Source organism: Amaranthus tricolor, chromosome 6 (assembly GCF_026212465.1).
Source record: "Amaranthus tricolor cultivar Red isolate AtriRed21 chromosome 6, ASM2621246v1, whole genome shotgun sequence".
Classification (NCBI taxonomy): domain Eukaryota; kingdom Viridiplantae; phylum Streptophyta; class Magnoliopsida; order Caryophyllales; family Amaranthaceae; genus Amaranthus; species Amaranthus tricolor.
This window is the reverse complement of record NC_080052.1, coordinates 22,074,550-22,218,728: the sequence shown is the minus strand read 5'-3', so window position 1 is coordinate 22,218,728 and position 144,179 is coordinate 22,074,550. Positions and strand designations below refer to the sequence as shown.

Here is a 144,179-nt window from a genome sequence, read left to right as displayed (position 1 = left end):
TACTTCATATTTATAATACAATGCATAAAGTCGCAAATATTGATAATACTTTGAAACATAAGTATATAAGAGTTTGTTACCACGTGTGCGTACCTATAATTGCAACTGCAAGACAAAAAGTTATCACAACCACCAAATATGAGGTTCTTAAGCTTCTCTTAAGAACTGAGCACCTATGCACGTTCAAAGTATGACTAATAAGTCTACTTAGCTTCATATAAGAGTCACTTACTCTAAAAGAAAGTATCCTATTACCATTAGATCGAGTTCTAGTTCATGCTATTAAGAAAATTAGCCAAATGCAATAATCAATTCTAAGCTTGCTTACCACTATACCATTAATTCCAATCTAAGCACAACACACGTTTTCCACTCAATATTTACAACAAAGTATGTTTTAGTAAGACTTAACTATATATTTTTGCGTTGTCATATTACTATGAATTAGTAGACTTAAGATTGAATAATATAATGTATTACATATAATAGACCAAAGTAGTAAGCTAGTAATGACATGTAATCCATTTCACCACATTATTCAAGGTTTCATAGAGACTACAACTTATATCGCTCACAACATCAAGTATCCCTTTTTTTTTTTGTACCAAGGCTATGCAACTTACAACGATGATTAGTATAAGTAAAAATGACAATTAATTTAATTCCAAAGTACAACAAAAACAATGACAATTCATAACAAAAGCCCATTAACAACTCTTAGCAATCAATTAAAATTAATTACAACCACTATTAACTAATACCACTTAATGGCATTAACAACATAAACCACCATAAAAAAAAAATAATAATGGTAATTAACAATCACTTTTGTGAACAAGAATCCTAACCATTACTAATAACTAATACTACCACCATTCATCAACAATGTCACATACACAAAGCTTATACAAGATTTTTCAATTAACAAAACACCATCCAAACCACAAAAGTTGTACATACTACTTTTAAATTCATCCTAATATAAACACTAATTTATTCATGTTCAAATCACACTTTTAATAATTACCCACTTTAAATTCTATTAAGATATAACTTAATTTAAGCTAAGATTCATGAATTTACCCAAAATACTACTTTTAAATTCATTATAATATAAATCCTAACTTATTTATATTCAAATTGAACTTTTTAATACTTATCCACTTTGAATTCTATCAAGATATAACTTATTTAAGTTAGGATTCATGAATTTACCCAAAGTTTTATGATTAAAGCATTAAATTAACAAGAAAGAGAAGCTGACAAAAATGAGGGAAGAGAGGAGGCGCGCGAGGTGGGGGGGGGGGGGGGGGGGGGGAGGGGAAAGCAGCGACTGCTGCGGCTGGCCGGCGGTGGCTGTGTGGGGTTGCTGTTGGCAGCTTCTTGGCATTGAGGATGAGAGATGAAGAAGAAAGAGGAGGAAGCCAATGAAAAAGTGTTTATGAGTTTCTTTTATTATAATTATTTCTCTTTTCTATAATTCTATTCTTCTCTTTTTTTTTTCTTTTTTTTTTTTAGTTCAACACTCTAACTCATCAATATAATCATATAGAGTATTTACTCACAAGCCCAAATTAAGACAATTTTCAATATGCTTGCAAAATTTTAAATTACAAAAATAAGTTTAATTTGAACATCTTTATTTGAGTAATTATAAATATATACTCTTAATATAAATAAGTAAGCATATATATATATATATATATATATATATATATATATATATATATATATATATATATATATATATAAACAAATTCAAAATAAAAAGAAATCTCTAAAAATCATTATTACAAATAAATAATGACGTAATAAAGTGACGGGGCGTTATACTTGTGAAACGGCCCAAACACAATTGGATCGGTCCGTGTCGTCAATTTCATATTTTTCTCGGCATTAACGACAGAAGAGGCAACAAGAAGGATCTAGAATGGTCTAGAGGCTTCTAGACTATTCTATGGTGTTCTAGAAGCATCTAGAACACTCATGTAGGTTCTAGAATGTGCTAGAAACATCTAATACATTCATGAAGGTATTAGAGTGTGCTAGAAAACATACTAGCATACTCAAGAAAGGTCTAGAAAGTGCTAGAAGGTTCTAGCACTATCTTGTAAATACTAAAACATACTAGTGTGGTGTGTACATGAGTATTATGGGTATGTCCAGGATCTTATAAGTCTTTTTAGACATGTATATACTCAAGGAGAGTTGTGTAGAGCATTATAGAGAACTCTAGGTTATGAGCATTCTAAAATAGCCCCGAGGTAAGGGGCTTGCGTACAAATATGCATTTAGGTTCATTTTGGCATTCAAGTTCCAACAAGTTCTAAAAGCTCTTGTAAAACATCTAACTTTATTGTAAAAACATTCTCTTATTAATACAATATCTTTTCCCACACAAATACTCTCTTACTAAGTCTTTCCTTAGCAAGTCTAACCAAGCTCATCGGCTTGCACACTTAAAGGGTCGAGTTTAAGGCTGAGCTAGTGCAATCGTTAATCACTGACACTAGTGCCGCACGATTTTCACTAGGCACATAAGTGAGCCCGTGACACCTGCCACCAACCCTTTATTCTCTCCTCTACCACTACCACCCACCTCTCTCCTCTCCTCCACCAACCTCGAAAACAACAAGTCCCCCATCCCTTCCCCTACCTCGATGACTAGAGTCCCCCTCCCCTTACCCATTACCCCTTTCAATCAATTACTCCATCAAAATCTGATAAATTACCCTTTTAATGAATTTACCCAACGAGAAAATGAACAATAATGCAATACACAAAATACATAAGAGAATGTCATGCCATACATATGTAGTTTGTGTGAGATAAGCTGCAGAAATGGTAGATTAAGACATGAATAGAAATGGCGTTGTCCATAATTATAGGCTATAGAAAATAAAACAAAGTTTGGATTTTAATGGAGTAAATCAAAAAATAAAATTTGAAAAATGGTAACATACCCAATAAAATTGGCAAAAAAGAATAATTTGGGTAGTAAAGGTGACAGGAGGGGGCTGCGAGTTGCGTTGTTGGTGGTGGAAAAGGAAGCAGCGGTGGTCTTTTATCAGATTTTTATTCTAATTTTAATTTTTTTTTCTTTTTTTATTTCATAAAATAACCTGTTACACACGTTAAAGGTTACCTGAAAGTAATCGTGGCAAATACTATTAAATTAAACTTATTTATGATTAATCAAAAATTAGAATTATTATAGGAAAATCAGTAAAAGTTTAAATTATTTAGGGAAATTTTTTCAAATAGTTAAACATGCAACAAAATTCAATCTCAATAATTTGTGAGTATGCGCTTACAAATTATCAATAGTTCATTAATGTAACATAAGGCTAAACAATCTACGGACTGAACCAAAAATTTTGAAACTTTAAAAAACAACAACGATCATAAAAAATTTCCAAAGTAAACAAGAATTCAACACATCTGCTAATTCTTTCAACCACACACTAATCGAATATTAACCAAGAATGGGGAAGATTCGAGTTATGTGCTCCAACTGTATGCTATCAGCAGCATTTTTCTTCAACTCAGGACAGTTAAATTCATTACGCGGAATAATTATGATTTGGCCTCTTGAACTCTTTTCAATATTCCATCCGCTTTCGTCCACTTGCTGCTCCAGGAATTTGTCTAAGGCAAGACCTTCAATATTGATAGCCTAATTCATTGCAAGCAAAAGTCGAAATACGTATTAACTCGCTGAAAAGCTTAGAGGCAAAGACCATAAATTTTATCGGCAACTTGTAAAATCTTACTAGCATTCATATGCATTCTTTTTTTTGTTGATGCTTAATTTGAAATGATTTACACACAATAACTCATTTTGAATCAAATAACATCGTGTATAATTTGAAAAAATACCTCAGCAACCACGCTCCTTGGGACACATTGACAAGTTAACGAAAGAATATGAACAGCATAGTTTTGAATTGCTTGCTCAAAACCTGTAATTGTATGTATTATAATTATATGAAAGTGAAAAACTCAATATATTACGTGACAAAGACCCCGAAAATTAGACCCCAAAAGGAAAGGTCAAGCATTTCAATCACCAGCTATCAAAACATTTATACCAATGGACCACAACTACATTCTGCGTATCACACGATTCCCAAAAACTAAATTTACACTAGACATACATATATAATCTTCATCCCTTTGGACTCCAAACATAGAGGCGCAAACGTATATTCAATCGTACATATAATTAAAACACTACTAGCAGGGGCGGATCTTGAATAAGAAAATGTGATGTCTTCCATTTTATAAAATCAAACAATATATTTCAATTAAATAAATTATTTGCACTAAGTATTAATAGTTTATGGGTGGAAAAATAATATCATTTAATGTATCTTGAACCAAATCACGTTTAAAATGTTTCTTTTATTATACTTTAATTATTCAATCCTTCAATGGAAAAAAATATGAAAACAAATTGTAAGTTGAAACAATTACCCAGGCAAGTATGATTCAATCCACCATTAAAATAACTCTAATTCACCATTAAAATAACACGAAAGCCCTAAATTTTTTAAAAAAACCCTAAACATAGAAAAAAACCTTAATTTTTGGAGAAAACCCTAAATAAATGAACATATAAAGGAAACCCACTAGCAAAATTACCATAATGCAATAGACCCAAGAACTTGAAGTAAACCTACCAAGCTAAAAAGATTAGAGAGTCGAGGCAACTGGAAGCCTGGGTGGTGATGGGTGGTGAAGGGAGAGTAGACCAGAGACGAGAGTGTAGGCGATAGACTTTTAAAAGTTGTAAAGGGATTAAGGGAGGGACAAAAAATTTTGGATAATTGTGAATCATACATGTCAACTTCTCATCATTTCTCCCCTACTATGTTACTTGGACATAGGTATTGATGCCAGATACTAGTACGTGTCCCAAGTGTCGAATACGTCTAAATATATGATTTTACGCCTAAAATGAAGTGTCTAAGCGCCATACTAATGTCCGAGTACCAAGGATCCGACACGGGTACTTTGAAGTAAATGAAGAGTCCGTGTAACATAGCCCCCCTATATATTGTTTGAATTGAAACGAAACAAAAGAATTGGAGATTTGAATCGCAAACCAAGTGGTCAAAAGACAAGCATTTTACCCACTGAACCAACTTACTTGTTATTACTGATTCTTTTCCCTAGAATTTAAGTGATGCCAACTAACCACTTACCCCTCTTTAAATCCGTCACTGACCACTAGTTCATCTCAATCCACGAAACTTTATTATATTTCAATCCAAGCAATCTGAGGGGTTGTTACAATTTTCTCTACAATTCCATAGTAGTATGGCCTCAAGTGCAAGTTTAAGTAAGAGTGTACGACATTATCAGCTCACCGTTTCTTGAAAAAAAACATGCCTCCACAAGGCAGTGGGAAATTTAAATGCTTCTCGATAAGAAGAGCCACAAGGATTTACAAATTTTATTTACACAAACTCCTTTACCAATTGCCCATCTAAGCACAAGGCCCAATGCAACAGCCTCATAAAAACGTACCTAAAACCATAAACGATACCAAATCCCTTGTTTCTTTCTTTCTTTTTTTCCTTATATTCTTTTATGTAAAAATGTACCTGTATTTCCTATGTTTTAAAACTCTAAAAATTAACGTTTCATTTCTTTTTTGTCTTCTCGTATTGGATCAAAATTCGTTTCAGGTAACACTGCTCATGTCTTCTGATTTCATACATTAGCCAAAAAGAACTTACTACAAGAACATCCTTTTTTCTCCATGGGAATTCAGAATAAGCCATTGTGTTTGATGCTAAAATTTATATGAAATGATCACGTTATAAACAAGTACAGAGAACCTCTAATAAAATGCTCAAAGTATAGTATGAAAAATTAGCCATTCATAAACTAATTTTCTTACCTGGAACTGGTTCTAGAAGGTGGCGGTTCTTGGCTGCTTCTTCCCAAAACTGATGAAACCTAGCGGTCTGAAAGCAAAGAAATCTTGGCTATTGACATCCTCATACTCTAACCCATTTCAAAGTTAAAGCATTAATCATACCTCCAAATAATGAGAGAGAACAATCAATGTCTTGAACTGCTCCTCCAATTGCTGAAAGTTTTTACACAAGAAAAAGCAATAAAAAATTTCACCAGCAGTATAAGTGTGATATAAACATTTATAGAATAAAATAAGTCCATTATCCCAATGCGTTTTATCTTCTAGAGTACCATACATATTCATAGCAAAATAGACCACATATGTTGTTGAGATATTCTAGAAGCATAACACTTTTGACAATTTTAAGCCACTATGGAAAAAGCTGCAATCACCAAAATATTTAAGATTCTTAGATACTCACGAGTTCAGTTTCAAAAAGTGTTACCTTCAGGAGTGACGCGCCAAAAAATCAAGAAATAATAAACTAAAATCTAAAAAAAAAGGGAAAAAAACTAAAAGATAAGAGAAAAAAGAAGACAAGGCTCTTGATGATTCAATGTTTTGAATCACAACTTCTCCTTTTCCTTTCCACAACCATAAAGCATATGCATCAATTCAACACATCTAAAAGACAAATCCAAGGCTCCAAATACAAACAAAACAATCTCCTACAAAGGTAACTTGCCAACTCAAATATAACATAGAGACTCGAGTCGCCATTAACACAGCAAGAGCAGACAAATTCTTGTGAGATAACAGATTTCCACCCCTGGCCTATGTTGTCATATTATAGCAATACTATTAATCCTATTCCTTTCCAATGCCAATATGGAAACATCCACAAAAGAAATTAACTTAAGAGGAAAAAAGAACATAGTTTTCTTGTGGAACATGAAATTAAAGGTGGAATATTAAGTCAAACTAGTAAAGATGATTCATTATGAACTACCCATCATCCGTTACTACAAAATATTGGTTGCATCACTGCATCACGACTGTGTTGTAAAGGTTTTTAAGGATACAGCTACGATATAGACTTTGAAACCATACCGGGTTCATGACTGTTAGTGCAACCGCAGATTCAAAATTCATTTTTGGACAATAATTTCCCAAAACCTAACCTGCCTTTCATCATAGTGCAACAATAGGGTTGCATCATCACATATCATTCGAGTTATAAAAGAATTTAAAGTAAGAAATTTATACTACACGCATATTAAAAGTGCAAAAGTATAGTATGTTAGTTGCTTCAAGAGATCTTATGGTTTTGTCCCATGTTATCACATCACTGTGACGGCATCCACCATGAGCAAAATAAAAATCGAAACTGCATTTTTTCACTATGCTTTCCACCTTTGAATTACATACCAAATCCCAACTCATTAAGGACTTTGCTCGCATTATTAAACCCAAATGACAAAAACTACTCATTAATCTCTTAATCTTTCATGGGAAAGGAACTAAAACGTATAAAACCTAATTGTGTCAAGTGAAATTAAGAACTAAGGTATAAATTCATCTTATCAAAATCCTATAGTTGTAGTCAGCACGTGATTTTGCCCATTGATTCTGTATTAGAAATGACTGCTGATGATCCAACAAACATCAGCTAAATATGATAACACTACATAATGTCACAAGAAAGGGTGCTACACTTGGTATAATATCAGTAATTCATTAAATGGCATGTTTTCAACCAGAAGATATGTATACTAAAATTACATATGAAATGAAAATAAAACCATACCACACGTTCTGGAATCAAGAAGAGGCAAAGGCTGAAATCAGGAGCTGGCATAGCCATGAGTGCCTGAGTTACATAAACAAACAAAACATGCATCTCAACAACCTAAGAAAGCCATAAATTATAACAAAAAAGCAAACAAAATCAAGCAAGCACGAAATCAATAGAGGTGTATATTCGGGTCTTCGGGCGAGTTTCAGGTATAATATCTCGGGGTAATTTTGGTCCTAATGTGTAAGTAAAATTCTTGATGATTTAATTTTTATATGCGTGCAATTTCAGGTCAAGTTAATACATGTCTCGGTCGTTCCATCAATTTTAGAAAACTCTTTAAATTGATAAGCATCGATAAAAAAGAAGAAAAAGGGAAAAAAACATATAATAGATATAGACCTTAATTAAAATGCGAGCAATTATTTGGGTGCTCATCCTCTCCGGTTCAAACTGCACACACAGCATGAAATGAAATCAGATTATAGAACAGCAAAGTAATGATTCATTCCTAAGAAACAATCAAAACAGAGAAAGAATGCTATTCACTTATCAAAAAATGAGATTAAACCTGGTAGAGGCGAAGGAGACAGAGGTTGGCATCAAGACTGTAGGAGTTGGTCATAACCTGTTAAATTGAAAGTAAAAAGTTTAAACAACAACAAAGAATAAAAATAAGTAAAGCCTCCAAAAGATTTAGTCTCAAATTGTATGTTTTTGGAAAACAATCAGCATAAAAGTAGGTTTCGTTATTTGATGCTTACAACTTTACACAATATCCTCCATTAACGAACTCAGAAATTGCACAAAATCGACAGACGATCATAAAAAAAGGGAAAGGGAAAGAGAAAGGGAAAGGGAAAGGGAGGAAACCTGTTCATTGACGTAGTTTTCGAGATCCGGAAGGATATCCGGATTGTAGGGATTTAGAGCAACGAGTTGTTCAACAGTGTAAGAAGTGGTTTCATTCCCCATTGTTTGATGTTTTCGATCGGAGCTTTTGTTGATTGATGAAGAAGAAAGGGAGAGAAACAAGGAAGAACTACGCCTATCTACGCAAGTTTAAGGGAGGGGAGACTGAGAACTAACTCAATTCTAGGGCTTTCTATGCGGAATCCAAAAGTACCAAATTATTAACCACTTCTTTTCCAAATTAGAAATAGAAAAATAAATAAGTTTTATTTAATAAAAAATTAAAAAAAATACCAACTAGTAAGTTAAAAGTTAAAACCTAATTAATAGAGATTTTGTTTGTTTTGTGTCGGTGTAAATTTTATTAACATCGGCAATTAGATTTTTTAATTAACCACAATTTTTGAAACCTTTTAATTTCTCCATTTTATGTCAAACAACGTCAACAAAAAATTCAAGCTTTTTTGGACATCTTGGAGAAAATCACATCTAAAGATCGTTTAATTATTGAGCTAATTTATTATTGATGTAGTGACTATTATTTGTGTTGTTGTGGTTGATTATTGAGCATTATTGTTCGTATTTGATCATAATTGTACAAGTTGTTTAGATCATTATTATCTTTAATGTTTTTTATTGATGTTCATCATTTGTTGTTCTAGACCATTGGTACTGGTTTTGTTGATGATAAATTTTATTACCGGTATTATTGATGATTTATTTGTTGTTGACGATGTTGTTATTGTTGTTTTCTTTGTTGTTGTGTTTGTTTTTATCTTGTTGTTAGTGATTTTGTTGGTTTCATTGTTGATTACGATTTAGGGTTACTTAGGGTTTATGGTTGACGGTCAAATAATGTTTATGGTTGAGGTGGTGTTGTTGATGTTTGTTTGTGTTGTTTGGACCATTGTCCGCTGTTATTGTTATCATTACATGTGGTTGTTGTTATTGTTGTAACTTTTGTTGCTATGATTGTTGTTAATTCATCACTTCTCCTCTTTTTTGGCCCTCTATGCCATCAAAGAAGACTCAAACAAGATAAATTTTCACCAAAACCTTTCTTTTTAGAAGGTGAAGATTTATCACACAAATGAACATGAATTTCATCTAAGAGAGAAGAGGGGGAAATCTCCTTCAATTACATTTTGTTCTTTTTTATTCCTCCTCTTAGCATAAGCTTTAGCCCAACGAGAATTTAAGTGAATTTTTCCTAAGCTTTATTCCCTTAATTTCATTGAAACCATCTTTAGAGTTTTCACTCATAGTCTCAATTACATTCATGACACGTATTCTCTCGCTCTTAAATACCTACTTATTTTCCTCAACACTACTATCACCAAAGTTGATCATCTCAGAGGTGCCTTTAAAGTTCTTGACCTCACTCTCCATCACTTCCACCTGTATTGTAACAGAAGCGGCAATCTCGATTTATAATTAAAATTAATGATAATATTTGCAATAACAATGCGGAAATCTCAAAGTGTCGATTTGCTAAAAGCTTTTAATAAACTAAAAACTTTATGACAAACGATAAATATTACATCCGAGAAGGCAAATGAAAATACATGTCGTTTGCTCCAAAAATACATAATAATTAAAACTAAATACGTCAAGATCATCAAACATCAAGTGAATAACAAAATGCAGTTAAGTCCTCGATAGCATAAATAATTGGCAGCTGCGGCCTGGATCGGAACCTGAAACTAAATCCTGCAACATGCTGCCATCCATAATACAGATGACAGCCGATTGAATCGGTCAGCACTTAACGCCGAGCATAATTCCCTATCCAGCTCAAAATACGGAAATAATACACTACATTTACAAAATAATAATTAGAGTACAAACTTATAATTAATTGACATCACTGTACACTTTTACCTTATTCTTTTATCGTTCCACATTTTTAAGTCATTAAGATACCATTTTCAACCATGGCAGAAGTACGTTACTGCTACTTATACAATTCGGTAATCTTAATACTTAAGCAAGTTCAATTGGTTAATACTCATAATCGTACCATGCCTCATAGCATCAACAATAATTAAGTTTATCACTGATCAACAAGCACAACAATATGACACCTGATATATGTAAGGGTCTGGCTAGATTAGGGCCGAAACCCTACATCTAACTGTGGTGGGAGTCGTCATCCCTCCAATACAATTATACTCGAGCTTCTACTGGATAGGTAGCTAACCCCCTTTTTTACACCGCATTTTACGTCCCGGCTAACACGGGCGCCAGGATTTTATATGCTGGTCCATGGTTCGACATTACCTTACTATCAGGGTCATTCAATCAATACTTAGATAATTTCACACAAGCACATCACATAATTTTTATTACTACATGTTGACTTTAACTTTGATCAACTTAGATGGTAACTTTTCTTTATTTAATAAGATTTTACCTTTATGCCCTTCTATGTTTACTACTAAAATTTTTACACATTAAACTTTATTTTTAATAGATCATTTGCTAATTAATTTTACACTAATAACTTAATATTCTATTAATAGTCTCCAAATTAATATTTTTCGCAAGTAGCTATTAAATTTTATTTCTCTTGAAATAAGTTTCAATAATCAACATTTTTAACTTTAAAACAAATAAATATTTTATTCTTTTCACAAAACAAATATTATACTTATGAATCAAGTAAAACTATATTCTATGGATAAATTTCCAAAATTCAACAAATTCACCAAAAATCAATATTTCAAGTTGAAAAACAAGTAAAACTTATTAAGTTCACAAAAAATCATATTTTAATGATAAAACAAATAGAACTTATAAGTTTACGAAATCAATATTTCTAGTTATAAAACAAATAACATTTTATAAGTTCACCAAAAGCATTACTTCTAGTTATAAAACATGTAAAACTTATATTTTCACACAAATTAATAATTCTTGTTATAAAACTAGTAAAAACTTTTTCTTTTAATATTTTCATAAAATCAAAATTTGACACATAAAGGCAACTTTATTAAAAAAAAACTACTTTTACCTTTTTACATAAATTTTGGTCAAATAGGAATATGATCCAAGTACGCGTGGTCAACACACGACATTGGATTTGATACGAAAATGAAGGATATTCCAAGGCCGATATGCAGCGTCTTGACAAGAGATGGACTGCCAGGCCTCTTCTCAACACAACCCCGATGCTTTCCTTTGATCAATCAATGGGATGCTCAGTGTTCTTGGATAGAATGAAGTGTAATCTTGAAGACTGATCAAGGGTTTACACGTTCATGAAGGGTAGACTGACCCTTAGTAACCCAATTGCAAGCAATTGAAAGAAAATTCACCCAAGGAATTTTTCTGAATTTTATTAAAAGTCAACTTGTCTTTTACAATGCATGAACCCCCTATATATAGGATTAATGTACATGATTAGAACAAGGAAGAAATACATGTTTAGGCAACTAACATAACGGTCATATGGCTCATGTGCATTACACGTGCCGATTAAAATATCAAAACAGAACAAAATACAGCAGCTATTCTTGAGTATTCTTCAGCTGAACGGTCGACCTTCACCTCGATTTTTCTTGCACTTCCAGTGACTTTAAGGATGGTTCTTGGGCCTTGAAAGCAAGGTCCATGTGGAGAGATTCCAATTCTACCCTTATTATCCCCTAATATACTCGGGTATGATCTAGCCAAGCCTCGCAAGGTCCCCTAGTCAGTGGGTTCGATCAGCAGCTGATGGTTTGATCTGCGACTGGGTTCCCTTGTGCTTCTGTTCTAGGTTATTGTGTGAACTTCCATCATGGTTCGTGGACCTTTACGGCTAGGCCCATGTATAGAGATGATGTTCCCATGATTGGTTAGGCCCGGATCTCTGTGGTTAAGGCTTGGTTCATGCTGCAAAGTGGGCTGGTCATCGGATTTTCTGATGTACTGAGTTTCGAATACTGATGTATTCTGATCATGCTTGTGAGCTAAGTTGTGTAGATGATCTTGGGATGGATCATGTGCTAGATCATGTCCTTGGGCCTCATGTGCTGAACCATGTAAGTGAACTTGGGCTGGGTCATGGACTGAGATGGACATACATGGTTCAGCTACCCAGATCTGAACCAATATGGTTCAGAAAAGTTACTTTTATAATATCACAAAAGTTACTTTTATAAAAAAAATCTCATATATTCAAGGAACACTTATACAAATTTCTCAAAAATTTCTTTTTAACTTATTATTTTATTATTATAAAAAAAATGCTTGCAATAAATTAAAATAGTAAATAAAACCTTTTTTTTTATGATAGTTGCCAAATGGCCTATGATTATTTTTAGACCTTTTTCACTAAAAAAAACTTAATTTAATCATAATAAATTCTAAATTTAAATAATTCACATAATCACTAAAATAAAAACTTTTACACAATAAATAGAAGCTTAATGTAACTTTAAGGATAAGTTTTAATATTAAAATAAAGTATAATGTCAATAATTTTAACATAACCATACTTAGTAAAACTATGTTCGTAAAATAGCACGCAACTTTATAAACTAGAGTATAGGCAAACATAAACATATTAACAAAAATTCTAACATAAAAAAAAATCTTAAATATGATTGCATTTCTAATGTAACACATAAAAATAATACTTAATATCACTAGAATATGATATTTTTCACCAACTTTCTAAAAATGTTAAAAAATTTATTAAACAACATACTAACAATATTTTTAGCATAACATACTTAGTATAACAAAATCATAAATTCATCAACCAATTTCCCTAATTAATCATGCCCCATATATTTCATACTTTGCATATTATAAAGTAAATATAATGTAAAATTTCTACATAAAAAGTAGGGTAAGAAATTATACCATACTACCACCAAGGATTAATACTAAATACTAATTAGGAAAATGGATAATGTGATCCTCCAAGCTCCAATACTCCAAGCCCAAAACTCGAAAATGATGATCTTCAAGTGCCTAAAATTATACCCAACTATACTTCTTCTTCTTGATTTTCTTCAACTAATTAATTTTAGGAAATTAGTATATGATATAATGAAGTGAAATTAGGAGCAAATGGAAGAAAAGTAGATGACTTAATTCCTTAATATTACATAACTAGAATGACATATTTTAGGTGAGTTTTGTTTTAAGTTTGTAAGGTTGAATGTTAGGAAAATAGCTAGTATATAAAGAAGATATTTATGGGACAAGATCTTATAATATTTGGATAAAAAAATAAAAAAATCATGGCTCCATATCTTACCTATAACCATCCAACATGATGGTAAGGATGAAGTTTAATTTCTTTTCAAAATTACTTTACTTATGTAAGTAAATAAGTAATAGAAAAATATAGGTAGGTTTTGACTAATTAGTTTTAGGTAGTTAGGATTAGTTTAGGTGTAAAAACAAGCTTAAAAGTGTAATTAAATTTAGTATTATAATTATACTAGTTTTAAAATAATTGTTAACAGAATTAATTAGGAATTAACCATCTAAAACGTAAAGCTTTAGTAAACCGTAAGTTAATAAATAATTTTGAAATTTTCGAAGTATATAAATTAGTAATTAAAACTTTTGGGCTCAAAAAGAATATTTTAGAAATATAAAATTTCGAGTTGGAAATAATTTAAAGAACTCGGACACGTATTGAAATTTTAAGGGAATATAAAATTGGATATAAGAATTAAATCTCGAGGAATAAAATTATATATGATGACTAAATTAAATTGGAGTTAAGGATTATGAATTAAGAATTTATCGGAAAAAAAAAATTAATCGGACGATTAAAGGGAAATTTCGAGTCTGTTACATGTATACATCTTTGATCACTGGTTCATTGCTTAAGAACTTAAAAATTGCTTTTTCGCCCCACCTAGATGGTAATAGAGTCCTTGTCACGATTAAAAAGTGCTCTCATTATTTTAAGTCGACTCTTACTAGAAAACTTAAAAATTGCTTTCTCATCCCTCACTTTGATGGTAATAAAGTCCTTGTCACAATTAACAAGTCCTCTCATTGTTGTTTAAGCACATCTTCCCAATATACAAGGGGTGTAGAGGTCCTATTTCATTTCCATTACCACAAATTCCAATATGACCCACTTTAATGGGCAAATCAATTAGCTCTCCACAAGTGACCTTCACACTCTGGTTAACTAGTTGGATTGTCTTCCTAAAAGGCCAACCCAAGACAAGGTATGGGGAGAGTGGAAAAAAAGGCAACCAATACCCTCGTCACGAGGAGGTTGACTATAGTACTTTCAATGCAATGCTTTCTCATCCCTCACCTTGATGGTAATAAAGAAGGCATTTGATGTAATGCTTCAAAAAGAAGGATATTCATGTTAACCCCATTTATCCTTTGATTTACCTTTCAATGTTGGCCTCCCTTACTCTGTCAATCCCACTCATTTTTACATCTACTTATTTTTTTTCTTTTACTACGTTCGACAAAATATTATTAAAGTAACAATATTAGGTGTAACAAGATGAAGACAACGAAGAATATATAATTATAAATGATCATCTACCCGAGGGAGATAAATGGTGTGTAGTGATTAATACTTACACTACAAAGCAGATGAAATCTAAGAACAATAATAATAGTTAAGTCAGTTATGTAGTAATAAACTCATAATCACAAACAAAATATACACAATAGTGTAGTGTAATTAAGTTGAGTAATTAATTTTATTTACAGATGCAAAAGATTTGATATCAAGTTCCACCCTATCCATGTCTTCTTATCACAAGGAGACTTGAAATTAAGCTCAAACATCTCCCTTGTTAGTTTCTCATCAGATTCACAAAACCCAACTAACTTTGCAACAATCTCTGCACTTTCTTGTACATGTTGCATATTGTGAGGATCAGTCCACAATTTGTTCACCAACTGCAATCTTCTCTTTTGTTTCCCTTCAGGTGGGATATCCCATTTACAGTACAATGCTTCCCTTTCCTCAGGTGATAGTCTTGAACTCACTCGCTTCGCCAAATTTTCCCGTTCTTGTTTAAGAGCCCGAATGCTGCACATAATTTACATGTTGCATATGAACTTTTTATAGTGAAAAAGTAAAGACATAACAGAGGTATGAACCACTGACACATGATTCACTAATCTCCTTGTAAATTACTAATAGAAAAAAGCGAATTATGGTCGATTTTAGGCTATTTTAGGATCATTTAAGCAAATCGCTTTAAAAAGTGAATTAATTGTGAATCATGTTGCACAGGTATGAACATTTAATTACCTTGAAGAAACATAGGAGGCTGGTTCATCACTTAAGAGTGCAGGGCTAGCATTTCCAAGGTCTGATAAGTGTTGTTCTAACCATGTTAATCTTCGAAGCTCGACTTCCATGTATATATGATCAGCAGGATCACCTTTGAATAACAGGAAAAATTGAGTTCTGTGCACCAATGAGACATGGCAAAGGTGCCATAGCATGATTATCTGCTTTCTTTGTTCCTCGAAGATCGACACCCAAGAAAATGGGGATTGATTGACACCATCTTGCGAACTAATAGTTCCCTCACCTGCCTCCAGTTCTAGTACCTAGTTCACAACACAAACAGAAAATAAGGAAACAGGTAGAATTGATGATTTTGTTATTGTGTTTGTTCATTACAAGACAAACATAAGAGAAGAGTTGGCTACCCACGAACCCGATGAGGTTCCATCCTAAAAACTAATTGATATTAGGAGTAGCCCATCATGTATATATGTTAGTCAACCTATCTCTAATTTTTCGATTTGGGATCACATGTGGATATTTTCCAACAAGAACAACTCAAATAATTGAGGAAAACTTCATGCACATTTCTTTTTCTTATCGGGGTAATGTTGGAGAATTCTTATAGGCAAGGGTAAAAGAAACTAATCCTTCTCGTATAGGCGGTGAGAATCAGGTTAAACTTTGGCTAACCCATGATTCTCAGACACAAGCACATATCTTAAAATTTGTGAACATCATAAAGGAAACAATTTGGGGCTAAGATGCTCCAGTCTCAAACGACAAGGGTTTACTATGGATGGAAAATATTATGCTGCTTGAAACCGTTACTAGTATTCGAGATATGTGTCTTTGTTCCGAAATTGGATTTTCAGTACCACATGAATGTTGGTAGGTGTTTAATATCCAATATGGGTAGCAATATAGAAAAAAGAAGATGAAAACGGATGAGCAACTAAATGGATCTTACCTGACAAACCAGCAGCTGCTTTTGATACTGAAGCTTAGCTACTCTTTCCTTCAACTCAGTCACATAAGCTCTTATGTTGCGTGCACTCTCCTCGAGTGCATTATTGAACTTCTGCTGCATTTTTTTCACATTAATCGAGTGGGATTTCTGTCTTGATGGAGTATTATTCTCCCTAGAAGATCGAGAATAACCAACTTGATCATCCTTCATAGGGGTGCTTCTGCAGGAATTTGTCAAACTATCAATTGTCGGCAAATTACTTTTAGAGTCTACAATCGTATTACCAATCTCATCCATCACTCTCCGGGAAGAAGAAAGTGGAGAACATGGGGCCCTTATGAAGTTTGACATGGTTGGGCTATTGCTTAGGTTAAATGGAATGCCCTTCTTTCTTTTTGATTGTGTCCTCGAATCTGGAGCAAGCTCATTACCTTTTCCTAAGGCACAAACCAACCTCTCCACAGAATTCTGGACGTTCTCAAGCTTCTTTTCTAAGGATTCAATCGTCTGTCCTTGGGTATTCAATCGACATATTTCCTCCTTTAGGTCAGCTCTATCCTTAACAATGATCTCTTCAGAAATCGAGTTAACTAATTGCATATTTTTTATCTCAGACAGTAGCTTGGCCACATTTTCGGCAGCATCTTGCTGTCCCAGTCTGTTACATGCAACTTCCTTTTGGAGTATATCAAGAGCTTTATTTGCTTCTTCGCCAAGCTGTCTTTGCAGCATTTCAAGCTTCCTGATTTCATGCACTAAGAAAGAAGGATCATTGGATGGAACTGACTGCCTAAGCATTGAATGCCTTGCAGCTTTGTTTCTTTCCCGGGCATCAGGAGTCACCTTGCTAGAAGTTGTCTCGGATGGATAATCCAGACACTTTCTCACTTGATGAGATGAGCTCGAATAGTCCGATTCCTGAACAAGTAAAAAGGGATGAGCAAAGCGAAGATTAATGCTTCCGTAAAGTGGAAGAAAAGTGTATTATGTTCGTAGTTTACCTTGTTTTCTTTGCGTGCGCTTCTTTCCAGCTCAAGCTGAGACTCGGCAATATCTCTTTGTCGCTTGAGTTCTCTCATTTCCCTCTCCATCTAGAAAAGGTAACAAGACTTTAGTCAGACATATTGTGAGAGCTCTCTACAAAATTATTTACTTGCTAAACAGCATACCTTCTGAATCTTCATGTTTTTCTCGATTAGCAAAGCTTTTAAGGCTGATGAAGAGGAAGGTTGCGGACTTCTCAGCTCTGCCTCCAATCTAGCAACTTCCTGTTGTAAATGCTTAACCAATTGTTGGTCTGTTACAACCTGATCGGTGAATATCACCCCAAATTAAACGACGATTTTCAAGTCACAAATGGATAATACATGAAGCTCAAAAAACCCAAAAACGATAATAAATCGACATGAAGTTGTACTTTCGAAAAAAGATCCAGAATTTCTGTAAACTGTCTTACCACATTCACTCTAGTAGTGTTAGTAACTTCCTTTGCACTTGTTGCAAACGACAATGTATTGCGTGATTGTTCAACGTGACTCAGTGCTGGACTTAAGGTACAGATAATTGCAGTTCGTGCATTTCCTCCAAGCGAAGACTGCAAAATTCGAGTAAGTTTTGATTCTCGGTATGGTATATGACCTGTTCTTTTTCCACCACTGAAATTGAAGAGAAAAAACAACAAATTAGCCAATTCATTGCTTCATTTGAGTTTAGATATACGTGTGTCGCGCAATGCAATAAACGACATTGCCGATTTCCAAGGTAAGAACAGGAGTTTCATGAGCATGACTTCTTAAGTAATTCACCAAATCGTCTCAACTCGAGTCATTCAAATACTAACCTCAGTTTTCTGATAACCTGAGTGAGTGTTAACAAGCTGCGGTTTATATGACTTCCCTCTTTTAATCGCATACCGACACTTTTGGTTTGAGAGGCACGCTCACTCCCAGCAAGGTCGACGAGATTCTGAAAAAGTCCAATTGTTTCAGTAAATATTTTTTTCCTGCAACAGTTAAGCACAGAAGAAAGGAGGTGGAATGTACCAAGCTTGCTACGAAGGACTTTACACGTCCGGACTTTTCCTTGATGCGACTCTCAATGGTCTATTTCAATAAAGACAGATGATGAAAGATATTAGAAAGTAATGGCTGTAATGAATCAAGACAAGAACAAATGCAGTAAGATGAGTGCAATACCAGTCTCACAATCTGATGTGATCTTGAACTTTTATCATTCAAAGCAGTTTCCCCTACTTGCCTTTGAGCTACAAAGTTAGAGTAAATACATATTAAAGCAGTTACACTCTGATAAGTTTTGTTCCAATAAGAAACAAAATGTTTCATACGATGGAGAGATTTGGAAGGAAAACTCATCTCTCTATTCTCCCGTCCCTTCCCTCTCTTCCCTTCCCTTTCCTCCCTTCCGCTTCCTTTTGTTCTTTTATTTACCCAAAGATATTTATTGTTTGCCATATCAAAGCCCTATTGAGGGAAGTGCTACCAAGTACCAAAAATAATAAATTATTCATGATATTTCTAGAAAAATATACAAAGAGAAAAAGTATCTAGGAACCAACTCAATCAAAAGCAAATTGTTAGTTGAAGTCCCATAATATGTTTTGTGTAGACTTGATCCACACTATTTAGTGTGCATCAACTGAATAACAGCAAGTACTTAATTGTAATTATCATATTTTAATACCTTTTAAGGTTAGTGCACAGAAAAATAATGTGGAACAGGTCCATACAAGACTTTCTCTATTATGTTATATACTCTATCACATCTCCTTACATGAGAGCCCTTTGGGCAGAATTGTGAATGCCACATGTGCCCTCCTCATACAAGGAATTCAATATTTCACTTAATGAGAACTGAATGAGATTTGAAATCATGACCTAAACATCTGATATCATATTAATCAACCAACTCAACCAAAAACTTACGCTAATGGTTGAACTCTTATCAACAAGAAGAAACACTTGCTGAGCTTAAAATACATCATTAAGCATCTAGTACACTTTTATTAAATCGGTGAACCACATGATCTTCCTAGAAATCTAAGAGTAAACTTAAGAGAGTGCCAGCAAAAATACCTTCACATACTCCAATTAAATGCTTCAAATGTTGACTATCTTTTACAACTTCTTCAACCAACTTTTCAACAATGGTTCCTTTCTGCAACAAATACATTACCATAAAATACAACTACAAGCAACATCTCTAGAACTCATCAAGTACATGATGTAGCAATAAGTACCTCTGGATCATCCAAAAGTCGAAGCGGACCAGAACTCCTATTTAAAAGGTCGACTACTGTCTCATTGTAAATCTCCAAAGCCGACATTTTCAATGTAAAATCCCTTTCAGCATGCTGCAAACAATGATAAACATCATCACATAATGATTTACCATAAAAAACTCAGTCTAGTTTTCTCATTGAAGCATACATTTTGCATATAGTGATATATGTCTTCAACTGCATATTCAGTAATTCCTCTCATAGTATATGTTTTACCACTACTAGTCTGCCCATAAGCGAAAATTGTTGCTGCACAAAAAAAATTCAAACATAATCAACATACTGTTTCCACTACACTTCACTATGTAAAAAGATATCAATATAATCATCAAGCATTTAGTCACCATTAATCCCACTAAGAGCTGATAAGGCCACATCCTTAGCCCCTCCTTCGTAAACCCTCGCCGTCACACAAGTTGGACTAAAAACTTTATCTGATACACAAAACAGTAATACTGTATTAATCTTCATATTCTGAACAAATTTCCATCATTCCCATACAAACCAGTGACAGACTTAGAAAACTATTATAGTGGGTTAAACTTTTAGTTAAGTTTATAGTCAATTTCATTCAAAAATATTGTAAAATCTCATACAATACAGAAATTAACTAGGGTAAATTGATAATTGATCCAAAATTATGTATTTAAATTGGGATTCAGAAATTACCAAAAGTAAAAGAGGAGGAAGGCTTTTCATCATTGGGATTCTTGAAGATCACTGTATGGTCATCTGGGCATTCTAAGGCAATCAAATCATACATTGCCTGCTCTTTTGAACTCAATGGCCGAACTCGAACCATTACTTGTATCTTTTCTTCTAGAACTTTCGTGCCCCCAGGAGTGCATGATGGGATGGTTCTGATCTTTGATAATGGAGTCTTGGGCTCTCCCATTTTTATGCCCCAAATTCAGTTTCCACTGCTCAATTGATGCAATCATTTTAACAAACACTTAGGAATAATCAATCACATCAATTTCTAATTTTGGGCTGCCAAACTTTGAATATTATAGAGCATCAAACATGTTCAATTAACTAAGAAATTATCAACAACTAAATAAAATGCAAAAACAGGAACCTTTTGCACCATGGGTAAAAATGTTCCAAGAACAAGAAGTTGCTATTTTTAGTTACAAATATTACAATATTTCAAAAAACCCACATTTTAAATTATCAAAAGAAAGTAAAAGATCACCTGGATTTTAAGGGAAAATCTTGGAATAGAAGAAAAATCTGTTCTTTGTTCTTGCAATGTGAACTTGAATCTTTCCAAAAATGAATTGTAGCCTTCCTCAAATGTTACAGAAAAAAAAAAAAGCAAAGTAAAAAATGGAAAGATTGATGAGTTAAATTTGAATTGATTGGGTGTTATAGAGTGTAAAGAGAAGATTGAATGTAGGACAAAATTAGAAATAATTGAGAACATAAATTTGCAGGAGGGGAGGAAGAATATGTAACGGCTAGTTCCGTTGTTTCGGTACTTTATTTCTTTGGCGGTATATGCGTCCTCTTTAAAAGAATATATATTTGGATTTTTTTTTTTTGTTGCTCATGTTTCAAAAACAAAGGTTGATAGGTGTGTCATGTGTGATATGGTTTAAAATACTAGATTAGATTTGCTCCATTTACTAAAATTTAACCCTTAGATTGCTCTTAAGGATGACATAATTATAAAGAAAAGAGTTTTGTATTTTGATGGAATATTATAAATGACGTCGTATATTATAATGTAGGAAAAATAATTAAATTCTAGTAAGTTTTGGTGAGTTATTAATTGTAGACTCAGCAAGATGAGTATTTGACAAATTGATAGAGAATTATTTTAGTTAATTTGTTGTAATTCTTTCAATTATAAGGTAGCCCGAGGAAATGAGAGTGTACGGAATCATGCCTAAAGGCTAGAGCCGTGGCACTTATGTTTCCATGGGGTTATTTGACTTACTTGATATTCAAACTTTTGAAAATTTAGGTATATTTGTTATGTACATTATAGAAAATAAGATAAGGTCATTGCATTCAACCTATTTGACATTTGGATAAGTAGAAAAAACAATTAAATTAAAAGTACTTAGCAGATTGTTATAGTGACATTTATCAATCAATTGAAAGAGTATGAATATATAATAGACTATGATTTTTTTTATCAACTTGTCGGATAGTTTATGATCTATGAGTAAATATAAATTACTATTTTTCTAAAACAAAATGAAATATAATTTTTCAGCTCAAATTTAAATTTCTTAGTAAGTATAATTTATCGGATAATTTATACTCTATCGGCAAATATAAATTACTATTTTGAGATCCTAAAAAGGTGGCAAATTGTGCATGCAACACAATTTTGAGATAAATGAATATTTTTACGAGATTTAAAGGTCACATTTTCATTATTTTGCTATTGCTTATGCTTTTATTAATACTTGATAGACATCCAGCGTTGCACAGAGATTGAAAAAATATTTTTCATTTAATTACATATTTATATTAAAGTTTTTCTAAGATTATTTACTTTTTATATATGAAGGTTATTGAGTAATGTTTTACATAATATATTTTTTTCTTATATTATTATTATTATTATTATTATTATTATTATTGATCACGAGCTGTATTATTTTTTTAATTTTTATTTATATTTTAATTATATATATATATATATATATATATATATATATATATATATATATATATATATAATCATTTTTACTAACTTTTTCTTGATATTTGTTCCATTTTAAACTTAAGGCAAATTATATGAATAAAGATTTTTTTAATATTTATATCTTTACCTATAAAGAAAATAGATTAATAAAAAGATATACGTTCATGACATGTTGAATCAAAGTATTCAATGAGACTATTATTTTATAATGAAAAGATATTTAATTAAAGAAAATGAGAAATTTACTAATTAATTATTTTATTAGATATTAAATTTGTAATGATTTTAGCGTCTAAGATCATTATGTACTTGAAGTCTTGAATTAGTGTCATTGGCTTACTTTTATTTGTACTTATTTCAATGGTTGAAAAACTTTTTATGTAAAGATTTTGATCTTATTGTAATGATTTTTATTTTTATTGGCGACTCAAAAAATTTAAGATATTTTCTGCAAATATTATAAGTTTATTGACTAATATAAAAAATATTGTATTTAATCATCAAATAATTCATAGAAAAAAGACATTTATTATGTGACTTTTTAAAATTGACATATTTTTTATAGACAACTGTACATTGCTTCAATATACTAAACTAAAAAATTAATAATTAATTAAGAGTTGTATATACATATTTACCCACTTTTATCTTGAAAATAAGAGTGGCGTGGTTTGACATTTATTGTATTAAAAATAAATTATAAATGTCAATCTTTTTCTACCATATTAGTTTGAAGAATAGGGAGGAAATTTTTTACCCATAATCTGACATGTGTTAAGGCTTTTTTTTAAGTACTTTTTATAGATTATAGATCATAGATTATAGATCATAGATAGATTTTACTAATTTTTAAAAGTTAAAGTAAACTTATAATAAAAAAGAACTTATCTTGGTAGAAGTAAGCATTTTAACTAAACTAAACTTATTTTACTAAATTTCAATGTTCTAAGATGTGCAAAACAATGATAATTCTAATAAATAAAAATCATAATAAAAATTGACTTAAAGGCTTTGCATGATTTGTGGCTAAGAAGTTAAGTTGAATGATTGGTGTGAGCCTGGAAGACGGGCTTATACATCATGTACTACATGCATGAGTTGGTTATTCACAGATTTGAAAAAATAATACGTTTTAATGAATTTATTCAAAAAACAAATTTTGTTCAAACTTTATTTTCAAAATAAGCTTCTTTGGATCCAAAGTTAGGCTTGGTATATACTCACACTTACTAACAGTGAATTAAAAGAAATGGTCAAAATTTTAATCAAACCTCAAGTCGCTGTTACTGTGAAATAAAGGTTGACTGGTCAAACCCTTATGTCGCTGTTACTAACAGCGACTTCAGGCGTGCCTAAATACAACAGCCTTCTTCCTCCTTCCTCATTTCACCCGATTTCGTATCAGCGACCTAACCCACGAAATCTCCCTCTCCTTTCCACCATTAAAATCAACTTAAATCCTTCAATTAATCTCATCAAATTTCAAGTTTCTACTACTAATTAGTTCTGTCATCTTCCTACATTCACTTAAGGTACTAGTTTTTTGTTTTTTTTTTTCTTTTTTTGAAAAATTAGGGTTCACAAATTCTTAATCAACTTTAACATAAATGCAGGAACTTACAATTTACTATTCCTTGTTGATCTACAGCTTATTGAGGTAACTTTTTATTATAAGTTTTTTAGTTCTTGTTGTTTTTAAAATGTATGTCATTTACAGTGGTCATATAATATCAAACTCTATAAATATGTCAAATGTACTTGTTATTTGCCATGATCTTCATAATGAAGTTGTTTATTCATGAGTTTAATGTAGAAAATGTTTGAGTTTAATGTAAAGAATGTTTGAATGCGAACCCTAAATTTGAGTTTAATGTAGAGAATGTTTGAATGCAAACCCTAAATTTAATTAATGTTGTTATATATGTATATATTTATGAACTTGATGGTGATGTTGATTTTGTACGCATTGTTGTAGAAATGGCTTCATTTCGTGTGATTGTTGTATGTTTTTGGAATGGTTCAATTCGATCAAGTAGTAGCAATGTTAAATATGTTGGGGGAAGACGTAAACTATTTGCATGCAACTCAAACACGGATTTGAATGAATTTAAATATCTAATATGCTCTAAGATTGGCATTGACACTACAAGAAGTACTGTTAATGTAAGTTTTAAATACAATATGAGTGGAGAATTGTTAGCTCTTTCGGTTGAGGATGAGGAGGTTATAGATGCAATGTGGGAGTATTCAAAGTCTACCTTTATTCCTTCTTTAGAGTTATAAGTAGAAGAGGTACCCATAGGGAATCAAGATGTCAATGTTGTAGAAACAAATGCATTCGTGAATGTAACTTCTTCTGCTCCTTCTCCAACGCCCTTCCCTACCTAAGAAACCCAAAATCCCATTATGCCATCTTCCTCTTCTCCTTCTAATGGTGATACTTTTAACTTAAAAGATACAAATGAGCATTGGGATGATGTTAATAGTGAGAGTAATGAATTCGTTGAAGCTCCTTCTGAGGACGAAGTGGGTGTTGATGAGGAGGCTCTAGCTAATGACATGACCTTAGGCAAGATTCCAACAATCGTTGCTCCTACACCTTATGCACTAGTTCCCCCTCTAGATGAACACGCTGAGGACAACTCTTGGAGGTCTTGGGCATGTGATACAACCTACACCGATGAAGAAGAGTTTCAAAAGGGTATGATGTATGATAACAAGGATGCCTTGTTGGACGCTGTTAGATTGTATCATATTCGTAGGAATGTTGAGTATCGAACTGAGACTTCGAATCAAATCGTGCTCACCTTGAAGTGTAAGAGAGGGTGTGCTTGAAGGCTAAGGGCTACGAAGAGCTCCTATTTACCTTCATGGGAGATTGTTACACAAAGGGAAGCATGGGGGTTGTCTATTAAGTACTGAAAATGTGTCAGCTGGACACATTCATCTGACATCTTTCATGATTAACAATGTTATTAGAAATTGTGTTGTTGAAGACCCATCAATTAAGGTCTCTGTGGTGCGACAAATGGTGAAAGACCAATTTGGTGTCGAAGTGACCTATAAGCGGGCATGGTGTGCTAAACAGCAAGCCTTTCTTTCCATCTATGGGACATGGGAAGACTCTTATCCTCTCCTTCCACGCTTCTTGAAAGCAATGCAAGTTTCTAACCCCGGGACTGTAGTTGAGTGGTTCTTTAAGGAAGATAATGATGTTGGTGTGTACGTCCGTCCTAGTATTAGAACTTTCCAACGTGTGTTCTGGGCTTTTAAACCAAGTATTGAGGGGTTCAAGTATTGCAAACCCCTTATTGCCATTGACGGAACACACTTGTACGGTAAATATCGCCATATATTATTGACTGCAATTGCTCAAGGTGGCAACAAGGGAATCTTCTTGTAACATCTCGGAATAACTCGGGTCGTACGGAAAGAGAAGATGACCTTTTAAAAACGAGACAACTATAATCCGAGTCAAACCGGGATGTTAGAAAACAGTTTAAAACGGTTTTGAAGTTAAGGAAAAACGTGCGGATCGAGTTCTATTAGCGTTATTATGAACTACTAGATAATAAGTAATTCTTAGCAGCGGATAAGAACGAAAAGTTAAATCTACTTATTACAACTTGATAACGAAAATCGCCTCATAAAAACCAAATGTTCTTCAAACTTAACTAGAAAATTCTAATGATTTATTTCTTCAAGGGTCAATCCTCACTCCCCAAACCTGCAACTTAACTTACTGCTAGTCATTGCCCAGATAGGAAACAACATCATCGCAGGGTCGTTAAGACCAAAAGTACACGTCAGCAAACGTCGCATATCAAATAAATAATAACACAAGAGAAAGTTTTAATTTATTAGCTGACAATTCACAGAACCGTACGCTTCGATCATGCTTATTAGGAATTATTATTTTCATGTAAAGATTAGTCAACCATACTGCTGTACTATCCAGCCATACTGCCGGTACACTCCAAACTCCATAAGTGAGACAATACATTAGGGGGAGCTAACCCCTAAGCAAGTCTCTACCATAGACACTCGCCTTACTTCGGTGCCTATGGTTAAGTATGCATACCCCCGCGGTGGCTCATAACGCCCTCATATACCGCGAGTAATTCATTTCCACCAATTGACGTCATACTACGTCCACTTTAAGGTTAGTGAGGTCATACTACCTTTGCTTATCAAAACAATGTATAAAAATTATTGATTCGAAAGATAACATTATCCGTACTATATATCCATGCTTTACTTTTGTATACCATTATTATATGATACATCGGACTAATGTGAACCACGCTGCGTGTACATACCTTAAGCAAGATAACCAACTCACAAGCGTCTTAATCAATTCCCGGTCACGAATCGACTTCCTACAAGGTTCAATCGCATTCGGGAAATAAGCACACATACACATTTTCCTCAAATCATCCATAACACACATATACAATCACATCCATACCTAGAATACTACACACAACATGAACATCCATCACATACTATAACATGGTAAATACACAAAACGAGACAGCCTATACAACCTGTCCAGAAACTCAACTTAAAACTGTCAAACTGAAAATTCGACTTCACCGTTGCGTCCGGAAGGCGTCAAAACCCCCGAGTACCAATTTTCATAATTTATAACATAGTATAAGTATTTTTAACTTAATTTCAAAGCCAAAAATGTTCTAAAAACACATTTTTTTCACCATTTTCAAAACCTACGGGATTTTGTCATTCCATCATTTTTTTATCACAAAAATATAAATATCAATGCTTTATGTCCTATTAAATCTAAACAACAAAATTTACATAAAAATAAATTTTAATGAATTATTATTATATATTTTTTTTTCAATATAATTCTTTTTACACAAATGTTTTCACACATACACATCACATATATACATGTATATATATATATATTTTTTTTACCAACATTATAAATTCCTTCTATTAATCAAAAATAAATAAATTTCTAACACCACATACATTTTTTTCTATATATATATATATATATATATATATATATATATATATATATATATTTTCAATCATCCATCAAACAAATTCTTCACACACATGTAACATATCTAAAACCCTAAAAAACCATACATTAATTTAGATAGAAAAATACATCATACTTTCACACATGAATTTTAAGTCATGAACAAATCATAAACCATAAAATAACACACATAAAAATCATAGAAATTTAAATTAAAACTTAAAAATAAAAACTAGATTAAGAATTACTCACAATTACTCAAGAACAAAACACCAAAATTGATGAACCAATGGAGGATTAGGCGTGAGGATTAGAGGGTTTTGGGAGTGTTTTTTTACTTGCAAATGGTTTGAAATGAAAAGATGTAAGCAAATTAGGAGATTAAGGAAATAAAGAAATTAAGGAAAATTAAGGCAATACTTATGGAAGGCAATAACTCCTTAATCTTTCAATATCCTAAGAAGTTACAAATCCCCCCAAGATACTCCATATGGCCGGCCAAAATGATTCAAATTCCCACTTTTATTCTTTTTTTTTTTAAGATAGGTTAGGAAAAAGATTTGGACTTAAAATGGTTTTAATTGCCTTAAAAGTTGAAGTCTCAGGATCTAACCTACTAACAAAATAAATAATAAAAAGAAATATATTCTTCTAAAAAGAATAATAATAATAATATTACTAGCAAATCATTTAATATATCGGAAAAAAATATCGGGGTGTTACAGACTACCCGCCTTAAAAAGGTTTTGACCCCAAAACCTCAACGTACAAACACAAAACACACAACAATCACACACATAAAAAGGACAAAACAAGCACACAACAAAAGAAATAGATCAAAATAACTCAAAGCGCGCAAAATCCTACCGCTTCCTACCCCATTTAAAAAGTTACGTCCCCGTAACTTACTAACCTGAGGGAAAAGGTACGGATACTTCTCTTGCATTGAAGCTTCTGTTTCCCAAGTTGCCTCTTGTGACCGATGATTGGACCATAGAACTTTAACCATTGCAACATCTTTTCGCCGAGTACTGCGAACCTTTCTATCTAAAATCTGAACAGGTTGTTCTTCATAGGTGAGGCTTTCATCAAGCTCTAACGGTTTCGGGTCCAAGACATGCGAAGAAGCCGCAACATAACGTTTTAACTGGGAGATATGAAAAACGTCATGAACTTTACCCAGCGCATTAGGTAACGCTAACCGGTAAGCTAACTTCCCAATCCGCTCCACAATATCATAGGGACCAATGAAACGCGGGCTTAACTTCCCACGAGCACCAAAACGAACCACACCTTTCATCGAAGACACACGGAGTAGAACTTTGTCGCCTACCTCGTACTCATCAGGCCGACGTCGGAGATTGGCGTACGATTTTTGTCTATCCTGGGCTGCCTTCATTTTATCGCGAATTAACTTTACTTTCTCAGTCATTTGCACAAGCATATCAGGTCCTAAGGTGACAGATTCAGTAAAATCATCCCAACATACAGGACTACGGCACTTACGACTATAAAGTGCTTCAAACGGAGTCATTTGAATCGTTGCCTAATAACTGTTATTATAAGAGAATTCTACTAAATCCAAATGTTCATCCCATGAACCTTGCCTTAAAAGTTGAAGTCTCATGATCTAACCTACTAACAAAATAAATAATAAAAAGAAATATATTCTTCTAAAAAGAATAATAATAATAATATTACTAGCAAATCATTTGATATATCGAAAAAAAAATATCGGGGTGTTACACTTCCTGCTTGCCTTCGCTTTGGTAGAGAAGGAATGCATAGCTGCGTGGTCTTGGTTTATGGCGTGTATTCGTAAGCATGTGATGCATAGTTCAGGTTTATGTATTATTTCTGATAGACATGCGGGCATTCTAGCAACAATGGAGGAGCCGGAATGGCAACCTCTAAATGCCCATTATAGGTTTTGCTTGCGGCATTTGTTAAGTAACTTCAACCGTCAAATGGGTAACGTAAAGCTGAAGAAGATGTATGAAAGGACTGCAGAGCAAAGACAGTCACATAAGGTCATCGAGGGATTAAAGGCTATTGGTGTTGCTAAACGAGAAGCTCTTTTTTGGATTGATCAAGTTGGTGATATGTGTAAATGGTCAATATGTCATGATGGAGGGTATAGGTATGGTGTTACTAATACCAACTTAGCCGAAGTATTCAATAACGTGATGAAGGGTGTATGTTTCTTGCCTATAACTACTCTTGTGGAGTTCACCTTCTACCGTGTTAATGATTATTTTGTTAAAAGACGCGAGAATGCAAATGCATGGCTAATTGAGGGAAGTAAGTACACTTCACATGCCACAAGAATTATCACCCGTAACACTGAGAAGGAAAACTTCCATGAGATCGTTGCATTTGATTACAGACGAGGCCTTTTTCAAGTTAAGACTGGACGTGGTAATAGAGGATTCGCCAAGGGTGGTAAAATACAAAGTGTGAATTTGAGAGAGATGAAATGCACTTGTAACAAACCCTCCATATATCACTTACCTTGTTCTCATGTTCTTGCCGTTTGTATTAAAAGACACTTATCGTATGAGCGTTTTGTGGACTCTTGCTACACTACCCAGAGCTATGTTAATACATATGACTCCATATTCATGCCGTTGATTGATAAGAGGTCATGGCCTCAATACACCGGTGTTGAGGTGATACACGATCCAGATCACATTCGTGGACTAGGGAGACCTAAGTCAAGGAGGATCACCAACGAGATGGACGAAGGATCAAGGAGACGCAAAGCTTGTCGACGGTGTGGTAGTGAAGGTCACAACGCTAGAACTTGCACGTCAAGGTAAACAATATCTGTGTTTGAGTATAGAAACATAAAGACTATGGAAACAAATAAATAACATAAGTAAACAATTTGAGTATTTCTTAAGTCTTTTTACGTATAATCATAACTACAACTAAGTTATTGTTGAATTACAGTAGAGATGGATCCAGCAGCTCCAGGCCTTCACAACCCTAGTGTGCTAACGATGCAGGCGGATCACAGGAGCAGTGTACTATGGGATGTCCAGGTTAGTCAACTTAGTATTTTGAATGTATATGTCTTAATACTTTAACTTTATGCTAATATAATCTTTGCATTCAGGTGTCCGATACAGAGACCATATACACCAGGCATCCCGACTCTGCTCCGTGGGAGATTGACGCACAAATCATCCCGTACATTCAGCGAGCGAGGTTGTACGACTTCCACCTCATCGCTTATGGGAGAGTCAATCGGGCGCTAGTCACGACTTTAGTCGAGCAGTGGCGCATAGAGACACATACCTTCCACCTACCTCTAGGTAAAGCTACTGTCACTTTACTTGATGTAGCTGTGCTTACACGGCTTCCCATCGAGGGACATGTCGTCTGTACCATTGGATGCCAAATCGAAAGTTGGCAAGATATAGTGCATAGGGACATGCCGTTGTACTTGACGTTGCTTGATGCGCTATGGGAGATCATTTCCGGTGACAGCTAAGGTTTCGCAGCCCTAGCTTATCTGTACAAGAGACTGTGTGACGCTTCATGTCACATTTGAGAAATTAATGATTAAAACGAGTGAGTTTAAGAGAATTGTAAGTACGAGAATGACGCTATATATACATAGTATACAAATATTCCAAACTTAATTTCTTTTCTTTTTACTTCTTTCAATTTAAAAAAAAATAAATAAAAATAAAATATATCAAACCTTTATTACCCTTTCTCCCTCTCACTCGTTGGAACCCAAAGGAAGAATCAGAGTCATGTTCTTCCTCTGATTTCTTCTTCTTCGAATTCCTTCTTCCTCTGATCTCTTCCTCAAATTCCTTCTTCCTATGATTCTTTCACATTCTTCCTCTGAATCCTTGATTCTGATTTTCGCAAGAAGAACAACAATGGATGTCGTCTTCTTTGTCTTCAACCTTCGAAGGAAACCACAGTCCACAGCCCTAACACCGTCCCTTTCATCTAATTTCGAAGCTACAATGTCGTTATTCATCTGATTTCGCTCCTAGCTCTTCAAGAAACGTAGTCCTTTGCTTGTTTTTGGAAGGTGACAAATTGAAGCCCATCAGAAGCAGTCAAAATTTCCCTTTCTTGACCCAGATTCTACCAAAATGGGGGAGGTTTGAGTGAGATTTGGCCCTGATTGTTAATAAGAAAGTCCTAGTAAATAATGGTTATTTGTGAGGTTAATAAATCACTCTTATGTGATAGGATGTGATAGGGTGAGAGTTTTCTTGTTTTAATTTATCTTTTTTGATTTAGTTTATTTTAATACTATTCTTTTTGTCTTTTTGTTGTAATTTGCAAATCATAATTATTAATTAGGAATTTTTGATTGTTAACTTTGAAAGTCGATCACCGTAGAAACTCTTTAAAGTCCATCTAAATGAGGTGAGTCAAATAGCTTTTTAATAACCCTCGGATAATATTAATTACAAACATCTTCTTATAAGACAGTCTCACAGTGTTACTATTTTTATTGGAAATGCTATTAACTTAGAGTGATTACTAATAATCTAAATTAATCACTTTTTATAGTCTTAGAGTAAATAGTTAATTATGAACTTAAAGTGATCACTTACAATATTAAAGTTATTAATTACAGAAATGAACTAATTATTTGGGCCCACTACAATTAATAATGTCAATTGTAACATTTATTGTATCAATATCATATCAATTATAAATGTCACCAAAATATTTGGTAACACTTGTAAAAAGTGTCATAAATTAGCATGTCACAAATAAAAATGTGACATCTTCAACTATCGCAACAATGGTAATACCTAAAATCGTCACATAATCAATATTACCGTATAAAAGTATCATAATTACATTTGTCCATTTTGCAACAATTGCATCACTCCAAATATATCTATTTAATTGTATATTAAATAGTAAAGACTAATTTGCGACTTACAGTCTTAAAATTTAGCACTTTTGCGAACTACAGCCTTAATGTTTATTTCTTGTGAATTACAGCCACCAAAGTATTAAGTTTACAGGTTCAGGCCAAAAATACAGAACTCCGACCACTTAACCTAATTTCCGACCACCAAAATGGTTGAAATTCTGTGTTTTGGCCAAAATTTGCAAACACTGATATTTTGGTGGTTGTAATCCGCAAAAAATAAACATTACGACGATAATTAGTAAAAGTGCTAAAGTAATTCAAAATAATTGTGATTGTGTTACTTTTTATTGATACCATTTCATGATATCACAGTCATAAGTGTCACTTATTATTCTAAGACATTTTGATGAAGTGTCAAAAGTACTACATCACAATTGACTTTTTTGCAGTGGCTCATGGTGAGACGGTTTCATACAAAAATTTTTCTATAAATAATAAATAAATTTGTATGGTAATGGAAACCCCAATCAATCAATAATCAATAATAATAAAAATATAAAAATCAAAAAGGAAATATGAGTGGACTCTATAAAAATGGCACATACATGCCTCTTTTCCATCACATTAATCCTCAAAACCCAATTGAGTTCAACAATAATGGAGTCTATCCTACAATACCCACTTATGATAGGACTATTTATTTTTTACTTTATTCACATTCATTACAAAATCCATGCAAAAAACACCCACAAAATTACCATTAGGCCCTCTAAAACTACCCATAATAGGCAATCTCCACCTAGTCTCTTCCAAAAACACACCCACACCGTCGCCTAGCCGAATTGTCTAAGAAATATGGGCGAGTCATGATGATGCAACTCGGCCAAGTACCCACAATCGTGGTGTCGTCAGCCGAGATGGCGAAAGAGGTGATGAAGACTCATGATTCGGTGTTTTGCAACCGTCCGGAGTTGATGGTTGCTAAGGAAGTGTTTTATGATTGTAAGGATATTGGTTTGGCTCCTTATGGTGAGTATTGGAGACAAGTTAGGAAGATTTCTACTCTTGAGTTGTTTACTTTTGAAAAGAGTTGAATCTTTTAGGTTTATAAGAGAAGAAGAAACTAATAATTTGTTGAAGGTTACTTATAAGGAAGTTGGTTCGAGTGTTAATCTTAGTAACAAGTTCTTTGTCCTTGCTTGTGATCTAATGTGTAGGTATGTAACATTTACTCTATTTTTTCGACTACGAATGGGGTAGCTATTAATATTGGAGTATATAATATATTATCGAACCTTAATCATAAGGTTAAACTTTTAGTTGAGTTGGTTTCTTGACATGGTATCAGAGCCAATGTGATAAGGGGGTCACGAGTTCGAATATCAACCACCTTTTTAAAGCGAAATATTCAACCACCTTTTTAAAGCGAAATATTCAACCACCTTTTTAAAGCGAAATATTCAGTATGTTAGTTATGAGTAGGGTTTGTGCTAGACCCACATTTCTAGTCCTAAAAACTCTCATATGAGGGGGCGTGTTGGAGTATATGACATATTCTGTGATTTTAACCATTAGCTTAAGTTTTTAATTGAGTTGGTTTCTTGACTCTTCATTCACTGTATAAATTCTTGTTGAATTTGAGAAAGCTTCACTCTACCGACACGTTTTATATAAGTGTTATAACTCAACTAATATAAATTTAGCATATAAAATTTTTTTAAAATTTATCTTGTTGAAAGATTATCAGTTCACTCAATTCTTTAAGTTAGGGCTATAATACTTTTGTAAGAATTTGTTTTTACGTAAAATAATACTGGGAATATTGGCTCGGGTCAGTAATTTGTAAGCCTTGTTTCTTTCATTTATATGTGATTATTGTTTGATTTTCATTGTAGAAGAATTAGTTTCCCCACTTGAAATTATGGGTTTAGTTACTATGTAAATGTTTTATATAGAAATATTATTATCTAGGAACACGAGTGTAATTTTATTTTTACTTACTCCTTTTATTTCATTATGTTACATTATATAATTTAAATATATGAGAGTTTTTGAGTTATATGGTACAAAATTAAAGTTACGAAAGTCAATATAAAGAAAATCTAAAATAATTTACTTTTAGGGATTGGACATGTAATAGGGTTTGGCAATTAGTTTTTTTATTGGCTTTTTAGTTGGTCAAACAACAAAAAAAGTATTTAGTAGAAATATATATCATTTTTAAGAGCATGAACACAAATAAAAATTTCATCACTCTCTTTTCTTATTTCTCTATCCTCCACATCAACTAAATATACAAATGAAAAACGTTCTCTTAATAGCAAACAATACAATTAAATCTCATTATCTTTTCTCACTTATCCTAGTTAAAAAAACTAATTTTTTTTGTCTAAATAAAAATTACATAATAGATCTCTATTTGTAGAGAAAAATGTTTCTAGATTTTTGGTAAATTTCTTTTTTGAAAATAATATGTGAATTTTGTAAAATAATTAAAAGGATATATATGATGAAAAGAAAAAAAATGTCAACAAACCTGCATGACATGAACAAATTTTTCTCCCTATTAAGATTGCTCTAAGCTAATTAAAAAGTCAATTTTTTTTTTTTGATTTTGACCTATTACTCTAAATTTTCTCTAATAAACAGTCCATAATAGGTGACAATGAGGAGGATGCCCCCAGCTACATAATATCTCATCATGTCCTCTTCAAATTTCAACTACTTTTTGCTAAGCAATAGTACCCTCAAGTCTCACCCCATGAAATCTTTTTTAGTTTAATATTAATTTGGAGTTTAAGAATAATAATTAAAATAAATTAGTGAATAATATAGATAAGAGATATAAATTTATGGACATGATACATAAAAAACATTAAAATCATTCAAAAAATGCAAAGTAATTGAAACATTTACCTAAATAATGTGCAATTTCATAGAAATATAAGCAATTGTAAGAAATTACCAATATTGAATTACGATAATTATTAGTTAACATGGTAACTAAAAGATTATCAATGCACATTGTTATGATAAGGGTTTGTTAAGGAATCAACTCAATTCAAAGTTTAAGTTGATGGTCGAGGCTTCAGGATATATTATATACTGTAATACACTCCTTTACACGAGAGCCCTTTAGGCTAAAAGTGTGGATGCATCACATGACTTCTTATACCTGACGCTGAATATTCATTTTAAATGAGGGGTGATTAAGATTCAAACCCGTAACTTCTTATCAACCTGACTCTGATACCATGTTAAAGAACCAACTGAACCAAAAGCTTAAGGTGATACTTGAGGCTCTTGAATATATTATATACTTTAACAACTAACAAGGTTTGCTATAGATTCATTATTTCTCTCTTTATTTTTGCCACTAGAGGAGTGTCATTTTTTTTAAATAGCTATATTTTTCACTTTTATATGAAAACTTTTTGAAAAAGTATAGCTATTAAAAAATGAAAGATAATATTAAGGGGTGTTTGGTCCTTAGCTTTTTGATTGGCTTTTGGCTTTTAGTTTGTTGGTTGGTTAAACAGTCAAAAAAAGTGTTTAGTAAATGACTTTTAAAGGAGCTGAAAAGATGGCTTTTAAACCAAAATGAAAAAGTTGCCCCAACTAGCTTTTTAGTGGGTTTTTGGCTTGTTGACTCACTTTTTCTATAATAAACAGCCAACAACCAATATTCAAATTTACCAAACATCTCCACAAACAGCTAGGTTTTTCAACTAGCTCTAAAAGCCAACAAAAACAGCCAACATTTCCAGTTGGTCAAACAAACCAACTAAAAAAACCAACAGCCAATAGCCAAACACTAAATAACTTGATAGAAAAAGTATTAACAATTGGGTGTATACTACAGGGCAACTTTTGGTACAAAAGGAGAAGAGCAAGCAGCATTAAGAGCATTAACAGCAGGAGTAACACAAACTTGCACTGGTTTCTGCCCAGCAGATGTTTACTCTTCTATTAAATTGCTTCAGACACTTAGTAAAGGAAAGTTCTAGAAGTTTACTAAGGAATCTGATAGGATACTTGATCCTATTATAGCTGAGCACCAGTCTAAGAGAAACAAAGCAAACAAGAGGAAGATCTAATAGATGTTCTTCTGAAATATCACAAGGATACTGTGGATAATCCTGATGACTTTGCTCTAACAACTAGTAACATTAAGGGAGTTGTATTGGTAAGATTTTTACATTTTGTACATCATTACATCTACATATATGTTCTAAATGAATAAATATACACATATTTTGTGAATATTATTAGGCCTATAAACAGTTAAGCTAGTATAAATTGAAAAAAATACATTATCTAAGAGCATATAAATTTAGACCTTGATCATAGTTTATGTGAATTGAGTAGTACTAGGATGATGATCATGAATCATAATGATTGTTAGAGTATATAACATGGAGTATTATTCAAGGGTTGCGACCATCAACTTGAGCTTTTAGTTTAGTTGGTTTCTTAACATGGTATCAGAGCCCGTGTGATAAAAAGTCATAGTTTGAAATCTCAATCAGCCATCATTTAGAGTGGAATAATTAGTGTCAGGTGTAATGAGGGTATGTGCTGCATCCACACTTCTATCCGCAAGGGATTTTGTGTGAATGGGCATCTTAGAGTATACTCCCTCCGTCCAATTAAATTTGCAGCATTTGTCATTTTGATCCGTCCCACTTAATTTGTATCATTTATATTTTTAGATGATGGCCCACCACTTCCTTTTAATCCCATCCGTATATTTTAAATCTCTTTTAATTTCATCCACACAATTCATTTTCTCTCTTTATTTATTACTATTATCCACCTTTTTCTTAAAAAACAATATTTTCCTCTTTAATGCAGTCTATACATGACAGAGGGTGTATAAGAGCGGCAATCTCGATACATAATTAACATTTAATAATAATGTTTAATACAAAAAAATATTACGGAAGTCTCAAAATGCCGAATTGTTAGTAAGTTCATTTGGTTAATACTCATAACCGTACCATGCATCATAGCATCAACACTAATCAAGTTTATCACTGATCAACAAGCACATCAATATGACACCTGATATATGTAAGGGTCTGGTTAGGTGAGAACCATTGTCCTAAACCCTAATTGTGGTGGGAGTTATCACCCCTTCAATACAATATTTATACTCGAGATCTACAGGATAGATAGCGAACCCCTTGTCTTACATCGCATTTTACGTGCCGGCCAACACGGACGCCGGGATTTTACATGTCGGTCCATGGTTCGACATTACCTTACTATCAGGGTCATTCAATCAATACATTTCACACAAGTACATCACATTTTTATTACTCCAAGTTGACTTTGAATTTGAATTTGACCAACCTAAATGGTAACTTCGTTTATTTAATATAATTCTTAATCATAACGTTTAATTTACCTTTACGTCTTTATATGTTCATTGCTTAATTTTTTACACATTAAATTTTATTTATAACTTTATTTTAATAGGTCACTAAATTCACACTAATAACTTAATATTTTATTAATAGTATTCAAATTAATATTTTCCACAAGTAGCTACTAAAATCTATTTCTCTTGAAATAAGTTCCCAAAATCAAAATTTCCAACTTTAAAATAAATAAAACTTTATTCTCCTCACAAAATCAAACTTTAATATAAATTTTGGTCAAATAGTTAGAAGATAAAATATTAAATTGTACTAAATAGTAATTAAATGTCACAAAAATTATTTTTTATTTTTTTTAATTATGAAATCTCATATATTCAAGAAAATCACTTCAATATTTAATAACTTATAAAGCTTTCTCAAAGTTAACTTTTAAGATTTTATTTTAATATTATCACAGAATAGCTTGTAATAATATAAAAAAATAAATCAAACTCTTTTTCTTTTTAATATGATAATGGTCGAATGGCCTATGAGTATTTTGGAGCCCTTTTCACTAACAAAACAACTTCATTAAATTTGTTATAGTAAATTCAAGATTTAAATAATTAACATAACCACTAAAATAAAATAAAAACTTTACACAATAACTTAGAAATTTACTATAACTTTAAGGATAAACTTAAATCTCAGAATAAAGTATAATAACAATATTCTTAATATAATCATACTTAGTAAAATATGTTCTTAAAATAACTTACTACCTTATAAACTAGTTTGAAGGCTAACATAAACATATTAATACAAAATTCTAACATAAAACAAATTCTTAAACATAATAACATTTCTAATGTAACACATAACTCATAAACATACTAGCACTAGTTTATAACATAAATCATGCTTAATATCACTAGAATATAATTATGCACTCAACTTCCTAAACTTGTTCAAAGATTATTAAATTAACATACTAAAAATACTTTTAGCATATACATACTTAATATAATCTTGATCATAATTTCATTAAACTAACTTCCACTAAAATATATCAACATATTTCATACTTTGCATATTATAAAGTAAATATAATGTAAAATTCCACAAAAAGAGTAGGGTAAGAAGTTATACCATACTAACACCAAGGATCAGTATTAAGTACCAATTCGAAAAATAATAAGAAATAAGATCCTCCAAGATAAATAATAATGCTCCAAAGATAATTAATCCCAACTCCCAAAATAGTGATGATGATTTAAGCTAAATAAAGAGTGTTCTAAGCTCCATGTTCTTTAATTTCTTCAATTAATAAAGGTATTAATGTAGTAAGATTTTAATGAAGTGAAATATAAGAAAGAATGTTAGAAAAATTTGATGATGGTGGTGTAAGTGATCTAATGGCTAAGGGGGTATTTATAATGGGTATGGGCAACTTTGTAGATCATTAGATTGTATGAAAAAGAGTGTTAGGAGTATAGAAGAAGGTTAACTTGTGTAAGTGATTTAGAGTGTGTAAGTGAATGTGTAAGAGTTGGAGTGTGTAAGTGAATGTGTAAGAGTTTGGAGTGTAGAAGAAGGTTAGCTTGTGTAAGGAAATAGTGATAGCTTGTGTAAGTGATGAACATCATAGGTTACCATAGAAAGGATTTTTGGTTCATCAAAATTTTGTTCTAGTATGTACAAGTGAATATACTTTAAAATAATAGGTAAATTTGATCATTAAAATATGTAGTTTATTTAAAATTTTGCTCAAACTATACTTAATGTTAATAATAAAAATACGACTCATTTTTATGTATAAAATAATTATATCAAAATTATAAGGTTAAAATAATAAGTAGTAATGTTAGTTTAAGGAAGAAAGTTAAAAAGTAACGTTTTACAAAATCGTGAACATAATAATAAAATTTTACTTTTCGTACTATAAAATAATAAAATAATATTTTAGTGTTTATAAAAAGATTTTAAACAAAATACTATTTTAAAGTTTAATATTTGAAAGAAATTACAAAATCAGAAAAGATTTAGAAATTAAAGATGGTTTGAAATGGATAATCAAAGGATTAGAGATTTGAATTGAAAATTCAGAATAATTAATCGGAAGATTAAAATTAAGAATTTTGAGTCTGTTACAGAGGGAATATAACATATTCTAGGGCCGCAACTATCAGCTTAAGCTTTTGGTCGTTGAATTGGTTCTTTAACAATAATGATGAACTTATATGTAATTAACGGGAGCTTTTAGGCGGTGGAAGTGAGAATTCTTTAGCAACACTAGAACGGACAATGTTTGAATTGCTAAAGAACCCAAGAGTAATCGAGAAGGCACAAACTGAGGTACGACGAGCATACCAAAACAAGGGAGTAGTTGATGAGTCGAAGCTACACGAGCTTAAGTACTTAAAATTTTTTGTAAGAGAAGCCTTAAGACTCCATCCTCCCGTCCCAATGTTAGTCCCTAGAGAGTCTATGGAGAGATGCCAAATATTTTCATATGATATTCCTCCAAAAACTCGAGTTGTTATCAATGCGTGGGCAATTGCAAGAGATCTTGAATATTGGCTTGATCCTGATAGATTTAATCCCGAAAGATTTGATGAATGTTCAATTGATTCTAGAGGAAATAATTTCGAATTAATTCCATTTGGTGCTGGGAGAAGAAGGTGTCCTCGTATGACACTTGGAATTGGAATAGCTAATGTTGAGCTAACATTAGCCACATTGCTATACCATTTTGATTGGAAGTTTCCCAATGGAAGTCAGCCTGAAGACTTAGATATGGATGAGTCTTATGGTTTGACAATAAGAAGGAAAAACAATTTGTTTGCTATTCCCATTCCTTATAATTAGTTATATTTCCATTAACATATCATGATATTTGTAACTAAAATAAGGGCTTATATTGTAGTTAGTGGCAGGCATGTATTCTTGCTAATTTATAATTTCCCTACTCTATTGAGTTTGCACCTATTCTTCTAAAAATATGAACTGATAAAGTATTTTAGAATTGATGTGAACTTTCAAAATATCATAAATGAGTTAGACTATATAATAATTATCTTACAATTATTACATGAAAAAAAAAATTATGTCTTTTATATGGTGTGTTATGGTGCAAAAGATGTGCAAAGCCTTTACACAAATTGTAACAATCTAAAATATAAACCCCTATTAAAAAGGCACAAAAAATTTACATTGGTGGAAAACACATTTTACATTAAGAATTTTTTATAAGCTGCAACTTTAAATTTAAGACTTTTGCAAATTACAACCTTAAAATTTTATATTTTCAAATTATATCCATCAACTTACCATATGTACACCATCACCACTATAGCCAAGTTATCGAATTTCAGTGAATTTTTCCTAAAATACCCTTTGACCTGCTCTTAGTGCTCTTGCCTGTTTGGAAAAGTCAAAGGGTATTTTGAAAATAATTCACCAAAGCCAAATAATTTTGGTTGGGGTGTTCACTTTGGCATAAAGGTTGTAACATTGTACAAAAATAAAATTTTAAAACTGTAATTCTCTAAAACCTTAAACTTAAAAATTATAATTTGCAAGTGATTCTTCACAAATTAATATAAAAATAAAAAGATAAGAATGACTATTAGGAATAAATTTGAGGTTGTGCGCAACAAAAAATCTATATAATTTAAAATTGTGGTTCTCTCAATATGTCAAGTGTTTAAAACAATAAAAGAAAAGATATTTATATTAATGACGGCCTTTCGTGCCTCTATTTAATACGCCTTTTGTTTTTTTAGGTTTTTCTTATTTGTTATTTTGAGTTGTTTTATTTGTTATTTGTATAAAAAAAAAATTTTTAGTTATCACAAATGTGGGATAACATTAACCTTGTTCATTTTGATTTTAATATTTTAATTAATAGTGCTTATAATCTCCACTCTCCACGCATATATTGTACTAATTTTATTTCAACATTTTTATATTGCCTTCACATATTTCCCACTAATTTTATTAAAATATTTTTATAATAGTTGTGGTCATTGATTTCAGGTTTATCACCAAGTTTTGGTGTGGTTTTAAATATTTTTACTGTGTTTCTGATTATTGTTCAATACACTGTATTTCATTCAATAATGGTGAAGATAATATATACAAGAGACTTCAGGTAACTGCTCCTAATATTCCTAGTAACCACTCCACTACTCTCCACTAATAAAAAAAACTGTCCTATATGAATAACCGAATAACCATTACACAATCTAACACTCCCCCTCAAGTTGGGTCGTAGGGTCACCAACACCCAACTTGCATAAAACCTCTTCAAAGAACTGAGTTCCAACTGCCTTTGTAAGAACGTCTGCTAACTGATCCTTGGACTTGACATGCGGAAGCTTGATTACTTGGGCTTCTAATTTCTCCTTTATAAAATGCCTGTCTACTTCTACATGTTTGGTGCGATCATGTTGAACTGAATTTTCTGAAATATTGATAGCCGCTTGATTATCGCAGTATAGCTCGCAACTCCTTCTAGGAGGGAATCCTAGTTCAGTTAGTAACTTTCTCAGCCACAGGACTTCTGTGATTCCCTTTGCTACACCCCTAAACTCAGCTTCTGCACTAGACATGGCAACTACTTTTTGCTTCTTGCTCCTCCACGTGACTAGATTTCCTCCCACTAAAGTAAAGTAGCCTGATGTTGACTTCCTATCATCTCTATCTCCTGCCCAATCTGCATCTGTATACGCCACAAGGTCAAGATGACCATTCTTCTGATAGAGTACTCCCTTACCGGGGCACCTTTTGAGGTACCTGAGAATCCTATAAACTGCATCCATATGCTGGACCTGGGGCTTGTGCATGAACCGGCTGACTACTCCTACTGCATATGCGATATCTGGCCTTGTGTGAGCTAAGTAGATTAACTTCCCTACCATGCGTTGATACTGCATGCGATCAGCTAGCTTTCCTCCTTCAATCATCTGTAGGCCATGATTCATCATCATTGGTGTCTCGATGGGCTTGCAGTCCAGCATCCCTGTTTCAGTTAACAGATCTAAAACATACTTCCTCTGGGATATGAAAATTCCTTTGTTTGATCTAAGAACTTCAATCCCTAGAAAGTACTTTAGCCTACCCAGATCTTTCATCTCAAATTCTTGAAACAGTTTTTTCTTCAGATTTGAAATTTCGTCTCTATCATTCCCAGTGATTATCATGTCATCAACATAAATTATCAGGCATGTTGTTCTGCCTCCCCTTCGTTTAAGGAACAAGGTGTGATCTGAATTGCTTTGCATGTAGCCAAATTTCTTCATTGCATAGGAAAATCTTCCAAACCACGCTCTGGGGGACTGTTTTAGCCCATACAGAGCCTTCCTCAATCTGCATCCCTCATTCTCCGAGAATCCTGATGTAAATCCTGGTGGAGCTTCCATGTACACTTCCTCCTGTAGATCTCCATGCAGAAACGCATTTTTAACATCAAATTGATGGAGGGGGCAGTCTAAGTTTGCTGCAATGCTAAACAGAACTCGAATTGTATCAAGCTTAGCAACTGGAGAGAAGGTTTCTGAGTAATCAACTCCATATGTCTGAGTGTACCCTTTCGCCACCAGTCGAGCTTTGTACCTTTCAATCGTGCCATCTGACTTGTACTTGATCGTGAATACCCATCTACATCCGACGACTTTCTTTTTATTCGGTAAGATGCACTTCTCCCATGTACCATTCTTATTAAGAGCGTTAATTTCTTCCTCCATCGCCTTTCTCCAATGTGCAGACATTAGGGCTTCTTCGACTGTGACTGGAGTCTTGGTTGTATCCAAAGTTGCCTTAAATGCTAAGGCATTCTGTGACAATTTTCCTGATCCGGACGACTTTTGAATGGGATATCTCGATCGTTGTGCTTCATATTCAGGATCATATCTTCTTGGTGGGACCCCTCGAGTGGAGCGAGGAGGTAACGTATACGAAGCATCATGACCCCTTGTTTCAATTGTATCTGTGGCAGCTTCCTCAGTCAAAGTATTAACAAACCCATTATCACTGTTGCCTGTGTCAATTTCCTCATTCGAAGTATCAATATCAACTATCACATTATCACTGTTAGTACTTGCTGAAACAATTTGATCAGGAGCTGAATGACTTACCTGATGGTCAGACAGGATTGGTGGTGGTATAGGAGTAGTGGATAGACCATCTTGGTGAGGTGACTCCGTAGCATTGTCAACTTGATCTTTTGGGTAAAGGTTGGGCAACCATGGACCAACTGAGATCATCGTCGTCATGATACTTCTCCCCCTGACGGCGAAGATGGCGATAGTAGTATTCATTCTCGATGAACTCGCAATCCATCGTGGTATAGACTTTTCTAGCTGAGGGATCATAGCACCGATAACCCTTTTGATTTCGACCATATCCAATAAGAACACATTTCACTGCTCGTGGTTCAAATTTGTTTCGTACCCTTGCTGAACAATGAACAAAAACCGTGCACCCAAATATACGAGGAGGTAGAATATGCGTAGAGGGAATAGGGAAATGGGTTTGGAGGGTGGCTAGGGGTGTGTGGTATTGGAGACTCTTTGTGGGAAGTCTATTGCTAAGGTAATTGGCAGTGGCGATGGCTTCCGGCCAAAGATGAGTGGGGACACGAGAGTCAAGCATAATCGCACGGGTCATCTCAAGCAGTGTACGATTTTTCCGTTCTGCCACACCGTTTTGTTGGGGTGTGTTAGGACAAGATGTTTGATGTATTAGGCCTTTTTGTTTAAAGAATAAGTCCATGTTCGAATTGATATATTCTCTACCATTATCCGTGCGGAGCATGCGGGGCTGGGTTCGAAATTGGGTACAAATCATATTATAGAACTCAACAAACACATGAAAGACTTCATATTTCTGTTTAAGGAAATAAATCCAACTCATGCGGGTACAATCATCAATAAATGTAACAAAGCACGAAAAACCATGTAGCCCTATGACTGGGGCAGGACCCCACACATCGGAATGAACAAGCATAAAGGGCACATCAACTTTAGTCAAGCTATTAGAATACGAATGTTTGTGACTTTTTGCAAGAATACATGTTTCACACTTAAACTCAGGTTTTAACCCTACAAAATTAGGGAAAAGTTTTTCTAAATACCCCACTGAAGGATGTCCCAGACATCGATGCCATAGTTGTCTTTCCTCTAGCCCGCGAACAAGTGCCACTTTGCCTTTTGGAGTCTCCTCTTCCAAGTAATACAGTCCATTGCTCTCAATACCACGCCCAATGATTTTTCCTGTCTGAGCATCCTGCACAATACAACAACCGGGTTTCATGAGTACCGTACAATCAAGATCTCTCGTAAGTTGACTCACTGATAACAATTTATGTGACAGGTCTGGTACGAATAAACAATTTTTTAAAGTGAGATTTTTTGCGAAAGAAATAGTTCCGGCTCCGCTCACTTTAATCCCTTCCCCATTCGCGGTTTTAATGACGTCTTTCCTAGGTTGGTCATGAGTCAAAAAATCATTAGGGTCAAATGACATTGTATCGGTAGCACCGCAGTCAAAGATCCACCCCTCTTTAAAATGGGATGAAGTATTAAAACAGGACAAAATGTTTAAGGGTGGGAGCAAGGAATCAGAGGCACGTGAGGCACGTGACCTCCTTCCCTTATTTAAAGGCTCTTTGAGCCTTTCATCTTCACCTCCAGTTTCAAACCCTAATCCGCCGTTCTCTTCCTTGTTGCTTCTGGTACCTTCCTCTGTTGGTTTCTTCCCTTCGTCTTCCTTCATGGATTCATGCCTCTCTGTGCTCCATCCCATGGCTACTCTTCCGGTGCGGTGCTGATCGGAAATATGGGTTTGTTTTTTTTCCCCTTTCTTCTTCGGATCCGGCCACCATTCAGGGTAGCCCACGAGTTTGAAGCACTTATTTCGTGTGTGCCTTGTACCTCCACAGTAGGTGCATTTGAGGTGAGATTTGTCATCCTCCCGCCGGTAAGTCTTCCCTTTGACTGCAAAGACACCACCGGAGCCCGATGATTCTAAATCTAATGAGGGCTCTGTTTTCATGATTCCCCTCCTTAATACCTCCCTTCTGATACTCGCATATGCTTCCTCCACTGTGGGGAGTGGATCTAACAGTAATAGATCTCGCCTATCCTTATCAAAGGTTTGATGGATTCCGGCTAAATTAGGCTGGACTTATTGTGAATGCCAGCATATTAACGGGGGGACACAAGTGCACACACTTCATAAGCCAAGGAGATATATACCATCCCAAAACCATATGGCTAAAAATTGGTATAATCTGTTTTTTTGAATTAATTGATTATAAACAATGATATCACCTGGGTTTTTCATTGGGTTTGGTTGTCTTCTGTCGATTTCCTTCCATACCATAAGAAGCTTGCTGCAATACGTCTCGATTGTGTCTGTGCCTTGCTGGATTTTATTTGCCTTGACTGTTAAATCGAAAATTTGCAGGCCATCTCTCCCACTACTGTAGAGAGTTTCAATCCCTTGCCACAAAGCTTTGGCTGTTGGGAAATCAAGATATTGATTCACTAGGTCAGAATCTATATTCTCTAAAATCCATGAAATAACAATCGAGTCACGTTTGATCCATTGGCTGTACGCTGGGTCATTTGTGGGAGGAGGATCGTCGATGATGTGATTGAGACGATCTCGTCCACTGATGGCTAAGTGCATCAGCCTGGACCATTTGGTGTAATTTTGATTTGTTAATTTTTCCGAGATGGAGAGGGTATGGGTGTTGGTCACGGTTTCAGTGGGCGGTTGATTGGAGTTTAACTGTTTGAACAGTTGCAACAATTGCCCCATTGTGACCGGTTGATCTGGTGTTATGACAGTTCTTGATTCGTCTGCCATTTTTTGGGTTTAAGGTATGTTAATGGTAAATGATGAAGCTGCAAAAACGACTTAGAATCGTTGCTGCTCTGATACCATGATTTCAGGTTTATCACCAAGTTTTGGTGTGGTTTTGAATATTTTTACTGTGTTTCTGATTATTGTTCAATACACTGTATTTCATTCAATAATGGTGAAGATAATATATACAAGAGACTTCAGGTAACTGCTCCTAATATTCCTAGTAACCACTCCACTACTCTCCACTAATAAAAATAACTGTCCTATATGAATAACCGAATAACCATTACACAATCTAACAGTCTTCATTTTTATTCCACTAACTTTCTTTTAATACTTTTTAATGTTTATAATATGCACTTTTCCACCTTCAAATCTATTATTCAATAAATTGATATATCCACCATTTAAAAAATTCTATTTTTCTTAATTTTCGTGAACATTCTTTATAGAATTAACTTTAAGGAACGAAGACAATGACATACTTGCTAGTGAAAATGACATTTTCCCACACAATCATACAATTTAATAAAAAATTGAAAAACAACACAAGACGATTTCTCAGAGTTTTGCCAAATGTAGAAGTAATTTAATATGACCATAATTGATTGTATGCATAACAATTTATTTTTCTAAATCATACAATTTAATAAAAGAACTGAAAAATAAGAGTTTTGCCAAATCATACAATTTATTTATAGTTAAATTGAGTAAATTAGAGAATATAATATTATATATTTATATATGTCGGTACTAAAAAAATCATATATTAAACAAATTTTCTACACTAATGTTATAATTAAATGCAAATACTTCAGAGCTGAGAAAATGCTTGTCAAATAGAGTCCATTTCTAAACTCTGATATGTTTCATAGGAGTATTTCAATATTATTGTGATTTTGAATTCAATGACCCGCACGTACAATTTCTTTGCTTGCCTGAGCCTATACTTTTCATGTTACCAAGTACTTGCAAGCTGCATATACATGTATTTTTAAGTAACAAATTAAACTAGGACTTACCCGTCCCATGCATAGTACTGTCAGTTCACACTTTTATTTTTTATAAATTGTTTGGATTAATAATATATAGGACCTTGTTTTTTACATATATACCAACATTCATTAAAAAATTCTCTATAGATAGACTTCCATTTTTTTATTTTTTTTGACACACTTTAAAATTCTTTTTTCTTTCTAATTTTATAAAATTAGTATTTAAGTGGTTTAATGGTTATATTATTAGTTTAAACATGTTATTTTTTAATTTTTTTGTGGCATTAGTTTTTCGTCTTAATAATATTTTATAAATTACTCCCCATATTCTTGCTAGTAGTCTTATTTGCTTTTTGGATTACTATTCTTATCACTTTTAATTTGTATATTATTCTTATAACTTAAAATATAATCAAGTGGAATCTTGTTTGATTCATATTAATATAAGGATTATTAATACTCCTATCAACTTTTCATAATTTTTAATTAAGCAAAATTAGAGATATTAAAGGTTAAAATACTACCTCAACAAGTGTTATAAAACTAAACGAAGCTACTAAGTTGAATAGGAGGAAGTATTTTTTGTCTTAATACTCCATATTTTAGAGTTGAGAGAGAAAATGAAGTGAGATAAAATGTAAAGTATTAGAAAGTCGTTAAGAAATTTTTTTTCCTTATGAATGAGAAAGTACTGTAAACAAAGTGAGGAAAGTTTTTTCCTCATCATTGAGAGCGCTTTTAAGGTACTTAAATGTTTTCCACCAACTTTATAAAAATATTTTTATATTAGTTATAATTATATATTTTTCCACTAACTTTCTTTTATTACTTTTTTAATATTTATAATCCTTACTTTATCAAATTTAATTTCTATAAAATAATATATTCACTGAAAGAATATATTATTCTTAATTCTCATAAAACTTCATTAAGAGTTATATTCAAAGTTACTCCTCATCTTCGAGATTGACGCAGACATATGGCCAAGAAAATACTTCTATATGTGAGTATACATTGCCAATACAACAAGTTATTAAATATTATTTCTAATTACAACCCAACTGAATGTTTATGTAAACTCTCATTCATTACATACCGCTTAAATTCACGTCTATAATTGTCCAAATATTTCACTCTCAATTACTTATTCCATGTATCACATAAAAAGAAAGAAAAAAAATTATTGAAAATAATTCAATTTTTTATTGACATTTCTATAATAAAACTTTTGATTACACACAAATAATCAACTGATTATTGGGGGTGTTTGCCAGAAATGTACCAAGATAACCTCTTACTTAAACAACAAGTCATTTTGCAATAAAAAAATAAAAAAGTAAATGCAAAATATAATTATAAAAAAAATTACAAATAATAAAAATAATTAAAAAAGTAAGTTTATTTTTTGATTTTAACTTTTAATTTTTAATAATTATTTTTAAAAAATTTATTTTCCTACTTTTTAGCAATTAGCATGTAAAAATTAGTCATTATTGATAACATTGTTTTTGGATAAGTGACTATAACGTTCAAAATCTTGTCTCTTTTAATTTTTATCTCCATCATCATACTTTCTCTCTCATCTTTTATCTACTATTTTTCTTTTTTCATGATAATTATATATTTATTAAGAAGATAAATTTAATTTTTGGAAATCAAACAAAATTATTTTTTTAAAATTCAAATTATTTGTCTATATTTTTAAATATTTGGTGGATTTTTGTGAGAGTTTTAACAAATAAATTAAATAGGAAATTAGCAAAGAAAATGATAATTTATGAAATTTATTTCAAAAAATTGCAATATTAATCTCATTTTATAGATTTTGGTAAAAATATAAACAATGTTATATATATTTTTAATTCTTTTGAAATTTATTTTAACATGAAAATAACAATTTAAAAAAAATGGAATATTACCTAGAATAATCCAACTTTTTCATGATTTTCCTACAATAATACCCCCTATTGATTAATCATGAATAATCTCAACTTTTGGGTATTTTCCTAGAATAAACTTGGTGACCGGTTGACTTACTATAGCAAGTTTAATTTTTTTTTGAAAAACGATAAATTAAAACAAAATGTTGAAAAGAATGTTAAAAAAATATTAAAAAATTATTCTGATTTTTTCTATTATTCAGAATTTTTTATGTAAATTTTTAAAAGTTTTTTATAATTTTATATTAATTTTTATTTTATTTTTTTGGTGAATTAGCTACCGTAGCAGGTTATCGGGTCACCCGAATTTACTCTACGCAAAAACTTCCAAAAGTTGGATTATTCATGATTCATTAATATGTAGCATTATTGTAGAAAAATCATAAAAATATTAAATAATATAATTTATAAAAAAAAACATTTTTTAATTACCAATAGATTAGAAATGCGATAAGTGGCTACAAAGAGACCTTTACCTCATACACATGTTTGTCTTTATCTCTCTACAAATCTTTCACCAATAGCTGAGCAACACGTGCAAAAACAACAAAAATGTCCGTATATCAACAAATTATTAATTCAAACTCTTGTATGATAACTATATATATTATAATCTAATAATACAAATTATAACCATATATTTCTATTTTGAATTTATTTCATCGATTAAGATCTTTCATGATAATAACTCAATTATTAAACAATAGATTAAGGTAAAAAGTAATTCACCATAAAAATATAGGACCACTTTAAAAAATGAACGTGTGTTAAAAATTATTAAAATATATTTAATTGTTTGAATAAAATTAAAAGAAAACTAAATTATAAAATATGAATGAATATGTTTACAAAAAGTGATCACATTGTCAAAAATAAAAATAATGTAAAATTGTAACTAAATAAAATGACAATTAGTGTAAAATTACAATTAATTCATAATAAATAAATCGGCGTAAAAGTAAATTGGGCATTGAAGAGATCTTATATGTATATATATATGAGTATATCTATATTTGGAACACATATCCATGAAAATTGAGCTTTCAATAATGGAGTTTGATTGGAAAACTTTATTACTACTTTTCATCATTTCAGTCTCCATATTCATTAAACATCTGATGAAGAAAACAGCCTCAAATTTACCACCTGGACCTCCAAAATTACCTATATTAGGAAACCTGCACCAATTAATACGTATAAACACCGCTCCTCACCGCCGTCTAGCGGAGCAAGCGAAGTTATACGGCCCAATCATGCACCTCCGCCTAGGCGAAGTGCCGACGCTTGTAATCTCATCGGCGGAGTTAGCGGCGGAGGTGATGAAAACTCATGACGCCGTGTTTTGTAGTAGGCCGCTATTAATGGTAGGGAAAGAGCTTTTTTACGGTGCCTCTGATATCGGATTGGCTCCTTACGGCGAGTATTGGCGGCAGGCCCGGAAGATCTCGGTGCTGGAGTTGTTTACTGCGAAAAGAGTGCAGTCATTTAGGAGTATTAGAGAAGAAGAGGCGGTGGAATTGATGAATGATTTAAGGTCGATGGCTGGGTGTGTGGTGAATCTTAGCAAGATGATGTTTGGACTCACTTTTAACATCACTACTAGGTAACTTTTTGATCTTGATTTATTTTTTTATTTTTTATTTTTTATTTTTTATTTTTTAAGTATATATAGTATGCTGAGGGAACAAAGGGCTAAGAATGAATTGATGAAAATCAAATCTAAGATCCGAGATCTTACCTAAGGGAATGGGAGATTGGAATGAGATCAACGAGAATTAAAGTGAAGATTTTAATTGAAAAAAGTGATACAAACTATCTAAATAAGATCTGATTTTTTATAGATTGTTTTGGTTGATTATGTTGAAGTTGCTAACCTAAGCTTAAACAAATAATATACAAAAATCAACATCAATGATTCTACTACACTTTTAGGCATATCTTATAATAATTTCAAAATAATTTCTATCATCAATTTTTTCATAAATTTTGTTTGGAGAGACTTAGTCTAATGTGAAAAGACATGTTTTAATAGATATTAATAATTTAATTTTTTACCTATTTGATGAAATTAATTTCATCTTTTTATTATTTTACATTACTCCCACCTATTGCACATATAAAAATATCTACTCAAATTGAGAGATGGGATTGAAGAGAAAATGAGGGGAGAGATAAGTTCAAAGTTCATCTAGGTTGAAAGTATGAAACTTAAAGTTGAATTGAAAAAAAAAATTGGAGATGTGAAGGTGGTGGGATTAATGAGTAAAAGTTGAATTAAGAAAAATATAGAGATGAGAACATAAGTTTGATTTGGCATTAATGGAGCTTAAAGATATAGAAAATATCTTGTATGATTTGATTTGCATTATTTTAATGTGCACCAATTATAAAAGATTTTAAAATAGTTAGTATTTTACTTCATAAATATAATTATTGGTACAATTTTGCTATTATTAGATTGGTGCATACTAAAATAAGAATCATGTTTTTACGAAAAAAGACAGGTTACAGGTTGATTAGATCAAAGGTAATTTAAGAAAGTCAAATGTCACTTTAAAAGGAAAATTTTACTGCGCGGTAATCAGACCTATCCTACTATATAGGAGCGAATATTGGCCTGTAAAGAAGATTTTTGAATATAAGATAGAAGTTACAAAAATGCGTATGCTGAGGTGGATTTGTGGCCACACATTGATGGATCGTATTAGAAACCAAAAGAGTTTAGGGACAACACTAGGGGTAGCCCATATTTCTGGAAAAATGCGCAAAAATAGATTGAAGTGGTTTAGACATGTGCAGAGAAAGACTTTCGCAGCCCCTGTGAGGAGGGTAGAAAGCATTATAGTAGAGGGTAAGAGGGGTCGAGGAAGACCCAGGAGAACTTGGGATGAGCAAATAAAAGTTGACTTACATGAGTTAAACCTCTCTAAGGGCCTGACTAGGGATAGGGGTAGTTGGAGGGCCCATATCCATGTTTTAGACTACTGATTGTCTTCTTAGATTACATTTTGGTGTTCTTGTCATCTTGCTCCTTTCGTTTCTTTTATTATTAGTTTTTGTTCTCTTTTTGTAGTTGGTTTTACTTATTTATTTTATTTATATGCATTTTTTTATCTTTTCCGTGTAGCTATGTCTCCTATTTTTCTCGAGCTGAGGGACTCCTTTGGCCGCGCTCTCTTTTATGAGTATGAGTTGCGGCCGTCCTTCCCTCTCCAGACCCTGTCCATAGTTCTTCTATGAGTGGGATACACTGGGTGGGATGATGATGAATTGTCACTTTAAACTCCATTAGTTCGTCTTCACCTGAATTCTGTGAGATGATTATGATGCCTGCACTTTTTAATTTATGGTGACCTAGGTTGCACTAAAACGGACACGGACACGGACACGGATACGGGAAAACGTCAACTTAAAAATAGCGGACACGGGGACACGTAAATGGTAATATAATAAATATATCAAATTGAAGATAATTTTACAATCTTTCATTTGATATATGTAAATAAACACTTTAAAAACATAAAACTCACAAAAAATGCAAATAAGTATCAAATAAACAACATGAGTGTTTAAAAATAGTCATACAAACCAAATCAAAGAAAACCAAATGAATAGGTAAATTTAACTTTGATCATCACACATCATCCATATATGAGGTAACGGAACGCTCAATATGACAAATGAAAACATTTTAAGGACAAAGATAATATATTTAAACTCTGTTTTTAAGTGTAACACGCTGAGATTTTACAAAGTTATTATTTAATCTTTTAAATAACTTTTGGAGATTTTATAATTATATATTAAATTATTTAAATTAGTTTTAATAAATTTCTTTCATATAGGAATATAAATATTAACACTTTTATATTAAAAATAAATTGCAATTACTCAAATAAAGAGGTTAGAATTATATGATTATAATCGTATTAAAAAAAATGTATGAACAAAGCAAATGTGAGTTGTTGTGAGAGAGTTAATCAATAAAATAGATAAATAAAATAACAAATGAGTTAGGGTTTTTTATGGGAGACCAAAACCCTTCCCTAACATCAGATTCACACGCCTCCTCTCCCTGTTCTTCTTTCTCTCTTCCTCTTCTCCCTGTGAAGCCACCCCTCCTTCACTCTAGCAGGCAGCAGCCACGGTCGAGCCCCCACGAGCAGCCTGCATCCGCCAGCTACACCTCCTCCCCTACATCGGCAGCAGCCACCAACAGCAGGCAATGGCGGATCTACAATATGACCTTAGGTAGCAAATGCTACCCATGAATTTTGGAACACGGGGACCTTTGAGTAACTGAGGAGTTTATTTTCAGCTTTTTCAATTTTTTTTTTAAATAACACACGTGTCCCTTGCCGTGTTCGTCGCGTGTCCTTGCCGTGTCCACGTGTCCGGAAAAATATTAAAAAATTGGACACTTCATTTGGCGTGTCGGACACGGTTTTCGCGTGTCCGTCGCGTGTCCGTGTCCGACACGTGTCGGACACGCGACACGTCAGTTGACTGCCGTGTCCGTGTTTCGCAGATTGGTGACTACAATCCATTAATATTGAACATTGTAGACTTGTAGTTAAATGCTCCCCCCACACCATTTTAGTTGTCCCATTTACTTAGGCACGATTATTAAGGGTGGCGTAGGATCCACTAAAAAAGTGGTAGTTGGGTAAGAAGTGAAGGGTTAGTAATGAAGGGTAAGTAGTGAAGTAAGGTATACGGGAGTATATTCGTAATTACGTATGTGAACTAAGGATATTTAGGTAAAAAAAGATTGACAAAAATAGAAATGTGACAATTAATAAGATCTTACCAAATAAGTAAATGTGACAACTAAAATAGCGTGAAGGGAGTATAATTTATAATTGACCTAAACTTCTTAAAAGTTCAAATTTTTAAAAAATAAATTAAATGTAGAACTTTTAAAAGCTAAATGGAGAAAATTCTTAGCTTTGGAATTTTTTTTACTGTGAGATGTTATTTTCCATGCAACATGGGGAATGCTTATCATCCAGTCAACTAAACTGAGTCATATTTTATTAACCATATTTTACCATATTTTTGGTAAATTTCACTGTGTCACTATTATTTTTTTTAATGAAATTACTGAAATGCTCTTGAATCAATTTTTAATTATAAAATCAACTATTATTATTATTAAACTAAATTTATTAATGATAATTAAATTAAAATAAAAAGGGTTAATTTTAAAAAGAAAACAATTTTTTAAATCGAAAAATAAACCTAATTACACATATTGGGTTGAAATTTGATACATGATCACTCTTTTGGCCAGCACTTTTGATAGGAAAATCATATTACTACAATGTTTGCAGCATTAGAAACTAGTCTTCAAAATCTTTCTAATTATATGTTACATGCTCAATTCTGATAGCCGAGTGAGAAATGATGATTATTTAAAATTTACTTGTGTTGAAATTAGATATATGTTCAATCTTTTGGGCATAACTTTTTATAGAAAAATTGTATTAATGCAAGGTTTGCGACATTAGAAACTAGACTTCAAGAGCTTTCCAACAACATATTATAAGCTCAATTCTGACAATCGAGCGAGAAATAAAGACCGTTTAAAATTTGCAGTGATTTCTAATATCCAGACGCGCGCAACCGGATCGTAGTTTGATAACGCGTTTTAAGCGACCATACCGCAATCCGGTCGCGCGCAACTAGATGTTAAAAATTCCTGCAAATTTTAAATGATCGTCATTTTTCGCTCGGTTCTCGAAATTGGGCATAAAATATGTCGTTGGAAAGCTCTTGAAGTCTAATTTCTAATCGCGCAAACCTTGCACTAATAAGATTTTTCTATAAAAACTTATGCCTAAAAGATTGAACATATTAGTCGTGATATACTCTCTTTGTTTTTTTCTTTCCATTTACTTTTTGCACAGTTTTCAAAGCAATCTTAGAGTCTCAATATCTCTAAATATTCATCATAAAAAATTATGAAAAATATATGATAAGAATGTATAAGACGAATCTAACAAGATCTCACATGGATATATTTTATCTTCAATATATTTCTAAAAAACATTAATTAAATTTCTCTATCCTTAAAGTGGAATATTTCAAATGAGAAAAACATTAGAGAACAGAGGAATTATAAAAAAAGTTAGAAAGATCAAACAATACTGATAAGCCTAATATAATGAAGTACATAATTAATAGAAACTTAAACACAATTTACATTAATAATTCTTGCATTGAAACAAACAAAATTCCACTTAGCTATATTTTAACTTATAAATTAAGATCAAATGAAAATAGTTTTCAAAACAAATCTTGCGCGTATTGGGTCGACTTGAATCCAGCCAAATTGAAAACAACATTACCCAAAATGATAAGTTGAGCTAGATGTGATCATGGGCGGCCCGGGCCGCCGGCCCGGTCCAACTCGGCCCGAAAAAGTGAGGGTTTGGGTGTCAAAATATGGCCCGATGGGCGGGTTTGGGATTTGGTGTTTGGCCCGCGGGCCGGCCCGGCCCGAAAAAGTGTGTGTTCATGATTTGCATTTTAATTTGTTTTATATTATGTATAATATGTAACAATTGTATCTGATTATTTCAATTATTTTTAATTTGTGTTTTAAATTATGTATAATATGCAACAATTGTATTTGTAGTTTTGTGAATTTCTTTGTATTTTTTGGTTTTATTTATTTTAGTTTTATATTTTTATTTTTTTGGTTATTTACAAATCACGGTGATTGATTAGAAATTATTAAATAAAAAAATGAGAGTTTTTAATTTAAAGCATTATGGATGAGTGCTTTAAGTTATAGTGAAATAATCATGGTTATCTTAAAATTAATTTAAAATAAAAAAATAATATATAACATAGGCCCGCAAAAGCCCGCAAAGCCCGCACAGTATGGGTTTGGGCAAGAACTTTTTGGCCCGCACTTTGGCCCGGCCCGCATCAATGGGCAGTTTTTTGCCTCCCGGCCCGGCCCGGTGTTTGATCACCTCTAAGTTGAGCTAATTCGGCCAAACCATATGAACAAACTCAACAAAAAGTTTAAGGTGATTGTTGAACCATCAGGATATACGTCATGAGTATAATCTAACATGTCTTCTTATAAGTCATTTGGGCTAGAAGTGTGGATGCAATATAAACTCCCCTCATACCTAGTGCTCTTTAGTCATGTTACATTGAAATTTAAACTCGTGAACTTTTGTCACGTTGGCTTCTGATACCAAACATTTGTTAATGCTTTTTATCATCAGGGTAGCCTTCAGTAAGAAAGGCAAGGAACAAGAAGAATTTCGAGCTTTTACAGGAGCAGTCACAAAGGCTTCCTCGGGTTTCTCTATTGCCGATCTTTACCCGTCAATAGAGTTCCTTCATTCAATAAGCGGGACAAGGAGAAAATTTAAGGACTTAGTTCAAGAATCCAATAGAATACTTGATCCCATTATTGATGATCATAGGGCTAAGAAAAGATTAGGTGATCAAGATCAACAAGATGAAGATTTGGTGGATGTGCTTCTCAAATTTCACAAAGATAATCTTAAAACCCCTAATAATCAAGAGTTTTCCTTGAGTATTGATAATATGAAAGCCATTATTTTGGTAAGTCATAACTCTTACAATTTATATTAAGTTTGAATGTTTAATTGAATGTGGAAATGAGTTAAGATTTTTATTTTTATGAAATTAAAACTTTGATCGTAAAATATGTGTTTTTATTCACAATTCCTCGTTACTACGATGTATTACTCTCATGTCGTTGATTGATGAGAATAAATTTCGTGAAAAATTAAGATTAAAGTGGTACGATTATGCAAAATGTTCCTAAACTTAATTTGTTATTTATTATAGCTAAAGTTATATGAAATTGTTGAAATCATCCTCAACATTTTATAACAATAATGGAATTGTGATAATATGAGTTATATCTTCATTTACTTGCTTTGCAAATGTCAGAACTTTCTTACATTATGGGTTTTCATATTTGTTTGACTGTTCCCGTTATTAGGCCTAGAATAAGACAAAATTTTCTAGAATCCTATTCTGATTGCGAATTCTAGGGGTTCTATATAAAGCTATCTTGACCTATCGATTCCGTATTGTATATTGTTCTCACTCCCCGTATTTTAATAAAATGTTCTCTGTACCCGTGGACGTAGTTAACACATTATTAGTGAACCATGTTCAATTTCTATATGTTTTATTGTTTTCTGTTTTTTTCTTACGTTTGTCATAACACATTATAATCTAGGATTAAGAATTGTGAATGTGGTATTGATGAATCTACATCATGCTTATGCTTCTAGGAACTTTTTGGTGCCGGAGCAGAGACTTCTTCAACATTATTAGAATGGGCAATGTCAGAATTACTAAATAACCCAAATGTAATGGAGAAGGCGCAAGCAGAAGTGAGACGAGTATATCAAGGGAAAACAATAGTAGACGAGACAATGCTTCATGAGCTCAAGTACATGAAACAAGTGATCAAAGAAACCTTACGACTCCATCCACCTCTCCCTCTCTTAGTTCCTAGAGAATCGATAGAGAGTTGCCGATTACATTCTTATAATATCCCCTCGCAAACTCGAGTTCTTATTAATGCATGGGCTATCGGAAGAGATCCTAAATATTGGTCAGATCCAGAAAAGTTTGATCCAGAAAGATTTGAGGGTTGTTCAATAGATTACAAAGGAACTGATTTCGAGTTGATTCCATTTGGTGCAGGGCGAAGGAAGTGTCCCGGCATGACACTTGGTATAGTCAATGTGGAACTTCCTTTAGCCATGCTACTCTATCATTTTGAGTGGAGATTACCTCATGGTGTTGAAGGACCACAAAATTTAGATATGGATGAGTCTTTAGGCATAACAATCAGAAGAAAAAATGAATTGTATGTAATTCCTGTTCCTTATCGTCATTAGTCTACTTTAAAAATAAAATCTTTATTAAAAATGCAATAATTATGAAGTACTTTCTATTGATAATTTCGCATTTTGGTTCACAATACTTATTACATTATTATTGTTGTTATATGTTAGGGAATGTGAGCATTGTGAGTTTGTGACTTGTGAGGCTTTTCTATTGTTTCTTGAGGAAAGCTTGAGATAATATGATTATACAACCCAAAGTTATTCAATTTTCTCTATTTTTTTACTACTATAGTGTGTATGCTTCTTAAGAAATCTTATTTTACTTAAAATTTAAATTTAAATTAAATAATTAATTATAAGTGATCAAATTAAATTTGTGAGGATTTATTTAAAAAATCCATGTATTTGAGATCGCTAAATGCTTGGAGTTAATTTCTTATACTAATCACAATTTCCTACAAGCTTTTTAGCATTTTTATGAGCAATTTACATGTAGTAATCAGCCTTGATTTGCGTTGTGAGCTAGAGTTCTTGCACCCGCATGATGGCCGCAACACAATTTACGGACCTCAGGATTTTTTTTTTTCCAAAAGTAGTTTGTATTTCATTTCACCAAAATGTTTAGCTTACTGTTCACTGATATAGGTGTCTTTAATGGTTCACTTCTTTTAACACTAGGTCAGGGGCGGTGTAAAAATTGACAAATTCTATAAAAGCCTCGTGTAATTTTAAAATTATGATATTTTTATAAAAATTTATATCTTTAAACACTTAACAGAGTACTAAGTAATTAAATATAGAGGCCCATAATCTTTGCGGGGCCCTATATGGACGAACATGTTGAACGTGCTCAGAACTTCCTATGGACTAGATACTCAAATTAGAGTACCCAGTCCTTATTTTTCGTCACCTTTTTCATTTTATCGTCACCCCTATTTTAATTTAATTTAATAAAATGACGAAAATGCCCTTGGACTTAAAAATTTCAAAACTTCTATAAAACACTTCAAACTCACTCAATAACACTTTTATCACTTCAAAAAACACAAAATCTACACATAAAATTAATCGGAGCTAAAGTGCGACTGAACCTAGGAACAGTCGTACAAAAAGTGCGACTGATCCTAGGCCCAGTCGCACTTTTTGTGCGACTCCTCCTAGGTTCAGTCGCACTTTTTGTGCGACTCGTAATTTTTTTTCTGAATTTTGAAATTCTTTTTGTTTATTTAATTTATTTTTTAAGTTATTATTATTTAATAAATTTTGTAATAAAATATTATATAATAATAATATTATTATAATAATTAGTTTTGAATTTAAATAATTTATTTAAATGTTCAATTATTTTTTAATATAATAATAATATATTAATTAAAATTTAGTTGTTAATTATTTATTAACATAATAATTGTTAATAAAATTTTATTTTAGTTGTTAATTAAATTTTAGTTGTTTAATTATTTATTAATATAATAATTTTTTATTTGTTTATATGCGTGAATTATTTTAGTTGTTAATAATTTATATGATTGTAAGTGTTTATTAAATTTAATTAAATGTTTATTAAATTAGTATTGTAAGTGTAACTAAAATGAATATAACTTAATGTATTTTTTTATGCTTTTAATTTTTTATTAATAGTTTATTAAATTATGAAAATTGTAGTAAATGGCTGGAAATCAGGGAAAAGGAAAAGGCTTTTTTAGAGGGTTATTGAGCGGCAATATTTCTAGGCCGAGTTTACTGAGAGGGGATCCCCATGAGGGGGGGTTATGGGTTCTGCAAGGCGAGCTAGGCAGGAACAGGCGGCCAGACATAGTCAGGCCCAACGTTCGAGTATCCTAGACCATGTGCGTAGTCGCTTTGAGCGCCAGACTAGCCTGCGTAGTAATACGGTCGGCTCAGGTGATGATGATACTGATTACGATGAGTCTGTCAGTTGGGAAAAGTCTGTCGATCAGGATGAGTCTGTCGGTCATCCTGTTGATTGGACGCTCGTCAGAGGGCATGCCGATCAGTTTAGGATTAGAGGGCATAGCACGGCTGGCACTTCTGATCACGCAGGAGTCGACCAGGTTGAGGATGCGGCTCCACGGGGGAGGAGGCACTCACAGTACGCGGACATGGACTGGTTGATCACATCACCCCTGCCCGGGGGCCCTGTTGACACCAGTTTAATACCCAGCTACGGTGGGCACGTAGCAAAGGTTATATTTGAGGGATCAGAGCGCACGCCTCCGATTTTGGATTATCGCCTAGGAAGAGGACGTTGGAGGCGATCATCAGACTGCAGGACATGTCTGATGAGTTCTACGGGGTGTTACCTGCGACTCCTCTAGGTCATCTGTCGTACATAATGCACTAACACATTGATAGTGCTCTTATTACGGCCTCTATGGAGAGGTGGCAGCCTGATTACCAACACCTTCCACATGCCATAGGGGGAGATGACCATAATGTTGCACGACGTGCAACGCATTTTAGGAGTTGGCATTGACGGTTCACTTCCCCCTGAACTTGCTGATGGGGACTGGAAGCTTAGCCTGGCCGGTCTGTTTGGGGAGCCAATGTCGGAGCTGCGTAAGAAGGGGTACTTCACCAGCGGGAGCATTAATGTTGGTGAAAGGTTGCAGCTATGCCACCTTTCTCAGTCTTTGGAGACTCAGACTACTGCGTATTACATGGCTATAGTGAGTTCCACGCTGCTGGTGGATAAGACTAGAGTCGGGATGCGGCCTCACCCTATACTTGCTGTGACTGCTGATCAGGATGAGATTGCTTGGGGTGCAGTGACGCTGGCTAAAATGTATCGCCAACTGGGTATGGCGACAAAGACTGGGTGCAAGACTATTGCTGGTTATTTGACACTGTTGCAGACATGGATTTACAAGTACTTCCCATCCTTCCGCCCCCATCCTCGTCAAGCTGATATGTCTAACAAGACTAGGGCGGAGATGTGGTCCCCGCAGAAGCCAATTCGTGAGCTGAGCAGACTAAGAGACTGTAGGAGTATACTGGACTCCATGATAGAGACACAGGTTTTGTACATGACCTCACACATCGTTATACTAATTATTTTAATTTTATATTATGTTGTTTATGTTAATTTTCTTTGTAAGCAGGTGGAATAGACTCCGTACATGACTTCTCCTAGGGCTTTATTGAACGAGCACCCACGCACCGCCTATATCGGGGGTATCACCTGTTTTGATATTGTAGAGGTGTATTTGCCTAAGAGGACAATCAGACAGCTTGGTTTTGTACAGGTTATTCTCCCCCACTCCGTTGAGACCTACCCAAGCTCTGCGAGACCAGCACATGGTTCCTATTCAGTGACATACGCTTCTCAGTCTATGTACACGGAAATGTGGAGTAGGTTCCCTATTGTGCCCGCGTTGGTGATCAGGCACTGCGTTGAGCATCTGTTCCATCAGAGGCTATCCCTAAGTATTTCGACTGGTTTAGAGTGTCTTCCCACACATTTCTCATCCCTGGTGAAGGACCTACTACTGCGTTTGGTGCAGCGGATAACAGAGTTGAATACGTTAGTGTTTCTATTTATTTGTTTCATTTTTATGTGTCATTACCAAAATTGTTGTCTAATTTTTTTGTAATACAATTGTTTTGTTTGTACAGTTTGCAGCTGAATTTCCATCTCGACTCGCGCCATTGCTCAGGATGCCAGCTGTTGTTAATATGATGCCCCAGGAAAGACAAACTGTTGATTTATATTTGGATGAACTTAGAGATTTGTTTGCCGAATGGCAAGAGTTTAGAGGGCAGAACCCTTCATAGACATTTATGTTTGTATTGATGAAGAATTTGTTGATGTTGTATTGTATTTCTACACGGCTGTAACTGGTTTTATTATTACGCGTTGCGTTTGATTCACTAACATATTTATTCACGAACTTAATTATGGAATGAATACTATAAATACAATTACTACAATGAATACGATTAATAAAATGAAAACATTAAGTACAATCAGTACAATAAATATAATCAACACAATAACTACACAACATTGTACTATGGAGTATCTAAATTGACTGCATCTTCGGCGGTGTTATTATGTTGTGGTCGTTGTACACCGCACGGTCTATTCCAAAGTGATATCCTATTGCGATATTGTCTCTCTAAATCCATAGTTTCCGTCACCTATAACATCAATCCAATCAAACAGGTATGGCGGAAGAATATACGGAATGTGATTTGGCCACGGAAAAAGTGAAAAATCACGACCTGTTGAACCATCTGATAAAATAACAGTATATTAATATCATTCAATTGCTCTAAAACATATATGATTATAGGAAAGGAAATACGGGTACCAGATAAGTTGAAACTGAAGTTAATTCCAACTGACGATTGGTTTGATCGGTTGCTAGATCTACCACTAGATCTCCCGCGTGATGAAGATCTGGATCCGCGACCCTTTGAGGATGATCTACTGTACTCAAACGCACTTTTGTTTCTCCTGAGGGTTCTATTTGCCGTTGGTCTTCCCTTCCTTGGTGGACTTGCTTGTGGCTCAGGTTTATCGGTATCATCAAGGTGTAGTTCATATTCAAGTACCTGAGACATGCGCCGTACAACTGCGGGATCAGCTTTTAAAACTTCATCCACCAACGATTGAAAGTACTCTTTATCATCGGCGTTTGCGTGCCGTACTTCTTCGTTGGCGTCTTCTTCTGCCTTTAAGTACTTTAACGTTTTCCAAAATGGATGTATATCGCCCAAGTACAACGAACCATGAAACCTGATTGACAAGTAACAGTAACACGTGCAGGGTAATCCGTGGGTTCTTTGAAGTACATAACCGCATTTTTCAAAAACATAATTCCCCAAGTTTAACATCTGGTTGTGCTCCATCATCAATTGTTCCAAGGAAAATATGGAAACATGACGATACAGCGGTCTCAAAAAATTAAGTCGCGACGTCCTTGAAATCGAATTCATATATTCCTGCAGAGCTTGTTTTATCCTCGATTGCTGATTCGTTATCTGTGCGTGTACCCTTTTAAAGAGGGTATCAAATGAGCTATTACCGCTACCCAGGTTGTACTTGAAAGAAGAGTGTTGTTTCAATTCTACTGGTAGTCTGGTTACCCAAGTGCAAACAATCATTCGTCCACGTACGCACAAATTTCACTTTGAGAGGAATCCATGTTCCAGTCAAATATCGCACGACCCTCCTGTTCCTAGTCGACCAAGTAGACACGATCCCTTCCCACCTGTTTTCAAATTCAGGGATCGTCAGACTGTTAACCAAGGGGTTCCATTTTGTTTGCCTAAATATCTACCCTGTTGATTTCTCTTGCCGCCGCACAATTGTCCACCATGTTCTCCATGTCATTGCCAATATGTCATACGCATAATAAATATCGTACATCTACATTAAACAAAAATTTAAAATTAATTAAGATATATATATATATATATATATATATATATATATATATATATATATATATATATATATATATATATATAGTATATAGATCGACAATAATTAATCATTAAAACCTGTTTACTTGGAAAGACAACACGAATAGCTGCAGACAAACCCTCTTCTCGATCCATTACGATTACATTAGACGTCTGAACTTTGCCGTAAATATCCCTCAACCTCTTCAACACCCAAGAATAAGACACAGCCGCCTCATCTGGCATCAAACAGAACGCAACAAAGAAATTGTGATTGGTTGGCGTCATTCAAATTATTTCACAAAGGGGCCATTTTTGCTTATTAGTTTTGTACGTTGTGTCTATCAACACAACATGGGGCCACGAACATATCATCTGCATAAATGTAGGATTTGCGATCAATAATCTACTCAACTGCCCCTCACTATCCAAGTCTGTCCAAACTACATAATTATGCTCTGTGACCATATAAAGACAGTGTTGAAGAGGAGTCTTACCATCCATCTTTTTTCTCCTTATTGACTGTCTTACATTATAAATTCGATTCATACTAGCAAAAAAACCAGGAAAATTCTTTCTAATTGAAGTCATTATAAACGCTGGTTGCATGCCAGTTGCACTGAGATCTCGTATGTGCTACTTAATATCGACAGTTATCCTATTTACTCTTATTTGACCATCTCTGTAAACCAAGAACGGGTGGTTATGTCTTCCTTTTTCGCTAGGAAACACTCTTACTGTCCAAGGTCTTTCCCCCGGCTTACGACTACTTCCTAAAATCATAAATTTACACCCATAAGCCCTACTTTTAGAACCAGGTCGGGCAGCATTGTCTAAGTTATGCAAATCACCCCTTATATTACCATAGCGGTGACATCTTAAATACAAACTCACTCTAGAAGGTCCTTCCTTTTGTTTATATGAAGCACGTGTAAATTGAAATTCAATTCTTAGTGCTATCTCATCAGCCCAAGCATGTAAATCATCTACAGAATCAAATTCCCTATCGATAACAAATCTTCAGACTAATCTACATTATGCCCTAAGTTTTCAAAGTCCTGCAAATATATATTTATTCTTAATAATTAAAAGATTAAACTATTTAATATATTAACAATATCAATTAGTTTAATAATTCAAATTTCAATATATTAACAATATCAATACAAAAATATGAAATAAAAAATTTTACTAAATAAAATACATATATAAAATAAAATATATTAAAATAACATAAATATATAATTTAAGTAAACACAAAAATATAAATAAATATATAATTAAATAAAATAATTTACTATAATATTTAATAAATAATAATAACCTAAAAAATAATTATAATAAATAAAAAGAATTAATTTTTAAAAAAAATTTTAAAAAAATTTCCAGATTCCTCCCAGTCGCAAAAAATGTGCAACCAGACCTAGGAGGAGTCGCACAAAAAGTGCGACTGGACCTAGGCTGAGTCGAACTTTGGGGGGTTCTGGAATTTTTTTTAACTTTTTTTGAAAAATTTCAAATCGATTAATTACTTACCGAATCGTTATCATGCTCGTTTGGTTCGCCATTGTTATTCGATGTACACTTTTAGCTTGTTTAAGTTAACACAGTGTTATTAGAGAGTTTTAGAGAGATGTTACAGTTTTTGAGTTCGAAAATTATGCAGGGGCAATCTTAGAAATTCATTATATATAGGGTGGCGATATAATGAAAAAGGTAGCGATATTTAAGAAAATGTAATCTAGAAAAATCTTTAATAATTTCTAGATATGTAGTTCTAGAATTATCTTTAGAAGTATGTATTAGAAGTATCCAATATCTAGAAGTTAGTCACATGAATAAGCTTTATAAGATTATCTAGATTCTTCTACATAAATTTGGCATGTAACCCATTTTGATTATCAAGAAAAAGTGAAATATTCTCTTGCAACTATTTCTATCCTAAATCTCCAAAACACGAGCCTACATTCTTACATTTGGCATCAAGAGCTGTAATCATACCCAACTAAAAATAAAAACCCCATAATTTTATAAACTTTGCTCGTTAAAAAAAAAACCTAATGGCCAATAACATTGCAAATTTTCCAATATTAATTTTCGAGGGAGAAACTTACGATTTTTGGAAGATAAAAATAAAGACATTATTAAGATCACATGGTTTATGGATATACGTAGATGAAGGGTACCAAGAATATAAAGATGAAGTAGTTTGAGTGATTCACAAAAGAAAAAGCTCAACACAGAAAGAATGCAGGATGCCAGGGCCTTATATTTAATACAAAATGCACTTGCAAATTCAATTTTCCAAGAATATTAAAGGTAGATATAACGAAGGAGGCATGGGAGATATTACAACAAGAGTTTCAAAGAGATAGCAAGGTGAGAAGTATTAAACTTCAATCTTAGGTGATTTTAAAATTTAAAAATGAAAAAAGACAAATTAATGAAGATTAGTTTTCAAGGGTAATAGAAATCGTAAATCAAATGAAATCATATGGAGAAAATATATCTAAGGAAAATATTGTTAAGAAAAAATTGTTAACATTAACTGAAAAATATGATGACATTGTGACCATAATTGAAGAAACAAAAGACTTATCAAAAATTTCAATTGAATAACTTAAATCCCATGAACAAAAAAAAATAAAAATAGACACAATAATGAAGAAAATGAAGAGACGGCTCTTCAAGCAAAATTTAATATGAAGTACGAAAATAATATAATGAAGAAAAATAATGAAATTGGAGAAGAAAAGACAATGGAAAATAAAAATTCAGAAACTAAAATGTTTTGTGAAATTTGTAAGCGTACTAACCATGTTAGTGGAGATTCTTACTTTAAAGGAAAACCACAATGCAATTTGGAGAAGGAAATAATGACGAAATAATTTCTTAAAAGTTTTGGAATGTTTATAATGGCAAGGACATTAGTAAAGATGGTTGGTGACATGGGCACCAATATCTCAAAATTTCAAAAAAAAAATATATATATTTTGTAAAATGACAAGTGACATGAGCACAGTCCACTAGAAGAATTGCAATAGATGTATAGCAGTTGGAAGATGTTTGGTAACAAGGGTACCAGCAAGTAAACGTAGGAAGAAAAATGTATTTTGATGGCAAGTGTCAACTGACGACAAGGGCGCCAGAAAAGAAAATTCAAGCTACGAGATCGACAAGTGTTGGTGACATGTGCATCAACAACATCTTATAATATTTTATACAAGATTTTTTAGATTAGGGGGAGTGTTAAATGTAATCTAGAAAAATCTTTTACAATTTCTAGATATGTAGTTCTAGAATTATCTTTAGAAGTATGAACTAGAAGTATTCAATATCTAGAAGTTAGTCACGTGAATAAGTCTTATAGGATTATCTAGATTCTTCTACATAAATTATAAGACTAGTCATGTAACCCATTTTGATTATCAAAAAAAAGTGAATTATTCCCAAACAATTCTTTCTATTCTAAACCTTTAAAACACAAAATTTCAAATTTCTACAACGTGCGACGAATGAATAAAAGCTATGATAAGTTTCCAATTCGCATATCCATCGGACCACCCCCAAGACAACTTATATGCAAAATTGGCAAAGTTTATCCATCAACCTAACATTTCTTATTCTTTCATTTTATTTCAATTTGCCTCATTTAACTTTTGTTTGTTACGCCAATTTTGCACAATTCCTATTTGAAATATAATTTACTATTTTTACTTTTTATTTTTTTTTCTTATTTTTAAATAGCTTCACCACTATACCAATCTTTGAAATGTATGTGCCATTTCTAATTGGGGCAAAGTAATAGACTTGACTTTTTAAATAACTCCTTCCATTTCTTAAAGTTGTCATCACAAGAAAATATTCACGGTAATTAAGATAAATTTTTTTTTTGAAGGTGGATATATCATTTTACTCAATAATAAATTTAATCTAAGAAGAGACCATAAGAATTAAAAAAATAAAAGTATTACAATAAAGTTAGTGAAAAAAATAAGAGGAACACTATTATTAAAAGAAATATTTAAACGAAGTTAATGAAAAATATATGAAAACCATAAGAAATATTAATATTAGTGGAAAATATGTGAAGTAAACAGCATTAAATTATTAAAATATAAATAAATAAAATTAACTATATTATGATATTAGAAAAATTCTTTGGAAAGCAAATAAAATAAAATCAACTGGCCTTGGATGAGACGGCCTCATAATGAGACCGTCAGCTTGGGCCGGCCTAATTTGCACATGTAACGACTTGGACATTTTTTTCATTTTTTGGACATTTTTCAATTTTGATCTTACTTTTAAGCTTAAAATTGAAAAATACCCCAAAAATTAAAATGTTGTTACACGCACGAATTGAGCCGACTTGAATTAACAGTCTAATTCGTCCTAAGTTCTTGTGAAATAGAATAAGAAAAAGTAGGCCGAAGATGAGGGAGTCCAAATTCGCACCAGGAGAACCGGAACATAATTCGTAGTTGAAAGACTTAGCAACTTTTCGACTCTGTTAAAAATTCTTCGCAGTCATCTCTGTCTCTAAACGACGGCAATATCTACGTACGTTCACGCCATCACCGATAACAAACACCACCATCCAGGCTCAGCTGATTCATCCCCAACCTCCTCAAATTCTCGCAAATAATCTTACTTGACATAAACATTCAGACAAGAAAAAATCAATGGGGAAATCAAAGGGTGAAAGTGCCAGGACCAAAACTCGTGCTTCCAGCAGCAGGTTATTTAATAATTTCTTCTCGGGTTACTCTTTTTTTTTTTTTTGGTTTTGATTATATTTCTGGATTATCCTTTTTCTGGGATTTATTTCTTGTATTTTGATTGATGATTAGCAAAAAAAAAAAAAAAACCCAATTCTTACCGGCAAAAAACGATGTTTTATTTATCTTATATGCCAAAATTTTCAGTCTTGCTGCATCATTAGTGCCAGCTGGTGCAGTTCCAGTTGGGTTTGGAGGTTATGTGGGCAGTGCGCGAGTTGATTCTGCTCTTCATGGTGATGAATCCACTTCTTTCACGGTAGTATTTTGGTTTCTTCTTGTTGTAAAATTGATTTTTTCTCTTCTGAATTATAGGTGGAATAAGTTATAGATATATAACATTTCAATGGAAGTGTGTTTATATGTTTCAATTTGTTTCTTTGGTTTAGTGAATCACTAGGGTTTTAAATGCAGGGCATTGATGGAGAGATGTTACAATACTTGAAAAGGCTTGCTAGAAAGGATCCTATAACCAAGGTCAGTGCTGTTAACTTATGGGATAAATGAGTATAATTTATGACTAGAGCTAGAACTACTGAAAACCTAATTACATTGTTAATTGAATTAGACTTGATGAGTATTTGATCAAGCTGAATATGTTTAACAAGTGGTTCATTTCGCCAATTAGCAGAGTTTGAGCTGGTTATTTGGAATGTGTGCTAAATGTAAAGCTGAACATACTTTAAAACTGGTTCATTGCGTGATTGTGGTTGTAACCGATATTGTTTTTTTTACACTATGCTTTAGTCGGTTGTTTTGTCCCTCTTTCTTTGTTTATCATAATAAGGAATAGCTCTATTTTTCACTTGATCTTATCTCTATGACTTAAATTTTGTAAGTACTTCTATGAAAGAACATGTGGATCAAAATCTATAAATGTTGTTTATCGTTTAAATTAGTAAATATATTTACTGATGGTACTAGTTTTCAATGCTTGGGGGGCAAAGGTCACGAATTGACCTCCAAAGAAAAGTAATACAAATAAAAACCCGGAGTACTAAGTGACATTTGGCTAGCAACTTTTGGGATAGGACTGCTTTTTTGGATATGCTAGACCTTAATTTGTGTATCTTTGATCAGCTAGTCTCTTGAGAGACTGTCTCTTTGAGAGACGTATCTCAAACACAATCCATTAAAGATTAATGCCTACTTATCGTGTTCTTAATGCTTACTTACATTATCCTTAATGCTTACTTACCGTATCCTTAATGCCTACTTTCAATATCTTAAGTGTCTACTTACATCATTCTTAATGCCTACTTACAATATTTTAAAAAATATATAATGGACCGGCCCAATTAGAGATGGTCTTTCGAAGGGACCATCTCTTACAAGAATTACACATCTTTGATATTTTCTTTCCTGAAGCGTTAGATATGCATTAGGCTTTCTGTTTTTCAGAGATCGTACAAAGGATACCTTTATTCTTAGTGTCTTATACCTTTCTTCTTGATATCTGGATTTATCCTAATTAGTTTGCCTTCATTTGTACTACTTTATGATATGACTTAATACTTGAGGAATGTGTAGTTTTCTATCATCAAAGCTTACCTTAAGTATAGTGGAAGATGATGAATTCTTTTTCTCTTGGATTATAGTAAAGTTGACGTCCAATCTTTTTCATCAATGGTATCCGCTGCATTTGCAAAATTCTGACCACCACTATTGTAGAGCCCTACTCGTTTAGTCTAGTGGAGTACCTGATTTCTAGAGACACGAAGAAAGCTTTTCTGGGTTGCTCTCTTTGACAATGTTTGCATCTGTTCAAATGTGAGTTTTGTCTTGATTTGACAGTTTTTCTTATTTGCTTTTATTTATGCAGCTCAAAGCTTTAAATTCTTTGTCAGCATTACTGAAGGACAAGTCTGGGAAGGATGTTTTACCAATAATTCCCCAATGGGTAAGTATTTCTCCTTTCATTAGCTTCTCTTTGCTAAACATTGCCTAAGTAGTCCTCTTTTGGACTTACTTCTAACATCCTAACCTCTTCCACCAGTACGAGTGTATGGCATTTTCCTTTTGTTAATTTCTAGCAATTTAATTCCCTTATGCATTGTCAGTTTGTCACTACTTCCCTTTCAATATAGCTTTTGTTTAAAGCTTGGAGAATAGTGCATAGAGGTGCACAACTGGGCTTTGGGAGGCAAATAATACCACACTAGGTTTGTAACCCGGTTTTGTTGAAGTAATCATGTTGGATCCTTGACACTCGGTCTCTACACCCCATGCAAAACTCGAAAGTTTCTTTTGGTACTTGTAAGCTCGGTGCCAACATATTAAGAATAACATTTTTCCTCTGGGCCACGTATTGGATTTCTTGCAAAATAGTTGTCTCTTTAACACTTATACACCTACACATGTATGACATGGACGCTTGAGTCTGATAACATAGAATAATTTTGAGGTTGTACTTTATGATTACATGGCAGGAGTTGATGACATTTTAACTTTGTGATGCTAAGATGGCGTGAATATAATTTGCTTGAGTTTTATGAGTTCTTTTCCAATCATTTTTATAGCATAGTTTTCACTCTTCCTATTCTATAATTTTTAATTTAGGGTTTTGAATATCGAAGGCTTTTGATGGACTATAATCGAGAAGTTCGTAGAGCAACTCATCACACGATGACAAGCCTTGTTGCTGCTGCTGGGTTTGTCCCTTTCTCATTTCATTTTAGTTTATTCTTGTTTCCATATGTTGAATTTAATTCTTTTTCTTAGTCATTAGGGGGGGGGGGGGGGTGCTAAAGGGGAGGGGAAGGTGGTTGGGTTAAGGACAGTTACAAAGAAGGCCCAAGGAGATTTTTACATTTATGTTAAATTTGATAATCAATGATGCTTTTCTTTATTGGGTTTGTGCTCTTAAGGTAGGGGAAAAATATGAATGAACTAGGTAATTTCTAGAGTATGATTGTTGATGCCTCAAGATGGGCTTTGGATGAGAATAACAAATTCTTCCCTTTATGTAGACGAGAATTGGCTTTTCATCTTAAGCATTTGATGGGACCATGGTGGTTTGCTCAGTTTGATTCGGTTTCTGAAGTTTCTCAAGCTGCTAAAAATTCACTAGAGGTTTGTTATAGTTTCCTTTACTACAGTTGTTCATGATCAGATAATAGACAACCTTTTTTCATGATAATGCATTATATGTCTTGGTATTTGTTCTTCCTTTACTAGGGATTAAGAGAGAAGTCATGATATATTTCGAGCTTGATTTGTTAGTACTGGCTCAATTGTAGTTGTGAGTTGTGACTGCATGTACTTTAATATAGCTGTAAAATTGCATTGCCTTCATTATGCTTGATGATATTTGATCACGTTTATCGAGGTCTCCAGTTGACTTTGTTATTTCTTGTAAGCATTGGATGATATAATGTAAAAAAGATGATTTAAATATATAATTATGAAAGTTTACATATGTTGTATGCATTGCATGTGTATTTCTGATTTGTTACATGTATCATATAAGTAGTTAGTCTTGTACGTAGTTGAATGTTTGCCATTATTTTAAGTGTGAGGCACATGGTGATAAGTATTTTCCGCTTGTTATGAAAACAGGCTGCCTTTCCAACCCAAGAAAAAAAGCTAGATGCCCTGATATTTTGTGCATCAGAGGTGTTTGAGTATTTGGAAGAAAATCTAAAGCTAACACAGAAGAGTATGGCTGATCTTGCTGCTGCTTCAGATGAGCTAACGGAAATGCACCAAAGGGTATGTGCTTGTATGTCCTTCAACTGTTAGATGGAAGCTGATGTTTATATGTACATTGATGTGATGAATGGTTGTATAACCTTGTATGCTTGGTTTGATGTGACGGTAGTTAATCCAATTCCAGACTGCATGTTATTTTCTGGAATTTTGGTTGAAATTTTGATATCTTCGTAATTTTCAAACTATTTTTAATCATTATCCATCCTGCCTGTTTCCCTTACATTTTTGAATGCAGGTTATTTCATCATCACTATTGGCTCTTGCTACACTGCTTGATGTGTTAATTGGTGCGAAACAAGAGAGCACAGCTGTTGACTGCTCAAAGACTCTATCAACAAAGGTCTTAAAAGTTCGTGAAATGGCTATTTCTTCTGCCAAGGCTTTGTTCTTATCTCATCACTTTTTCATAGACTTTCTCAAATCTCAGAGCTCTGTTGTTCGATCAGCTACTTATGCAGTGCTCAGAAGTTTCATCAAAAACGTTTGTGATGTTTTTAGAGAAGAAGATGTGAAAGCTCTTTCTACTGTGGTACTTGGTGCTTTCCAAGAAAAGGATCCATCTTGTCATACAGCATTGTGGGAAACATTTTTGCTATTTATAGCAAGGTTTCCTGGAAGTTGGTCATATATAAATTTTCAGAAAACATTTTTAAATCGCTTTTGGCAGTTCTTGAAAAATGGTTGCTTTGGTTCACAGCAAACATCATATCCTGCTTTGGTCCTGCTCTTAGATGCTTTGCCCCCAGAAGTTATTGGTGGTCTGAAGTACTTTGTCGACCTTTTCCAGAATCTTTGGGCAGGAAGGAACGCCTCCCATCCTAGTAATGCCGATCGTTCGGCATTCTTTGTGGCCTTTAAAGAATGTTTTCTTTGGGTTTTGCGTAATTGTGGAAGGTATTTCTTTGATAAAAATTTGTAGTTTTCTGTTTTCGTTGTTGCTGCTGCATTATTGGAGAGTGCTTATCTACAATGCGCATAATTTCTTTTCTTAAATATTTAGAGTCCGTGCACTGCTATTGTATACAGGGTTTCTAGTGAAACATCTGGAATTTTCTAAAATTTCTATTGTACTTTATTTGAATCAATTACATCTTGTGGCCCAAATGCTGCTAAATTGGATTCTGTCTCGATTAAGGGTTGTTTATTGTACGAGCTAGACCCTTGTAATAACTAAGAAAAAGAACTAATCAGAAAGACCTAATGACTTGTATTTATGTGATCAACTTGGAAATGGACCTTAGGTTTCATAGTATTACATCTAATTTATGATTTATGACTGCATGTTCATGAGACATGACATTAGTTGTCTGCCTATCGTCTTGGATGAAATGTTTTCCATATTACATGATGTTAACTTAAACAGGTAATAGTTCTGATTTTAGTTTAGGATTGTATTTATTTGGTCATTTTCTGAGATGAATCGGTATGTTGTACTCCCTATGTTCCTTGAATGTTTTCCTCATTACTGTAGAAACATTCCTAGGATTGGTGGTGAGATTTTGTGAAAGTCGGTATCTTTTGATCTTTGGATCAAATAGGGAATTTTGGTTAGCAAGGGTCCAACTCGCAGGGAAAGACAATGTAAGAACAGAAAACATTTTGAATAATGATTAAAATGCAAGAATGAAGAACTTTATGGAAAGGATGTGAGCGAGTATAAAGCTGACCAGCAGATTAGTGACTGATCCAATTTTATTGATAGGAAAATAAAAGATATTACAAGGTAGAATTGCTAAATAGAGTGGCAACGTTCAGTTGAATGGAAAAGGAATGAATGAAGGAGGAGGAGGAGGAGCATACATGGGTGCCTGGTAACAGAATCACTGTTATGTTTGAGGATCACAAAAGCTTGCTCTGGGTATTTTAGGTTTCTTGGTTTTAGTGATCCACACAGGAGCCCTTATTTTCCTAAATTGAACAAATAATTTTTTTTATTGGGTGAGTTTTGACAACATTCAGGCTTTAAGTAAGAGCTTTTACTTTTTGTACAACCACAAGGTGGACAGACATAATTAAGATACCTCAGACTTATTAAATAATTTCTATTTGCACATTTTTTATCCTTCATATGACTGTTGAAAACTTGGAACATTGTAGAGGGTGTGTACATGTATCTGACGCTTATTGGTAAGTAAACAATTTTGCTCTTGTTTAGCTCAGGATTGGGAGGGTTGGCAGGAGAGGATAAGAGAGAGGGACTGCAAGGATGAAGGAGATTTGTCTCTCTCTTGAACTCCTGATGGAGCTCATGTAGAGGTCTAGAAGATGATGGCTCTGACCTCTTTGCTTACACTGATTTCATGGATCATTCTGTTAATTGTGCTTTACTGTTATCTTGTGGCTCCTCTGGGAATAGGTTAAGGAAGGAGAAGGAAGGAAGAGAGATGTTAGTACTGTAGTATCATTGTTTTGACTTGAGTTTTATCTCACCTCCTCTACTTTGTTAACCTCTTTTTGAAAAATAATATAAAATTGTATTGCTTTATTTTGTGCTGTGCCTTTAGGATCTTATATATTAATTTTTACCCCCTGCTAGATATTGTAATGGAGAAGATGCAATTTACAATTTCCGCAAATCTCTTATTGACAATGTCCTTGTGAAGCTTTTGTGGCATGGTTTCCTGTCTTACTCTGAGGCAAGGCATGAATTCATCAGCCATGCCAATAATAATGGAGATGTGTTTGACGGAAGTCCACAAGAGATAAAACAAGGGCAAGTGAATGACATTGGACACTGCATCATTGCTGTTCTTTCTGCAATATACTCTTTGGATCGCGAACTTCTCACTCCATTTTGTGAAGCATTTCAGAGCTGCTGTCTGGAAATATTACAGCAAGCTGATCATATACCGGATGCTTCTCAGAATATAAGACAAGCAATAAAGTTTTTAGTGCTGGTGGAGACGTATACAGATCTGAAATCTGAATTCTGGCCTTTGGATTATCTAGTTGGACCCATATTGGAAAGTTCTCTTCCTTTAATTATATCCAAGGTCAGTTCTAGGCTGGTATCTTTTTGTCTTTTTGAAGATTTAGTCATTATCAAAATTAGAAAAAATATAAAAGAAAAACTAGTTCTATCTCTGTAATCTCTATTTGCTTTTCTATGATGCCCTGACTTTCAAGGATCAACCAGAAACCTCTTTGTTACTGAGGTGAAGTTGCATACACCTTAAGTGGGAGCCGTTTGATGGTACTGGGTTTTGTGAATTGTGTGTTGTTAGGATGAAATGCAGATCAATGATTTTAAATGCTATATTTCCTAGGAATTTTTATTGCTTTTTTTTTTTTAATATTTATATATTTACACTTATCATATTCATGTGTAGCAATGCTCTGGAATTCGTGAAGCATGTTTAGGGTCATTTCTCACTACATATGATAGAATGGAAGCATGTTTTTGTTCAATGAAGCTAAGAACACCAGTTGCTCTTCTGTTGAACAGTTTAGGTTTGACCCAAATTGTTCTTTGATCTAAGGGCCATGGTTGATATTCCCTAGGCTGGCCTTTTGTCTGTTGTCGTGGCTGGAGCATGTTCTACATTGTGGATTATTTAGGAGTTCTTGACTTGAGACCTGAGATTGTAATATAGTGTAGGTTTAATGACTTTAGTCTAAAACTAATAATTCTTTTGGCAGTCAAGGATTTTATTTTGTTGCTATCAATGTTTTTTGTGATGGATAGAGACCAACTGTAATGTGGCCCGAGTCTTAGGTTTGGTTATTTACGATTACATGCATTTTTTCTGGATTTAGACTTAAGAAGGCAAAGGAGAGAAGAGCATGCTATGGTGCTTTACAGAAATCCTATGGTGTATTTCAGAATATGGCTAGATCATAGTTTTGTCTTTCACTTTCTTAGTTAAGTGATTAATCAGAAGAAAGGATGGCCATTTATGTTTTGCTTTTCAGAGAGGACTGCAGGGCTTTTGCGAGCTATAGATTTAAAGACTCTGAGATACTTTGTTATATTCATCGTGGGAAAACAGCTAGCCCTTTTGTATTTTACTTAATAAATTTATATATGGTTTTTTTGTTGTTGCAAAAAAGTGGAGTATCTAAGAGCTTATCTTCCATCCGTATTATATAAATTCTTTGGTTACATACATACTTGCCTTAATTGTGATAGAGGGCTATAAAGCTTCTTGGAGAAACCCTGGTCTTGGTTTATTTAATTTTTTAGTCAAAGTTCTATACTTATATAATGTGATGGATAGTTTAGACGTTTTCCTAGAAAGATGTAGTATGTGTAAGCATTTAATGATAACTTGCATTGAAGGGGAATGCTTTAGAAATACTATCTTTAGCTGATTTGTTATAATGTAGGAGTTGTCCATGATGGTTCTGATGCAGATTGGTAAGATGTGAGAACAATTTTGGTGACTGCCAATATGTGGCAGTAGGTCGTGATAGTCTACATCAAGGGAATAACAATATTTGCCGTGTGTATAAATTGATGATTCTATTAGATTGTATAGTCTTTATTGTGGCCCATAAATGAGAGAATCATGTGAAATAATTCAATTTCACAAGTTTGGTAGAATATGTGAAAGATTATACTTGAATAATTGTCACTCTATTCTTGTGAGAAAAAGCTTAAGATTTGATTTTTATTTGATTAAGGTTGTGTTTTGGGATCCTTGATTATTGCAATTATCGTTTTTGTGGTTTTTGTTAGATATCTTTGAACTCCTTACTCTTTCTTCTAATTTCTTTTGTGAATCAACTTCTCTACAATATGCTTTTTAAGAGGTTTACATGCTTTGACCCCAAACTCTGGTTTGATGGGGAGTATATTTAGAGAGATTCATGTGGACCTTTATAACTTACAATGTATCATGTGCTAATGATTTGCTTTTTTATTTTAACTTGTTTTGGAGATCAGGACTTGCCTGAGGTGATCAAATTTTTATCTGTTGTGGTATCTATTTTTGGACCGCGAAAAATAGTATTGAGACTCATTCCGACCAAGGGAATGACAGATGGTGACGCTGCTGGTGAGGTCGATGGAGAAGTTAGTGAGTTTCTGAAGGGTTTTGAAGAAACATTTGTCCCGTGGTGTTTCAGTGGAAGTGAGATGTCCATGAATGTTCGCTTGGATCTGCTGCTAGCACTGCTGGATGTTGAATGTTTCAATAAGCAGTGGGACATCATCATCTCATATGCTGCCAGCATGTACCATTCTGGCACATGTTATGCTGTGAGATTTACAACTCTCATAGAGAAAGCTGGGAACTTGACAAAGAGTAAGTCAACACTTAGGGATAATGAACTCTCTGGAATGGCATGCTGGAAACATGAACTGTTAGATTCCCTAGCTCTTTCCATTATGCGGAGTGCTCTTGTTGATGATTCTGACTTGCAATTCATACGGTATGGATCTTGTTCATTTATTTTCTTTTTAAGTGTAATCATTAGCTAACAACGTCTTTTCTTTAGCTATTAAAAAGATTTTATACATTACATGCGGTTCTTCCCTGTGGTTTGCCATGCTGGTTATATTGCTTTGTTAAGTTTGGCTCATGTTCTTGACACGTAGATGTAACCTGGACTCGGGTACGGGTATCGGATACGGGTGTGGATTCTTGGATCCGATACGTCAATTTTTGAATTGTAGGATACGCTTCTAATATTGGATACGGGTACGGGGGTACATAAATTAAGCATCATTGGCAAAATGGGAAAGGGCTGGCTGCAAGCCTACTGCCTTATGGGTTTGGGGATCAACAAATTAACAGCCTTTTAACTCATACTACTCTTTAGAAAAAGAAGATAAAAATACTTCCAGTAAGGTGAAGTCATTAAAAGTTAAGATCCAAATTTAGGGTTCAACTCTTGAAGGAAGGAGGTAGTGGATGGGCCATGAAATATCTCCTAACAGCCCGTTTGGTTGTTACTACTAAATAGTGGCAAGGATAATGGCATTGAAATCATAGTGCAAAAATGTGTTACCCATCACGATCATGGTGACAAACATGGGGATGCAATACACATAAGTGATGCAGTTTTTATAACGCCAAATATCGACCAAAAGCATGAGATTTCCCTTGAAACATCCCAAAACATGTTTTTTTACACCTTTAAAACACGAGAAATTATTTGTTCGTTTTATTGAAAACCTTGATGACACGAATGATGCAATGCGGAGTGATGCATTGATTTAGGCGAGCCTTTCTCTTGCTACTCATCAACTCACCCTTTCCTTGTCCGTGATACACTCCCCCATTCACAATTCTTCCTCTCCATCTAACTCTGTTCCAGTTTTAATCAATGATGAGGAGGCTCTTTCTTTGTGTTGTTAATACTGGACTTCTTAGGAGATTGCTGTCCCAATGAATGTTTTAGAGCACATGTTCTTGGACCCGAAACACGTGTATCAGAAATCCAGTGTCTTTCCAATATTTTTAGAGACTAGAAGCTATATGATATCATGAGACGATGAGGCATCTAGTTGCTTTATATAAAATAATAAATTTTACTTTTTTATATAATATTTGTTCTCTCCTTTTACAAAAACTGTTTATACTTCTCATTTCAGTATGTTCCCAAGTGATGTTTATACTTGCACATTGTGTTTCTTCCACATTCCACACCCTCTCTACCTTTTGGATGGTTCTTCCTTTCTCCACCCATTGTTCTTGTGACGACACTTATTTGCGGAACTAAATGTAAATGTCATGTGGAAACGAGGGTGCTATAAAAGGTAATAAAAATCGATCATAACAGTCTCAACTTTAGCCTATCTTCTCAAATAGTATGTACTTTTTTAATCACATCACTAAGACTCAGCTTTGCCAATTCCACATGATTCTCAAATGTATCAACTATATTAGGACAGATGGAGTATAATGTTTTGCAATCAAATTTTTTTTCATCTAAAGTCCTCCCCATAAGAGAAGTATATCTTTTTTGAATTGTTAGTTTTTTTAATTCAATAAATAATGTACATTAATTTTGTAGATAACTATTTGCTCTCTTTTGCCACGGGATTATTGTCTTGCATTTAAATTCATGCTTTTAAGAGTTGTACTGTAACGACCCAGCTTACTGGTTGACTAAGACAAGTCATCACGGGGTTTACTTACCCAAAGAACTCAAATATCAAATCATAACTCGTGAAAAGGGTCACAAGATCTAAAAGATAACTGTATCAACTAATCTAAATCCAAACATTTAAACCAGAGTCCAAAATAATTATACAACTAACCATAAAAGTCCAAAATAGTCAACATTTTCAAATCTACTACACACTAACTAAAGCCCAACACGGACACTACAACTTCAATACATATACTCTAATCACCTGGTATCCCATTGTTCTTGATTGGTACCGATCTCTAAGTAATCTAAATGATAGAACAACAGGAAGTCAGATTAAACTGAATGAATAAAAGCAATTCAAAACAAAACAAAACATGTTAAATCAAATAAAAAGTTTACAAGCAACATTAGTCCTAGATCTTCGTGCGCACTAGGAGTCTAGTTGAGAGAAACATCCATAGCTCTAAGACTATGTTATTCTCTGGTAAAGCTAGTCAATATCTGAATGACAACTTGCCTCAAAAAGGGGGTAGGGGACAATGTCCCTCAACTCTGTCAATGACCAGCTCGTAAGCCATTGATCATCACAATATCAGCATAATAAGTCATAACAAAATTTGTCTCAATAATTATCAATTTCAAAACAACTTTATTAAAACTATTTTCCAAGAAAAGTAGTCTGACCATACCCTTTAAGGGACTGCTACTACTCACCAGCGATGATGCTTCAAAGAGTCGGGTTCGATTCGCAACTATCAGCTAGAAAGGTTCCGTAGAGAAATCTTGAAGCATAACAATAAATATAATCACCAAAGAGCTTTTGATACTACTCTATTAACACATGAATTATTACATCTCCACCTAGAACATAGCTTAATTAAGACTCTTATTCCATAATTAATGATTTTCAAAAGAATCTCCTAATTTATTAAGAAACACCATCATCTATCAAACAAATCTAATAGTTAATTCCAAGAATGTCAAGTCATTCTATCCTTACCAACACACACTTCCCAAAATTCTTTGATCTTCAAACTTCACAATATAGTACTAATCATTACTTGCATTATCAAAGAACTAAGCAAATATATAAACAAAACTTGGAATAGTACGTTCCTTGCTTGGTTAATATTTAATGGTAAGGAAGGAAAGTGATAATAGAATAATAAAACAAGATAAATGAAATAAGCATACATATATAATATATATGAAGATGAGTGTAAGAATCATTAAAAGAGTAAAGTGAATGTTACCATCTTGAATTTTTTGATGACCAGCCACTAAAGGGATTGATTAATAAGGAGTGTGATGTTCCGAGACAAGTTTACATTTAATGAAATAATTCATGAATTCGACGTGACTTATTTAGGAAAGTTGGACGAGGATAGCTTATTTTAGTGACATGTGTTGTGTACCTGTTTAGAGGTTCTTAAATTATCATATAGGTATATAAGTTTAGATTTAACATGGGGTTACCTTATCTATCGTCTATTTTTAGACTTTTCTAGTTATGGTGCTTGTTTTATGCTATCTTTAACTTGTTTGATCTCTCTGTTTCAGAGCTGTACTTGGAGATGATGCAGAAGTCGATGATACATCTTTTCTGTCAAAGAGTACTGTCATCCAAATCTACAAACTAGCATTTGAAATGCTTGTTGCTTTTGTTTTGGAGTCTCCTTTTGCTTGCATCAGGAATTTCGGTTCGTTAGCATGTTCTCTCGTGAAGTCTACTATACCAGATAATAAAAATTCTGCAGAAGTGGAGAGGATGGCTAACGTTTCTCTTCAAATTTTCAGCCGTACCCTTTCTAGCTTTAAAACATATTGTGCTGAAAGTGATTTGCTTCTTGGTATTGGAGGGATCACTTTTATAATTGATTGGGAATACAGTTTGTTAAGAGCATCAGATGTTAAGTCCAGTGGTACTTCATTGGGAAGTTTCATGTCCCGGTTAGAGTTTGGCAAAGCAATGCATGCTTTCCATACTAGTATGTGCAAACAATTTTGGCAAAGTCTTCTGCCACATGTTCGTTTGACACTAGGAAGTATTCTTGCACAATTTATTAGGTCTGCCATTTTTGGACAGGATGCGTTAGATGCTGTCATGATCACATCTCTTTGCTGTGAGTGGACAATTGAGGTTTGCCAGCATCTCTGTGTAAATCCACTAGAGGAGCAAAAGTTAATGAATGTGCTTATAAGGATTGATGATTTATGGCCTTTGTGGATCACTCTTGATAGCTGTAATAGTCAGAGAAAATATATGGTAAAAGTTGAGCAAGCCTTTAGCGATGAACATGTAAGTGAAAACTCCACATCCCTTGTCATTGGTTAATATGAGCTACGTTTGATGATATCTTGTATTTCTACTGTCTGATTACTGGTTTTTGTTTCCAAGCTGGCATTGGTGCTACATGTCTTCCCTTATTTGTGAATGTGCATGATATTATTTATATCACATAATATGGACATGCTTGAACCATTGTGCAAGTTGGAATAAATTTTACAAAGCCTTGCATGGTTTGTTATTTACTTTCCTAAGGCCTGCTTGTAGAATCAATTCTATCTACGGGTCTTTTTTAATACTAATACCGATGATTTTTGTTTCGCATGGTTTGTGGTTTACTTTCATAAGTTTTGCTTGTAGAATCAATTGGGGCTAGTGCATGATTATGTATTGTTTTGACTATGAATCAAAATTTACCTTGAATATGGTTGATAGTTGATTTTCTTTTCTTTTTTTTTTTCTTGCAACCTATTGCACAAGCATTGTCTTATTTATGCAGCATTTCGATTGATATTTCTAGACCTGGATATTTAGCATGTAATAAGTTACAATATGAGAATGATTTTTCATGTAGATATATCGAAGCCAGATGTTTGTTGCACTAATTGACAAGCTTATATCTAAAATGGGCATCAAGAGAGTGGTAGTTGGCTCTGACTTACTAGCTTTAGCTGCAGTAGAGAAAGCAAACAACGAGCTTATTGCATCTCTGTCTATTTTGTCACGAGCTTGGATTGTGGCTGAAATGCTTTGCACTTGGATGTGGTGTAGTGGTAGTGCTTTAGGAACTCTTTTGCCTTCTTTGAGTTTGTATGCTAAAGGGGAAAGTGGTGGTAGCCTAATTTGCTTATTTGACTCGATCATAAACGTTTTGCTTGAGGGCTCTCTTGTATGTGGAACAAAAAGTCAGTTGATTTTCATCAATACGTGGCCACCTTCAAATAAAGATCTCGATGATATCAAAGAACCTTTCTTGAGAGCCCTGGTGTCGTTACTTTGTACCCTACTGTATGAAGGAATATGGAAACGAGAAAAAGCTATTGGACTATGGGAGTTGCTGTTAGACAAGCTCTATATAGGTCAAGAAACAGACATGAATTGTTTGAAGATTCTTCCACCTCTTGCTTCTGTTCTCGCACACTTTTTGTGCCATAATAAAAGATCCTGTGACTCGGCTACAGATTCCTTGCCTGATAATTTTAGAGAAAGTATTGTTCAGAACTGGCTTGAAAAGATTCTTACGTTCCCACCCTTGATATCATGGACATCTGGTGAAGGTAAGCAAATTTATTTTGGAGTTGCTCAATATATGCTTACGTATGTAAAATCCTAATAGTTGAAGTGCTTGCATCACTACATATATTCTCTTCAAGTTCGGATGGTTTTCCAATTGGGTTTTGCATTTAGACTATTCCTTAATTATAGTTTGCTTTTGTAGATGACAATAGCATAACATGTACTTATTTATTTTTATTTTTTTTCAATTTGTAGTTTTGTACCTTGGAATACACTAATGTGTGAGGAAGCACCTCTTATATGTTCTTCCCCTCTGAAATAGTGGCTTGCTAAACAACATCTTATATCAGCAAATTAATGTCGGTTTTCAGTCTAAAGCTCTAAATGTCAATTTGTCTTCTGTCCGTCTCCCCTTTATCATTGTTTTTGCTTCAGGTGATAGTATTCTGGATTTTCCCTTTGAAAATATGCAGATGAAATAAAATTATAACTTAGTTAGCAATGGTGAAGTTGTGGGCACATACTGGTTCTCAGTAGTGATCGGAAGATTTAGATGAAAGGGTCATTTTGCCCTTGCTTTGGGTAGTTGTAGTTGCATTTGATATGGTTATTATGGGATTATTGGTGTTGTTCTTTGTGGTGTTACGATTGTTATTAGTGGGGAATGTAGGGGTGGTAGGCCTGGTGACTATGAAAGGGGAGACAGGGTTGGACAGGATTGATGAATAGAATGGGAACAGGTGTTAGAGAAGTGAGAGGTTAGAGAAGATCTGGTCGGGGCCTGAGGTTAGCGACCAAAGACTGAGGAGGGAAGAAGTGGAGAGCAGGGGGTGGGTAAGGAGGCGAGGTGTAAGATGAGAAGTAGAACTGCTGAAGTTTGAAGATCAGTAGGTGGATATAACTCTGGGTGCATGTAAAGGACACGATAGAAAGGAGATATGAGTCAGGCGAAGGGAATCTAAAAAGGGATCTGGAGTTTTTTTTGTCATAAAAGGGGCCACATTTTTTATATAAATTTTGTCAAAGATGAGCCTCTATTAATAGTTGTTTTTTTCACAAAGTTTGTGTTTCAAAAGATACTAAATGACTAGAATCTTTGTTTGCATTGTGTACCTATATTTTCTTTTTCAAATGGAAGAGTAAAAGAAGCTTTGATTTGTATCTGCCTTTTGAGGCGCTATCAGTCATTCACTAGCAAGTGTCTAAAGTATTGTTTAATCTTTTTGCTCATGTTTTATAATGTGTATTTTTCAAGGGTTACTGTATATTATCTTATTTTTTTGTCCCTTAATTCGTTGGGGCTAAGGCTTTAAGGTTCTTTGGTTTTGGATTATAATAGATTATATTAAAATGGCTCATTAAATCATTTGCATTTCTTATTTATGTGAAGTTGCACATGATGTTTGCTTTACCAAGTGTTAATCGAAAACAGCCTTTTTGTTAATGTTATCACGAACAAGGGTAAGTTTGCATATATCCGACCCCCAAACCCCACCCTAGGTGCGTGTCACTTAATGGCATTGGGTAATGTAATTGTAATGTAATGTGCTGTATATTATCTGTTTGCTTTCATTTTTTTGGCCTGATATACCATGTAATGGGTACTTACAGACATGGAGGAGTGGTTTCAGTTGGCTTTGTCGTGCTATCCCTTAAGCAGAGCAATGGATGTTGGACATCTGAAATTGGATCTAAGTTCATCGGAGCAGAGACTATTACTTGATGTTCTCCGTAAGCAAAGGCATGATGTTAGCTCAATCAGTGTCATTAATAAGCTACCAGTTGTATCGTTGTTGCTATCACGCTTGATTGCAATTTCTGTAGTCTACTGCTGGGAAGAATTTGATGAAGAAGACTGGGAATTTATATTATCTCACTTGAGGTGCTGGATTGAGGTACTGGTTACAATGATGGAGGAGGCTGCTGAGTGCTTCGATCCTGAAATCGAAAATGGATCTAGTGATAACTTGGATCTTGTTATTAGCAAGCTTGAGCAGACCATGTTGAATCTGGATTCTTCCCTAGTGAATACTGCTACTAATGCCCTTTATGCTTTTTCATGTATCATGGAGCTTGTTGGATGTTGTTTGTCGGAGGAAGCTGAGAAATTAAATATCCCAAGGACAGAAGTTTGCCATCATACAATTGATTTGGTCCAGGAGGGTGTTCTGCGATTAGTTTTCTCAGTTGGTGTTACAGAAGCTACTTCAAGTTTGCTTTCATGTGAGGGTTTGTCTATTATAGCAAAAAGCCATCATGTTTATCCTCAGTTTTGGAACTTGGTATCTTCAATTGCTGTGAAGTCTTCAACACACTCAAGAGAACAAGCCTTTAAGGCAGTTGAGCTCTGGGGATTAAGGACAGGTGCTATAAATTCTTTGATGGCCATTGTATTTTCCTCTAAACCAGTCTCCGCCTTGCAGTTTGCCTGTTTTATTCTCCTTTCAAGTCAGCCATTCTCTAGTAGGGCCATAATGGAGGATGATATTTCAGATTCATTGACTGCAAGCTCTTCTGTTGATGTTGGATCCCAGGATCTTGTTATGGCTTCCGAGAACTACCTTCCTCTGAGGGAGGAGATACATAACCTGATTCACAAATTACCACTTGAACTGCTAGATATGGATCTGGAAGCACAGGACAGGGTAAGTTTTGTTGCTCTCAGTAATATTTCTTTGTATTTTTAGCGTTTGAAAAACCATTTCAACCATAACAGTCTATTGAGCGAATATACAAACTTGGCAGGTTCATGTTTTTCTTGCTTGGTGTCTAGTTCTTTGCTATCTTGTATCTCTACCTTCATCTTCCTCCAGTAGGGAGAAATTAGTTCAACAAATACAGGAGTCTGCCTCTTCAGCAATATTGGACTGTCTTTTCCAGCATATCCCCTTTGAACTTTGCACAGCACATGGTTTGAAAAAGAAAAACTTGGAAACCCCACCTGAGCTGACGAATATTGCAAATGCTGCCACGCGTGCTATCAGTTCAGGTTCTATACTCTTTGCAGTAGAGGATCTTTGGCCTATTGGACCAGAGAAGATGGCTTCTCTTGCTGCCGCAATTTTTGGCTTGATGCTTCGTGTTCTCCCTGCTTATGTTCGGGTTTGGTTCAATGATATACGTGATCGTTCTATGTCATCTGCTATTGAATCTTTCACAAAAACATGGTGTAGTCCGCATTTGATTGTAGATGAATTATCTCAGGTTGGTATCCTGTCAAATATATGATATTTATTTCAAAATCTTCCTAAATCCCCTGTGCTAAGCCCATGTATGGGCATTGTGATGCCATGTTTGTGCAATAGGATAGCACTGCAACATCACATGTGACCTCTATGTTTGTAATCTTACTCTTCTGCCCCTAACGGCATTTCTCTTGGGTTTTTTGATTGCTTTTCTGGAGATCAACTTTGAATTTCTATCACCAGACTTTGTTCGACTCAAGTTTAATTATGTAACAATGATAATTTTACAATGTGATCCAAGGGTTTTCCAGTGAGTAACTCATGTTCTGATATCTCTTTAACCTAAATTGGAATTGTTGGCTGGTTATAATTAGAGGGGGTGACTGTAAGAAGCATGTTCTTACTCCCGTTAAGATGATTGAGTAGGTGTGGGGTTCTTCCACTTCCCTTGTCATATTTTATTGTGTTTCTGATTACTTTGTGCTTTTAAAGTTTGTTGGCTGTTGGCTGTTGTATGTTTTCTGTTGTCTGTTGTCTGTATAGGCTTTGTCTTATTTTGTGTTCCTATAAGCATCTGTGTGTTTCCTTTCACTTTTTACTGTTTTTGAGGTTGTGTTCGTCTGGTTTATTGTTTAATTTTTCCCTTTCGATTGCTGAAGCTAGTTAAAGAAAGAAGATTTTCACACTGACAACCTAAATTCGTAATAGATTTTCTGAGTCTGCTTCCCCTCCACCTTGGTTTCAAATAATTGTTTATTGAGGTTTTGGGTAATGCCAAGCCAATGTGTATCTTTTTGTTGCTCTTTAATAATTGTCAAACTGATATTTGAGTATTTTATTTTGCAGATAAAAAAATCTGATTTTGTAGATGAGTGTTTTTCTGTTAGTGTAAGCAAATCAGCCAATGAAGTCATTGCTACCTATACCAAGGATGAGACCAGTATGGATTTGGTCATTCGCCTTCCTGTTTTCTACCCGCTAAGATCTGTTGATGTTGAGTGTACAAGGAGTCTTGGTATTAGTGAAGTGAAACAAAGAAAATGGTTATTGTCAATGATGGCATTTGTCCGCAATCAGGTGATGACCTTTCTTCTAGTTCATGTGCTTTGAAAATTGTTGTTTCTCTTATCTGTCATGTATATTATGTGACATTCAGAAATTACCAGCTCACATTTAACTCGGAAAAGTCATTAATGTTGTTTTCCTGAGTCTTACCATGAAAAAGGGTAATATATACTAGTTGTTCATGGTATGAAATGCAGTGAGTAGCAATGGATCTCACTTTTTGAACGAAGTTGTCAATTTTGAGTCATAAGACCACTAAATCCAATAATGATCTTTGTTTCTCCTGTAGTTCTTATATAGCTGAATTTTCCTTGGAGGCTATCAATAAAAATGCAACTTGATGCACATCCTTTTAGATTAGATTCCCATCATTTATCTTCCAAATGAGTAACTGCATGTGTACGAGCACTTTGAGTATATAGAATCTCTTTACTGTGTATTATCTACACCTGTTTACCCTCATTTCTCCTGCATACCTCAAAATTGTTTACTAGGTAATCATGAACTATAAAAGGAACTTCATTTCTGTATTTTTTCATGCCCCAATACTTGTGTAAATTCCAGTAAATATAACTTCAGTCTTTTCTCTTAGCACTTGGGGGTGTTTGAATGTAGGAATAAAAAGAACAAAACTAATCTTACCTGTTGTCTGGTTTAGTATTACACTGATAACTCCCGTGCGATGCAGGATTTTTTTATTTTATTTTTTTCATTTATTTAAAAAAAAGCAAATAAATTGTAAATTATTGGTTATTGATTTTCAATGAATTATTAATAGCATATAATAGCTAATATTTAATTTATTTTTGATTTTAAAAATACTTTTTTATAAGTTATGTATGATGTTTAATAATGTTATTTTTAATATTATTTAAATTTTATTGATCACTTTAAGATTGTAAGTGACAAATTATTATTTTTTGTTTCCAAAATGAAAGTTAGCAAATTATTATTACAGTGAACAAATTTTTTTGGTTTCCAAAATGAAAGCTAGCAAATTATTATTGTGTATTGAACAATGAAAAGTCACATACATCTCACTCAAACAATTTAATGAAAGCTAATATGATGATTAGTCACATATTTCCCATACACTTTATTAGCAAATAATGACATCACCTTCCATAAATGGAGGGAATTTATTTCTTGAGAAGTTGACTACTCATCACTTTTTGAGTTTGTTTATGTCATTTGTATTTTGCTTCAGTATAATGCATAGATAGATTTTCAGAATTAATGCTTCATTTTAATATTGTTAGTTATCTTATCTGCTTTTGAATAAAATTGGTCCAATAGTAGGGATATTGTACACATTATTTTTGTCTGATCTTATTGAATACTAATACTATATATAGACAGAAAGAGGCAACTCTTATGAAATGTAAACACAATTGATTTGATGAGACCTTGGGGTAATGACATGTTTTCTTTAGTTTCCAAAATCAAGGTTTTTCGATGGGGAAATGACATGTTATTACCCACCCCCAAAAAACACCATGCCTTGGCGGGAGATAGTTGTCATTGACCATTGGGGTAATGACATGTTTGCTTTAGTTTTTAGAACAAGTGAACGATATTTTGCTGACATTATATTTGTGTCCAATTTTAGAATGGTGCGGTAGCTGAGGCAATACGAATATGGAAGAGCAACTTCGACAAGGAATTTGAGGGAGTTGAAGAGTGCCCTATCTGTTACAGTGTGATTCATACTACAAATCACACCCTTCCTCGTCTTGCTTGCAAGACTTGCAAGCATAAATTCCATGGCGCCTGCCTCTACAAATGGTTTTCAACTTCTCATAAATCTACTTGTCCACTTTGTCAGTCACCGTTTTGATCGAAAAAGCAATATTTTTGATGGAGATCATTATGCTGGTCGTTGGATGTACTATCAGCTTCTATCAGTTCTACTGAACACAGTTGTGCACTTAAGTGAGCATGCAGCGGTTGAAATCTATCAAATCTCTTGATTGAAGCTCGGAGGAATGCCTCTTATGTACATATGCCCCTAATTCATGATTGACAAGCGCTCAGAACCTGATGTTTATGAGATCAATTTTATGCAGGTAAAACCTCTGTTCAATTTTTAAACCACAAGCCATGTGTGTGTATATATGTATACATATGAAGATGTCTATTCCTGGAACTCGCTTCAGCTTTTCATTTGCATGTTTTATGATCAATTTACAAAGCTCTCTTATTTTTATTTTGGAGTGCGCAGCGTTAAGCTAGTGTAGAACCTTTCAGTTAAACAGGTTATTTTGCTGAATTCTGAATCGGGTGTGGGAGTTTTGCTAAGGATTCATTAAGAATCCTCATTATGATTTATGATGATGTTAATTCTACAATCTAACCTTTCACGAATAATCTCACCTTTAGATTATTTTCTAATAATCTAACCTTTGCCATACATTTGCCCATAATATAGGGTATACTGCTAGTAAATTAAGACAGATTGAATTATTCTTAGCGAATTAAGAGCAAATGTTGAATTATTAGATAATAATCTAAAGGTGGGACTATTCACAGGGGACGAGCTAAATGTTAGACTATTAATGTCAATTTTTCCCTTCTTAAAATTCACTCACCAAGACGAGTGTTGTCTGAACTTGGTTAGCCGACAAAATAAGCAAATATGGTGAATGGTGATTCAATCTTTTACAGAGTTTATTCTGTATGTAATCTGAAATTATTGTGTATCCGCAGGACATTGATGTATCAGCTGCTGTTGGTGTAGCATCACAAGTTGTCAACTGACTCCACATATTTATCATCATGTCCCGTCTTTTACTCAAAGTTGATGCAGTTTCTGGTGTGCACTCTTAGGCATCTCCCTGTATGCCATCATGTTATAGCGGCTGAATTGAAATGAATTCCCTACGCGATATCAAAAACGAAAGGTAGTGCAATTCTTGCAGTTTTGGTTCATTTTTCGGGGGTTGATTTAGGAACAATTTAGAAAGACGATAAGATCACCGATAGAACTGTGGTCGTTGCTAACAGTGTCCATAGGTTACTTGATTTTACGACATCTTTCTGTACGCGAAGCTGCCGTCTGAGTTCTGATGTAATTTTTAGCTCGCTGGTTCATACGCACGCCGAATCTATAGCTGAAGCCTAATAATTTGTCTACAATGTCGTATTTATTTGATTGTTTCAGTGTTTGTATAAAGTTTATTATGAGTTGTGCCCAAATTATGGAGCTTAGTAATGGTGAAGATCTATATAAGACATGACAATGGGCAATATCGTTACGGTATGTTTGGTTGTTCGTACTAAATGATGATAATGAGAATGATTTATTTTTAGTATAATTTTTATGAAATGAACTGTCATTCTCATGATGACGGAACTTTAATTATTAAAAGTTTTGGGTTGGAATGAATTAATGCAAGTCAAACTGATATACAACTTTCCTAATAAAAAATGTAGCAACTAATTTGAGACAGAATGATAATACTTGGGTAATTTCACGTGTTAATTTTAAATTATCGGTTTTTCCACATGTTAGATAAACATATTTTTTAATTCCGTGGTGATCTTAAGCTTCTAAATTTTCTCCATGATAGACAAAAGAAAAGTGTTTTTGTTTACACTATTGTTTTCGAACATTATGAATTTTTTAAAAAAATATAGACGTCGTCATCACCTAAGTGGCCGCATATGTCTTAATCCAGTTGAAATGAGTATTTAATTTAACCATAAGTTTAACATTTTATCTACTATATGAAAAAATTGGAAGAAGCTCAAATCACCACATAAATTTATTGTCTACAACGTAAAAAAGCCAAAAGCTCAAAACAAAAACACAAAATTTCCCATATGTTTTTAACAATGGGTTGATGTTGTGCCATTAATTGAATAAGCAATTTAAAAAGCAGTAGGTGATGTAAGTATAGATAACGATATTCATGCACTCTAAAGTCATAAAAGATATTTTTATTATAGTTTAATTTTGGTAAATATTTAAGGTTGAAGAAGTTGCATTGTCATCAACTCTCCTAAAAAGATGATGGATCACAGGAAGGATCAGTATTCGGTTTGTTAGTAAGTTGATGATGACTTAGTGATATGAACATCTTACCTAATCCAACCTATGTTACTATGTTCTATGTTCTAACTACTAACTTCTAACCTAATTATTGTGCCTAATATTGTTTTAATTTACAAGCCATCTCAACACTCATATTCTTTCACATAACTCCTCTCTTAATTATTGGACCTTTTGGATCACATCTTAGAGATTAAGATACAAATTATGATAATCATCATAATCATGAAATCATTATAGCGTTTTAGATGAAATATATTTTAGGACAAACCGACGTATTAGCAATTTGGGATGAAAATAATGTCAGTCGGATATATTATGCTTTAATGGTAGATTATTTTTGAAACTAATGAAAAATAAATTATTAGTTCAAAAATAATAATTATAAATCATATACAATAACTACGATGTATCCACTCTTTTTTTAAAAAAAGTTCTGCCTATTTTAATAATAAAATCAGCATTTATAATTTTTATATTTGGAATCATTTATTCCCTAAATAGTCCAATGATGTCAAATGTAAATTTAGCATATCAAAACATATTTAAATTAATAATTATTAATTAATTTAATTTGATTGTCAATTATAGATGAAAAAATAAGTATATTATAATCTACGAGATTAAGATTAACTAGTATAGAAATGTCATATATTTTGCAATGCTTATTTTTAGTCAGATAATGAATTATGTTATATAGCTCAATCTAAGTTTATAATATATAGTCACACTTCTCAGATCACACTCCTTTTTGTGTGGATTAAGTAATTCATGCAAAACCTACTCTAAAAAGTAAAATTCTTTTATATGCTATATTTTTAAAAATAGTTTTTTGAAAAATTAGATTTATTATTTAAAAAATGGTATTAGGTATTACTAGATAAATTATTTTAATAAATATTTTTTAGATAATTAGACTTTAAAAATAGACTAAGGATGATTAAATTAAAATTTAATGAAGTTTTCCGTTAATGACTCGAAATTTTATTATCTAGTAAACAATAATCATTAGTGTTTAATGATCTCCATATTGTAATACGATTAAAGTGATAAACAAAGAAAACACGATTATGTTGTTGACTTACTCCTGCAAATTGTGATTATAACACCCCTATCAACCAATTATCAAAAATTCCTAATTAAGATTTATAAATCACCACGAAAAAACAAAATAAATACCAATAAGCTAAACAACATAAAAAAAAATAAAATCGTAAAAACCCTAACCTATCAAATTCATCCACATAAGAGTAATTTGTTAATATATAAATTAACATTATTTATCTAGACTATCTCACCAATTAGATTTTGGTAATGGGGTCACCAAATCTTTCTTTAATCCATCCTTACTGCAGCTGATTGGATAATTTCGGTGCCCTCACCCCTGCTTGCTATTCATTATTCAACCATGTGTAATCCATTATTACATTTACATTTATGATTTATCCAAACTAGAGGTGTTCAATGGGGCGGGGCGGGTTAAAATTAAAATGAACCGGGTCAGGCGGGTCATGTCAAATATTAAACGGGGCGGGGCGGGTCTAAATCCGTTTAAATCCGATCTACTTTGACCCGATTTTTAAATCCGACTGGAGTGTGGTGGATGGAGGTTTCCGTTAGTGAGGAATGAGGATTCAAGGAAGCCGTGGATGGAGTAAACTACTTCTTGCTGCATTTAACTTTTTGCTATACACATCTAAAAATAATAAAAACTTAATATTTTAAAAGTATGTGATTAGACGATTCAAACAAGATTCCACTTGACTATATTTTTTTTTACACATTAATCACAATATATGAAATAACCTTGAATAATAAATAGTATAAAAAACGATTATACAGCGAGTATTTTAAAACAAAGGAAGTATAAAGCATGAATAAAAAATAAGGCTATTGTAAGTGACTAATTGTGTGAACTATGAAATTAATCATGAACATAAATTGTATAAACACATAATTTCATAAAATAAGTTATTAATTGTCAAAATTTTGAAATTAAATAATAATAAAATTAGAAAAATACATAAAATAATTTTATAGATTAGATAAAATTAAAAACAAATTTACTAAACTGTAGACCAAATATTTTTGGACCTTCCTATTTAACCAAATAGTAAAACAAAATCAATAAGTAAAACAACATCACACGACATTGTTAACATTATTCCAATTACACAAACTATATTAAGTGTGAGGGTCATCTTCTTAAGAAAGGTTTATTTTCTTTTATTTTTAATGATTCACCTATACATACCAAATTAAAAAAAAAAAAAAAAAAAAAAAAAAAAAAAAAAAAAAGAACTTTAAGGATTACTCTCTCCACCCTTTCCTTGCTACCTTTACACTATTTTTAATAACCTTTTTGACTTTTCTCTTCTTTTCTCCCTAATCCCTTATTAATTAATAAGAAATAGCTATTAATATTTTATTTTATTTTATTTTTAAAATAAACTTAGCCCATACTATTTTTGTTGTACACTGTTTCTTAATATTTTATTTACAAGTCTATACTCCTTAATCTCTACTCTACTTATTAATCAACTTTCTAACTCATAATCGTTAAATTTAAAGTTATTATACTCTATTTTAGTGTGAATTAAGTCCATACAATATCAACTATTCATTTATTTTTCTTTTAGTTTCAAAAGAGAATCAAGTCATTATTTTCATTGTCCAGCTTTTTGTTGACATTAAATTTTTGAATACTATTATTGTTTTAAGAAGAATTTAACTAATAGTGATTTAGGCTTCCTTCTTATCATTATCATCTTACTTTCATTTATATCATAATTTAGCTCTTTTTTTTTTTACAGTATATTTTTGTGCAATCACCAAGTTTTACTCTACTGATCTGTTTATAATTATTTGAGTTTATTCTAATTTAAGCCATTTTTGATTGACTAAACTAAAAAAAAAATTTTAAACTAAGCTATTCTTTTTATTTTGGGGGGACACGAAGCTAAACTTACTTTTACTTATTAATTTTACCTTCTTTTTATTAGTGTTTTCCAATGAATTAAATTAATTTTTATTAAATACTTTTTTATGAAATATATTATTTTAAGTGGAATTAAGTAATTCCTTGATCAGGGGCAGAGCAAAATTTACGAATTTATTGAAGGACTAGTGTAATTTTAAAAAATTATAATATTTTTCAGATAACTTTATATCTTTAAACACTTAGTATATACTACGTAATTTAATATTGAGGCCCCCAATTTTATGAGGCCCTGTGCGGTCAAACATGTTGAACATACTCAGAATCTCCCTTGATCTTGATTAATTATGTTAAAAGGAAATATAATTGTTTAAGATGATATTACAAAATAGACCTAATACTCATTATATTAATTATTTGCATGTTAAACGCTAGAGAAAATCCAAATCAACGAAATTTTAACGTATCAAGGACCCAAGAAATTACATTAATCACTACTACTACTACATATTTTTTCTATAATTAAGAAAAAATCATACAAATATAATATTTTCAATTGATAAGAGCAAATAGTGGTAGATCCAAGGTTTGGAGTCCTAGGGGTATTAACTAATGGACAAAATTTTTGTAGAGTTTCATTTGTAAAATTATCTATTTTACCATTACTTGCTAAAATTTTAAATACGACATACCATAAAAGAAAATGAAACAAAATAAATCAACGGACCTAATTAAAAATGAGACAAAATAAATAAATAAGACAAAATTACTAAAATGAAGAAGTATTTATCATCAAAAGAAACGCTTTTATTCTTATCAACAGAAAAGTCTACTTAAAATTTTTTTTTTTTAAAAACGCCTAGGGGCACGTGACTTCGTAGGCTCTAAGGTAGCTTCGCCACTGGTCATTCAAAACTCAAATTCAATGGGATCTCAATTGATAAAAAAATTTAATAATAAATTCAAAAAATAATAAATATATGTAAAAATTATGTTTTGAATTTAACATATTATTTTATAAATCTATTCTAAAGAGTTTTCATATATTGAATTCAATACCAAAGTATACTTTCTAACAAGTATTGTTTCTCTAAAATTAAAAAAAAGTTAGTTAAGTACTTCCTTTGTTATATTTGCGATATTATTTTTTATGAAATTTAATATGCTATTTTGATCATTTATTTGTTGAACTATACACATTTAAAAATTATAAAAAATAAATATTATAAAAATATGTGATTAAGCAATTTAAACAAAATTTTACTTAACTATATTTTTTCATACACATTAATATATAAAATAAATTTAAATGATAAATATTGTCTAATACTGATAATGTAACAAGTATATAACGAGAAAATAATGTTTGATGACTAAAACATAATTTGGTTCATTCATGGCGGCCTCGATATTTGATAACCATGTGAATGTTGTCATTTATCATTCATCAGTTCCTGGTTTTTCCTACAGTTCAAGGACTACACGCCGCGTACCGTGCACACAATTTTCAGCTACACTTCAACAGTTTGAAGCCATCTGGCATCTACTATACTTTTATGCATTTACTTTTTGATAAAATAAGTTTTATTACTTCCATTTAGTCCTCCTTTAAAAAAATTGTTTTTTTTGTTGAGATAGTTTACTCCTTTAAAAAACTTATTTTTTTTTGTTGAGATAGTTTTTTAAAAATTGTATTATTAATCATAAATTCCAATTGAATATTTGTGATGTTTATAGTAATTTAATTAAGGAACAATTATCCTGAATAGTTCTATATATTGTCTATCTGCTTTGAATAATTTTTACTATTTATTATTTTTTAATAATCTAATATTTATATATTTTGCTGACAATACTTTTTCTACATTTTAACCGGCACCGTAGGTACCTACTAGTCGTACACTTACTTCTTCCTACTTTTCTTTGGTCTACCCCTACTTTTCTTTGATGGTAGATACTTATAATTGCCAATTAAAATGTGGCAAAAAGTATTTTCAGCAAAAACTATATAGATGTTGGATTATTTAAAATTAGCCAATATTAAGAAATTTATAGCAGATGAAAAATAAATAAATTATTTTGTACAATTTTTCTATTGATTAAAGATGTTTAGGGATTAGTCTTAAAATAAAGTTTAATGGCAATCACAAAGTCTACATAACAAAGGATCATATTGTATTATACTACAAGTCTTATAAGACGTCTTACCGTGAAATAAACTCATACAAACAGTTTATTAGTAAAAGAACACAACAAAAACAATAAAAGCTAAATTCCAATTATATAGAAAGCGGTTTTTTTTTTTTAAAGTCGTTTACTGATTTAATCAAAATCATCTCACAATGAGACGCTTTTAATAAAGAATTAGTGATTATACCATACATTAATTAATATGGGCGTTAGAAAACATGGGCCCACATAGTAATTATATTAATTAGTAGTGTACTCCATATGCTTAGAAATCCAAAAAAAAATGATAGTCTCAAATCAATTACGCATTGTTTAATGTTAATGGCACGGTAATAGACAGTGGCTGGGAATAAAATTGTGGGCAAAAGTGGTTATGGGTGGTTTTGACGAGTAGAAAAGTGGTTTTGGATGGTTTTGACGAGTAGAAAAGTGGTTTTGGATGGTTTTGACGAATAGAAAAGTGGTTTTAGACAAGAACACAGGAACTAAGTAATTAATACTACTGTATGACTAATTTTAATTAGAATGAGACTACTTAATTACTTTTTCATTTCAAAGTCTTCTTAATCTGACATGCTTAAGCTTTCATTTGCCTATTTAAACCTTCCCAATCCTTATCCTAATTTATCTTCCCCATCAATTCTCATTTCATTTCCTTCTATTCCCTATTTTGCTTTTATTATCAATTTCTTCAATTTCGTTACAGGTAATGTATTTTATTTTACATTTTTATAAGTGCAAATTTAATTAGTTCCACATTGTACTTTCTACATTCTTTTTCTTGCTTTTTTTTTTACATCATGATTAAATTAGTTATTTGTTCTAGTTTAGTTTAACTGATTTTTATATATTGACTGATTTTTACTGATTGTAATTGATTTTTACTAAGTGAAATTAATTTTTATTGAGTGCAATTGATTTTTAATTATAAATTATAGAAATAAAATACTGATTAAAACTGAATTTAACTTGATTTTTTCTAATTGCAACTAGTTTTCACAGATTAAAACTGAATTTTTAGTGATCACTTATTCATGTAAAGTGAACTAAACATGATAATATTAACTCCGATCTTTCTTCAAATAAAATATATATAAGTTAAAATATATCCATTTTGCTTAGATGATTTATGATTCTTATGAATTAAAGTACAATATGTTTAAAAACTATTTTATTTAACGATGGGTATCTTAATCTAATTTTTTTTTGTTCCTTTATTTTAATTATTCTTGTTTAATTTATTTAATGGTGATAATAGTAGTACCATAGGAATATACCCTTTTGACCTTGCTCCACTCAAACAATGGAAGAGAATTAACGACATTGATAATCTTTGATGTGTCGTTAGGTACACTTCTATTTTTTTACCATTTATTTTGGTCACAATACTACCAAATCTATATAAGATGCTATTAGTCCATCCATGATTGGCTCCTTTTTAAATTTTAATGATTTTAAAATATCTTTTTTTTTATTACTTTTTGTAGGTCAAAAAGAATTTTTATTTTACCTGAAAAGCAAAAAACGATTAGTACACTATAGTGATTGGAATAATTTTTTAAGTATAATCGAAGAACAGTTTTAATTATTTTTAAAAAAGTTTGAAAAACGAATATACGAAAATGATTAGCATTTGCTGACAATAATTGATCATATCCAAATATAATTTTATAAAATTGTTTTTCCTTTATATATTTTTTCTAAAATGATATTAATAAACAGGATATTATTATTCCTCCTAAATAATTGTAGTAAGTAGATAAAAACAAAATTTTCTTTGCTATTTCCATTTATCCAAGACTGATATGACACCAAATATAAATATTAAAACTTCATTATGCTATGCCCCTTAATTATTTCAATAAATAGATCTCCATTATGTGGGTTGTTGATAATGAAAACATTTGTAGTTGTAGAAGATAATCAGATAGAAGTATTATTTATTGATATAATAATAATAATTATTATTATTTTTATTTGTAAGAATGTTTTTTTGAAAATTAATGTATATTATCTTTGTCCAAAATAATAGCATTCCTATTCCTATTAATTACTCTCTGCTTCTACGGAATTGTCATATTTTTCTTAGTTTTTTTATTTTATTTTGCTACTACTTTTTTATGGACTATGTTCTTATCACTTTTTTTATTATCACCTACACATTTTAACTCGTCTTAAATATTATCTATAAAATTTAAATAATTTTATTTTTTTTCTAAATCTTTATACCATACATAAATCGTCCTAATTAATTTGTTAGGAAGTGTATGACTTATGGGGAATGTATTATCCATTGTTGGATAAATGGAAGTGGCCTATTTTATAAGGGTTAGACTTGTTGTTGTGGGTTGGTTCCACGTGCAAAGGGACAAAATAAAACTTATTTAAAGAAGTAAAAAAATAAAATGAGGGGTGGAAATTTCTACTAGGAGCAACATCTAGAATACCTCTACCCTATTCCATTTTTTTTTTATTAAAATTCAAAGAATGTAGACTATTTAGGACTACATTCTTTTCATTAGTTTCACCATTTTGCATTTTGTTATTAGTACCCTAAATCAAGAATTTTAGAAGATTTATCTATTTTTTTATCATCTAAAACATTAAATATAGCAATATTAAGTACCAATAACTTTAACTAAATTTGCTTTATTATTTTCTATATAAAATCATGAAATATCGTTCATTAAATTGATATTATTTGCTACTTGTAAACAAATATATATTTGTCGATTTGTTGTCGATATAAGTATGTTATTGAATATTATTTATATATATATATATAACGGAAAATATAGTTATATTTATCGTGAATAATTTATTGATTAATTAATATTAATAAAATAAATTATTTGTTGAATAATTGTTTATTTTACGCTAAATTTCTAAAAGGAAAAAAAAAATGTGTTAATGAATTATAAGATGAAAAGCTTAAAATGAAAATACCATAGATCTTTTGAAATCATGGCAATATTCTTGGAGTGCTTTAACTATTCTTTTCCAAGTTGGAACTTTTCTACCTCTGAATTGATTGGATGTACTAAAACCATTTTTTTTATTTTTTGGAAAGACTAAAATAACCTATCATATCATACTTTTTTTATATTGCTAATTTATCGATCTATCTATATCTACAAACTATAATAGTCGCTACACATTTAATATGTATGTTTTTTCTTGAAACCTTTTGTTCCAAAATATTTCTAGATGGAATTTTTTATTATCTAATTTCAAAGTAATTTTTTTAAGCTATAAAACGGTCTTACCATAAAACAAATTTATATAACAAACTCATTTATTTAACTGATCACTTTAAAAGTATAAGTAATAACTTTAACAATAAAAAAATAATCACTTTATTGTTATAACTATTCACTGTATGAATATAAATAATCACTTTAAGACAATTAATTATACATTGAGCTAGTCTAATAAAGATAACCTTACCGTAAAATGGACGGATTTGAGAATTTGTATTTTTCTATTATAACCATAAGCTTAATTTAACACTGGTTTTAGACATGAAAGTAAATTAATAATGGTGTTTGGTGACATAGTAACTTAATTTTTTAAAATATTTTTTGCTTGGGATACAAGCGACCCTCATGATGATGCCCTCCTATAAATCCCCCATAAACCCACACTCTTAAAGACATTCTTTCTCTCTATCCTTCCTTCATTACATATCTTTGGTATGTTTTAATTTTCCATTTCTTCCTCCTTTTTTAATCTTTTTTTTTTTTTTTTTAATTTTTTTTATCAATTTTAGTTAAATAGTAATAATTCCATTTTTATTTCTTTAAATTAGAAAGTTTCGGAAAATCGAGTTTTATCTGATCTAGCTATACTCTGTTTTTGTATAACATTTCCCCTGTTTTCCTCAAAAAATTTGGTAGGATCACTGCATGGCTCCCACTTTGTAGCAACTGAGTTGATTCAGTGACTCAGCTTTAGCTGATAACTATAAATTTATAATAATGAAATTTTGTCTTGGAAATAAGGCGAAAAAAAATTCTGCCACAATTTCAGAGCTTTTTGACGTTAAAATCTATGAGTCCGTTTACGTAGTGATACTAAATGGTGGTGATAGAATGATTTATAGTGTAAAATTTTATCAAAAGTTTCATATCATTCCCATGATAATAAAATTTTGATAAAAAAATTTTTCTGTTTACAAATTTTCACTACCACCTCTACCAATGATAATGTATTAAAATGCATTTTATGAAGAAAATAAAATGATTGAATTTGGACAAATATGGCCATCAAGATAGCCAAAAGATTTTTCTATTAAAATTACACTGATTTTTCATTTCCACTACCATTGTTTATTACCACCTACCAAACGGAATTTTCCTCATTTTTATATACTACTAGTATTTATAAAAAGCATGCACCTTATATAAAGAAATGTCCTTTGTTCTTGTTTTTCATCACCCTTCATTTTTATCTGCCTTTTTTGGGTAAAGTTTTAAGCTTTTTCCTTCTTCATGCACATATTCAGCCATTCTAAGCTTCAAATCTAATACCCATTTGTTAATTTATAGTATTTTTTTAGTATAAAAGTACCTTTTTGGTCACAAATAAATTTTTATAGTATTGTAATATTAACCGTCGATGTGGCCTATATTTCAATTATAATAAATTAAAGATTTTTATAGTCAGTTTTAATACAATAATGTAGCTTTATTTTTTCACTATCACCTTAATACCCAACACTTAAATCTAGCTTTTTTTGTTGGGAAATACAAGTTAGAGAAAGTTCCTTTTAACATTTTAGAGTATATAACATATCATGGGATCTGCTAAATATTATCATTAACAAATAACATATGTTTTGGGTTAGGTTGGTTTTTGTCGGCCATTGATCGTTCAAGTTTGGTTGGGTTTGAAAAATGAGAGTTGTAGATAAACTCAACAAGTTAAATATAGTAAATTTAGTAGGAAAAATAATTATGTTCAGTTAGTGGTTTTTAATTCTTTTATCTATTTTTGTTGGTGGTTATTAATTATGACCGTCTAGTTTTGAGAAAGACTAGTATTATTCTAATTTTATGGGATTTTATTTTCTTCATTTTATTACTTATTTTAGTTTAATTATTTTGAATTTATGTTTAGCTAAATATATGTGTTTATTTGTTGCAGTTCAATATTAATATCTGAGAATCATTGAAAGTAGGAAAAAAAAATGGCCGGTCGTTTAACCCGAGTTCCTAGTCTTAAGGAGCGTTTGGATGAAACTCTTACTGCTCAACGCAATGAAATTCTCTCCTTCTTGTCTAGGTATTTTTTCATCTTTGATTTCTCCATTTTTTTCTTTTGAATTTTCATTTTTATTGTCGTTTTTGTTGATATATTGTATATATGCTTAATAATTTAAGCTAGATTGAATTTTCTTTTTTCGAGTCTTAGGATGACTCCTTTGCATCATTATATCCGATACATTTCTCTTATAAAAACTATGGTAATGGTTATGATACTGTTAGAGTATATAGCATATATTAAGAACCTTGGTTGCCTTGACATTGTATAAGTTAGCTTGACAAAAGGTTACGGATTTGAATCTCAACCATCGTTCATTTAAATTGAAATATTTAGCGCTAAATATGAGAAAGATCTATGCTACATCCATACTTGTTGCCCAAAGGCGCATGTCAGACATATATAACATATCTTGGGGCCTTAACCATCAACAGACCCATGTCAGAGTATATAATATATCCTAGGGTCTTAATCATCAACATACCATACCCTTATCAATTTTTGATTAGAAGGTTGCGTTTTGTGAGACCCTTGACTAAATTGCCTAGATGACTAAACAAATTTTATGTGTGTGAAGGATTGCAAGTCATGGAAAGGGGATTTTACAACCCCACCAATTATTATCAGAATTTGATGCTGTTTCTGACAAACATAAGCTATCTGATGGCCCTTTTGGTGAAGTTCTAAGACACACCCAAGTAAGATTTCCTACTACATTTTTTGATAGATGCTATGACACATAACAAATCATGATTCATTGATGATTTCCTGTGCATGATTCCAAAATCATAGGAAGTAATTGTGTTGCCTCCATGGATCACCCTTGCTGTACGTCCGAGACCTGGTGTATGGGAATACATCCGTGTCAATGTCGATGCGCTCGCCGTTGAAGAATTGACCTCCTCTGAGTTCCTTCATGTCAAGGAGGAATTGGTTGATGGCAGTGTGAATGGTAACTTTGTGCTTGAGCTCGATTTTGAGCCGTTTACCGCCTCGTTTCCCCGCCCTACCCTCTCCAAGTCAATTGGAAATGGGGTTGAGTTCCTTAATAGACACCTTTCTGCTAAGATGTTCCATGACAAGGAAAGTATGAAACCCCTTTTGGATTTCCTTAGGATGCACCATTACAAGGGCAAGGTAAAATTTCTTCTGTTTCTTAGTTTACTTTATATAGATCTTGGATGTTTTATGTCATAAAAACTGCAGCAAATTAATCTGTCCACTTTCCTAATTTAGTAATGATCTATGACTAGGTATCCTGAAATGGGTATACTTATATAAGTGATAATAAGAGGGGAAAAAACCTAATACAATGAAGTTTTGTTTTGATTAGTAGTTCTTTGGTTTTGATTATAATCGACTATGATACTGTTATTGAAAAATAACCCACATGTGATTCCATATCGAAGAATTAAAGAGAGGTTGATTAACATATATACTTGATGGGCTACTATTTGTGATACCAATTGGTTTTAGGATGGAACCTCATTGGGTTGATGGGGTCTTGTATTTCTCGTGTGTGGGTCTTGTATTCAAGCCCAAATTTATCAACAATAACTCAATAACTCATTAAATCATGTGTATTTATTTACATGAAGTCCATGTAGTGTTTGTTATAAGGGTTCATCGGAAATAGCCTCTTTGTTATCACTACCATGGGTATGGTTGCATACATCTGACCCCTCTAGGCTCCTCATAGGTGAGAGCTATTTAATGGCATTGGGTAATGGAATGTCGTTATATAAAGGTTTGTTTTGTAAAATCTTGTCGTTATATAAAGGTTTTTTGATCGTTATCTGTAGTCATTGTGCTGATGATCTTGGGCTAGCTGTTCTTATATGTTCAAATATACCTTGTAAATGATCAAATGAACAGATTCCCACTTATTAAGTTGAATCTTGTATATTTTGCAGACCATGATGCTGAATGACAGGATCCAAAATCTCGATTCACTCCAAGGTGTTCTAAGAAAGGCAGAGGAGTTCCTAACAACACTTCCTGCTGATACACCGTACTCAGAGTTTGATCACAAGTTTCAGGAAATCGGCTTGGAAAGAGGTTGGGGTGACACCGCTGAGCGAGTGCTGGACATGATTCAGCTACTTCTTGACCTTCTAGAGGCTCCCGATTCTTGCACCCTCGAGAAATTCCTTGGAAGGATTCCCATGGTTTTCAATGTTGTGATCCTCTCACCTCACGGTTACTTTGCTCAAGCAAATGTTCTCGGCTACCCTGACACTGGTGGTCAGGTATAATCTTCTAGTCCGAGCTTTTAGATGATAAAATGCTTGATTTGAGGGAGCTATTTCTAATTATAGCTCAATTTCTTGTTCCATAGGTTGTGTATATCCTTGATCAAGTTCGCGCTTTGGAGAATGAGATGCTTCAACGTATCAAGCAGCAAGGACTTGATATCGTCCCACGTATCCTTATTGTATCTCGTTTACTCCCTGATGCAGTGGGGACCACCTGCGGCCAGCGTCTTGAAAAGGTGTTTGGTACTGAACACTCGCACATTCTTCGTGTACCCTTCAGAACCGAGAAGGGTATTGTCAGAAGATGGATTTCCCGATTTGAAGTCTGGCCTTACCTTGAGACGTACACTGAGGTATAATACCTTTACTGCTTTCTGATGGCATCGAGCTTCTCCGAGCCATGAGTTTCAGTACAATAATACGTCTTTTTCCTTCACATTCAGGATGTTGCAAACGAAATTGCTGGAGAGCTACAGGCTAAGCCTGATCTTATTATCGGAAACTACAGTGACGGAAACATTGTTGCCTCTTTGTTGGCCCACAAACTTGGAGTTACGCAGTGTACAATTGCGCACGCTCTTGAAAAGACCAAGTACCCGAATTCAGATATATACTGGAAGTCATTTGAGGAGAAGTACCACTTCTCTTGCCAGTTTACTGCTGATCTCATTGCTATGAACCACACCGACTTTATCATTACCAGTACATTCCAAGAGATCGCTGGAAAGTAAGCTCTCTTAGAGCCTTCCGACCTTAGTAAATAAACTAACACTAATTTTTTAACGATATTCCATCACCCGAATGCGAAAACTTGACCCCCCACCTATACGGGGTTTGGGGGTCAGATGTAGGCAACATCACCCTTGTTAGTTATAAATAAGCGGATGTGTCCGATTGACCCCTGTTAGAAAATATCATGTGCAACTTCACTTAAATAAGAAGTAACAATTTAGTGAGTCGATTAGAATTATGTTAATATTGTGATTCATCCATTTTTTTCAGCAAGGACACTGTTGGACAGTACGAGAGTCACATGGCTTTCACACTTCCTGGCCTCTACCGTGTTGTTCATGGAATCGATGTCTTTGACCCTAAATTCAACATCGTATCGCCTGGAGCTGATCAGTCTATCTACTTCCCTTACACCGAAGAGAAGAAAAGACTCACAGCTCTCCACCCAGAAATCGAAGAGCTTCTGTATAGTGAAGCCCAAAATGAAGAACACATGTAAGTACTCGGTTTTCTTATCCATAATTCTACACACCCATGATTTAAAAATCGAATGGTGATGTTATTGTGCCTATTGTGATTACTACAGATGTGTTCTCAAAGACCAAAGCAAGCCAATTATATTTTCCATGGCAAGGTTAGACCGAGTCAAAAACATGACTGGCCTTGTCGAGTGGTACGGTAAAAACGAGAAACTCCGTGAGCTAGTGAATCTTGTGGTAGTTGCTGGTGACAGGAGGAAGGAATCCAAGGACATCGAAGAGAAGGAAGAAATGAAGAAAATGTACGGGCTTATCGAGCAGTACAACTTGAATGGGCAGTTCAGGTGGATCTCAGCACAAATGAACAGAGTGAGGAATGGTGAGCTCTACAGGTACATTGCCGACACCAAAGGAGCATTTGTGCAGCCCGCTTACTATGAGGCTTTCGGGCTCACAGTTGTTGAATCCATGACCTGTGGACTACCTACATTCGCTACTTGCCATGGTGGGCCTGCTGAGATCATTGTCCATGGAAAATCCGGTTTTCACATTGATCCGTACCATGGAGACAAGGCTGCAGATCTCCTCGTCGATTTCTTCGAGAAGTCCAAGGCTGATCCTACTCACTGGGAGACTATTTCTAAGGGTGGATTGAAACGAATCGAGGAGAAGTAAGAAATAAATAAGCTAATGAATTTTATATCTTAGAGTAAACACTGCAGGATAAGCTAATGATTATAATATTATTTTTCTAATGTTATTTTGCAGATATACATGGCAGATTTACTCAGATAGGCTCCTCACTCTTGCTGGTGTATATGGTTTCTGGAAATATGTCTCAAACCTTGACCGTCGTGAGGCTCGTCGTTACCTTGAAATGTTCTACGCCTTGAAGTACAAGAAGCTTGTACGTGAATTTCCTTAGCAGCTTATATTGCTCAAATTCGATAATCTTTTACATTATACAGTTTCTGACTTATCTGTGTGTGTACTGTGGTTATTCTACAGGCTGAGTCGGTACCTTTGGCGATTGAGGAGTAAAAACGATCGGTGAATGCTTTGAATGAGCTGCAGCATACCTTTGCTGGTTGTGAAAAATAACTCAAATTCTTTGAGATTGTTATAGGGAAGAAATGGAAGTCTTCCTGTATTTCTTTTGTTATTTGGTGTTTTTTTGTTTAGCAGTTCATTTTGTGTTGCTATTTTCGGCAAATATTATTATGATTGTAGAGGGAACACTTCTGTTCCAATTTGTAATGAAGAAAGTTCAATTTTCTGTCTAAAATGAGTGCTCAATTAAAGCCTAATTATTTCTAATATCACCAAGAACGAATATATAAAGTTGCTTTGAAGAACCTTAACACCACTAAAGTTGGAGTATGATCCAAAGCCTATGGGGTGTTTGCCAATTGACTGTTGGCTTTTTAATTGGCTTGTTTGACTAGCTGAAAATGCTGGCTGTTTTTATTGGCTTTAAAGTTAGATGAAAAAGCTAGCTGTTTGTGGAGATGTTTGGTAAATTTAAATATTGGCTGTTGGCTGTTTATTAAAGATAAAGTGGGCCAACAAGCCAAAAACCAACTAAAAAAGCTAGCTAGAGCAACTTTTCAGCTAGTTAAAAGCCATTTGCTGGTTGTTTGACCAACCAATAAGCCAAAAGCCAACCAAAAAGCTAAGCTAAAAGTTAAGAACCAAATACACCCTAAGTGAAACTATCAGCTAGTTGATCAAAAGTGTTTCACCTTGGTTTGTAAAACAATTTTGAAATATCAATAGTACCCCTGAATTTTGGCATTTTATCAATGGTACCCCTAAGTTTTTTTTATTATCAATGGTACCCTTGTACTATTGAGCGTTTTACAACCGTAACCTTTTAAAACTTTTTCCGTCCAAAATCGTTAAGTTTTTTTCTTTTTCTTTTATTTTTCAATTCAAAACATAACAGAAAGTTAACGGTTTTGAACGATTTAGGACGGAAAAAGTTAAAAAAAAAAAAATTACGGTTGTAAAATGCTCAATAATACAAGGGTACCATTGATAATAAAAAAAATTTGAGAGTACCATTGATAAAGTGCCAAAACACTGGGATACCATTGATAATTTCCCAACTATTTTTGGTGTTCTAATATAATGTTCCTTAAAGTTGTAGCAAAAGTGTTGGGCCCACTAGGCACAATGATCTGCATTAATATGATATTGTTCGATTTAAAGGAAAACTAAATAAATTTGATTTTGGACATCTTTTAAAATGTCTCATACTAATTTGATATCGATGAACACTCGACCAAAGCAAGAATTGTGAAGATTACAAGAAATCTCCATGGATTGTAGGTATTACCAACTTATCAAATTATAGAACAAGCAAAGTGAGTCAGTCAATTGCTGAACACCCATCAAAAATGACAGTCACATAATGTGAACTAGAGGTTTCTTCCTGAACTCATATAAGCCCCTGCCCATCTACTTTGAGCCAAGAACAGACGGTCACAGATTCAGTGACAGGAGTTCGCTACTCTTCTATTGTTATTAGTTTAGAAGCGTAAGAGACGAAAACAAAGTATTAAGTATGTATCTTCCGAATTCAATATTCTCGAATACTATTGCATTTGATTGTATAGAATTAGATCATAATACAGGAGTAAATCACAATCGGTGAAAAGAAAGATCTAAGACGTGCATTGTACGGGTAATACTCAGATCGAACCAAGAGGAGGGAAGGATTCACAGAATTTGCAGTAGTGTATACAAAAATTGCTCAAAGACTTTGTAGAAACTTAAGGGTTTCATCAATATGTTTTTCGGGCTGGAACTGGTTATTGTAAACTAGCCGGACAACTCCATTCCTGTCAAGAACGTAGGTTTGTCTCCCAGGAAGCGCTCCAAAGAGATCGGATGGCACTCCCCAGTCTTTCCTCACCTTGTTACCCTCGTCACTTAGCAAAGTGAACGGGAGTTTGTACTTCTGTTTGAATGACTGTATCCACACAAGAAAAGAGCGCATTTCAAACTTCACACATATACAAGATGATCCAAATGACTTGTGATTAACCAGATATTCATGTCAGTCCCTCAGCCCCCAACTCCGAAACGAAATTCAGTTTTTATCGAGGTGGTTGTTGGTTTTGGCCATTATTAATGATGTTTAAGGTACTCCGGTTTACTAAATGTTGGAAATATAACTCACATGTTATCCTACATTGAAGAGTTAGATAGAGGTTGACTAATATATAAGCTTAATGGGCTACTCCTATTACCAATTGGTTTTAGAATAGTTATTCATCAGATTTGTGTGCAGTTAACTCTCCTCTTATACAGGTCTTGTTGCGTACAAGACCAATAACAAATTTATCACTGGATATGATTTCTGAAGTACAGATGAAGAATAGAGTGTTTACCTTGTGAGAAGATACATCATCACCACTAATACCAATAACTTCTGCTCCTGCCTTCTTAAACTTTTCATATGAGTCTCTGAAAGCACAAGCCTGCAGAGAAAATACAAACGGTTACTTCATGAAAACCAAGAGAAACAAGGATGTTTTAGAGAAACAAGCAAATGACATGTAGCAAACGATTGGACTGATATTTGTCGGTTTTGTTTATACTTCAAGAAAGTACAGTATATCTATCGTGGCAAATGTCCAATAGTATAATAAATGAGAAGCAGTCTGGATTGCGAAGGCAGAAGAGTTCAATAATCCATTCATTGAAGACAATCTGCAGCGGATCTTTCAATCTTTTCAAAATTCTCCCTATTCAAAACCACGAAAAACCTCCTGTTCATGTTCCTCACTGTAACAAGCAAATCAACAATCGTTCGAACTCCTTTGTATAATCTTTTACCAACCCATAGCCTTGTTTCAAATTGTTCCACTTAACATAAAGGGTTTGCTAGAGGTGTGACAAAACAAACCTCCTTAAGTTTGTCATCAACTTCGGTTAAGTTCAAATTTTTGCTTTTCTGTCTCACCTCTGTTGTTCCTGCATCTTTTCAAGCAATATTACCGCATGCTTGGTTACCTTGAGTTTTAGCAATCTTTTACTTTTCGTAATTAATTCTTTCTTTGGATTTAAAGAAGCATTCAATGGAAAGAACCCATTCCACATACTCCTCCAGATCAAGGGTCTATCAACATCACCAACATTGATATTAAGCCCATGATCTCTAAATGAACCACCTTCATCCTTGTTATTGGTGTTAAGTGTAATAGTTACCATTGCTTGTTACATAACCACCAATTATTCTTGCATAAGATCAAGTTGCATTTGTCTGCTTTCCTCTAACATATTTGTCAAACCCACAAATTCTCAAACACACCCCAATTCAAAAACAAAAGGTCAAAAACCTCGATTACCTGTTGAGGAAAACCTCACTCTAACTTTATATACACTGGCTAGAAAACACTCGACCTAGGGTTTATGACTATATAGGATAGTTGCTAAGTAAACATTGAACCTTCACAATGGTGTTTGAAGTAGGGAACATTTGACCACATTCTAAGAACAATAAATTTGATGGGTCAGAACACTCAACAATCTTACCAAACTCTTCCAAATGCACCAATCAATTCAGACAAATAGGGGTTCAACCTCACTTAGTCACTTACTCTCTCTCGTTTAGGAATCTCATTATCTAGGCATCTGCCATGAGCCAAGGGACTCTTTGACCTCATTCTCATTTACGGGTATGAGTTGCCATCTTCCATCTCTCCCCAGAGCCTGAGCATAGTTTATATGAGCAGGACACTGATGAAGACAAGTGGCTCAAAATTCACTACACAATCGTGTAACATGAACTCACTCAAACTTAAAAGAGTTTGAAAACCAAATTTGTATTATGCTTCAATAAGACAATAAATGCTATTTGATGCCATGTACCACAAAGCCATTAACCACTCCATAATTCTCAAAGATGTACTTCTAATTATTTCAAAATGATTTTAATGAATGAAATAAAACCTTCAACATTCAAATGACTGTACATATTAAAACTAAAACAAAGAAGCAGATAAAAGAAAACAATGCAGATAAAGGGAGAGACCTGTTTGGTGCAACCAGGGGTTTCATCAGCAGGATAGAAGTAAACAACAACAGGCTTTCCTTTAAATTTGGACAAGCTCACAGTTTTTCCATCTTGATCTTTCAGAGTGAATGCAGGTGCCAAACTACCTTCAGTTACCTAAATACACAAACAAAACCCAAAAAATTAAAAACCCAGATACAAAACATCACTTTTAGAAAAATACATTGATAAACCAACAAATTTTCAGACCTTAGCAACAATGAAGGGCTTGAAAGAACGAGAAGTAAAAGGAAAAGAAAGAGAAGATGGGTTTGATAGCTTAAGACCACAAAATTGGGATTGTGATGATTTGGAGGTGATAGAAAGGTTATGTGTAGAATGGGCTTTTGGAGTTTGGGATGGAAGAGCAAAAGGAAGAGAGTGTTTAGGAAGAGAAAGGGAAGCCATTGGAATGGAGAGGAAGTTTAGAAGAAGAAGTTTAGAAGAAGAAAAGAGAGATAAGGGGGAAAGATGATGAAAAAGAAGAGAGGTTTCAAATGGTTGTAGCGTGGATTTGGTGTGCCGTGGAGGAATGCTCACCACTAGGAACCAACTCTATAACTAAAGCACAAATTCTAATTATGCCGAGTGATTATATATTTTTTAAAATATTATAAATAGGCATTAAGAATAATGTAAGTAGATATTTATTGAAAGTAAACATTAAAAATACGGTAAGTAAGCATTAAGGATAATGTAAGTAGGCATTAAGAATACAGTAAGTAGAGATGGCAAATACGAACCTAGTCCGACTCGATCCGAGGAAAATAATCCGATTCGAGTCCGAAGAAAAAGTTATCCGACTTTGACTTTACGATCCGAGTCCGATTTAGGGACGGACCGGTGTTGGACCTTATTAAAAATTCGAGACTCCGACCCAACTCGAACCCTGAAGGAAATCCGACTTTGAATTTGACTTTTACCCCAATATTTTGTTTCCCTTAAAACTCTAGACGTTACTAATTCAAGCTCTCTCTCATACTAATTGTAAGTTTCGATTTTGAAAACCTACTTAGTATTTTTATTTAGATTAATCAATCAAAATACGACAAATCAGATCAAGAGATTTAAAATACGCCAAATCAAAATGCGAGAAAATTTTGTTAAATTGTAGTAGTAGGACTATTTTTCTTGTTGAACATGAATTTAAAGTACAAATTTTTTTGTTAAATTGTATTTGAAAAATATATTTTGTTAAATTTGTATGCTTTAAAATCATTAGTACAATCACGATAAAGTTTGATAAAAATCTAACTCCGTTGGAGTTCCGAGCGTCTGAGAGTCCTAGTCGGGGAAAACTTGGAGTATGCATAATCCGACTTCCGAGTGGAGGTGGACTGAAAAAAAAAAGTCCGACTATTATCCGGAGCAATAGAGGTGTTTAACATTAACCTTACAAGTAGACATTAATCTTTAATGGATTGGACTCGAGATACGTCTCTCAAGACACTAGCTGAACTAAAAGTGTCTCTATGCTAGGTGAAAATAGAGGTGTTTAACATTAACCTTACAATTTGAATTTTATTCGATTTTATAATTGAATTTAAATTTGATTTGGTTTTCAAAATATATTTATAATTATGTAAAAATTATAATGGTCATAAGATTTGATTTTGATCATACTTGAAGTATTATATTTGAAATTGACCCAATAACCTGAATAAACACTTCTGCATACAAAATGAAGGACCCAATAACCTGAATAAATACTTCTGCATACAAATTGAAATGAGAGAGAATATATATAGGTAAAAGTGATTATGCCATACCCAAATAAAAATGAGTCAAATTCATTAGGACAAATTAACATGAAAAAAAAACAAATTGAGTGAAATAGAAAAGTATTTTGAATACAAATTGAAATGACTCAATGATCTAAATAAATGCTTCTGCATACAAATTAAAATGAGAGAGAATATATATAGGTAAAAGTGATTATGTCATATCCTAATAAAAAATGAGTTAAATTCATTAAGACAAATTAAAATGAAAAATAAAACAAATTGAGTGAAATAGAAAAGTACTATCAAATTGAATTCTGACCACTCCCTTTGTCTTAATTTAACAATGTTTAGGGATTTACATTCTTAGTTTCATCTACGATTTTTGCTACATTTTTTTTGTTAGGTTATAATATGTACTAGCTATTACTTTTTTTCATTTACATATAAAAATTATTTTTAATTTCATTTGCACATTTTTTCATTTTTCCTCCTCACCTTAAATCTTCTCATTTCCTCGCTTATTTGGGTTAGATTGAGCGTGGGTCTATGTCGATTCAAGACCACACTAAGTTATATTTTTCGTATCAGCTTCAATTCGATTCTAGTTGTATTATTGAGTCAGGTATATATATTATTTGGGTCCAAGTCGGTTATACTCTATGTCAAATAGAGTTTGATTAGACTTTGGATCAAATTATTTTTTAATCGAGTTAACTTTAAGTAGGGTTATTATTGAATTTGGGTCAACTTCAATCGATCAAATCGATCAAATTTGTTTTTAATTTAAGTTAAAAAGTCTTGGGTTCTTTTTACTTGAATTTAAATTTATTCAATATCGGGTATATTAAGTTTGTTATAAAATTTAATGATTAGTTATGCTTAATTCGAAATAAATTCATAACATCAATTCAAAATTTTAGACGAAATTTAGTCAATGTTTATAATAAATAATTTCAATCATTATGGTTTTGAATATGTTAAAAAAAACTAAAATAATATGCCCTTAAAAATTTTCTACTAAATATTAGCAAGTATCGCAATATCAAAAAAATAAAATAATAATATTATAAGATGTCACTATATCCAAAAAAAAGTTCAAAAAAGTAGATTGACCATTTATTATAGGTCGTGTTTATTACTGATAGGGGTGATATTAGAACAATATAATAGCGGAATTATTCAACATCACATTTATGCAATTATTAGTCATGTAGATATCAACCTATGCGGTTTGGTTGCAAATTGCAGATTATATTGATGTTTGATTGGGTGAATTATGGGTCGAGTAAATATCGAGTAGAATTGAGAATTCTCAGTAATGGGTAGGGTTTAAGTTGGATTCAGCTAACCACATCAGTTAATATTGGGTATGCACAAGTCAACATCAGGTTAGTTTAGATCAATTATAGATAAAAAAACTCAGGTTTACATATAGATCGAATGCAGATCGACATTGGTTAGTTTTTCGAATCGAGTCACTATTTTACAGCCCTAGTATATTGTACAAGTCGGTGATGGTTTAGCATAGGGACAAGTAGGGATGGAAACGGGTCAGATTTGGACCAAGTCTAAGTGGACTTGGATTCACATCTATTTTTAGGGGAGGATATGGATACAGATTCACGGATCCTTACGGATCCACGAATCTACATATTTTTTCAAGAAATGGATCTGGATTTGTCAATTTTATATGGACCTGAATCCGACGTATTTATAAAATAGGGTCCAAATCGACCAAAATGGATTTGAGACAACGGATCCAAATATTATTTGACTTATAAAAAACAAATACATTGGTTTTAAGTCAACAACAAAGAAATATTGATTTAAAATTCAAAAATAGACTAGAATATATTGTGAATTCTAACTAATAATAATGATGTAGAACTAAAAAAGGTATAAATTAACTAGACTTTTACTTAGGTTCAATATCGAGAGCGTCAAAAATTTTATCGACACATTAATAATTGGTCTGATTTCGAGTTAGTTTCAAATAGGTATACTTGTACTACAAACTTTGAACATATAATGCATGTCCCAAGTCAAATGTAAGTACGTTTATATGTACATCTTGGATCTCATCTTCCTCATCTATAAAATAGATCAAAAGTCATCCCTTAATATTCTCAAATACTTGTCCAAATTTCATTTAATTCTTTGCTAAAAATAACAAACTTTTTTATACATCATCCAACACTCTTCCCTATAATTAAAGCTCCTATATTCACTCTATCTTGAATAACTAAACCCTTATAATTGATGATTAATATGCTTTTGTTTGTCAATTATAACTAAATTTGGGAATATCTTCTCCTATTTCTCAACAATAAATAGTTCATAGTTGTTATTTTGGTTTATGCTTTTATCCAATTTGTGTCCCAAATTATTGTTTGTATTGAACTCAAGTTTTGCTGGGCTTGCCCCATATTCTTCAAAGCTTCATTAATGCCTCCTCCCAGTCACATTTCAAGGTAATATTACCATTCCTTTTATTTTTTTTTTATAATTTATTCCTTTTCATATTTGATCAGATGAATTGTGTGGGATACTGGGTTAATCAGATGGGTTGCTTCAATTTTTGTTCATGTTACAACATATTGCTATACTTCCTTTGTCTCAAAGATATATTCCCACGTACAATTGTATAAATGAGATAAAAGTAAGAAACGCAAGTAGACGTGATAAAAAAGTGTATTTTATGTGAAAGTGAGAGAATGTTAAAATAACCTAGAGAAATCTAGGATTTTAAAAATATTAAACATAAAATTATCTAAATTAAAGAATTAAAAAATAAAAATATTTAAGATTTTATAATAAAAGTTCCTAGAAAAAAGTAAATAAAAAATAAAAATATCTAAGATATTATAAAAGAATTTCCTAGAAAAAAGTAAGCTTGTAATCAAAATTGATCACTATAAATGCTCATTAATGTAATCAATTTTTAGCAATGAATAAAAATAGTCATTTTAGATATTTGCTCAACTTCCTCTCCAAATAAATCAATTCACTACTTTTCTATTTAAATTTTCCTACAAGTGAGAGAAGTATTTGAATGAGATGAACAAATAAATTAAATGTGTTATATATGAATGAAAATTAAAATAATAAGCATAAATATATCATGATCAAAAAATAGAAATTAAATATATATATATATATATATATATATATATATATATATATATATATATATATATATATATATAATGAGACGAATTAAAAAAAAAAAAAAAAGACTAACTTTGTATAATAGTACCAATATCTAAACTTTTGTCCAATAAAATGTGTTTTGATCGCATCATCACTTCGATTGACTTCCTTCTTGTAAAATTCATTGTTCATGTTGTTCAATAGACATGTAGATGTAGATCCATAGGCAATTAAATTTGTGATTTCATTATGTAACAATTTATGGAGTGATTGTGATCATAAAATATCTAATGCGATTGGCATTAGATCCGTCAAAACGATTAGTTGGGTGAGTTTTATATGAAAATTTTAAAAAAATAAGATTATTTGACAACTTTATTCAAAAAACAGGCTTCGTTTAAACTTAATTCCCAAAATAAGCGTTCGTGCCTTCAAACCTAGGCTTGGTGTATACCCGCACTTACTAACAGCAAAAAGAAAAAAATGGTCAAAAATTTTGTCCAGGGTCAAGTCGCTGTTATTCACAGCGACCTAATGTTTCACTGGTCAAACATAATGTCGCTGTTAGTAACAACAACTTGATCCCTTGACCTGGTTTGACTTTTGTTGATTTTTTTGTATGATTTAAACTAACCGTTGTAAAATTGAAAAATAGACGTTATAAAGTTGAAAATAGCCGTTGTTATTATGTTCTATAAATAACTCCATCATCTCCCTACTTCATTGTATCCAAAATTGTGTTGAATTTTCGAGAGCATTTTACCTATTTGAATATGATTGTCTGTTTGTTTTTGATTAAAATCATACTGCATTCTTAGCGGAATGATTCATCGCCAAAAACTTTGAGTACTTAACATCATTTCATTCATAATAAACGTGTGATAATACAATAAAAATATATACATCTACATATATGTTATAAATTATACAAAATATTGAATATGTACAAATGTTTTATATATATATATATATATATATATATATATATATATATATATATATATATATATATATATATATATATATATATATATATATATATATATATATATATATAGACACATACACACACACATACATCTACTTATATATACAAAAGTCCAAATGTTACAAATATTGAATATGTACAAATATTTAACATATACAAAATGTCACTAATGTTCAATATATACAAACAGCATACTAATGCTAATCCTCTTTCTGTACCCTGTCTAATTGTGACGGTTTACGACGCCTTCTATGATAGTAAAAGGCCGTCGCATGACGCTCGGGTAGAAGAGGTGATTGATACTGTGATGATCCAGCACCCTGTGAGGACCCAACATCATAGTTGGGGCACGTTAAGTCTACCTCCTCAAGATGAACGTCGGCATGATGAGGAGATGACCCCTGCTCGTCCATAGTGGTGTCGGGCAGAGCGACTTCTGGAATGAAGTGCTGAAACTGTGTCCCTAGGAGTATGCCTTAGGCAATCTCCCGTACAGACTCCTCTTGGGTGGAGCTGGTGACAGATACAATGCCCTGTGCCTGCATTAAGACTGAAGTATTAATGAAATGTGTAACATGTAAGTTTTATGGTTAATAATCAACGTTGAAGAATACTTACAACGATTGTCATCGTCGGTGCTGCGGGAGCGTATTGGGCTGCCGCAATGATACCTCGTGATGTCATCCATTGACGAGTAGTGATGGAGAGGAACCACGGCATGTAATCCGCCAAAGTAGGTGCACCCACAGCCTCGATCGGCGCACTTTGGGCCAGCAGCTCTAGCCTGTGATCCCAACGAGCTATATGGCGCCAGTTGATCTCCAACCAGTTCTTGGGTTCTCGACCCTTGCGTGAGCTATGATGGAGACTTGCCACTGTGTCACAAGGCGGCGGGATGCCCTGTACCATCCCAAATTGGCGCAGTACGCGCTCAGGGAGATGCACTTCGACTATGTCAGAGCATATCAAAGGTACAGAGGCTCTCCACGCCCCTAACAAGATCTTTGAGTGCTGAGGCAATGCAGCGTATGCCTCAGCGGGGTAAGGGTCCCATCGAAACTACACGTGAAAATGTAATTAATAAATTACGCAATATGATAGTTACAAGACAAGTTGTAGTGAAGTTTTTACCTAGTTAGCTCGAAGTAGATCGAGTTGATCGCGGTAGAACCCCACGCCCGATCCTGTGTGGGTCCTTGTACGCCTATCAAAGGACCACCGCGATCCATACGACACATGTGGAGGTGGAAGAATTGGTGGCGCAAATGCACCACGTCCCACACTCCTCATCGATTGCCCAATGAGAATATGCTCCCACGCCCAAAGCTATGAATTACAGATATAAGTAAGTAAACGAAACACAAAAATAAATTAAGAAATAAAAGGTTAACATGTAAAGTTAGTATTACTTGGAGAATAATCAAGGGCCCAGCGATCTCCTTCACGTTCTTCTGTGAAGCTTCACACAGTCTTCTGTATAGATAAGCTAGGGCTGCGGAACCCCAGCTGTAACAGGAGATGACCTCCCATGGCGCATCAAGCAACGTCAAGTACAAAAGCTGTACCTTGTTGCCAGTCTTGTCGCAGAACAAGACAACACCAATCAGTTATAAGAGATACGCCTTAGCGTATCTCTCAATGGTAGCCTCATCAACACCTTCAGGTAGGTGCGAGAAGTTCTGCGCAAGCCATGTTACGCGCAACCCACTCCCTTTGGCTACCTCTAGGGGAGGTCGGACTCCTAATAATCTATGGACTTTATCTTGCCAACTTTCGAATTGGCGTCCAACGGTGCAGACGGCATTTCCCTCGATGGGAAGCCGTGTAAGCACAGCTACGTCAAGTAAAGAGACAGTAGCCTCACCTAGAGGTAGGTGGAAGGTATGTGTCTCTTGGCGCCACCGCTCGACTAAAGCCGTGACTAGTGCCGCATCGACTCTCCTATAAGCGATGAGGTGGAAGTCGTACAACCTCGCTCGCTGAAGGTAGGGGATGATCCGTGCGTCAATCTCCCACGAAGCAAAGTTGGGATGCCTGGTATATATGGTCTCTGCGTCGGACACCTAAACACAAAGATTATATTAGCATAAAGTTAAAGTATAAAGGCATGTACATTCAAAATACTAAGTTGACTAACCTGGACATCCCATAGTACACTGATCCTGTGATCCGCCTGCATCGTCAGCACACTAGGGTCTCAAGGGCCTGGAGCTGCTGGATCCATCTCTACTGTAATTCAACAATAACTTAGTTACTGTAATTAGAAGGAGAAGAGGAAGATGGCATAATGGGATTTTGGATTTCTTGGGTAGGGAAGGGCGTATGAGAAGGAGCAGAAGAAGTTACATTTAAGAATGCATTTGTTTCTATAACATTGACATCTTGATTCCCTAGGGGTACCTCTTCAACATATAACTCTAAAGAAGGAATAGGGGTAGACTTTGAATACTCCCACATTGCATCTATAGCCTCCTCATCCTCAACCGAAAGAGCTAACAATTCTCCACTAATATTTTATTTAAAACTTATATTAACAGTACTTCATGTTGTATCAATGTCAATCTTAGAGCATATAAAATGCTTAAATTCATTCAAGTCCATGTTTGAGTTGCATGCAAACAGTTTATGTCTTCCCCCAACATACGTAACATTGCAATTACTTGGTCGAATTGAACCATTCCAAAAACGTACAACAGTCACACGAAATGAAGCCATTTCTACAACAATACGTACAAAATCAACATCACGATCAAGTTCATAAATATATACATATATAACAACATTGATTAAATTTAGGTTTTACATTCAAACATTATCTAAATTAAACTCAAATTTAGGGTTTGCATTCAAACATTCTCTACATTAAAATCAAACATCTTCTACATTAAATTCATGAACAAACAACCTTATTATGAAGATCATGGCAAATAACAAGTACATTCGACATATTCATAGAGTTTAAGTGTAAATGACCACTATAAATGACATATATTTTAAAATCAACAACAATTAAAAATTTATAATAAAAACGTACCTTAATAAGCTGTAGATCAACAAGAAGTAGTAAATTGCAAGTTTATGAACCTGTATTTATGTGAAAGTTGATGAGGAATTTGTGAACCCTAATTTTTGAAAAAAGACAAAAACACAAAAAAATAGTACTTTAAGTAAATGTAGGAAGATGACAGAACTAATTAGTAGAAACTTGAAATTTGATGAGATTAATTGAAGGATTGAAGTTGATTTTAATGGTGGAAAGTAGAGGGATATTTCGTGGGTTGTTTCGCTGATACAAAATTGGCTGAAATGAGGATGGAGGAAGAAGGCTGCTGAATTTAGAAACGTATTAGATTGCTGTTACTAACAGCGACTTGACCAGTTGACCAGTCAAACAATAGGTCGCTGTTAGTAACAGGGAAATAAAATTTGACTAAAATTTTGACCATTTCATTATACTCGTTGTTAGTAAGTGCGAGTATACACCAAGCTTAGCTTCGGAGGCAAGGACACTTATTTTGAGAATAAAGTTTGAACGGAGCTTGTTTTTTGAATAAAGTTGTTAAATTATCTTTTTTTTTTCAAATTTTCATTTTATATTGGGTTATATTTGATCCAATCATTTATAAGTGTGATTAATTTCAAACGGCCGTACCGGTTAAGAATATTTTAGTTTTTTTTCTTAACATTAAAGAATTTCTAAAAATATATATAATGATTTTTGTTTTTATTTTTTTAATAAAATACTTATAAATAAAACAAATTAATATAATCGATTTTAAGGCTATAATAATAAATTTTTGACTGAAAATAAAAAAATTGAGTCAATTTATTAACTGTTGGTTTCGGATTTTAGTTGAATTTGACCTAATTATTTCCCATTTTTTCGGATTGGATCATTTGTCAAAAATTTCGAATTATGACCCACAATCTGATCAATTTCCAGGTCAATTTTGAAAGAATTGATTATCACATGTGTTTTACGATCTACATCACATGTGTTTACTTTGTTAAGACTTAAATATCCAATTAAATAGGATATTAATACCAAACAATATCACTATGTGATCTTTTGTTGCTTCTGATTCCATTGTATATTTTATTATTGTATGAAAAGTTGTTCATATTATTATTTTGATTATATACATAAATAATTATCATATGATTTTATTAATCATGATTCTATTATATATGACTTCAAAAGACAATTTGACGATGCTCATCATCATAAATTGAACCCGCTTATTTCAAGCAACGGAGATTCACAATCGCAAATTGTTCCGAAAGGCAAAGCCATGAATGAATATGGGGTGGCCAAAAATGGGCGTGTCAAAATACGTGGGATTAGACAAATTGTAAGCTTTAAAGAAATGATTCGAAAATGGAAAGAAGTCACCCTCAATACGCAACTCAAAAACTTAAACACAGAGGATTCAGACGAGGAAGATTGTAACAACTCCAACTATCCACCAGACGTTCCTGAGGGTAAATTAGCAGTTTACGTAGGACCAGAGCATCGAAGGTTCGTGATACCCACCACGTACCTTAAACATGATCATTTTATAAAACTACTTAAAAAGGTTGAAGACGAGTACGGATTTGATCATGGTAACAACCTTCATATTCCATGTGAGATCGAGACATTCAAGTTTCTCATCATCTGCATTGAAAATGAAATTAGGGCAAAGGAGGACGTCAAGAATAAATGTAACATGGGAAGAGGTAAACAAACCTTATACCATAACACGACCTCGTTATCAAATAATTGTCATTTACTAACGTTAACAAATTTGGAAAATTTTCCAGCTAAAGCATCTACATCTAAGGCTTAATTGATCAAATAATTCGTATTGGTCCAGCACTTGAAGACTCTTAGGCAATTTTTTTCGCCATAGGTGTAAACTATGATTTCCGTTAGTTATTTGTATTGTTCCTTTGATTTAAATATTAAATCACACGGATCATTGTTATTCTAATCCTTGTTTATAACTTTTGGAGTTGCAAGGAGTGAAAAATTTTATTTGTTATTTATTTTAGTCCATAAATAATAATGGAGAATATTCAATTATAATTGTAACCAATTTTCTCTACCTATTATATTACTCATTATTATTATTATTATTATTATTATTATTATTATTATTATTATTATTATTATTATTATTATTATTTATTATTATTATTATTTTATTTTATTGTATTTTTAAATTTTATTTATTATAAACCATATTCCATTTCATAGAAAAAGACTTTACAAGAAATTGGTGAGGAGTCAAGCAACAAGTTGAGCATTCACATCTTTTTGAATATAAAAAGCTAGTCTGTGGAAAATATAGACTCTAGATTTGGTGCTACTAGAGTTACTTAAAGAAAACTATGCAGTCCTTGATAACAAGCCGAGTGCATCTTCGCCCAACTCTCTAAATGTGAAAAAAGCAGAGGGAATGAATTTGTACCAATTCTACTCACACTTAATAGAGTATTTCTTCCTCTTTTGCTCTGCAGGCTGCAATGTTCGCTAAAAAAGCACTAAGAGTTCATGAGAAAACTCTGTTCCAGCAAAGGGTGAGCCTCCAAAGTTGTTATTATTATTATTATTATTATTATTATTATTATTATTATTATTATTTATTTTTTTGAAATAATGAAAATTTCAAAAATCCAAACAAAAACAATACAGCATACAAAATGATTGCCAACCTACTTCTTATATTGCATCAATATGAGGAAGGAGCCTGCCTTCGAGAAAAGCTTTCTCCAATTCATCCTTTATGTGCAATGAAAAATGAGGAATGAAAAGCACCAGTTACATTCATCTGAGAGTACAAAAAAGAAGAAATAAAACAAAATGAAACTAATCAGCTAGCAGTTTTATAGGAGCTTTAGCATCCAGAGTTTTAGAAATTTTATTATTATTATTATCATTATTATTAGGCAAAATGTTAAAAAACTACCTAGTATATACCCCATTTTACAAAAAACTACCTTAAATAAAAAATTTTGCAAAAAACTACCTTATATAATACAATTGTTTGCAAAACACTACCTTATAACAGATTGTGGCCTTTGACCGCTATCTTTAACCGTTGACCCGCATGTGAGACGCACGTGATGTATTACTGTATTTAATTTTTATTATTAATTTTTTTTAATTTTATTATTATTATTATTATTATTATTATTATTATTATTATTATTATTATTATTATTAATTTTTTTACTTTGTTTTTATTTTTATTTTATTTTAAATTTTTATTATTATTATTTTTTTTTAAAAAAAAAATAAAAAAAAATAAAAAATAAAAAAAATAAAAAAAATAAAAAATAATAATAATAATAATAATATAAATAAAAACAAAAATAAAAAAAAAATAATAAAAATTAAATACAGTAATGCATCACGTGCGTCTCACATGCGGGTCAACGGTTAAAGATAGCGGTCAAAGGCCACAATCCGTTATAAGGTAGTGTTTTGCAAACAATTGTATTATATAAGATAGTTTTTTGCAAAAAATTTTATTTAAGGTAGTTTTTTGCAAAATGGGGTATATACTAGGTAGTTTTTTAACATTTTGCCTTATTATTATTATTATTATTATTATTATTATTATTATTATTATTATTATTTCCAATCGAAGAACCAAGGTTTTTAACCAAGGAAAATGTTATGCTATCTTGTGCATTTTTATACCATTATTCCCATTAATAAATACTCTTTATATTTCTTTTTATTTCTCCACTTTACTTTTTGTATGTGTTTTATATGTAAACTAGTACAAAATCCGTACAATTCAAAGAGTTGTTAGTATAAAGATATATGTAAATTATATGTAATTTTTATGATTTCTATTGATGTATTTTCAAAATTTACTAACCTGATAAACAGATTTTAAAAGACAATATTAAAATTTTTATTTACTGCAATAAATACAATTTGCAAAAAATATTGCCTATATAATTTTAAAAAATTCTTTTCCAACCAAAGATACTATTAATTAGGTATGTTATTTACAAAAAGTTTTGAAATAAGTTAACACAATAGTAGTGATATAGCATCATTCTAGTTAAATTTATTTATTTAAAAATAATTCTTTAATCATGAATCATGTCATTTATCAAGTCCAAAATTATGTCTCGATATTTATTATACATGAATAAAATTGAGTCTAATAAAAGATATTTTGTAATAAATTTTTAAAATAAACTACCATTTTTAGATGTAATTTAAAATAAGGATTCACATCAAAATGTAACATCCAATAATTTTGATTCGTTTGGCAAACGGCTATGAGACTGCATGTCATTTTACGCAAAATTATTAAATTGTATGATTTTGAGCCTCTATATCTCTAAATACGCATTATAAAAAATTATAATATTTTTTAAATAAAAACTATATATGCTAAGAAGAATCTAGCGAGATTTTAGATGAATATATTTATATATTCAATATATCCCTTAAAAACCTTTTTAAAATTGCTTTCTCCATATTAAAGATATTATTTCAAAAAAGTTTGTTGGACCTCTACAAAGTTATAGGTATATAAATTATGTTTTTACTTTCAACATTGTATAGCATTTTCTCATATTCATGGATGCGTTTTACTTGGTAAAATTAAAAATATCAACATGTGGTAGTTCAGCTCAAAAAATAAATTATTTAGAATAATTCAGCTTTTTTATGATTTTTCTATTATAATTCTACTTATTGATTAACCATGAATAATCTAAATTTTATGGGGTATTTGCCTAGAGTAAACTTGAATAATCGAATCACCTGCTATAGTCGGTAATTTATAAAAAATGTAAATTGAAAATTAATATAAAATTATAGAAAAGTTTTAAAAATTAACATAAAAAATTCTTCAAAAATTTTAACATTTTTTTTATATTTTTCGACATTCTATTTTAATTTATCTTTATTTCTAAAATAAAACTTGTTATAGCAGGTTATTTGGTTACCCGAGTTTACTCTAGGCAAATACCCCATAAGATTAGAATTATTCATGGTTAATCAATAAGTGAAATTATTGTAGGAAAATCATGAAAATGTAGATTAATCTATGTAAATTTTTCAAAAAAAAAAAAAAACAGGTGGTAGTTCTGTTTTTGAAAAATATTGTAGGCATGTCATTACTAGTTAAATAACCTCTTTCACTTTACTTTTCTAGTATTGAAGTAATGGAAGTCCTTGTACACATACTTTATCGCCTTGTAATAGATTCATTAAGGTGTTATTCGTATCGAGAGCAAATATTTACGAGGTAAATAAAAGTTAAATTAAAATAACAAAGTTAATTAGATAAATGATTAAAAGGATTTAATTGTTAGAAGGTAATGAAAAATGGAGAATATAGCAATTAGTTCCCTTATTTTGGGTTACAAATTTACCCTAGGGAAGGGTGGGGGAATTCTTTACTTCCTAATGAGGGAAATCAGCCTCTTTTTTATTCATCTTCATTTATTATCACTCATTTTACCTCTATTACAATTACTTCAATAACTTCATTTGCATGTCTAATTAGCTTTGTTACATTGGATTGACTTTTTTTATCCCCTTAAATATTCACTCCATTGCATAAAATTCTCATTAAATCCTGAGAGTCTAAGTTTATATTTGAGAATGATTTATTGTGTAAATTTTCATGTTTTGTATCATGTCATTTTCACAGTAATGAAAGTTTTATCATAAAAAAGTTTTATTCTTCACAATTCCATAACCATCTAATACCTTGTGTTTAATCGATAATGCAATGGAAAAAACTTTATGAAGAAAATGAGAGTGTTAAAGGAGAATAACTAAGTATGGCCATTAAAATATATTAGGAAATATACCTATAAAAATTACACTAATTTTTTATTATTATTCTCACTTTTTAGTACCGATAATCAAATAGGTCGTGACTCATGAATGGTTTGACAAGGTAAGTGAATTTTGGCCGTTTCACTTGATTGTCTTCATTCTTTTCTTGAAAGCATATAGCATTCCCTTTTCATTTGACCCAATTTTTCAAACTCAACGCACTTTATCATTATTGGCTTTTTAAATGGGTTTTCCCTTGAGCATATCAAGTACAGTAAACAATGGCTAATAAACTAATAAAGTAAAGATTTGCATATATTTGATTGCAATAACTTAAAAAACAATAGATAAAACAAAATTAATTTTAGTTTTGAATGTAGATCTATACTAAAATAACTATATAACTGCATTTATGGCGAGAACACTTCATTCCAAAAGTAATATTTCTTCTCTTTTAGTTAAGTGTCTTCAAATATGAATGGAGTCTACACTAAAATACAATGAACTACTTCCTTCGTTCTGAAATAGTTGCTATATAAGAAATATTGGTACTATTCATCTTTCAAGCTTATTTTATATATTACGGCTAATGTGTTAAAAAAAATATAGTCAAGTAAGATCTTATTTGAATTGTCTAATCAAATACTTTCATAATATCACATTTTTATAATTTTTAGTTAATCACAACTTAAGATATAAATTATCAAAATTACTTATTAAATTGCGTAAAAAGTGAAATATAGCTAGTATAATAGAACAAGAAAGTATTATAAATTTGACACTAACTCACAGCCCAATGGTCAAAGCTTTTAAGAAGAAAAACCGAGGGATCATGAATTATATGTTGAAAAGTAGCTAGGCTATCAAAAGACATATTGAAAGTGAATTATAATTTGCGCCTTTGAACCCTATTTTATATATTGAAATTTTCTTAAATTTATCTTTTTTCATGTATCCTATCTTTAGTAAAAAAATATCTAGCAAGATTTTTAAAATTAGAGATATAAGATAACCAAAAGTTCCTAACCTGCGATATGCATAACGCATGCTCAACTATCCATTGGATTTAAGGTTGACGGGTCATCAAGTTTTCGACATTTGATTCATCGAAATTTAAATTTTACTCTTTTATTAGCTCAAAGTCGTGCACTCGATGATCCATTGAGCTTGACCTTGACAAGTCATTGAGCTTTTGACTTCTCTTTTTTACTAAATCTTGCACGTAGTTAGGCATGGCCACGGGGCGGGTTACCCGGAACCGAACCGCTTGGAACCGGATCCGGAACCGGAACCGGAACCGTTTGCGACAGGTTCCGAACCGCGAAACCGTGAAACCGCCGGAAAAAACCATCGTGAACCGGGTAAAAAACCCGCGGTTTGGAACCGGAACCGGTCAGGGAGAACCGGTCCAACGGTTCCATGGAACCGGAACCGGAACCGGTCCGGTTGAACCGGCTCAACGGTTCCGTGGAACCGGAACCGGAACCGGGACCGGTCCGGTTGAACCGGCCCACCGGTTCCATGGAACCGGTTCGCCAAAATATGACCGTTTGTTACCGTTAACTAGCCGTTGCATTCTCCTCTATATATACTCATCACTTTCAATCATTTTCATTCACAACTCATCTCTTCTCCTACTCTCTCTACTTAATTCTTTAATTACGCAATTATTCTCTTAATTACATAATTAGTCTTTTAATTATTTCTTAATTTAGTTAGTTACATAATTAACTATTTATTTATTTCTTAATTCTATATTTCTATTATTACTTCAATATTATCAATCATGTCTTCATTTTTGAAAAAAGCCACAAAAAAAGTTACTAAAGTGGCAAAATCATTGGGAGGTTCCAGTTCGTCCAAAAGAAAGGCCACTTCTACTCCGTCGGTATCAACAACACCTTCCATTAGTAATTATAATTATGAACATAATTATCCGGAAGGGTACGATCCGGAGTTACATAATTATGCAGAAGAAATGGAAAGAGAAATACAAATTGATGAAGAAGAAGAACAAGAAGAGGAACCAACGACCCCAATTGGGATAAATATATCTCGACAGTCATCAACAAGATCACATGAAGAACAAGGAGAACAACAACAACAAAGACAAGCTCGTGGTAAACGAGTCAATTTCCAAACTATCGGTTAGTTTTATAATTTTATTCTTCAAATTAATTAAACTTTAAATTATTTATTTATTTAATTATAGTTTTATAATTTTAAATTATTTATTTAGATGAAGATGAACCAGTAAGACAACCTTTTCCGGCAATGCCACCTCCTAGTGGTAGAGCTGTTTCACGTGTGTGGTCGTATTTCACAAAAGAACCAACCGAGAATCCAGATATTTTCTTATGCATTTGTCAAATTTGTGAAAGTCAAGGAGTAAAGCCCTTAGTTTCATATAGTTTCGCCAGAGGTAAATACTTTTTAAGTTTTTTATACATACTGACATACATAATACATTGATACATTATATATTCATATTTTATAAACATTTATTTATTGTGTTTTGTGAATACGTGTTAGGTGGTGGTATGGGATCTTTTAACAAACATTTGGCAAAGAAGCATGGAATCACAAAAGAAACTCATGCAGCAAGCGGGAGCGGGACCACAAGTGGAAGCCGACAGACACAATGGGACATTCCCATCACAGGTATGCCTTTTAGATACAATCGTAATGACATGATTGATGAATTTTCTAGGTATGTAACTTGTGATGAATTGCCTTTTAACCACGGTGAAAGTAGGGCATACGAGCGTCTCAATAGAAAAACTTTGCAACCACAATATAGAGCAATCCCTAGGAGCACTCTTAAAAGACGCACAATTAAATTATACGAATCAATGCGCTATGAATTAGTTGAAATGTTTAAATCGTTTAATGGTAGGGTTAGCATAACAACTGACATTTGGTCTGCTCCCCCACATTTAGAACCTTATATGTGTGTAACAGCACACTGGATAGATCGAAATTGGATTATGCAAAAAAGAATAATTGCTTTTGAGACAATGCCAGAAAGACATACCGGTGAAAACATAAAATATAGATTAGTAGAGATATGTAGAGAATGGAACTTATTGGATAAAATATTTTGTTGTTCAACTGATAATGCAACCGCGAACATTAAATGTATAGAACTTTTGTTTAACGAACCTGCTTTTAGTTTAATCCTTGGGGGTAGCTTATTACACATACGTTGTTGTGCGCATATAATTAACTTATCTTGCCAAGCAGGCATAAAACAATTAAGTGATTTATTAGAACCAATTAGGGATATAGTGAAATGGCTTAGGATCGGAAAAATAAAAAGACGATATAAACAATTATGTGACCAATACCAACTTAAAAAAGTGTATTGGTCATTAGATACTCCTACACGTTGGGGCTCAACCAACGATTTATTAAGAAAGGCGATTGCTTATCGTCCAGTAATAACACAACTATATAGTGAGTGTACAGATAGTTTCATAGCTGATGACACTTGGGAATTAGCTATAGATGTACATAACATATTAGAAGCGTATGACCACGCGACTAAGATTTTTTCTTATGTTTATGAACCGAACGTTCACTTAGTAATAAGTGAATGTATTACTATTTTTTATCATCTCCTTAAATATACACATGAAGATACTAACCCAAAATTGAGGCCGATTCTTGCAGATATGATGGAAAAATGGCAAGCATATTTTACCGATTTTCCTTATATTTATGGAATCGCAACCATTTTGGACCCACGTTTTAAAACTGAGGTCCTTACTAAAGTAATAGGATTTTATTATCAATCGTTAGATCGCCCGTCTACTGATGTACATAATTATGTAGGAACATGTAAAAAATATTTAGCAGAACTCTATGATTTTTACGCTAGTGTATATAACCCGAAACGCGATATGTCTAGGCGTGCTAGCGTTTCGGCACGTCCCTCTTACTATAATTCGGTAATATCTAACATAATGACTCAAGATGATAGTTTTCTAGGATCATCTTCTTCTTCCTCGACCTCATATTTAGAACTAGATAGTTATCTTAAACACCACTTTGAAATAGACCAAAGTATCTATGATATTTTGGAGTGGTGGAAAGAAAAATCTGTTAAATTTCCCATTTTATCGAGAATTGCAAAGGATATCCTTGCAATTCCCGCGTCAACAATTGCGTCGGAGTCTGCTTTTAGTGCAGGTAAAAGAGTTTTGGACGAAAAACGATCTCGTCTTGCTCCACATAGTATTCAAATATGTGTTTGCAAGAAAGATTGGGATCAAGCGGAGATTCGAACATAAGGACTAAGGAATGATGATGATCAAGACGACGATGATGATCCATGGATGATGATGGATACATCTGCATCATCGTCAGGAGGAGAGTCAGCGGAAGCATCTAATCAACCACATGATGACGACGAAGACGAATAGGATCAATCCGACAAACGACAACGATAAATCAACATTCAACAACTATAAATAAAAGGTATGACAAAGAACTACGTGGGCTTTGATTCCTTCGGGATACGTAGGCAGCTTAGTATTCATTTGGGTACTAGGTTCAAGTCCATTTTCTCCCTCTTTTTTTATTAATCATCTTTATCGACATTATCATTGATTCGTTTCTTATTAATTTATTTTTTTCATTCTTTTTAGTAAATATTTCAATAACGATGACAACTTGACGTGCAATGAATTTCGCTAATAATCAAGTAATCATCAAAGGTACGTCCGCGATATTATAGTATTTTTTTATTATATAAATATTTAAAGAAAAAATAAAAATGGAACCGATGGTCCGACCCGCCCGTCCCATGAGTTGGAACCGCCGGAACCGCCTCATGAACCGCCAAGGAACCGTTTGGAACCGCCCGGAACCGGAACCGTTCGCGACAGGTTCCAAATGGAACCGGAACCGGGTGGAACCGGAACCGGATGGAACCGGAACGGAACCGGACCAACCCGGACCGTGGCCATGCCTACACGTAGTCTTCTTATAATCTCGTATAAGTGCACTCCTATCCCCATGTACTTAGACTAATCCATCTGTTAACCACCTCTAAACAGTCTAATCATAGGTTGTTTTTGGCCTTAGCCTAAGGCTTTGGTGTAGACAGGATAAAATACAGCTTGTTCATCTTTATGGGTGGCAATGGCAGCCTGGAAACCGCGTTACAGATAAGTTTATTAAGCCACAATATGCTTGTCTTCCACTTTATCCAAATTAACACGAACGATTCGTTTGGTTGACATTGAAATTCAATTCAGGCATGAAGTATTTTAAATAAATTCATTGAAATACGTATGTTATTCCCAATATTCTTATCATTTTAATTTGCAACAATTGAATTTTCGACTGGACAACCAAGTTGATCACTCCGACTTAATTGTATTTTTTTTCTTAATTTATAAGTTATAACATAGTCAAAAGAAATCTAGTTTCATTTATCTTAATAAAAAATTATTAATATCAACTTTTATAAATTTTTATTATGTATAATTATTAAAAATATTAACAATTGAATCAGTGCACTAATTGAATAGTGTAAAAAGTACTCCATCTGCTCTTTAATATTCTTTCCATTTAAAATATTTTACCTTATAGAGAGAGAAATTTGATTAATATTCGACACATATATTTAGAACATAAAATATACTCATGTGATATCTCGTTAGATTCGTCTTAATAAATACTTTTTTATTATGTATTTTTTATAATTTTATTATGTGTATTTAGAGCTATTAAAATTTAAAATTTGTTTTAAAAACTGTGCAAACAGTGAACAATAAGAAATTAAAACGAACAAGGAATAAAATGTTACAAAATCTAAAGGCAAAGGTAATTGTTAACCAAACACATTATTTTGGCATTCTATGTGAAGTTCAAATTTCTATAAACCAATACTACTGAGTACTTAGTGTCAACCAAAAACGCTCCAAGATAGGATTATCAAACTAAAGTCTTTCTACTCATTTTGAAGGTTAATTCGAAATATTTCATTTAGGGAGAGAGAAAGCGAATTAGTATTATTTTTATAGCAATATGAAAGTTAAAATATATTTATGTGAAATTTATAATATTCGTTTTGATGTAGAAGATTTTAATATATACTTTTGAAATCTTATACTTTTTCACAATTTTTATAATTCGTAGTTATTATTCTTAAAATTTGGAGTTTATTTGAAAACTGCATAAAAAATCAATGTAATCAACAAAATAAAAGAAAAAAAAAGTACAATTTTATATTCATTGGTTTAAATATTATACTCCCTCTAATTCTTATAAGAATTTTAATACTCTTTTTTAACATGTTCCTTTTCTTTGATATAATTTCCCTTAAGGAAATTTTTTCTATTATTTTTTACTATTCTCATTCACACGTATCAACCTTTTGTTAATATTATCTAAAGAATTCAAATGATTATATTATTTTTAAATTTTTTGTAATTTACAATTATTGCAATTTGTTAGACACGTAGAGATTACTATATAATTTTGGTAACATTCAAATCCAAAAAAGGCGGGCGTGATATCAACCATAAAGCATCTTCAAGCTCTAACAACCCAATCATAAGCAACTTAATTTTGTCCATTATTTATGTGCCTAACTTTTGTGTAATTTGTCACCTACTTATTTGTGATTATTAATTAATTTATTAAACTTAAATCATCTGATATTTTGTATTTCAGACCAAATAAATTGATTGTTTATTTAATCCAAATAAAGTGATTTACCTATTTATATCCCTCTTATTTAACATCATTTTCTATTATGAATTAAACATTGTAATTTGCATCATTTTTATTTTTAGACAATAGTATTTCACTTTCCATTAGTTTCATTGGTACATTTTATTTATTTTTTAATTTTATCTACACAATTTATTTTTTATTCATTTATTATCAATATTCATTTTTAGTTGCAATTTTAGTTAATTGCTGATATAGATGTTAAAATAGCTTTTTTTTACCTTTAAAAATTACTCCATATTTTTATCTATGGCAACTATTTGGATGTTAATGATAATCCATGAAAAAATAAGCTTAATTTATGATTAAATATTATACGGTTTGGTTTTGGTTTAGTTAGTTAGCAAAGCAGATTCAAACTATTTTATATAACAGTATCAATATGTTTACTATTAATAACTTTCAAAGAACTTATTAACTATCAAAGTCAAAACGTTAAAATGATAGTTAAAGCTGTATTATATACTCTATCACACTCTCTCTCAGGAGATAATCTTTCAAATTAGAAGTGTGGATGCAGCATAGACGACCCCCTTATACATGGCATTTGATATTTCACTTTGAAATCAAAAGATGGACGAGATTCAAACTCATGACCTTTCATAATGTTGACTTCTGAAATTATGTCAAGATTCCAATTCAACCAATGCAAAAGCTTAACTTTTTTGTTGAATTGGTTCATTAACATGTCACATTTTATCAGAAATCAATGTGACAAAAGAGTCACAAGTTTAAATCTCATTCACCTCTTATTTCAAGTGAAATATTTAGTACTATGTTACAAATATTTTTTATCCTAAAGAACTCTCTTGTAAATTGGTTCTTTGACAATAACCTCAAAAACCCAAATAATGTTAACCATTTAAGGTGATCCAAAGACATTCAATCAATTCTAAGCTCATAATAGTTCCATTGAAAAAATTGATAACTATTTTTGATTTGTGGTATTACAACAAATTAATAATTCTTTAATTAGTGCTCATAAAAACCCAATTAATTATCACGAGAACTAAATGGAAACCTTAAACCCCTAAGTGAGCCCATAGTACTAATTGAATTTTACTTATTCTAAGTGTGCATTTGAATTTTAGGATTAGATCTTGGATCTATATCATGTTTATTTAAAAAACACGAACTCACTTAAGATTCAATGTAGACAAATTTAATACTTCTAATATAAATATTTATTAATGAGAATTATTTTGATTGAGAAATTTCACATTAATATATTTCCTCCGTTCTGAAATACTCGCTACATTTTTATTATTGACATTATTCATCGTTCAAGCTTATTTTATATATTGCAGCTAATGTGTAAGAGAAAATATAGTCAAGTGAGATTTTGTTTAAATCGTCTAATCGCATACTTTTATAATATTAACTTTTTATAATTTTAGATGTTTAGATGTGTATAATTCAGTATATATAAATAATCAAAATAACACATTTAATTGTATAAAAAGTCAAATATAGCAAATATAGTGAAAGAGGAAAATATGAAATAATATACGTCAAAACAATTCAAATAAGTAGGAGCAACTTTAAGCTTTTTGCTAGCTTTTAGATAACAAAATACTCAATCACCTTAAATTTTACAATCACCCATTTTTCCACACATGAAAATGTGTCATATGTCATGTCTAGGTTGGAAAAACATTACAAAACTATAAAAGAAGTTAACTCATAAATAAAAAAAGTAAATATTAATATTCATAAAAAACAATTTACCTAAAAAAAACAAAAAAAATTAGTTTCCTAGTTAATGGTAAGATGCATAATTGTAATTAGCAAGCATAAAAGTCGACAAGTTCATCCAATGACTCAGGTTGAGGATCAGCATTTTCAAGCATCCAAAGCAAGTGTTCAAACAACACCACCTCACATTCCACAAAAACCTCCTCAACGCCGCCATGACTTCCGGCATTAGACCGCTCTACGAGCTCTCGAAAAAGCGGGTGATCGAGGATTTCCGAGTTAACCATGTACCTTCGGCGAGATTTTCCGACAAACACTGGGACTGATTTCGGCGATGACGAGTCAAAGGAGGAGATGTTGGAGTTAGAGTTTGCAACAATTGGTGATGATGAACTTCTCCTACTTAGACTTTTTTTGAGAAATTTTCCAAGTTTTGTCATGATATTTGGTTTCTTGGAAACAAAGTAACAAGAAAATGATAAAGGGGGAAAAATTGGTCAAATATAATAAATTGGAGGGGTTTTATTGAATTTTAGGGGGAAGATGGGTTTAGTGTTTTAGGTTATTTATAAAAGTAGTCGAGAGTAAGGGAAAATAGGTGGTGGAGTTTGGTAAGAAAGGAGAAATTTTAAAACACATTTGTGGGGTATAGAATTTATTTTTTTCATGTATATAAACTTTATTAGGTGCCTAACTTAAGTAATTAGTCATAATTATAATGATGATAATGATAATGAAGAGTTTGGGAATTGCTTGTTGTTTGTTGGCAGTTGATTTTTTAGTTGACTTGTTTGACCAACTAGAAATATTAGCTAATTTTTTGTCTTTTAAATAAGGTGAAAAAAATCACATTTATAAAGATGTTTAATAAAAGTAAAAATTGACTATTAGTTGTTTATTAAAATGAAGTGAGCCAACAAGTCAAAAAAAGCTAACTAAGTTAACTTTTAAATTTTACTAATTTTTTTTAATTACTTAATCAATCAACAAATTAAAAGTCAAAAATCAATTTAAAGTCAATAGCAAAACAATCCAATAACAATAATAATTATGATTAATATAATTTTAGATTAAGGAACAAGTAAATGAGGGGGCTTTTTGTCAAAGTGGCTTTAGATTTATTTTTTTAAAAAAAGTGGTTTAAGAAAAAGAGCAAAGAAGCGGGTCCCTTTCCTTAGAAAGATTAATTTTGATTGGTTGGACTTGGAAATTAGCACGGTTTTGTCGTTTGGAGCGTCTTTACTCTTTATTAGCACCCAATAAAAAAATTTGATGATCCTATTTAATTCAAATTTTAATATCATTTTTAATTTAAAATTATAATACGGATTGGATATTCGATTCAAAATTTTGGATATTAAGATTTTGAGCTTTGGATATTTGACATTTTTTTAGTAGTTGGGTATCAGATATCCGACATCATCTCAACTATTCGGATTAATATGAAGTATTTGTATATTATAAGTACATTTGGATATCTAATACAATAAGAATACAATTATATGTTTTAAAAATCATTTTGACGAAATTCAAATATTAGACATCGGATATGCAATCTGAATATTTTCATATATCAAATTCAAATGTTTGAGTTGAATTAGATACCAAATTTGCACATTTTTTTTGGATATTAAATTATCCGATCCAACTACTTATTTCGGATAAATAAAATATCCGATTTTGCTCACCCATACTTGTCAAGTTTTACCTTATTATGTTTACTAGTACAAATACTCCCTACGTCGCTACGTCCTTATATAAGTTGGAGCAGGTGATGATTTTTTCAGATAAGATTATTGATTTGATATCTAGCCATGCCCATTCCATAATACTCCTAAAACAAAATTTAACTTGTAATTCTTAGGTAATTAGTTTCTGGTTTAGTGTTTGGATGGATGTTTAAATGGGTGTTGGTCTAAACAAAAATAAGGTTTCTGGCTTTAAATAATTTAAGTTTAGACAGCGTTGAATTTCAATAATGATGATGACTCAACTACCTTATTAATATTAATTACTTTTTGAAGAAATTTTTTTAGGAATATTAAATAAAATAAGTTCAATTAATGGTTGGCTAGAGGTGAGAAGGGGGTGTTTTGGTGGGAGGTGGCTGGGCTAGGGTAAGGGGTTGACTTGGGAAGGGGAGGTGAGTGGTGGGAACGGTGGAGGGAGGTAGTGGAGTGAGTTAGGGTTTCTTTTTTACTTTTTATTTTATATGTTTTTAAGTATTTAAAAATGAAAATAAAGGGAAAATAAAAATATGCAACGATTTGTTACTGAAAAATAAAAAGAAATATAGCCTCCGGTGAAAAACATTGAATACTACGATGATAAAGAATGTGAAAGTCGTATATGAGCAAATTTATCATCTATGATGCAACTTTACATCACAACCTCATTGCATATAAAATATAAACTATTCCTCTAACCCACCTAATAACATTTTGAATTTTAATGTGAGCGTTTTTCTAACTCAAATGTTATAAAGTAAGTTGGTTATGATTTATTGATATATTGATATCTTTGGTTTGAATAACACAATATTCATCAAAATAATATGATGCCATTGATATGGATTTTGGAATATTTGAATAAACAGCTGGTCTCTTGAGAGACCGTCACTTTAAGAGACGTATCTCGAGCCCAACTCATTAAATATTAATGCCTATTTATCGTATTTTTAGTGCCTACTTACATTATCCTTAATGTTTACTTTCGGTATTCTTAATGCCTACTTTCAATATTTTATTGTCTACTTACAATATTTTAAAAAATATTTAATAAATCGGCCTAATTAGAGATGATTTTTCAAAGAAACAGTCTCTCACACAAAAACTTGTGTTAAATACACGAACAATAGATAAAACTATATGCATGTTTGGACGCATACTAAGGCGGGCCGGCGGCACATGGGATCAACAAAAAAATATGGGCAATGGACGGCGCTGTTGCTTAGGCACGCACACTCGCATTGAGCTGACTTAAGGAAACTAACTTGTTTAGGCCCATATAAAATTCCTTTGTTTTTCTTTTTAAGTAAATGGTTTTTTTAATATGTAATTGATAAGAAAATTTAAAACAAATAAGAAAAAAAATATAAAAAATTCATACAATAGCTAACTTTGTAAAATAATTTTCAAGATAAGCAGTTTTTTCTAAAGCTGTGCTTTGAGGTTGTTCGCTGTTACTAACAGCGAACAAAGACTGGAGGTCAAAAAGTTTATTCTGTGTTACTAATAACGAACAAAGACTTTGACTATTTTTGACCTCCAGTATTTGTATGCTGTTAGTAACAGCGAACAGATGCGCGCTAAAAACAGCAGATGCCCCTTTTTGACTAGGTTTTAGCTTTGTTCGCTGTTAGTAACAGCAAACAGACCCTTTGATTTTTTTGAACCCTCTACCTTTGTTCGCTGTTACAAAGTGCGAACAATCCCAAACCTCAGGTCCGGGAAAAAATTACTTATCTTGAGAAATAGTTTAAAAGTTGGCTATAATGTGATTTTTAAAATATATTTTTGCTTATTTGTTTCAAATTTTCTAATTGATAAAGTGATGGATTGCATCGGATTTTAGTTAGGAATACTATTCCATCTCATAAATTTGGGGTGGAGTTAATAAATTTGGGGTGGAGTTAATAAAAAGCGAAAATTTGGTAATAAATAAAGGAAGATCAGAAAGTGATTTATGTGGATGATGTAGATGAGGTTAAGGCAACTTGATATGATAGAAAATTATTTAAAATGAGTAATGTAATTTAATATGTAGAAAATGAGGCAAATTTAGTAATTATTTGGTGAAAGGTCCATATGAGAAAAGGGTATTATTATAATGCGACAACCACCATCAGGTTATTAAGCTGAGACAAAAAATTAAATTTTGATTCCAGATAAACAAGTGTGTTGATGGAATTCATTACAATAATTTCATTTGACGTAAAAAAATGAAAATTTGATTGGTTTTGAGTCGGGTTAAGTTTAATTTATAATCAGAGTTAGTTCTAATTTACAATTGGATGAATTAACAAACATTATAGATTTCGAAATAAAATCAATTTATAGTTCAGGTCGATTCAAGTCTTATTTGAGACTAGGTCATGAGTTGATTTAAGGTCAAGATTAGTTCAAAGGTTCTAGGTTAGTTTTGATCCTATGGTATAGGCAGCGCTCGTGAAAGATATTATATGAATACATCAGAAATAGAACGTTTGATTAGAATAAGAGCGAATATAAAATTTAAACAAAAAATATCATTCCAAATAAATGACCAACTAATTAATATACTAAATGACCAACCATGCACTGTCAAACAATCTTCTACAAGCGTCTACAAACAAAAATATAAAATTCACCATTAAAAGTAACTTTATTTTATAATTATTTAATAATTTCAATTTTAATCATCTAATTAAAATAATAATGTTAATATTATCAAATAACATAAAAGCCCTAATATTTGAGGGTCAGTGGCAGGTTGAGGGTCGGAAAAGTATAATTTGATGCTTGATTCATGAAAATGCGAGGAAGAAGAAAATGAATGTTGTTTGCAATGTCAAATTGTTTGGAGCTTTTCATATTACATTTGGCAAATTTTAGTGAGGTAAATTTCTTAAAATTAAAAAATGGATACTTTTGGGACTTAAACTACAAACCACAGGGTTATATATATATATATATATATATATATATATATATATATATATATATATATATATATATATATATATATATTTATATATTGGGTAAGAGTAATGATTAATTAATAGATTATTCCATATCTCATCGGACATAAACATGAATGTCAGAAGAATGAAGAATAATAGCTGAAATCTGGTAGCAACATGCATGGGAAATTTTGTTGATCCATCATGTGGACAGGATTATGTTTTCCCTTATTTATTTATGAGTTTGATTGATGTGTTTTTATACTTTTTTACAATTTTCTTATTGCATTTTGTGCTTAGAGTTTTGTATGAAAAATAAACCCTTTTTTATGAAAAAAAAATGTGATTTTTGAAGGTACGAAAACATTAACAAAGAAATTTGATCTTGAAAAGAACAAATTGAATTAAACGGCCAAAATTTGAAAGGTTTGGAGGTAAAATCTAACATCTATTCAATATTTTTAACATAACATCATATCATAGAATATTAAAATTTTGCTGATAATAAATGACAAATAACAGTTTAACAGCCATTTGCCAAATGTTGTAAAATTGTTAGTTAATCAAAACTGACATGGTAGTCTAATAGTTATCCATCGTGTAATCTTAAATATAAATGGCAAAATGCATAGAATCTCAATTATACCTTTTTTAAAACTGCTCGTCTTATATGAAATCGTCTCACCATGATAATTAGTCTATTTCTTTAATTGATTACTTTAAGATCGTAAGTGATCGTTTTAAGGCTATAAGTAAGCACTGTAAGACTATAAAAAGTGATTATTTTTAAATTGTAAGTAATCACTTTAAGGTTATAAGTGATCGCTTTAAGACAAAAAGTGTATATTGGATCAGCCTAATAAAAATTGGCTCACCGTGAGACCGTCTCATTTAAAAATTAGTGTTTTTAAAATGGTTTTATCACTTAAATTAATAGAATTGTTGCAAGATTACTAACTTATTCTTCTGAAAAGATTTTAGTAAAAGATTAATAACTTATTCCACAATAGCATATGTTACAGGATGCTCTAGCATAAGATCCACCCTTGGTCATTAATAAAAGTAAATCGATTTAAAGCCATAGATTTATCCTAATAATAGTATAAACAATCACATCATTTATCATTTTATACATGGATGGAGTATTAATTAATATTTATAATTTGTCAACAAAAGAAATAAATATGTAAAGATTGGATCAGATCACTATTTACTGGTAGAAAGGTATCCAATGACTAATGAGACTAATCTTTGTTATTATTAAGCCCAAGAGCAATTAATAGATTGTTCCAAATCTGATTAACATCTTCATCTTGGATTGTTATCCGACATATATAAACTTCAATGTCAGAAGAATTAATCCCATGTCGACAACATCTCTGTTACGTTTGTTGCCATTTCTCTAACCAAGTTTGCAGACTGGAGACTCATTTTTTTATTTTAGGATGAATCGAAGAAAAAGAAAATTAGGAGAAAATCGAATTTAGAATCTTAAGAGAAAAATATTTTTAATGCTAAATTATTTATAATGGATATTTTTCTTATTATAAGATTAAGATCTTAATATATACATTGACTTAGAGTAACAATTTTAGAGTTTTTTTAAATGTTATTATTTTTAAGAAATCGAGCGAAAATTTTACATTGCATCTTATGATTAACACATTTATGCTCCTATTTTACTAGTAAGACAGCTTGCTCTCATGTTTTTTATAATAAAATAAAAAAATTAAGTCTGTTCATAAATACTAATCAGGAAAATATCTCGCTCTATAAGAGCTATTCATATGACACTCACAATTGGAGAAGATAGAAATATGAACGAACATTAGAAACAAGAGAAGTCCGAATAATTTAGCTAGTTACAAGAGTTCGACAATTTGTATTATGAAGTTAGGATAAAGATCAGCGTAAAAAAATTCTTGGGTAAACTTTTTATATGTGGATAAGAGACGTTAACAATACAGACCTTAAATGATTGTTAATTGTGCTTCCCTATTAAGACCAATCTTAACCATATTTTGTATGATTTAATACATATTTATTTGAGATTCAATCAAAGGTAGATTAAAAATTAATAAAATGTAAAATAAAAGATCTATAATTATGTCATTCTGTCATCTAATTATATAAATTAAGAAATTATTTGATAATAATGCGCTAAACAGATTAATATATACAAGATTTGGTGTGTGTTTTAGGGCTCCCTCAAGTGAAACACAAATTTGTTCATCATCATATTTGTGTCAGAAAATCAACAGCATAATATCATGCAGATCATAACCAAATTAATTATAAAGAGCTAGGGGGCTGAACTAAATAGATAGGGAAATGAGAGTCTTTTGTCATCTTTGTCACAAACAAAATAATGTTTTAGAAATGCAAGAGTTAATTGATAAATCATGCTTAAAACTAATGTTTATAAAAATATTATACTAGAAAATTTCATATGGTGATCCTATATTTTTAATTTTTCCATGTAATGAATAAATAATTTTTATCTGTATAGTGACACTAAACTTCTAAATTTTCAATTTGATAAACATAAGGTTATATTATGTTATTACAAGTTTACAACTTATCATAATGATTTTTTTTCTTAAAAACAAATGTCACGATGATTACCTTTATAGGAATGTCTTTCAAAAAAATGTTAAAAGATAGTACTTAATGTGACAAAAAACTTAACATTTTATTTACACATAAAAAAGTTAAAAAATTTGATATCCCCATATGAATTTAAAACCATATAAAAGAAACTCGAAATTACCACATTAAATTTAAGTAATGAGAAATCAAGCAACAAAATTGCATGTTACTCTTGTAGCAACATATAATACTATAACATATTAATTTTTGCAACATTTTATTATATGATCTATTGAATCAAACAAATAATTATTAAAATGTGAAATTTAATTTGGTCATCATACATTGCATGTGCTTATGAAAATCAATGTCTAGCTAGCTAACTCTAATAAGAATCTTTTCAACTATTGTCATGATCTTAAAAAGACCTTAAGCACATGCATTAACACCACTAATTATGTTATTTAGAACATCCAACGCCTAAATTTTTTGTCACTATCTAAGCAAAGTTCCATGTTTGAATTATAAGCTATAACCTCAAGCATGATGTGTTTACTTTTTAGTACAAGCAGTGGTCCTATTAATATTATGCTACTTAAGACACACAATTAGAGCTTCAATACTAGTATGAATGAAACAAAAACCCTCTTCACATTTATTATTTATTATTCCACTTGAAATAAGCAGTGGTTAAGATTCGAACATTGACCTTTTTGTCATGTTGGTATATGTTATCATGTTAAATTATCAACTCGATCAAAAACTTAAGCTGATAGTTGAAGTCTTAAGATATGCATAGGTGATTCTAAGCACATATCCTGGATACTAGACTGCTTAGGGCCCCTAAGATATTTTGATTAAGCATATTTAAAAATTATGAAAAGTTGATATTAATAATCCTTACATAAATAGTGTTGAATATAATGCAAATTAAAAATTATAAGTGTTAAATAGTGATAAAAAATAAATGAAACCAGCTAGTAGTCAGAATTGGAGTAATTAGTTTAATATAAAACTAAATTTTTGTTGAATACAAACCATAAATTCAGTACTGCATTAGAATGATAATGAGAGATTACAAAAAAAAAATACATATTATAAAATCATTAAATACAATAATGTTTGAAAAATGAATAAAAAGTAGATTCATAAGTGAAAACTTTTGCCAAAACCGATACGATGCTAAGAACAATACAAACAACAATGAACAAAACAATGTTTGACAATGTAAGTTAATCAAAAGGACACAAGGATTTAAGGAGGTTCACCCAATGATAGGGATTATGTTTGATGTGTTTGATATGTGAGTATGAGAGCCCTATTTATAGTACTAAATACTAGAATATCAATAGCTCATTTGAATACATAGTTAATATTGAGTAATGAATAATATGAAATAACTCTAAGAACTTGAAAGGTCGAAAACTAGCATTCCATGCATGTCAGAACATCCGCTCGACCGAAACAGGGAGCTGGCTTGGTCGAGCGAGAATCAACAGCATTCTGGAGCATTCTGTCTGACCGCTCGACCTACCAAAATGACTCGCTCGGTCGAGCGGGTAGGTCGAGCGACCTTTCTGATCCTTCTGTCAGAATTCTGATCGAGCTACCATAAATCAAGTCCCTTCTTCTTCTTCATTAATCTTCATTAACACCCATAATTCATCATGAATACTCACCACATAATTACATCCATTTGCATTCCACAAACCAAGAGTCACATCCACATAATTACACACTTGTACACTCAAGTCATACATACCATTCATAACAATAAGAATTTAACCTTAGTGGAATGGATTTGCATCAATATGATTTGACATGTGTTACTTAGCTTGTGATATTCACTTCAAATAAAAATTATGACACGACTCTCTAAAGTCAAAATGTAATTAATTTGGGTATCTAAAATCTAAATGTATATTAGAATTCATTCTAATTAAATCTATTGCCGTATATTTAGCATATTAATTCAGTTGATCGGTCTTTCTTCATCGAAAGTAACTCTGGTATAAACTTAGTGCAAAATACAATAATGTATATATTAACTTTAAAATGATAGTAAATTAGTAGAATACTGATGAATAAAATCAATGTGTAAATTAGTGAAGTAATGAGTAAGAATTACTTATCAGTACGAAAAGGTATACAATTGTATTAGTATGAATTAAGGGTGTGTTTGGTACATATTGTACAAATTTAAACGGAATAATGGTAATGGTTAAGGAGGAAGAATGAAAACTGAATCCCTCTGTCTTAAAAATTATTTGGTTTAGAATTATTTATTTAACCTATAATTTTCTCTCTTCACAATGTCCCTAAATAAATATATGGTAACGGTTTAACTTTCGTAATTCTATTATTGTTGTGAATTTTTTCCATAAACACGTACATTCTAAATCTATATAAAATGTTTACATATTATATTCATCCTAGCTAGGACGACTACTTCCACATCATTTAAGACATTTGATTTACAATATCAAACATTTCAAATTAAATAATTATAAATTTCATTCACTAAATTAGATCGATTATACAAATCATATATCCCATAATAATTAAAATTATAAAAATTGAAGGTGGCCTTCTTGTGGAATTATAATGTATATATAATTCTCATATAAGCAACATTAAGTCTAAAAGTAATACTATATTTTTTTGGAGTAAATTCCTAAACTAATTACTATACAGTAATTTTTTATAGTGTATTTTTGCTCAGATCCTAAAGGATCATTTTGTTTAACAAGCATAGAAGTGAGCAATTTCATCCAAAGACTCAGGCATAGGATCAGCGTTTTCCAACATCCAAAGCAAGTGTTCAAACAACACCACTTCACATCCCGCCACCGTAATCTCATCGTCGTCGGTGGATTTTCCGGAGAGTTGTTGGAGAATCGGATGGCTTACGACGTCGGACGGTAGGAGGTACCGTCTCCTCGACTTTCCGACGTACACCGTTTGAAGGTTGCAGGCCGAGACGTCGGAGGTGGCAGATGATAATGACGCATCCGACGCCAATGAACTCGAAGAGGCGGTGTTTGAGTCCGATGATAATAATGTGGCGTTTGTTTTGCTACTTTTGCCGAAGGAAAGTTTTTTTATTAGCTTTGTAAATTTGCCTCCTTTTGCCATTTTGGTTTTTGGTTTTCAAACAAGACTTAATAAAAGAAAGTGTTGAAATGAAGGAGGAGGTAGGTTTGATGATGAAATGAGAATTGAGTTGATGGAGTATATATAGGGTGAATGTTGAAGTTTAGTTTTGTTGTTATTTGAAAATTATAATTAATAATGTTGGGTATTAAGGGATTTATTACAATTAATAAGATTACTATTTTTAAGGATTTTAATTGGTTTGAGCTAGGATTTAAAATTTATTGTTATAAAACATCAATTATTGAAAAAAAAGTTGTGGGACCCTAGCCTTTCCTTAGTTCATTGATCTTGAGATACAAGATTTTGGCTCTATTTGCTCCTAATATTGTAGTTTA

At 32.4% G+C, this 144,179-nt stretch overlaps 9 protein-coding genes and 1 pseudogene across 11 annotated transcripts; 5 read left to right on the top strand and 5 right to left on the bottom strand.

Moving 5' to 3' along the window:
* Positions 1-3,241: 3,241 nt before the first annotated feature.
* LOC130815144 (eukaryotic translation initiation factor 3 subunit K) lies at positions 3,242-8,778 on the bottom strand. Its single transcript, XM_057681509.1, has 8 exons — positions 8,538-8,778; positions 8,236-8,292; positions 8,067-8,117; positions 7,677-7,739; positions 6,050-6,100; positions 5,909-5,975; positions 3,880-3,962; positions 3,242-3,676 (listed from the first exon to the last, which is right to left on the bottom strand). Exons 1-8 carry the CDS (start codon positions 8,637-8,639, stop codon positions 3,476-3,478), a joined length of 675 nt encoding a protein of 224 aa, XP_057537492.1. The 5' UTR covers positions 8,640-8,778; the 3' UTR covers positions 3,242-3,475.
* A 6,285-nt stretch (positions 8,779-15,063) lies between these two features.
* On the bottom strand, positions 15,064-21,496 carry LOC130815533 (kinesin-like protein KIN-7B). Its single transcript, XM_057682022.1, has 15 exons — positions 21,262-21,496; positions 20,736-20,986; positions 20,411-20,500; positions 20,215-20,315; positions 20,025-20,138; positions 19,861-19,942; positions 18,964-19,031; positions 18,811-18,870; positions 18,609-18,733; positions 18,225-18,423; positions 17,938-18,075; positions 17,770-17,859; positions 16,769-17,686; positions 15,817-16,121; positions 15,064-15,591 (listed from the first exon to the last, which is right to left on the bottom strand). The coding sequence occupies exons 2-15, from the start codon at positions 20,959-20,961 to the stop codon at positions 15,261-15,263; spliced, it is 2,847 nt and encodes a 948-aa protein (XP_057538005.1). The 5' UTR covers positions 20,962-20,986; positions 21,262-21,496; the 3' UTR covers positions 15,064-15,260.
* An 11,751-nt stretch (positions 21,497-33,247) lies between these two features.
* On the top strand, positions 33,248-40,834 carry LOC130815193 (desmethyl-deoxy-podophyllotoxin synthase-like; annotated as a pseudogene).
* A 9,867-nt stretch (positions 40,835-50,701) lies between these two features.
* On the top strand, positions 50,702-58,903 carry LOC130815085 (desmethyl-deoxy-podophyllotoxin synthase-like). Its single transcript, XM_057681425.1, has 3 exons — positions 50,702-51,378; positions 57,020-57,365; positions 58,070-58,903. The coding sequence occupies exons 1-3, from the start codon at positions 50,804-50,806 to the stop codon at positions 58,682-58,684; spliced, it is 1,536 nt and encodes a 511-aa protein (XP_057537408.1). The 5' UTR covers positions 50,702-50,803; the 3' UTR covers positions 58,685-58,903.
* Positions 58,904-68,491: 9,588 nt separating this feature from the next.
* LOC130816151 (E3 ubiquitin-protein ligase listerin) lies at positions 68,492-91,070 on the top strand. The gene is made up of 17 exons (XM_057682805.1): positions 68,492-68,804; positions 68,992-69,103; positions 69,259-69,321; positions 70,667-70,744; positions 71,404-71,495; positions 71,814-71,916; positions 72,403-72,555; positions 72,791-73,449; positions 75,092-75,548; positions 77,441-77,928; positions 81,157-81,895; positions 82,458-83,160; positions 84,731-85,764; positions 85,865-86,323; positions 87,151-87,381; positions 88,979-89,435; positions 90,076-91,070. Exons 1-16 carry the CDS (start codon positions 68,749-68,751, stop codon positions 89,204-89,206), a joined length of 5,655 nt encoding a protein of 1,884 aa, XP_057538788.1. The 5' UTR covers positions 68,492-68,748; the 3' UTR covers positions 89,207-89,435; positions 90,076-91,070.
* Positions 91,071-97,146: 6,076 nt separating this feature from the next.
* Positions 97,147-106,729, top strand: LOC130814435 (sucrose synthase). 2 transcript variants are annotated; one of them, XM_057680487.1, is made up of 11 exons: positions 97,147-97,254; positions 101,694-101,831; positions 102,388-102,508; positions 102,603-102,947; positions 103,724-104,059; positions 104,149-104,418; positions 104,509-104,792; positions 105,068-105,292; positions 105,384-105,947; positions 106,045-106,183; positions 106,285-106,729. In XM_057680487.1, the coding sequence occupies exons 2-11, from the start codon at positions 101,737-101,739 to the stop codon at positions 106,315-106,317; spliced, it is 2,412 nt and encodes an 803-aa protein (XP_057536470.1). In that variant the 5' UTR covers positions 97,147-97,254; positions 101,694-101,736; the 3' UTR covers positions 106,318-106,729. The 2 variants fall into 2 exon arrangements, with proteins under 2 accessions (XP_057536470.1, XP_057536471.1); XM_057680488.1 differs by lacking the exon at positions 97,147-97,254 and adding an exon at positions 100,106-100,240.
* Positions 106,730-107,849: 1,120 nt separating this feature from the next.
* LOC130814436 (peroxiredoxin Q, chloroplastic) lies at positions 107,850-110,879 on the bottom strand. Its single transcript, XM_057680490.1, has 4 exons — positions 110,549-110,879; positions 110,318-110,455; positions 108,672-108,761; positions 107,850-108,250 (listed from the first exon to the last, which is right to left on the bottom strand). Exons 1-4 carry the CDS (start codon positions 110,744-110,746, stop codon positions 108,032-108,034), a joined length of 645 nt encoding a protein of 214 aa, XP_057536473.1. The 5' UTR covers positions 110,747-110,879; the 3' UTR covers positions 107,850-108,031.
* Positions 110,880-114,224: 3,345 nt separating this feature from the next.
* Positions 114,225-121,278, top strand: LOC130815089 (protein SMALL AUXIN UP-REGULATED RNA 10-like). 2 transcript variants are annotated; one of them, XM_057681432.1, is made up of 3 exons: positions 114,226-114,533; positions 120,402-120,919; positions 121,004-121,278. In XM_057681432.1, the coding sequence occupies exons 1-3, from the start codon at positions 114,508-114,510 to the stop codon at positions 121,027-121,029; spliced, it is 570 nt and encodes a 189-aa protein (XP_057537415.1). In that variant the 5' UTR covers positions 114,226-114,507; the 3' UTR covers positions 121,030-121,278. The 2 variants fall into 2 exon arrangements, with proteins under 2 accessions (XP_057537414.1, XP_057537415.1); XM_057681431.1 differs by having other exon boundaries at positions 114,225-114,533; positions 120,402-121,278.
* A 12,053-nt stretch (positions 121,279-133,331) lies between these two features.
* LOC130815291 (auxin-responsive protein SAUR76-like) lies at positions 133,332-133,995 on the bottom strand. The gene has a single exon (XM_057681706.1). It carries the CDS (start codon positions 133,877-133,879, stop codon positions 133,529-133,531), a length of 351 nt encoding a protein of 116 aa, XP_057537689.1. The 5' UTR covers positions 133,880-133,995; the 3' UTR covers positions 133,332-133,528.
* Positions 133,996-143,212: 9,217 nt separating this feature from the next.
* Positions 143,213-143,874, bottom strand: LOC130815226 (auxin-responsive protein SAUR76-like). Its single transcript, XM_057681614.1, has one exon. It carries the CDS (start codon positions 143,821-143,823, stop codon positions 143,431-143,433), a length of 393 nt encoding a protein of 130 aa, XP_057537597.1. The 5' UTR covers positions 143,824-143,874; the 3' UTR covers positions 143,213-143,430.
* Between the last annotated feature and the right edge of the window lie 305 nt (positions 143,875-144,179).

Bases quoted from the DNA above. Each gene is read 5' to 3' on its own strand.
- LOC130814436 (XM_057680490.1), bottom strand. From the start codon at position 110,746: ATGGCTTCCCTTTCTCTTCCTAAACACTCTCTTCCTTTTGCTCTTCCA. The intron at 110,456-110,548 runs GTCTGAAAATTT...TTGTGTATTTAG, and splicing joins AGCCCTTCATTGTTGCTAAG to GTAACTGAAGGTAGTTTGGC. The intron at 108,251-108,671 runs GTAAACACTCTA...GTGTGGATACAG, and splicing joins ATGATGTATCTTCTCACAAG to TCATTCAAACAGAAGTACAA.
- LOC130814435 (XM_057680487.1), top strand. From the start codon at position 101,737: ATGGCCGGTCGTTTAACCCGAGTTCCTAGTCTTAAGGAGCGTTTGGAT. The intron at 101,832-102,387 runs GTATTTTTTCAT...ATGTGTGTGAAG, and splicing joins ATTCTCTCCTTCTTGTCTAG to GATTGCAAGTCATGGAAAGG. The intron at 104,060-104,148 runs GTATAATCTTCT...CTTGTTCCATAG, and splicing joins ACCCTGACACTGGTGGTCAG to GTTGTGTATATCCTTGATCA.
- LOC130815144 (XM_057681509.1), bottom strand. From the start codon at position 8,639: ATGGGGAATGAAACCACTTCTTACACTGTTGAACAACTCGTTGCTCTA. The intron at 8,118-8,235 runs GTTTAATCTCAT...CTGTGTGTGCAG, and splicing joins GTCTCCTTCGCCTCTACCAG to TTTGAACCGGAGAGGATGAG. The intron at 3,963-5,908 runs GTAAGAAAATTA...ATACAATTACAG, and splicing joins CCTTCTAGAACCAGTTCCAG to GTTTTGAGCAAGCAATTCAA.
- LOC130815089 (XM_057681431.1), top strand. From the start codon at position 114,508: ATGCCTCCTCCCAGTCACATTTCAAG. The intron at 114,534-120,401 runs GTAATATTACCA...TGACTTCAAAAG, and splicing joins CCTCCCAGTCACATTTCAAG to ACAATTTGACGATGCTCATC.
- LOC130816151 (XM_057682805.1), top strand. From the start codon at position 68,749: ATGGGGAAATCAAAGGGTGAAAGTGCCAGGACCAAAACTCGTGCTTCC. The intron at 68,805-68,991 runs GTTATTTAATAA...CAAAATTTTCAG, and splicing joins ACTCGTGCTTCCAGCAGCAG to TCTTGCTGCATCATTAGTGC. The intron at 83,161-84,730 runs GTAAGCAAATTT...GGGTACTTACAG, and splicing joins ATCATGGACATCTGGTGAAG to ACATGGAGGAGTGGTTTCAG.
- LOC130815226 (XM_057681614.1), bottom strand. From the start codon at position 143,823: ATGGCAAAAGGAGGCAAATTTACAAAGCTAATAAAAAAACTTTCCTTC.
- LOC130815291 (XM_057681706.1), bottom strand. From the start codon at position 133,879: ATGACAAAACTTGGAAAATTTCTCAAAAAAAGTCTAAGTAGGAGAAGT.
- LOC130815085 (XM_057681425.1), top strand. From the start codon at position 50,804: ATGAAAATTGAGCTTTCAATAATGGAGTTTGATTGGAAAACTTTATTA. The intron at 51,379-57,019 runs GTAACTTTTTGA...TTTTATCATCAG, and splicing joins ACTTTTAACATCACTACTAG to GGTAGCCTTCAGTAAGAAAG. The intron at 57,366-58,069 runs GTAAGTCATAAC...TTATGCTTCTAG, and splicing joins ATATGAAAGCCATTATTTTG to GAACTTTTTGGTGCCGGAGC.
- LOC130815533 (XM_057682022.1), bottom strand. From the start codon at position 20,961: ATGGGAGAGCCCAAGACTCCATTATCAAAGATCAGAACCATCCCATCA. The intron at 20,316-20,410 runs GTGACTAAATGC...TTTTTTGTGCAG, and splicing joins AGCTCTTAGTGGGATTAATG to CAACAATTTTCGCTTATGGG. The intron at 20,139-20,214 runs GTATGCTTCAAT...CATTGTTTGCAG, and splicing joins TATATCACTATATGCAAAAT to CATGCTGAAAGGGATTTTAC.